This window comes from Cibotium barometz, chromosome 49 (assembly GCF_041138505.1).
Source record: "Cibotium barometz isolate CiBa-2024 chromosome 49, ASM4113850v1, whole genome shotgun sequence".
Classification (NCBI taxonomy): domain Eukaryota; kingdom Viridiplantae; phylum Streptophyta; class Polypodiopsida; order Cyatheales; family Cibotiaceae; genus Cibotium; species Cibotium barometz.
In genome coordinates this window covers 34,414,678-34,558,856 of record NC_141094.1, presented here as the reverse complement: position 1 = coordinate 34,558,856, position 144,179 = coordinate 34,414,678, and the positions used below count along the sequence as shown (strand labels likewise).

At 42.3% G+C, this 144,179-nt stretch overlaps 3 protein-coding genes and 1 long non-coding RNA gene across 6 annotated transcripts; 1 reads left to right on the top strand and 3 right to left on the bottom strand.

Moving 5' to 3' along the window:
- Window positions 1-56,664: 56,664 nt before the first annotated feature.
- LOC147610524 (uncharacterized) lies at window positions 56,665-105,241 on the top strand. Of its 2 annotated transcripts, none has more exons than XM_086785925.1 (5): window positions 56,665-56,903; window positions 58,524-59,961; window positions 75,803-76,075; window positions 76,310-76,465; window positions 104,658-105,241. In XM_086785925.1, the coding sequence occupies exons 1-5, from the start codon at window positions 56,887-56,889 to the stop codon at window positions 104,775-104,777; spliced, it is 2,004 nt and encodes a 667-aa protein (XP_086642051.1). In that variant the 5' UTR covers window positions 56,665-56,886; the 3' UTR covers window positions 104,778-105,241. The 2 variants fall into 2 exon arrangements, with proteins under 2 accessions (XP_086642051.1, XP_086642052.1); XM_086785926.1 differs by lacking the exon at window positions 56,665-56,903 and adding an exon at window positions 56,985-57,129.
- On the bottom strand, window positions 94,235-97,347 carry LOC147610525 (uncharacterized). The gene is made up of 3 exons (XM_086785924.1): window positions 95,652-97,347; window positions 95,206-95,521; window positions 94,235-95,098 (listed from the first exon to the last, which is right to left on the bottom strand). The coding sequence occupies exons 1-3, from the start codon at window positions 97,109-97,111 to the stop codon at window positions 94,640-94,642; spliced, it is 2,235 nt and encodes a 744-aa protein (XP_086642050.1). The 5' UTR covers window positions 97,112-97,347; the 3' UTR covers window positions 94,235-94,639.
- Window positions 105,242-113,320: 8,079 nt separating the features above from the next.
- On the bottom strand, window positions 113,321-116,558 carry LOC147610523 (uncharacterized). 2 transcript variants are annotated; one of them, XR_015264048.1, is made up of 3 exons: window positions 116,179-116,426; window positions 114,595-114,765; window positions 113,321-113,662 (listed from the first exon to the last, which is right to left on the bottom strand). It is a non-coding gene; the product is annotated as an uncharacterized LOC147610523 (long non-coding RNA). The 2 variants fall into 2 exon arrangements; XR_015264047.1 differs by lacking the exon at window positions 113,321-113,662 and having other exon boundaries at window positions 114,465-114,765; window positions 116,179-116,558.
- A 638-nt stretch (window positions 116,559-117,196) lies between these two features.
- Window positions 117,197-140,562, bottom strand: LOC147610522 (cactus-binding carboxy-terminal, cactin). The gene is made up of 13 exons (XM_086785901.1): window positions 140,082-140,562; window positions 138,215-138,306; window positions 123,965-124,064; window positions 122,903-122,974; window positions 122,745-122,807; window positions 120,684-120,824; window positions 119,968-120,063; window positions 119,521-119,805; window positions 119,060-119,201; window positions 118,826-118,968; window positions 118,547-118,741; window positions 117,748-118,014; window positions 117,197-117,625 (listed from the first exon to the last, which is right to left on the bottom strand). Exons 1-13 carry the CDS (start codon window positions 140,469-140,471, stop codon window positions 117,506-117,508), a joined length of 2,106 nt encoding a protein of 701 aa, XP_086642027.1. The 5' UTR covers window positions 140,472-140,562; the 3' UTR covers window positions 117,197-117,505.
- Between the last annotated feature and the right edge of the window lie 3,617 nt (window positions 140,563-144,179).

Below are 144,179 nucleotides of genomic sequence, written 5' to 3'. Positions count from 1 at the left end.
ACATGCCACTTCTGCCAATTCAAACTTTTGTGTTCTCTCTCTCTCTCTCTCTCTCTCTCTCTCTCTCTCTCTACTTTGCTTTTACAAGTTTAGATCTAGAGAGTTCGTGACACCTAGCATCCACCCAAGCTTTATTTTCTTCCAAAAAGAGCATAAAGAACTTGTTAGTTATATTGATTCAACATGATTGATGCCTTTGACTGACTGATATAATGTTTTCACTAGTGTAAATATCATCAAGTTAATAGGCATCAAGTTGATGATTAAATGGAAAAAAGTACATCTAAGAATTTGATGAGGATGACTTGTGATGCTTCATCAACATGATGACTCATCATATGTGGATGAAGCCAACATTCATTATGTATCTACTTTGCTATTGTTATTTATCATGATTTCCATCAATTTACAACAAATCAATCTAACTTTTTAAAAATAAGATTATTAATTTGGAATACTGTGGGGTGTTCTACTTGCACTTTTGGTGGGAATTGATTAAGACAAATTTATGCAACATAGTCAACTTGGCTTGGAGAAATGTGGGACACTCCAAAGATTTGACTTTTAAGACTAATCAAACACATCCCCAAGAGAGTATAACAAGATAAAGCCATGGGACTAGATGCCCGGAAACAATGCTCAACATGTACTACAAGCTTATGGACAAAGCATTAGCCATCGAGATCAATTGACTCCGTCTGTCTGCAATGTTGGTTTATTTCGAAGCTTATATGTGTGTGACCATGTGTGATTAGCCCGGTAAAAGGCCAAGTGTGTAGGTGTATGTGCTATGGGTGGGTAAGGATATGTCTAAAGGGGTCATATATGGAGTGTATCCTGGGACATGCTAGGATCCACTATTGTAGGGTTTGGATACATCTACATTCCTATTTGATGGATTTATGTACTGAGGGGAAGTGGGAGTTGATTTGAGAAATCAATTACAGGAAAGAGGAAAGAATGCACTCTAGATTGCAGATAAGGATGCATTAAATAAGGGTCAAATGGTTTGGTATGAGAAAAGCCTAGCTTGTACTCCTTTGTTCTCTCTCTTCTCTTAGTTGGTATAAGACTCTAGTCGTGCCAGCGCCTCCGCCCGTTTACGCCACCCATATTGGTGGACCTTATCATAAGGGGCTGAGCGGAGGCGGTGGCGTAGCCGGCTGGGCTGGCCGGGGCCCTGCTAAGCCGCCCACCTGGCGCCATTTTTCACCCGCCAGCATCCCCACCGTCGGCGCCTTCCACCGCGTGCTCGCAGGTCTCTCCTACCCTTCTTTGTAGCCACCGTCCCTGCCTGTGCAGCGCCACCGCCAAGACATGTGCCGCCACCTTGTCGCCCCCCCCTTGCCTCGATTGCTCAGTCACTCTCCTCCTCTTCTCTCTGCCAACCATCCATGTCTGCATTCCTTGACCTCCCTCAACAAAATCACAAACTCTAAAGTCTTTCTGAAGCTCAAATTTTATGATCTGAGAATGAATAACAATGAAGAGTTGTGAGTGAGCATTTGGCCAAGTTCAGGTCAATATCCCAACACGTTGCCAGTGGGTGCTCTCATCAAGAGCATGCTAGAAATAACAAAGTTTGAATAGACTTGGAGATTCTACATGTAGCAGCTTACAAGGTTTGAAGACCAGGTGGCCTTGCTCCTTGAAAAGGATTGAAAACGGGAAACCACGAACCTCGGAAAGCGCATGCACAGACAAATACAAAAAACAAGAGAGAGAACACCAAATTGGGTCCCAACTGCCCCCCAAGCGTGTGCCAAAAGCATCCCTACTTGAGTATTTATAGATTTTATTACTTCAAAAATAGGTTACATGGCTATTTTAGCCCAACCTTGCTCTACAAGATTTTTTTTTCAAAATTGTATAACAAAATATTTCAAAAATCTCGCTCCTGTGGCAGTCCTCCCAGTTGAGAAGACAACTGTCCTCGGTTATAACTATCAGCACACACAAGAGATTAAACACATTAATCGTTCCCACATTGGATTCACTCACAATGTCTTTACATAATTAATTGGGTTCACTCCTACATTGGATTCACTCACAATAATTAATTGGATTCACTCCTAATGTCCTCACACGTGTCGCACAAGTTGATTGGATTCACTCACAATCAAACTCACATAACCTTTACACGCATCACATGTGTCTTAGAGTTGATCGAACTCACTCACAATCAAACTCCAATAATCTTTACACGTGTCACACATGCCTTAGAGTTGATCAGATTCACTTACAATCAAACTCCCACATTGGATTCACTCACAATGTCTTCATACGCGTCGCACGTATTCACTAAGTTGATCAAACTCACATCACACTTCTCACACATAGTACAGCTATGGTTGGATTCACTCACAACCAACTAGGGTCACCCTCTAAAGAATTAGATTCACTCTCAATTCTTATACCACACGAGGTCACCCTCATTAAGAATCTATCAAAAGAGTTGATCTGATTCACTCACAATCAAACTCACACATTCCTTACATGTGTCGCACATGTCACAATTGGTTGGATTCACTCATAACCAACACTCAATTTGTGATAAATTATCCGTCATCCTCACAGATAAATATCACTAAGTATTCATCATAGACATGTAAAAGAGACATTGTATCAAGGACTTCTATGTGTAATAAGTTCTAGTGTCCTAAACTACCAGAAATTATCCCACACAAATCTAGAAATAAGTATATATCGGAATACTTCGCAACGAGATTAATCTCGTGTCCCATACCACAAGACTAATACATAGTGAAAATTTTATAAAGTATAGTTGAAGAGAGATGGAAGAGCCAGTTCCTCTAAAAAGTTTTACTTTTGATGCATAAGAACTCTCCTTGAAATTTACAAAAAGACTTAAATAAAACTTACTATAGAGATAATCAAATGAATATGTTACCCTAATCAAATGAATCTGTTACCCTAAGAGTCGGAGTAGTCGTCGTGGTAGTCTTGTTCTTCTTCATCGTCGTTGATCATATTGAGTCTAAGTTAAATAACAAATATTAAATAAAACTTGATGATGTAAAATAAAATCCAAAAATAAGAGAGTCTTACCTTGATATATTGTTGGCTACAAAATGGAAAAGTTAAGAGAAATAGAGAATTTAAAACAATTCATTAATAACTGAAAAATGTAATTATTCGGTAAAGATGAGGACTTATCGAGTGTAAGTCGAGATAATAATTATCGAAAACTCAACGTGGTTCCACGATAGAAATCATTGGAATAACCTGCAGTTCATGCTTACAAATAATCACACAACCTTAAATAATGTTAGTCTGAGTTAGGTGCATAATCTCAAAGTCTACTACAGTTCCGAATCATCCCATATCTATCGACACATCTAGAGTCATTGAGTCCAACGTTTAAACGATGAGAGTATAGCACTAATTGTTTTAATAAAAATAATTATTTCTTTCTTTCTTCCCCTTCTTCTTTCTCTTCTTCTTCTTGTTTTTCTTTTTTCTCTCTCTCTTCTTCTTCTTCTCTTTCTTCTCGCTCCTCTTCTTCTTCTCTTTCTTCTCTCTCCTCTTCTTCTTCTTCTTCTCTTCTTCTTTTTCTTCTCTCTCGAGAACCACAAGCTTCTTGTCTTTGTCTCTTAGGAGACATCGCGCCTTGGTGACTACCGGTTGTGTGCTGTCATCGTCGTTCGATGTGACCGCCATCGATACAATGTCTGTGCGCTGATGGTAGTTCTAGTCAGTTGGTCGTGGCAATATTGTTACACCGGTGACGGTGCGGTTTCGGCTGCTCTGTCGCCTGACTATTGTCGAAACGACGGCTCTGTCGCCTGACTATCGTCGAAACGACGGCTCTGCTGCCTATTCGACGACTATTGTCGCCTGACTGGTGTCTCTTGTTGGGACGTGTGCCCATGGCTCTGATGATGTGACGTTTACACAAGGTGGATCCTTGATCTTCGTGCCTGCACTGATTTGTGCACCTTCACACATAGGACCTGTTGATCTCGGGCCGTCTAAGTACCCCAAACACACACCTTTCTAATGGAGCGTACCTTGGGCTCTGATACTACTGAAATGGGGAACCGTGAACCTTAGCAAGCGCATGCACAGACAAATACAAAAAATGAGAGAGAGAATACCAGATTAGGTCCCAAAATTACCCCCCAAGCGTGTGCCAAAAGCATCCCCGCTTGAGTATTTAAAGATTTAATTACTTTAAAAATAGGTTACATGGCTATTTTAGCCCAAGCTTGCTCTACGAGCTTTCGGTTTACAAAAATTGTATACTAAAATATTTTAAAAATCTCACTTCCGTGAGGATAGGAGAAACAAAGAAGATCACCAAGATAGGAGCTATACTAATTTACGACAAAGCCTTTATGGGAGCATGAAATTGGAGGAATAACATGAGGATTCAGTGTAGATACTGCAAAAGAATGGGGCACAAGGAATTTAATTGCTTCAGGAAGTTGGAAAAAGAGTAAGAAAAGCATTATGCTAATTCCATAGCTGATGAGAGGAGGAGGAGGCACCAGTTGAAGATGAAGAAATAACTGCTTACAACAACAACCCAAGTCTCCCTTTGCTGAGGAAGATTATGGCTATGCATTCTAGCTATCTCTATGTATGTGAGAGTCAATTAAGGGTCCTTTGTCTTAGGTAGTCCATCTCAAATCTGATTATAATTATGTTTATGTGTGTGGGGGACCCCTTGAGAACTTTGCAAAAAAGAGCAAGTGGCAACACACCGTCACACCCATCCCGATGGGGATGAAACTTTACGAGTGGGGGGAGAGCATTCCCATGGACCCACTTGCAAAGTTTCAACTCTATTGAACGTCGAATGGGTGTGATGTCCTACCTAAAACCAGCTCTTTTTTGCATAGGGGACCCCTTGGGTGCACTATGCAAAAAAGAGCAGGTGGCAACACACCATCACACCCATCTAATATCCCCAATGGGGATGAAACTTTGCAAGTGCGGGGGGTGCAGCTCATAGACCCACTCACAAAATTTCATCCCTATTGGATGCCAGGGTGTGTGATGTCCTACCCAAACCTGCTCTTTTTTACATCATAGGAGACTATGCAAAAAAGAGCGGGTGGCAACACAATGTCACACTAATCCAGCACGCCCGATGGGAATAAAACTTTGTGAGTGGGGAGAGGAGCAAACCCATGGACCCACTCAAAAAATTTTAACCCCATCGAATGCCAGATAGGTGTGATTTCTTACCCATACCTGCTCTTTTTTGCATAGAGGACCTCTTGGGCACTATGCAAAAAGAGCAAGTGGAAACACACCCATCCAGTGTCCGATGGGGATGAAACTTTGCGAGTGGGGATGAATAGCCCCATGGAACTACTTGCAAATTTTTACCCCCACATTGACAGATGCACGATGGGTATAATGTCCTACCCAAACTTACTCTTTTTTGTATAGGGGACCCCTTGGGCACTATGCAAAAAAGAGTGAGTAGTAACACACCATCACACCCATCCAATGTCCGATGGAGATGAAACTTTACGAGTGGGGGGGAAAGCCCCACGGACCTACTTGTAAATTTTTACCCCCATCAACAACAGATGCAAGATGGGTGTGATGTCCTACTACCCAAACGCGCTCTTTTTTGCATAGAAGACCCCTTAGGCACTATGCAAAAAAGAGCGGGTGACAACACACCATCACACCCATCCAGCATAAGTTTCATCCAATAGAGATGAAACTTTGTAAGTGAGTCTATGGGGCTACTCCCCATCACTCCCAAATCAAACGCCGGATGTTTGTGGCAGTGTGTTGCCACCAGTTCTTTTCATCCCCATCAGATGTCGGATGTGTGTGATGGTGTGCTGCATAGTGTCCAAGGGGTCCCCAATGCAAAAAAGAGCAAGTTTGGGCACCCATCCGACATCCAATAGAGGTGAAACTTTGTAAATGTGTCCATGGGGCTGCTTGTGTCCATGGGGCTGCTTCCCTCCACTCACAAAGTTTCATCCCCAATTAAACATTGGATGTGTGTGGTGGTGTGTTGCCACCAATTCCTTTCATCCCCATCAGATGTCGGATGTGTGTGATGGTGTGTTGCATAGTGTCCAAGGGATCCCCTATGCAAAAAAGAGTAGTTTTGGGTAAGACATCACACCCATCCAGCATCCAATAGACTTTGCGAGTGCGTGCATGGGGCTTCTTCCCCCCGCTCACAAAGTTTCATCCCCATCGGACACTGGATGGGTGTGACGGTGTGTTGCCACCTGCTCTTTTTTGCATAGTGTCCAAGGGGTCCCCTATGTAAAAAAGAGAAGGTTTGGGTAGGACATCACACACATCCGACGTCCTCGAGATAAAACTTTGTGACTCGGTCCATGGGGCTACTCCCTCCCTAGTTGCAAAGTTTCATCCCTATCAAACACTGTGTGACTATGTGTTGCCACCACCTGCTCTTTTTTGCATAGTGCCCACGGAGTCTCCTATGCAAAAAAGAGTGTTTTTGGATAGGACATCACACCCATCTTGCATCCCATAAGGATGAAACTTTGCAGTGGGTCCATGGGGCTACTCTCCCCCCACTCAAAAAATTTCATCCCCATGGGACCCTAGATGGGTGTGACAATTTGTTACCACCCGCTCTTTTTTGCATAGTTCCCAATGGGTCTCCTATCCAAAAAAGAGTGGCTTTGGGTAGGACATCACACCCATCCTACATGGGTGAAATGTTATAAGTGCATCCATGTGGCTACTCCCCCCCTCACTCGTAAAGTTTCATTGTGAAGATGTGTTGCCACTCGCTCTTTTTTGCATAGTGCTCAAGGGACCCTTATGCAAAGAAGAGCGTGTTTAAAAAGAGGATTTGGGCAGGCCATCACTTGTAAAGTTTCATCCTCATCAGCCAGATCGGTGTGATGGTGTGTTGCCACCCGCTCTTTTTTGCATTGTGCCCAAGGGGCCCCTATGCAAAAAAGAGTCGATTTAAAGACCAAGACCATGGCACCTTACATGTACAAACTTTTTAAAAATACAAAATGGCAAAACGACGTAGTCCAATATATAAAACAAAATGTTCGATAATACAACTAGTCCTACCCAAACCTGCTAAGAGAAAGATACAGGATAAATTAAAAGCCAACTCATAATATATATGGGTAGAAGATACAAAATGAGAGAAAGATACAAAATGAAGGGCACTAAATACAACAAAAGAGAGGGATGAGGCTCCAATATCGATCCCAGTCTCTTTAGCTCACATGCTCGTATTGGGCCATGGTCCACTATGGGAGGCCTCCCTTCTTGGTGTTAACTCGCCAAAGTGTGAGTTTCATAGCAAGAACTAGATGAGATTATATAATTGCCTCCTTACTCCACTCCTACTGCATAAACTCGATGCCGCTCTTACACACCTGACCCTGCACATAGTAGTGACTTGCAATTATCATGCTATGGGCATCAAATGAGAATCCATAATCATTAGTCGCATCGTACTCAAAGGTACACTTGGTCCAGTGCACCACAAAATGTATTAGCCACTTCCTCCTCGTTACCCTCCTTACTCCTTACTACTGCATAAACTCGATGCCGCCCTTACACACCTGACCCTGCACATAGTAGTGACTTGCAATTATCATGCTATGGGCATCAAATGAGAATCCATAATCATCAGTCGCATTGTACTCAAAGGTACACTTGGTCTAGTGCACCACAAAATGTATTAGTCCACTTCCTCCTCATTACCCTCCTCATCAAAGGAGGCAAAATTATCACCCCTTGCTAAAATATATGTCAAAAAATCATGATTTACTCCATCAAGTAGTGTGCGAGAATCAATAGTGGGGGGTAACGCTCCTTACTCTAGCCTCAACACCTGCTCCAAGCCCACTCTTGCATCTCACATAGTGAGTAGTCGCCATTGATGCATGGCCCACAAAAGCATGAATGGCATTGTGTGAAGATGGTGAGATCATCATAGGATGTGCTGCTCATGGAGTGTAGCCTAAGTGTGCCATCCCATTGTTGCACAGTCTAGAGAAGCACCATCGCTACTATCAGCACACCAAAAGAACCTCCTGAAAATCTTGGCATCTTGCTGAGGGAAGGAAGAGGCAGCACCAGTGATGATCAAATGCACATTACACCAATCCACTACCTACCGTGCATCTTGAAAGTGCTCATTATCATGGTAGAGCTGGTGACATCTAAGGGTGCATTTAACACACACACCTGCACTATCATGCTCCCCCTTTCCATGCCCTATCTTGAAGAAGCTCCAAATCTTGAAAGTGCTCATTATCATGGTAGAGCTGGTGACATCTAAGGGTGCATTTGACACACACACCTGCACTATCATGCTCCCCCTTTCCATGCCCTATCTTGAAGAAGCTCCAAATCACTTGGTAAATTGTCATACAATGCCAAGAATATAGCCAATAAGCTGGCGCACTCTTGAATTATGCCCCTAATCCATCTGACAATATCCACTACCCTATCCATATAACCCATGCTCTCTTAAAAAGTCATTATAACAATGGAAGCAATGCTACACAAAGTGGTCACTATTGCTTGGATTGGGCTTTCATAGTTTCCCTAAGCTCCTAGTCAAGTTTCATCACATCCTCTTCTAGTTCTTCTAGTTTAGAGACATGGGTCCTTTGCTCTCTATAGCTTGGAATCCTTGGCCTTTAGTTGTGCCTATATGTCTCTCTAGATGTGTTTTTTACTCGTACCTGTATCCTTGTAAGATGGTTTCCTCCTTATGCCTCAATTGATCTTCCTAAGAGTTTTACGAAGGCTTGGACACTTCAAGGTCAATCATCTCATGTTGTTGTGTTTATATCAATGTAAAGAAGATGCATTTATGTTGCCTTTGCATTGAGAAAATGGGAGAAAGCAACTACCATCTCATCGAGTAAACTTTTTCCCTTCCTAAGTAGCATCATGTTGGGTGAAAGTAGCTACCATCTCATCAAGTAAACTTTTTCCCTTCCTAAGCCATTAAGCTTCCAATATGGTGGGCTTTGAGGACTTGGGCGCCTCTATGGGAGAAATGGGGAAAAGTAAGCTTTGAGGACTTGGGGGGTTCTATGGCCTGTGGCTACTTTATGGCTTTATCCCTTTTGTAGTTGATGAGTGATATCATCATCCCTAGTCGTAAAGCCAACACATCATCAATATTTTCTAACCTTTTAGGCCAAGGGATTATTTCACATAGAAATATTAACCTTTAAGAATCCTTTAACTTGCACCATACATGAGTTTATAGTGTGGGCTTTAGCATTTGTGGGTTCAAGTTTTGGTTTACGTAAGAGTTCCCATCTTTCAATAAAGTTGTGACTTGCTCTTATATCAATCAATATGATGTTAGAAGCTTGGTGGGGCCAAAGCTAGATATTTAAACCTTCAGCCTAGTTGGTTTGATGTCTCAGTCCTCATCTTCTAGAGTTTTTCAGCATCATTGAGTTACCTATTAAGGGAAAAACAAGTAGGGTAATCCAAATTATATTCCTCCAACTATGCCAACACACATTTAATTGTAAAATTGGAAGTATCGATGTGTACATATGAAAGATTATATCCTAATTATCTCAATTAGGTGGTCTCAAGATGGGTGTACTAGCTAGTGCATTCTTAAGTTTATCATATGAACTTAAAATCAATGTGTACATATGAAAGATCAGATCCCAATTAGGTGGTCTCAAGATCCCAATTAGTTGGTCTCAAGATAGGTGTACTAGCCATTGCATTCTTAAGTTCATCATATGCTTTATGACATTCTTATCTCCAATCAAACATTATTAATTATTGCCTTGAGATTTTGACATAGAATATAATGAACCTTTGATAATGCCTAACACAACCCATGAATCTTTGTACTCCTTTGCAATTTATCGAGGGTGGTAATTTTAAGATTAGTTTGACCTTATTATCATGGAGATGGGAATGCCTATTGTTAGCCATAGGCTAAGGGTGGGCGCAGACTAATGATCGCAGTAGTAGCCAGATAGCCACCCTGCCACAACTACAAGTCAGCACCGCCAGAGCGACAATCGGATGGTAGCTAAAAGGTCATTATTACTCAACGGCGCCTCTTGCACGCCTCACTAGCGCATCTTACCATCCAAAAGAAATCTTAATACTCGCAGATGTTACAAGCAAGTAGTATAAAAGGATGAGTCCTAGGCCTTGCAAAGGTTGGCTACCATTTTTGTATCATTGCTCTTCTTAGCATATATATATATATATATATTGGCAAGACTGTTGCCTTTTTGGGTTTTAGTTTCATTGTACATAAGTCATCTTGTTATGTTTCTAAGTCTTGATGTTTGTGTCTGGTTGTAAACTCCATTGAAATTAGCTATGTAGTATTGTATTCTTCCACTGTTAAGTGAATAGGTAGTCCAGTAATTGTTCGAGTAACCTGAAGTTGTATTTGTGCTTGATTTAATGTCGTGTTAATCTAGTGTATGTTGACGCATAACCAATGAACTTCAATAGGTTTCCGGGGAAATAAGCAGTTGATTTCCTCGCTAACACTTTGGCAACCATGATGCTTGTTGTTGCTTCCTGTTGTTGCTGTCATTTTGCCTACTCTCTTATTGTTGTTGTGTTTGAAGCTCCCCCCCCCCTTGTTTTCAAACCCATCCCCCATGTCAACACGTCAATGTGATGCTACTTGGAGCGTAACCAATCTTGGAAATACTTCTTTGCCAATCTTGATAGCCACCCCACCGAATTAGAACCAGAAGAACATGCATCCCATTTAGAAGAAGAACATGCCTCCCATTTAGAAGAAGAACCACTCACACCTCATCCCCAAGAATCTGACCGTGAACAATCCCCATCCCACTTAGAAGTAGAACCACCAACTTCCCCACCCCAACCTCAACACCAACCCCACAGCCTCGATCCTTCACTTACCAAAACACCATGCAGCGATCAATTGTCACCGCGTAAAGTATCCAAAATTCTTCGACAAGTCCTCAAATGATCTCGATGCCCACATCCTAATGTTTTGACACAGCTTGGCGTGTCAATGTTCCTGGCCCAGTGGACCACAATCTTAAGAAGGCAGCTTTTGTTCCCATACTTAAAAAAAGTGCCACTCTCTAGGTAGCTTAATATGACTATGCCACTCTCTAGGTAGCTTAAAAAAAGTGCCACTCTCTAGGTAGCTTAATATGACTATGCCCATTTCCCCACCTATGATGCCATCGGATGCATTCCTTCAATGCTTCAAAGAGAGGACAAGACATCTGTGCATGTCTTGGATAAGCTGTCCAGAATGACCCAGAAGAAAATGATAGTGGAAGATTATGCTACAAAGTTCTGCAAACTTCTCCGTAGATTAGATGCAGCTAATTAGCCTACATAAGAAATTCTAAATTCTTATTTCATGAAGGGCCTCAACAAGCAAATCAAACAATCTGTAGCTAGAGTGGACTTGTCTACCATTACCTTAGAACAGTTGGTAGACTCAGCTCTCAGAGAGCAGAGTGGGTATTAGTAGGTCCAATCAAAAGTAAGAAGAAATCTAAAAATACAAAGAAGTCCAAATAGTCCTCATTCGAATCTTCAGATGAGCAGAATGATTCCGATGATTCCACAACTGATGAATGATGAATCGGAGGAGGAGGAGAAGGAGCACAAGACCAAGTCCAAGATCAAGAAGGCAGGGAAAACAACCAAAGAATTGGCTACAGGCATGGCTCAGTTGGCACTTAAAGTACAAAGCCTACTCCTAAGGTCTGGTTAGATATCTGGTGTTCAAAGTGTCACAATTTAGGACATGGAGCCGAAGACTGTGGCTTAAATAACCTTTGGTGTGCCATATAAATAACTTCCACACATGCAACTGAAGCATGCTACTACAATGGCAGGAAAGCACCTCCACAACCAGTGATGCTACTACAATGGCAGGAGAGCACCTCCACAACCAGTGATGCAACCCCAAGTAGTAGCTACAGTCCAACCAGCCCAACCAGGGCCACACAAGACCAGTTCCGTAGACCACAGTTTTGCCAATGAGAAAATTTTTCACCCAAAGACGCGACTAGTCCCCCAAGGCCCATCTTTACATGCTTCTATTGCCGTGGCCAAGACCACCGAAAGTTAAAATGTGAACTGTGGAAAAGTATAAAGCAGAATTAGAGGAAACTCGAGCTTTCACGTCTAGTCCACCACCTGCAGTCAACACAGTGGAAATCCAAGCTCTGGATGAGCAAGCAAAAAACCATCCAACCATGCAACCAACCGAATCATCAACCATGGCAGTAACCAAAACAAGGCAGTCCAAGACTCCGAAGGTGGCACAAAAACCGACCCGAGAAAAGAAGGGAAAGCCAAAAGGAGTCACTTTGCCAGAACAACACAAAGTCCGGATGGAAGTCTCCGCTTGGATGGAGGAGCAGCAGGCCAAAGAGGCACTGCAGAGAAAATACTCGAAAAAACTCAAGCCAATCTTTCACCCCGAAATCCCAAATCAATGCTCCAGAAATAAACTTGGAAGAAGAAGGCAAAATGCCCTTGCCAATAAAGATGCATCGGCCAATGTGCCAGGTATAGAGACACCATGGTCGGAAGAAGGTGTGGAAGCACAAGAGCAAGAAAACTGCACAAGAAGGATCATAGAATCCACCAAGAAGTCGTATGATCTCTGGGAAGATCTGAAGCAACATCCAATACATATGACTGTGGAACAGTGACACACTTGTTCCAAGTTTTAGAGAGCAACTGATCAATAGCCTTAAATCTCAAAAAGAGGAGATGCCACCACAAGCTTTCAATCTGGAGCAAGCAAAAACTACATCAAAACCCATCATATATGACAAATCCATTCTAATGATTCAGGTCAAGTCGGCCGGAGTGGATATAGCATAAGTTCTACCAGATGGCAATTTCGAAGTCAATATCCTATCAGATACAACATGCCACATGCTTGTGTTGAGAAAAGGGGAACCCACACCATTTGCTATCAAAATGGCGGATCAAGCGCGCGGTGAGTGCAGCCACTCGGATTAATCCGCGAGCTCACACTAGAGGTCTCCGGATATAGTTTCCAGATAGTAGTAGTAGTGCTCCGAATGGAAGATATCAAAGGTGCCTATCCAATGTTGCTCGGTAGACCCTAGCTTCGCCAAGCATGGATTAAGCACGATTAGAACGTAGATATAATCACTATCCACTGTGGGAAGAAGAAGATCAAGATCTCTGTCCCCAATAGGCGAAAAATGGAAAAACCAACCCATCCAAAAATAGCCGAAGGAATCAACATGCTCAAAGGACTAGACTTCGATGAGGAAGAAGAATATCTCCAGCAAAATGCTAATTTAATCAGTCTGTTTGAAGTAGATGTAGTTCGGATCATGGACAGATATGGACCCAGCACTCCACATGTAAGTGAGGACTTCAAAGAAAAATCCACTCCACATGTAAGTGAGGACTTCAAAGAAAAATCCACTCAAGGATGGAAGGAGACAATTCAGAGGAACCAAAAGATTTCTATGATACCCTACCCAAGGAAGGCAATACCCCCAGTCTGCAGCAGCAGGCTGATTGCAACAAAAAAAAGCTTTTAACAAAGACCTCAAGCATTCTAAAAGAGTCAAAGAAAATGAATTGGCATAAATGAACTTGGGCACTAGTGATGACCCTAAGATGGTCAGGGTCGGACAATGAGTTCCACGAAAAAATCTGGGAGCTTCTCACTTCCTTCAAAGATGTCTTTGCATGGAGCTATACCGACATGAAAGGGATTGATCCCAGCTTCTATCAGCATCGGATCAACCTAAAAGAAGATGCCATCCCTATCTGGCACAACAAAGATACCGGATGAACCCAAACGATGCCAAGAGGGTAAAAGAAGAAATAGATAAAATCCTTCAAGTTTGGTTCATAGATTGAGCTACATGGCTATCACCGTTCGTGATCGATTGAGCCGCATGGCTATCATGATCGTGATATGTGTAGATTACTGGAAGCTAAATGCTGCTACCATTTCAGATCCTTTTCCTTTGCCATTCATAGATTCTTTGCTTAATGCAGTGGTGGCAGGCCACAAGATGTACTCATTCCTAGATGGGTTCAGTGGATACAACCAATTTCAAATGGACCCGAAAGATTGGCAAAAGATCACTTTCATCACAGAATGGGAAGCATTTACATCAAATGTTATGACCTTTATTCTGAAGAATGCTCCTGCTACATTTTCAGCACATGGTTCATGAAATCTTTGCTAATTTTCTCACCTCCTTTATGAGGATATTCATTGATGACTTTAGTGTTTTTGGCAAAATATCTCAACATCTGATGCATCTACAGCTCTGTTGTCTAGCCAAATGCAGACTTTCCAGATTAAGCTTGAATCCGGCAAAATGTGCTTTTGCTATCCAGAGTGGAATGCTATTTGGCCACATCATTTCTAAAACAGGGAATAGCAGACGACCCAGATAAGGTCAAGGTGATCTGCAAAGCCCCAACTACAACAAATGACAAAGAGTTGAAAAGGTTTCTAGGACAAGTAAGATGGTATAGCAAAGCTTTGAAGGAAACATATGAGGTCTTAGCTTAGATGTTTGATAGAATTCCATGCATCACACAAGTAATAAAGGATTAGCATGTGAAGAAGGATTGACTCACCAATACTTGTATGGATAGCTTGAAATGTCCTTATAAGGCTCCCCATAGGGGTAGTTCCTCAACCAAGTTTGATGGGAATATGTCCACAAATAAGGCATAAACATAAACACAAAAACTCATCAAATAATAAAACACAAATATGGAACACAAGTTAGCACATTAGGACAAATAGGAATCTATGGTGCTTACAATTGCAAGGGAACTTGGTTCCTCCATGTTGGGATCAAATATGGATATTGGCGAGCCGATACACATGGACAATAGCCACCAAACCTTCCTTATTTTTTCTGCTTAAACCCAAGTAACTTAATCTTTTAAACCCAAGTAACTTAATCTTTTAAACATGATTTAAAACCCCTTGTCTCGCTGACGAAGACAATGTGGACCACACGCACTTAGCTGTTGCATGAAAACCCAAGCAGCCTTACGAAATCTTATTCCTACCCATTCCCCCATTTCATCCTTAGTGTTGTGTAATAGGAACTCTTCAATCTCCGCCTTCATTCTTCTTGAAGTGCTTGATGAAGCCATAATCTAATGGATAGAGAGAGAGAGAGAGAGAGAGAGAGAGACAGAGAGACAGAGAGACAGAGAGAGAGACAGAGACAGAGACAGAGACAGAGACAGAGAAATAGAGAGAGAGCTTGGGAAGGGAGGAGATTAGGGATTATGGAAGGGGAGATTAGCAAGGGGGTAGTTTGTTATAGGATTAGGAGCTTGGAAAAGAAATTTACATGTGGGAAATAATATGTAGAGAAAGAAAGAGAAAGAGAGACCTTAGGGAGGAAGAAGATTAGTGGCTATGGAAGGGAAGATAAGTGCCCATTGAGAGGTAAAGAGAGGAAGAGCTTAGGGAGGAAGAATATTAGTGCCTATAGAAAGATAGAAAGAGGAAGAGAGTTTGGGGAGGAAGAAGATTAGTGACTATGGAGGGGAAAGAAGATTAGTGGCTATGGAGGGGAAAGAATATTAGTGGCTATGGAGAGGTAGAGAGCGGAAGAGAGCTTGGGAGGAAGAAGATTAGTGGCTATGGAGAGGTAGAGAGAGAATGAGAATGAGAGAGTGAGAGAAGGGAGAAGATTAGGGATTATGTAAGGGGGGAGATTAGCAAGAGGGTAGTTTGTTAGAGGTTTAGGAGCTTTGAAAAGAGAAATAGAGGTAACGATATTTTGGGGGGTTCGGAGGGAAATGATATACGTACGAATTACCAATAAAGAAACTGTTTCCAGATGTGGGCTATCGTGTATCATTATCGCTTGCCCAATAAAAATCATTGAACGCCTACATTTCTAAATCACCCCTTGGCATAGAATAACCTTGCAAGTATTTGAAGGTAGGGAGGGACTAGAAGTTAGTGATCCCTAAAAGTTAGGAGGAGAGACACGACTAGTAATTAGGGAGACAAGCATAGTCCCCCTACTTTTCAGGTGGATAGAATTGTTGAGAAATGTGGTGCTACTGAGCACAAGGAAGAGGTAGGGAGTGAGTTGAGTAAGCCAAAGAAGATATTGTCAACAAGAAGCCACATAAGAAAAGTTGAATTATCCCACATGAGCTAGCAAAGCCAATGTTGTACTCACCCATATAAAAGGTAGCCATTTTGAAGCAATGAACATCTCACTTGCACTTGTCTTCAGTCTCTATTTATCTTGGTGTCTAATTAGTACTTGAGTGCATCTTAATTAGTACACACTCATGATGAGTTTTATTTATTTTTGTCCACCTTAGATTAGTGTTGTCATTAGTGTAAGATTAGCTTCTAATTAAGTAGATGTCTTTTGTCTAGGAGAGCTCAATCCGTGTTCTCAACATAATATTAGAGCTTAGGTCTAGCTCTCCACATCATTCTGTTAGCTCATTTAGTTAATTTTTAACACCATTAGTCTTAAGCACATTTCATTAGCTTCTCTAATCCTACCTTATCCACTCTTCTCCTTTGTGGCCAAAATTTTCTAAGCTTCGTTCTCTCAATCCATAGCTCCATTACCCAAACTCTCTTAGCCATATCTCAAACACTTCTAGGTGTCCATCTTTCTCACACCATTTCCCCATATTCGTGTTGTATGGCCAAAAAACAACAGCGCATCTCTATACCGATTGGTTTTTGTCTCCATTCTCTTAACACACATGCAATTGTGTCAAGTTCAATTAGGTGAAGCTTCTCCATAGCCTAAGGTACCCATAAATTGAATCTTGTGCAAAATGGTCTATTGAGTGAGCTACACCCAAGCGAAAAACCAGTCACTGATTTTCTACAATTTTTTAGCATAATGTCATGTTTTAAGCTAGATCTTTAGCTCATGACACTTTGCTAATCTAGGACAAGAAGGTTATTGAAAAAGCCCTATCAAAAACACCTTTGACTTGCCTCTGAATTTTATTACCCTTGATCACATCACTAGTCATTGTCATTAGTCTATCATTAGCAAAAATTAGGCCAATGAAGCTTCAAAATTGGATAAATACAGTATTAATCTATTGTGGGAATCTCTCTCTTGCATCAAAATCCATCTCACCCGTTTGCATTGCTCAATTTGAGTACTTTTTCACCACATTTAGTATATTTTAACACATGGTTTGAATCTTAATCACTTGTATCAGTTCGAAATCAGTCATTGCATGAAAAATTAAAGCTCAATATTGTATGAACTTCCATAGAGACTTAATAAATCTCATGGTAAGACCTTCTCAAATGGAAAATAGACACATGGCATTAAGCATTGGGAAGTTCATTAGGTAAGGACATACCTCAAGCATATCAAGCACCTCACAAAGCATAGCATGATTGCATAAAACATTATTCTATACATGCTCAAAGCAAAAGTGCATGAGATGACCATAGCACATAGCATGGCATCCACACAGAATGCATCAAAGACACATAAGGAGCATCAAAAGTCCACACTAAAGGAGCTATCAAAGAGTTAAGAGTCAAGCTAAAGAGAAAAGACCAAGTATCAAGAAGCAACCAACAAGAGAAAGGGCGAGACATAATGCTAGGAGATAAAAAGCATGAAGTCAACACTAAGGAGCCTTCACCAACAAGCAAGAGCAAGAAGATCTTAAGTAAGCAGTAGCACCTGAGTAACAAAGGAGATACCAACCACTACCCTAACCTAATCAATTCATATGTTGTAAGCCACCAAATGAGTAGACAAGTCTATGTGTTTGTAAGCACACTTTACCAACTATGAGGAGCCAAAAAAATCACCTAAGGGAAGTGATGCAAATGTAAACACTCCTAAACACCTGAGAGTAGCTAGGGGAAGTGATGTAAATGTAAACACTCCTAACCACCTAGTAGCTAGGGGAAGTGATGCAAATGTAAACACTCCTAACCACCTGAGAGTATCTAGGGGAAGTGATGCAAATGTAAACACTCCTGACCACCTGCTGAGAGTAGCTAGGAAAAGTGATGCAAATATAAACACTCCCCCCTGAGAGTAGACAAGTTTATGTGTTTGTAAGCACACTTTACCACCTACTTGAGTAGCTTGAGAGCACCTAGGGTAAGTGAAAAGTAGCTAATCATCAGGGGGGGAGATGTTCTATGTCTAAGTCCAAATGTCAATCCACCTACCACCTACATTAAGGGGAGTGAAGTATCTGTAAACCTCACATCTGACCACCTTGAAATAGCCTAAAAAATATGGCACCAAGGGGGGGTGTTGAGAAATGTGGTGCCATTGAGCATAAGGAAGAGGTAGGGAGTAAGTTGAGTAAGCCAAAGAAGATGTTGTCCATTAAGAAGCCACATGAGTAATGCTGGATTATCCGACGTGAGCTAGCAAAGCCAATGTTGTACTAAACCATATAAAATGGGGCCATTTTCAAGAAATGAACATATCACTTGCATGTATCTCAAGTCTCTTTATATATCCAAGATAATTCATCTTGATGTCCAATTGTACTTGAGTTTGCAAAGAGTGTTTATAAAATGGCACTTTGAAAAGTAATTAAGCTCAAAGAATAGCTAAAGCATCTCTTGGAATAGAATTTTATCAAACCCACCATACCCCCATGGGGCATGCCAGTTCTCTTTTAAGAGGAAGAAGGATAGAACTCTAAGGCTATGTATTGGCTAAAGGGGATTAAATCAGCTTACAGTAAAGAATAAATACCTAGGATTAGTGAAATTTTAGATCAATTACATGGTTCATAAATATTCACCAAGGTTGACTTAAGATCTCGATATTACTAGATTAAGAAATTGGATAGACCAAAAATGGTATTTAATACTAGATATGGACACTATGAGTTAACGGTAATGCCAGATCCTCATCAAGGAACTAGATAGACACTGAAGACAGTATTCAATATACTAGATATGGACACTATAAGTTCACAGTAATGCCTTTTGGTCTTAAAAATGCACTTGAAACTTTGAATTGGCTTATGTAAGCAATCTTTAGAGAGTATTTAGATGATTTTGTTCTCATATTCTTTGATGATATCTTGGTTTATTTAAAAGATACTATTGATCTCATGAAAAACATGTTCACAAAGTCTTGGACATCTTAAGAAAGCATAGACTGTTTGTAAGAAGATTAAATGTACATTATTCATTGATCGTATGAATATTTGGAGTTTATTATGTCCAAGGATGGTATTTTGGGTGACCTTGCTAAGGTACAAGCTGTTATAGATTGGCTAGAACCAAAACCAATAAAAGAAGTTTAAGGTTTTCTTGGATTGACAAGATGGTATCTCATATTTATCCAAAGATATACCAAGATTACTTCACCTTTGATGGCTCTTCTAAAGCAAGATATACCCTGCCAATGTGTTAAAGTTCATGATAAATACTTATGGCTACCTTGGTGACAAATCCCATGCTAAAATTGCTAGAATTTAGCAAGCCTTTGAGGTGATCACTGATGCAAGTGTGGAGTTGGTGGAATCCTTATGAAAGATAGGAGGGCAGTAGCCTATGAGTCACAAAATCTCAGGCCTCATGAGCTAAATTATGCATTCCATGACTTGGAACTTTTAGCAGTCACTCATGCGTTGAAGGTATGGAGATGTTATTTTCTTGGATAAAGCTTTACTCTTGGATAGTAGACCACAAAAGTTTGAAGTGGAAATTTATGCAAAGTGATCTCAATATGTGTCAGAGGAGATAGATGTAAATATTGCAAGAGTTTGACTTTAAGATCAAATATAAGTCAAGAAAAGAAAATGCAATTGTAGATGCTCGAAATCAAAAAGTGTCCTTGCTTTCTATAATAGTTATATCTACACAAGAAGATTGAGATGGATGTATTCTTTGTCCCAATTATTACCTTGTTGGTGCAAGATAGTAGAGCTATTCAGGAAATAAACAAGGTACAAGGGTATAAACTTGAAGATGGATGCTTGTATTATAGCAGTCACTTATGTATCCCATACAATGGGAAATTCAAGAAGCGACTCTTAGTCAAGGCTCATGATAACCCAATTATAAGACATCCTGGTTATGTGAAGACCGTTGCAACAGTTAAGAAGATATTATTTTAGTCAAGATTGAAAAAAGATGTACTCTATTATGTTCACCAATGCCTTATTTATCAAAATATTAAAGTTAAAAATGTCAAATTTCTTGGGAAATTACATTCTTTGGATATTTTGACGATGAAATGGGAGTACATAAGTATGTATTTCATCACCCGATTACCAATAAATGTTGGATATTATTCCATATTTGTTGTAGTTGATAGACTCACAAAAGTTGTGCACCTTATCCCAGTAAACCTTCAGTGCTTTAGATATTACGAGGATATTTTTACGAGATATATTTTGTTTACATGGATTACCTCATAGAATAATAAGCGACAGAGATGCAAAATTTACTTCTCGATTTTGAACATCATTCTTTGAAGCAATTGGAACATATTTATAGCTTACCATCTAGATACAAATGGCCAAACCAAAAGGGTTAATCAAGTCATTAAGGATACTCTTAGAGATTTCTATGGACATGAGTAGAAAAGATGGTTGAATTACCATCTGGTGGAATTCACTTATAATGCTTCTTATCATTGGAGTATTGGTATTTTAAAGCTCTATATGGTCAAGATTACCTTACACCTTTGAATTGTTATAACCCTCTAATTAGAATAAAAGTTTTTGGGAAATGCTTAATGAACTAGATAACTAGGTGCAATCCATAAGGGAAGATATCAAGGCTACTTAGGATAAACAAAAACATTCTAGAGACCTGAAGAGGTTAAATCAAGAATTCTATGAAGGTGATATGATTTTTCTTCATGTACGGCCCAAGAAGAGTTCTTTGTCCTTGGAAAAGTATAGAAAGTTATTGCCAAGATACTATGGACCTTACATTGTCACAAGGAAGATTGGAGATCAGGCTTATGAATTGCTCCTTCTTTCACATCTTTGTTGCCATATATATATATAGGCAGTGATGTGTGTGAACACACTTAGGACCGCCGGGGCACTTATCCGTCTTTAGGAGGTTTTTTCTCGACTTGTATATACGCCCATCCTTCTAGGGCTAACTTATCTTTTGTACATTGACACAATCTAATACACTTTGTGTTGTGTGTATTCTTGCTTCTTCTGCTCCAAGCTTTGTGTGCTTTCCTGCAACCCTAATTCCAACAATTGGTATCAGAGCAGGCATCGGCTCCCAGGGCTACACCACCAGCACCCTCCGAGTCACATTCTCCAATTGAGGTGAGCTTTCACGAGCGCTTCCAGGTCCCTATACTCTCTAAGTCAGCCCATAGGGCTGAGCGTTCTCAGAAATCGCATCTGAGGTCGTTTCGGGCTCCGTTTTTGCATTTCAAGTTCTGCACAGGTGTTTTCGTCATTTTTTGCAGAAATTTTGACAGTGCAGTTTTCTGCAAAACAGGCATACGTACTCTATTGTGGATCGTGCTACATAGCACGAGTTGTTTTCTATTCAGTGTTTGCTTCATTACAGGTAGCTTTTGCATCAGTTTCGGTCAGTGGCCATGGCTGATAACAACAATGATGTATTTCGCATGTTATCTGCTGTGATGACAAATTGGATGGAGACAGCAACTACCCACTTTGGGCATACATGATGCAGCAGTTTCAGTCAGTGGCCATGGCTGATAACAGCAATGATGTATTTCGCATGTTATCTGCTGTGATGACAAATTGGATGGAGACAGCAACTACCCACTTTGGGCATACATGATGCAGCATGTTTTGGTTGCAAAAGGAGTGTGGAACATTGTGCAGGGTATGGATGTACATCCAGGTTCTGTGGATGTAGGATCTATTGAGGATGTTGCAGGTTCTAGCAGCTCTACTGTTGCTATTGTTTTACCCACTGCTGAACAAGCTCGTTGGGATGGTAAAAATGCGAGGCTCATGCCTTGATTGCACTTTCTGTCAAACGTAACATCACCCCACATATTCGTTCAGCTAAAACAGCAAAACAGGCTTGGGATATTCTAGCTGGTTTGTATGCAGGTCGTAACGAGGCAAAAATCGCTTACCTGCGTAAAGAGCTAGAATTGAAGATTATGCAAGAAGATGATGACATGAATGTTTTTCTTGCTGAGATTAAAGATCTCAAAGAACAGTTGATTTTTGCAAGTGAGATTATTCCTGATCATTCTCTTGTGCAGACTATTCTTGATGCTTTACCTGAGACATATCAGACTTTTGCCTCCACGTGGAGACTTCTTAATGAGGACAGACCTGATGCTGTCAAGTATGATACTTTAGTCAACAAGCTCTTGCAAGAAGCGCAGTCCAGGCAAAATAGGGCCAGGCAGCGTGATCAAGCATTTATTGCTGCCCAGCAGAGCAGAGAAGAAGTGGTAAGGCAACCCCTTCCACTGTTTCTTCTCCTATTAGTAGGTTTGCAACTTCTTCTCCTTCCACAGGTAGCAACAATAAGTCTGAGAAGGCTCTTGATAAAGGTAAGAAAAAGACCAGGTGCAACTATTGTAAGGCAAATGATCATGTCATTAAGAATTGCCCTAAGCTAAAGGCTAAAGAGGCAAAGAAGAAAGAGTCAAATGCAGCCACAATAGCGGATGCTTCTACAAATGCAGATTCTGCAAATGTTGTGCAGGATACAGAATGGGCATTTAGCGTGTATTGCCAGTATGACCCATCTGTACATGATGCATGTTTGGTAGTTTTTGTTGACTCTCATGTATGGTATTTTGACAGTGGTGCTACAAAGCACATTACCTCGCATCATGATATGTTCACTTCTCTTGAGGCTATCCCTAATGGGAATACTGTCACATGTGCCAATAATGCTTCTTACCCAGTGAAGGGCGTTGGTAAAATTATGCTTACTGCTGCAAATGGCAGCGCTTTCACACTTTCAGATGCTTTGTATGTGCCAGGGATAAAGAAGAATCTATTGTCTGTCTCTGCGCTTGCTAAACTTGGATTTGTAGTCAAATTTGTGGATGACAGATGTATTGTTCATGATTTGACTTCTGGTGATACGATTATTGTATCTAGCACCTTGTTTCATGGGCTGTATAGGCTCAATTCTTATGACAAGTGTGTGGAAGATTCAGCAAATGCAGTTTCTGATGAAAAGGCAGTTTCAGATGCAAAACTATGGCATGCTCGTTTTGGTCATCTGAACTTTGCTAGTTTGCTACGTTTGCAGAAATTTGATATGGTTGCTTCATTGCCTCCTCTTGAGGCACCATTGAAACATGTTTGTGAAGGCTGTATTTTGGGCAAAATGCAGCGTTCTGCATTTCCAAAGGATGGTTCTGTGCGGGCCACTCGCAAATTGCAACTTGTACATAGTGATGTATGTGGGCCTATGCAAACTCCGTCATTTGGTAAACACTTGTACTTCGTGACTTTCATTGATGATTACTCAAGGTATGCATGGGTATATCCACTGAAGACAAAGTCCGAAGTGTTTTTGTGCTTCAAACAGTTTTTTCTTATGGTTGAAAATGTATCCAATTATACTGTGGGCACCCTCCGTTCTGATCGAGGGGGGTACATGTCTAAAGAGTTTGATGCATTTCTGGCTAGTCGTGGAATAAAACACCAATGTACAGTGCCGTATACCCCTCAGCAAAATGGTATTGCTGAGAGGAAAAACAAGTCACTTATGGAGATGGCACGATGTATGGTCAAGAGCCAAGCTTTGCCACATGCGTTTTGGCTTGAGGCTGTCATGTGTGCTGCATATGTACTCAACAGGTGTCCCACTAAGGCCTTGCAGTCTATTACTCCATACGAAGCTTGGCATGGCAGGAAGCCTTCTATTGGTCACTTGCATGTCTTTGGTTGCTTGGCCTATGCTTTAGTGCCTGTGCAACAATGCAAAAAATTGGATGATAAGGCTGTCAAATGCATTTTTGTTGGTTACAGTGCTGAGAGCAAGGGTTACAGATTGTATCATCCACAGTCAAAGCGTATCTTGATTAGTCGAGATGTTGTTTTTGTGGAAGATGCTGTGCAACCTTTGTTATCATGTACCAAAGAGACAGGTGTGAGCTCAGGGGATGTATTTGATACGTTGTTGCCTCTCTTTACAGGTGGGAATTCAAATGTAAGTCCTAATGAGGCAAATATTCAGCTTATGCAGATTTTAAATGACATCATAGATCAGCCTATTTCTGATGCAGATTTATAGGATGTAATTCATGAGGATAGGGCTAAAAATGAGTAGGCTAGAGGTATGCCAAAATGGCTGGTGCAAACCTTGCGTGATAGTAAGATTGATGCACCTATGACTAGTCGTACTCGTTCAGGTTTTTAGCATGCCTCTTATACATCAGATTGTTATGCTTTGGCTGTGTCTAGTATGTGTGAAGAGGAAGAACCTCTTTCATTTGATGAGGCACAAAATTCAGAAAATTGGTTGGCTGCAATGCAAAGTGAATATGATGCTATAATGAAGAATGGTACATGGTCTTTGTGTGATTTGCCTATTGGTAAAAAGGCCATTGGATGTAATTGGGTTTTTAAGTTGAAACGAAAGCCAGATGGCAGTGTTGATCGCTATAAGGCTAGACTTGTTGCAAAGGGTTATGCTCAAGAAAAGGGCATTGATTTTGATGAGACCTTTGCTCCCACTTGTCGTATGACTACCATTCGTAGCATTTGTGCATTGGCAGCTTATAATGGTTGGAATGTACATCAGTTGGATATAAAGACTGCATTCTTGAATGGAGATTTGCATGAGGAGGTGTATCGCAGCCTCGTGGTTTTGTTCAAAAAGGGTAGGAAAACAAAGTGTGCAGGTTGAAAAAGGCTTTATATGGTTTAAAGCAAGCTCCACGAGCTTGGTATGAAAAGATACATGCATATTTGACTGCACATGGTTTTCAGAATAGTCCAACAGAAAGCACTTTGTATGTTAAACGTGTGGATGATGTACATCTAATCATTGCTCTCTATGTCGATGACATGCTGCTCACAGGACCAAATGAGAGTCATATTGCTGATTTTAAGGCTGACTTGAATGCCTCTTTTGAGATGTCAGATTTGGGGCATTTGCATCATTATTTGGGGATACAATTTAAGCAGTGTGATGGAGATATTGCTTTGTGTCAGACAAAGTATATTGACACATTGTTGCGGAGATTTGGCCTTGAAGACTGCAAGCCTATTGCTACTCCAATGGAGACAGGTTTGAAGTTGAGTCTTCATGATGCTGGAGATCACTTTGATGTCACACTCTATCAGACAGCTGTTGGTTGCCTCATTTATGTATGCATTACGAGGCCGGACATTCAATTTGCAGTCTCACAGGTGAGCAGGTTTATGTATAGCCCAGGGTCTGAGCATTGGAAGGCAGTTAAACGCATCTTTCGCTACTTGAGTGGCACCATACATCTTGGGTTGTTTTATCCCAAGGGGTGGTCGTTGCCGCCAGATTTACATGTTTTTTCGGACTCAGATTGGGCTGGTTGCTATGACACAAGAGTGTCCACAAGTGGTTTTTGTTTCATGCTCGGTAGCTCATGCATATCTTGGTTGAGCAAGAAGCAACCTACTGTGGCCACTTCTAGTTGTGAAGCTGAGTACAGGGCAGCTTTCACAGCTACGGTTGAGTGTGTGTGGCTCAGACGGCTTATGGCTGACTTGGGTGTTGGACAGGAGTCTGCCACCTCCATCTTCACTGACAATCAGAGCGCATTGGCAGTTGCGAGAAACCCAATTTTTCATGCTTGCACAAAGCACATTGAGGTGCATTATCACTATGTAAGGGAGAGACTCTCAGCAGGAGAGATCAGCTTGGCCTATGTGCCAACACAGGACAACCTCGCCGATCTTTTCACAAAGGCGCTTCCTCATGAGAAGTTCAAAGCTTTCCGCAAAGCTTTGGGCTTGCTCCCCTTTGTGGACTGATCTACTTCGGGCATGGCACTCCCCTATACATGAGTGCCAGCTCTCGTTCACACCATCACTCCCAGGGGGGATTTGTTGTCATATATATATAGGCAGTGATGTGTATGAACACACTTAGGACCGCCGGGGCACTTTTTCCCTCTTTAGGAGGTTTTTTTCCCCGGCTTGTATATACGCCCATCCTTCTAGGGCTAACTTATCTTTTGTACATTGACACAATCTAATACACTTTGTGTTGTGTGCATTCTTGCTTCTTGTGCTCCAAGCTTTGTGTGCTTTCCTGCAACCCTAATTCCAACAATCTTAAGGTTCATAATGTCTTCTATGTTAGTCTATTTTGAACCATGGGCATGTCTTAGAGGATGATCATATCATCATGCCAATATAAGGATAGATGGAACTAGAGCCTGAAGAAATCTGGAATGTTAGAGAAAAGCCTTTACGAAATAGAATTCTGAGAGAATACTTGGTTAAGTTAGCCAAAGACTATCCCCATTTCGGGAGATAAGGACATCTCGATGCTTAAGTGAGGGAGAACGTAAGATCCCTCCTTCCCATATAAAAAGAGATATTAAATAAAGGATATTTTACTTTTTTTTAAAGAAGAAAAATGTGTGCTTTTGAAGTGATATAAAATGTGAAATAAATTGAGTGGATATATGGGAAATTGTTTGAGTTAAGTAAAAACCTTGGAAAAATTAACATTTGCATAGAAGCATTAATTTTGATCTAAAGATCTAAGGTTCACATGCAGTGAATAAATTACAAAATAGTGATAGTAGTGCACACATGTGCACAAATGCACTATGTGTGTGTGTACACACCGCATTACCCTAAGGATGTGTAAAGATGGGTCAAATGGTTTATTAAAAGAACAATGCCAAGATAAATATAAATTTATTAGCCAGCTACACTGCTTAGAAAAATTAAATTGTGACCCACATAGGCATCTATAAGCCTATGTGCACATAAGAATATGTGAAGAAGCACCTTGTTAACGATAAAATTAAAGAAAAATAAGCTCGTATTTGAAATAAGAAGATGGGTTTTACCCTTGGGTGGACTAGTAGCATGGGCAAGAATGTTGATACTACTTGACAATAATAAAAGAAAGCTTAGAAGTATACATGGAAGCAACTAAATTTTGAGGAGAATGGTATGAGGGAAGAGCTTTAAATCCCCACTAGGAATCTAGAGAGAGATTATGTGGACCTAGAGAGAGAAATTCACGTGTTGATAATTGATGATCCCATAGAATTAATTTTAAGGAAAGTTTAAGCGTAAAAGGAAATTGTATGAATCATGATTTTTTTTAAAAGGATAGGAGTCTAACCCAATGTCCAATAAAAGGCCTAGAGAGAGAGCTTTAAAAGGCCTAGAGAAGAAGTTGTATGAATGGGACCATTTTGTAAAGGATAGGAGTGACCCAATGTCCAATAAAAGGCCTAGAGAGAGAGTTTTAAATGCTTTATAAATTTCGTATAGAAATTGAACTAAACATTGGTGCTAAGTTCATCTTGAGGTTAGATGGACTTTTCTAAGGATAAGAATAACCTTATGTAAGGGAAAGACCATTAGAAGATAGAAAAAGGACTTGAGAAGTTTGGGACTATCCTAATGTACCTCATCAACTCAAACTTTACCTAGAAAGTTAGAAGCTTTATCATCAAGAATATAATTATGACCTTGGATCAAGACCTTACAATAAGGACTAAATAGGATCTTTTAAATGAGAGGTAGGGCCTAGCTATAATCCCAAGAAATAGATCATGATAGCGACATTCATGAAGCCTTGCACAAACCTCAACCATGACCTTCCCAAAGTGAAGGAAATAATTTAACAAAAGTTATTTGTAACTCAATTGATACAATGGATGAATTTTTTATGTCATCGGTACAAATTACGAAATAAACAAAGCAAGATGGCCTTGGCACATCTCAAGATCATTGGTCTAGCTCGTTCAAGGCTGGAAGACGCATGTTAAGGCCAACCACATTAATCAAGATCAACTAAAATGGGATGATCTAAAGATGTGTTTACATCAAAGATATTGCCCCCACTAGGGTATGAAAAATATAAAATGAACAAGTTCTTGGAATTGTCTCAAGATGGTAAATCTATCAATGCATACCATCCGTCTTATGCTAATCTAATTCAGTTCACTCCATCCATGGATGATACCACATCACTCAATAGATTTATTAGAAATATTTATTCACTTATAGATAAGCTGGTTAATAAAAACTATAAGCCAAAATATATAGTTAAAGTGATGCATATGGTAGAAGACTTTGCCAAGGTTTTGCTTAGAGGAGAACCCTCAATCAAAAAGGTTTTCCCTAATTTCTCCAAAGAGATCATTAGCTCCTGCAAACCAAAATCCACTCAAGTCAAAGAAGAACAAGACTCAAAATTTGATCAAAGGTTTTCAAAATGTGGAATCAAGAAGAGAAAGTTCCCAAGTGTCTGATGAATCTATGAATCTCTGCAAGCCCAGAAGGGAACAAAAATGATACCGATGTCAACATATCTAGGGCCAATTATGAGCAAATTTCCCAATTGAAGAGATTGTGGGGGAGAGAGGGAGAGTGTGAGTTCCTTTGCAAAGCAAACGCACACAAGAGAGAGCACGAAACAAGAGAGAGATGGATGGCTGAATTTTCATCTATCTTCTTCTCTTCTCTACAACCATTAACATAAAGATATAAGAGTACATTCTATAAGGGAAAGGACTCTCCTACTATAACATAGATTAGTTGGTCCATAGTGTGAACTTGCCTATATGAGCTGATGCTATATCTATGCCATAACTCTAGTACTCCAAAGTGGTTATCACATAGCCTATCGTCATTCAACCATAATCTCACCAATCATGCCAATGGCATAAGTGCGAAAGCCTATCACCTAAGTAGATCATCAATGTTCATAGCACTAGTTAATCTCGATATCTCAACACTCCCCTTAAGCTCAAGTCCACATGTTGCACTCCAAGTAAGCTCCTAAACCTATGGAGCTTCTCTGTAAGTTAATCTCGATATCTCAACACTCTCCTCGAGCTCAAGTCCACAAGTTACACTCCAAGTAAGCTCCTAAACCTATGGAGATTCTCTGTGTGCCTAATGCCTTCATAAAGATATCAGCCACCTGATCCTCTGTGATAACATCATATATAAGATCTACATCACCCAAGTAAGCTCCTAAACCTATGGAGATTCTCTGTGTGCCTAATGCCTTCATAAAGATATCAGCCACCTGATCCTCTGTGATAACATCATATATAAGATCTACATCACCCACTAAAACCTTCTCCCTCACACAAAGTGATAATGCACCTCAATTTGTTTTGTTCTAGCATGGTATAATGAGTTACTGGCCAATTTTATGCTACTCATAATGTCACAATAAATGAAAACGGCCCTATATACTTGGTTACCAACCAACTATATACTATTAGATATATTGGATTACTCGCCAACCCAGTACTGCATGGTATACAAGATTATTGGCCAATTGTATGCTACTCATGTCATCACAATAAATGATAATGGACCTATACATGGGGTCATCCATATCACCAAGCAACCTCTAAAACCAGGCTACCTCATAAAAGAAGGTGCCTACCTAGCAGCACCTCATACTCTCCCTTGTTTCTTACTGCCTGCTGCTGCGACTCCTAGAAGCACTCCCAAAAGAAAACATAAAAACCTGGTAGATCTCTTATCTATGACACTACCAGCCTAATCAGCATTTGTGTATCCATATAATTGTATCTCTATGCCAGCCTCTTAGAAAAGTCAATAATTAACTGTGGACTTTATGTACCTGAGAATCCATCTAGCCACATCCAAGTGTGGCTTCCTAGAGGGCTGCATAAACTGACTCACAGGTCCAACAGCATCCAAGTCTAGCCTAGTAATGGTCATGTAGATCAAGCTACCCACTATCCACCTCCACATAGTGGGATCCTCTTGCACACCAATGGATGACAAGCTATGCAACAGCCCCTTTGCAATACTAGAGTTATGGCATAGTTATAGCACCAACTCATATAATCGGGTCTACACTCATATAATCGGGTCTACACTATAGACTGACCATTTGTATGTTGTTATAGGAGAGTACTTTTCCTTTTTGTATGTACTATTATCTTTTAGTTATATGGTTAGTTTCACAAGGTTCATTAAATAGCCTCTTTCCACATTACAATAATGCCAAAGATAAGATTTATAAAAAAAAACTTTATACAAGAATCAATTCCATATAAGCCAAACCGGCTCTCTTGTTCTTTTCCTTTATACTTTCGATGATCTAGAATTTGGCCTTCCAACCTCTACATGCTAGGTAAAACCCTACGGGACCATACACCTCATCGTCGGCCCGCTGACGAGGACTCAAGCCGGCCTGTCGCCCTCTCAGGCTCCATCGCTCGATCCTCCCGCCCCCCCTTAGAGGGATGTCTATGCACTAGGGTGGACTAATTCACCGCACTAGCCTAGGCCCTCAGAACTAGGCAGCATCACAATCACTCATCTCAATCGACGAACCTCATTCTCCCAATGGTATGAGGGATACCATCATGGCCGACTCCGGGCCTTACTAACGTCTCCATCATCCGATTATACAAGCACAAGAAGGGACAGCGTCAAGGCAAGGAGAGTTGTACCTGTACCTTAATTTAACCAAGATAACAATACATTTACTCAACTAAACCATAGGACTAGAATCCATGTTACCTTCTTAAGAAAACAATCCTTTTCACAAAGATTTTAGCATTTCAACTTGAGATTGTGATAAGACATTCTTTATTAAGGCATATGCTGTTGTTTAAAAGAATACAAACTTTAACTAGTAAATCAATCAAATAGATCACTATTAACAATTAATAGAGAAGCCAGGGCCATACCTCAACCCCTAAGAATGATATATAATTGAAAAACAAAATATATATACCTTATAGAAATTTATCGTTTATCGTTGTCTTTGCTCGTTAATAAGAGTTTCAGAACTTGATATATGAGAATAAAGAGTCTTCTAATACCTTCTCTTACAATTGATATCATCCGATCATCCCCAAGATTTATTTCCTCTTACTCATACTCTAACTTTTCTCTCTTTCGAAGGTCTATGGAAAAATAGCCTTCTCTTGTAGGGCTACGGCACTATTTTTTCTTAAAAAGAAAAGCTAAGGAGTTTTGGTCTCTTCCTCCGAAAGACTATAGCAATCTAACCTTCTCTTCTAAGATATTAGATAAGAATGAAGGGATATATACATCTCAAGCTCTAGGATTACCTTGAGGCTACTTGCTGTCTTCTTACAGTTTTCCCTATGTAGAGACCCTGATAGAATCAGCAAGTTGTTTCGGCCATAACTCTTAAATAAAAACTCAAAATATGGTCATATAACCAGTCAAAAGAACCGAAAGATATCTAGTCTACAAGCCATCACGGGTAGAATAGGCAAAAACATCAGTATATAGCCCCGCAAACGTGCCATCTTTAGAAACGTGTTGCTTTTCCACATTTTTAGTATGCATGGACTCTAAATACAACCTCCTATCACCTAAATTCGAATTTCTATTTTTGGCGATACTTATCTCTTAATAGAAATATTCTTGTCTTCTTATTTCTTTTAGGATTTTTGGAGCTAATATTTTTATTCTAACACTTTCCTAATGTTTCTAGCCTTATTCTCTCACTCTTCTCTAAGTGCACTCTCTTTCCTTATTGAAATCTATATTAAAAGAGACACATACATGGCTTGGGAGGGACCTTACATAGCACATGAGGTAGATCTGGTATATGTCAGCACAGAGGATTATGTGGGTAACATCTTCATGAAGCCATTGGGTACACATAAGATCCACAAGTGGAGCTTACTTGGAATGCAACGTGTGGAGTTGAGAGCTCGAGGGAGACTGTTGGGATATTGAGCTCAACTAGTGCTATGGGGCAGACATTGATGACCCACCTGGGTGATAGTTTCCACCTAGGTTATACCAATGGCATGGTTGGTGAGATTATGGTTGATATGCCACCAATGGATGACAAGCTGTGTGATAGCCACTTTAGAGTACCGGAGCTATGGCATAGTTATAGCTCCGGCTCATATAGTCGGGTTCACACCATAGACCAACCATTTGTATATTGTTTTAGGAAAGTACTTTTTCTTTATGTATGTACTCTTATCTTTTAGTTGTATGGTTATAGAGCCATCCATCTCTCTCATGTCTTGTACTCTCTTGTGTTTGTGTGTTTTCTTGTAAGTAACTCAAGCTCTCTCTCTCCCCCCCACATTCTCTTTAATGAGGTAATCTCACCACCTCTATGCCTAAGAAATACCACAGTGCACCCAAATCCTTCATCTCATACTTTTACTTCAAAAGTCTCCAGACATCATGTATATCATCATCACTATCACTAGTGATAATTAAGTCATTCACATCAATGATTAATAGCATGATCCCTCTATCCGTCTTTTTCACGTAAAGTGAGTAATTTACATTGGATATTTAAAATCTAATGGTGACAAGATACTCCTCGATCTTGTTTGACCACCATGCTCTAGTGGATGCCTTCTCTTCAAGTCATATAAGGCTTTGCATATCCTGCACAATACAAAAGCTGGGTGTGTATTACTCTCATAACCTGGTGGTTGCATCATGTATACTTCTTAAAAATCATCATACCACTAGAGTCACCATCTGAATGTAGTGACCTCTGACAGATCAAGCACAAAAGGTTGATCTACATTTTCCTTCCCTTTATGTGATACACATGTACCTATATCTATCCTCAACCTACCTCTAACCATGTACTTAACACTATATCCACTGTTAGAGGACTCTCTAGGTCCACTAAGCACCTACGATTGTTGCTCTACATGTGGCTCATCATTACTTCTTACATCTACATCTTCTTTTTCTTTCACTAGTGCATACCACAGCTACTCATCTCATCTTTGGTTGCCTTTACTCATGCATACCAACTCATCTCATCAAAGATAACATCTTTACTTACTTGCATCTCACGAGTGGTAGGGTTATAATATGTATAGTTTTTCTTCTCCAAAGCATAACCAATAAAGATGTATTTCTCTACCTTTGGATCCAACTTTTCTCTCACTTCATCAAGAACATACACATATACAATAAACCCAAACACTTTCAAGTGAGGCACATTTGGCTTTATGCCTATAAATTATGTTCAGGTCTAATACCATAAATACCTACACTAGGGGTCATGTTCATAATATACACAGAAATTATAAATGCTTTTGTCCAAAAATAATCTGGCATATTCTTTTCATATATCAATGCATGTGTCACTTCTACAATGTGACTATTTTTCTAACACCATTCTGTTGCAAAGTGTACCTACATGTAAATTGTCTCTTAATTCCTTTCTTTTCATTGAACTCATTGGAAAAATACTCTCCCCCACCATTCAATCTTAGACATTTGATATGCACATCTTTTTCCTTCTTGACCAAGGTGAGAAATCGCCTCACTTTTCTCCTTCATAAAATAAACCCACACATTTTTCGTGTGATTAACAAACTATCTAGAACTTACAGTCTTGGTCAATTCCCATACATCCAATGGCCTTGAATTGACATGCTTTTCATGTGGGAACACATTTTTCACCTGCTTAATTACCAAGTTGACATGCTTCACATATTTTATGCATACCATTAATCTTAAACTTTGGCAAACTTGTAATAATATTTTGGTTCTGCATAGACTTCAGTCAACTATATATTCACATGATCAATGCGCTTTTGTCATATATCAATATCTGCAAATAACACCCATCCCATGCATAAACATGTCTTCTTTCACCTCAGGTATATTAACATCCAAAGTAAACATCCTACCATTTATGTTACCCTTTTCAACCAAGTAGCATTGATTTTTGAAGTCTTCCATAAAATGATCTTGAGGATTTAACCTTACTTGCATACCCTACTCAACTATTTATCCAATGAAAATCAGGTTCTTTGTAATATTTGAAACATGAGGCACATCTATTAAGTACTTTAGTTTGCCATTCTACATAGACAATGGCACTTTACCAACATGCGCAATGGGATGTGCAACTATTTTTACATAACCTGGTTTTTCCATTCTGTATCTAAGTAGAAGGCCTGCTTATTTGAATTTCTAGAGGATGAACCTCCCCCAAATAGTCATCTCCTCACAAACGGTAAACCTCTCCCAAATAGTCATCTCCTCACAAATGATAAGAGCAATCAATTCATGAAAATCAAGAAAGCTCTCTCGAACTCTAATGGAGGTCTAAAATTGGCTATTTTTGCCAAGACCATTCAAGGTCACGAACACCATATCATCACTATCTACTAGTGATCCAATAGAATCAAGGACATCTGCAAGCCCTTTAACCTTCATTGAGTAATTATCTATACTCAGCTTTCCTCTAGTAACATTATGTAGCTCCTAATTTAGCTATATCTTTTGAGCTTGGGTGTTTATGTTGTACATCTTCAACAAGGTGTCCCAAGCCTCCTACACATTTAAGTGTCCTATATATGCACAATCATAAAATCTATCATGCTGATAAACAACCAATACAACACCTTTTGTCTTTTTCATGCCATGCTTTATATATCTACACTTATTAAGGGGTCGAATTTTCTTCAACAATCTTCGGCTCATTTTCACCACCTCTGATGAACTCCCAATATCCTTTTCCCATTAGGAAATTCGTTATTGTGAACTTCAATGCTTGGAAGTTGTTCTCAATAGCTTCTCGCTCACAATTTGTGTCAGACATCTTTACTTGCAGTAACTTCCAGACACTGCTCTGCAAAAAAGCTTCTACACTTACAACAAATATGTAACCTTTAATAGTAGCAATATAGTAAACATATTGGTAAGCCCTTGTGCCATGGAAAAGGCATAGGAGTCACTCTTGTTATGGGGGAGTTCACCACACTGCACTCAATAGCATACAATGCTCAAAGCAAGAACTAATATACCATAGCAGGTATACAAATGCATAGGCAAGGCATGTCACTTACCTTGTGATAGCTTGAGCTTAGGATTCTTGTAGGTAGCATCATTGAAGGAGCATGTGAGAGCTCACATCGTTGTTGCTTCTCGCACCCTCCTCATAGCTCAACCACCTCGCAGGTTGATCCCTCTCTCTCACTCACTCCCTCACACATAGATAAGCAACTAAAGAGCTCAAATCATACATCCAAGCAAGCAAGAGACAAGAGGGAGAGAGTAAAGAGCAAGAGCACACTTAGATTATGCATCAAAGAAAATAAGAGAATGAGGTGTTGGGATTTCATTTTGCCTTATCTCCTTCGTTTCTAGGGTTTCACACTCAAGGAAGGTAGAGTACACAACATACTCCTTTGGTATACCTCAAGGTCAATCTAGAAAAAGAATGAACTAGGACCATTTCCAAGGAGAGGAATTAAGCGTTAATGGTCATCCATTTGAACCAATCATATGAAACATAACCGTACATTCAATTAAACACTAAAAAGAAAATTATTTTTCTCTTAAAACCTTTTGGCTTTTCGCTTTCGTGAAACCTTTTGGTTTTCCGAATTCCAAAAAATCTTTTGACCTTTTGGATTGTAGAAACTTTTGACCTTTCACTTTTCAATTTTTTTATCTTTTCATTTTTCCTAAACTTTTAGCTTTCCATATTTCGAAAAAACCATTGGGATTTCAAAATTTTTGGAAAAATGTGGGGTTGGTGTTTGGCATGAGGTGTGTCTATTTGGGCGCTCGTGACCGTTCAAATTCCTTTAAAAATATATTTTTTGACCCAAAAATTTAGAAAATCCATTAAAATTGTAAATTTTCATTGGATTTGAGAATTGTCGAGTGGAATTGGAAATTTCGTGAACGATGTGATTCTCAGGAAAAATTAGGAATATTCTAGAAATTATTTATAGAGATCCTAAAAATTGGTATTTTTAAAATATCAATGGTATTTTGGCAAATCTAATTGTTAAAATTTTTTTGAAAAAATATAGATTGGAATGCCATAAGATAGGTTTGGTGGAATTCAAAATTAGCATATTTTGAGGCCCTATAAAATTAGGAAATATTTTAAAAAAATTCATGATAATTATTTTTCTCAAGAATTTAATATTTTCGAGGGTTATTTAATGTTGAAGTATGTTTTCTTGTTCTGACATTAGATAGATGTGGGTTATTCGCATATTATTAATATGATTATACCTCATATTAATAGTTATTTTTGTTTGGATTAATTCTAAATGAGTTTCCTCTAATAGATATGCCTCATTAGGTGTGCGGTGAAATAGTTTGAGTGCATGCTCACTATAAAATTGCATGGGTATTGCAAGCGAATGAGCTAAGTAGCTACCTCTTTCGACGCTATGAAGGAAATCACCCACTACACTCTAAAGGGATAAATGTCTGGTAACATTATTTCATAGAATGATGGTGTGAGTGCATAATATCTTTCCTTTTGCCACCCATCGTTCTACGAGTTCTTCTTAAGCAATCCTAACTAGGTAAAGCACACTTAGGTCATCATGTCATTGTGGGGTTTCTCCTACTACCAGGGAGACTAAAGGAGTCCTGTCCCATAATGTTGAAAGTAAGCTCTACAATGCTTGCATAAGTAGTATATGGTGGAGAGCATGTGACACTCATAGGCGAGACATGGTGCAATGGAGTGAAATTGTATGCAAAATAATTCAGCAAAGGTAGTTCCACAACATTACTCTCCTAATTATGCATAAAAATAACACAAGTGAGTTTGGAAAGGGGGAATACTCAACTCCCCTTGATAGTTTTTCTTTGCCTAGTTTAGTTTCAAGAGCTCTAGTTTCCTTTAATGTCTTATTTTTTGTTTCCTTGGTTTTGGTTTGTATTTCCCTATTGTGTTCAAACTTAGCTCGTATATCAAGGGAATCTGAGTCCTCATCTAGGTCTCTTCTGAAGACTAGTTCTTGTGATGCTGCAAGTTTTTCTTTTCTATTTCTCTTACTTTCCCATTCTTATCTTTCTCCTATAGCCTTTCTTATTTTTAAACCCTACTACCAAGGCAATTATCATTGTTCAAGTACATGTTGGTTCTGAGCTGTGATAGCATTTAAGGTTGTAAGATCGGGTTTTTTAAGGTTTGCCTTTGCACTTGATCACTCACTTCAATCATGTTTAGTAATGTAATAATGGGTGCCATTTGCAGATTTGTTACCCCATAGGTTTGTTGGGGTGGTATTTAATCCAATCATCTAATCCACACAACCATTACAATTAGCAGGTGGCATGCTAGAGGATGCAACCTAGTTAAGTTGAAGAAACTTTAGAGGGCACTCGATGGGGACGTTAGCAGAGGTAACACTCCATGGGAACCTTAGTAGAGGTAACACTGAAGAGGCATCCTTTTCCCTATAGTATTTATGTCATGGCCCATCCTGCACCAAGCAAGCTAGTAAATTGGCTTGACTCCTCCCCTCCCATCAACTACATAATATAGTTAGGGTGAAGATTTGTGGGGTCCTTAAAGAAGTGTGTGATGGGTTCAATGTCAACCTCGTACTCTTAATAGTCAATAGGCTCTTCAAAGCTTACTTGATTAAGTAGTATAACCCTTGATAGTGGGGGCTAAGGTCCTAAAACTAGTGGAGGTAATGGTATGGTGGACACGTTGTTCAAATACAAGTTGTTGTGTGGGTTGCTCAACAATGGCCTGATTTGTTGTAGCAAGGACTAGGCTAATGTTTGTGGTCTAGCTGTGTTAGAAATAACTTATAGATGGGTTCAAGAATCTCAAGCTTTTGACCATAGCACCCATAGAAGCCATAGATACCATTGTATCGAGCTCTTAAAATTGAACATCCGCTTATGGTATGCCCTTGTTGACGGCAGATTAAACATTCACTTATGGTATGCCCTTGACTGCAGAGTGAACACTAGTCGTCAACAACATCTAGAATGAGCTCTAAAGCCACAACCTTCCGTAGTGGATAGAGGATCTCCTTCGGGTCCTGGTTGATCAAGAAGAAGAGGCACCGTCACTTGACTATATGGTTAGACTAACTATCCAAACGATGCTAAATAGAGTATAGATAATCTTAATTCAGAATATATAGAATAACAAAGAAATTATTCCAATCATTTACATTCTATATTTCATTCTTTTAGGCAAGTTCATCCTTTAGCTCATATTATAGATATAGATTTTAGACAACCATCATATAGATCTGGATTAGGTTTTCAAAATATTCTATATATAAAAAAATTACAGAATCTAGATTTATTTTTACTTATCCTAATAATCCTAGTCATTAAGTGGGTTTGACTTTTGACTTTTTGGGGCGGGACTACCACCACCGGGTGTGCCAAGTGTTAGCTTAGGAAATATCCCACCATAATAACTTTATACCTTAGCTTAGGGGTAGCTTAGGAATAGGATTCCAATATTCACAAGTGTCGTTCTGATTCTCAAAGTCGATAATTATATACCTGTCAACAACCACTCATTGTAATCATGCTTGGATGTATGGAAAATAATTAAGAAGGAGAGATTCGAGTCTACTTTCTGTTCTTTTGCATTGTTGGTGCAATAATCTTCTTTTATTGTGTTAGCTCATCTCCCAACATAGATAAGCGGTGATCACACACGTAAAATAATACAATACAAGCACATTCCAATGAAATCCGACATATTTAGTGACTTAAGCCAAAATTGTTGAACATGGTAAGGTGGCCGACATTGATGCCGTGGATGTCTCCAGCACAGCGATTACGACCTTCCAAATCACCTGGAGACAACTATTGAGCGAGAGAATGAACTTGCTTATTGAAGTGAGCCACTACATGTTGCACAACATGCCAGTTTGTTGGTAGAGGTAATTGTCTAGATCTTAAATTTTGCACTGCATCTAATATGCAGTGGAAAGGTGGAACATTGTTCTAACTCTCGCTCCAATACTATATGAACTGTTTTTTTCAATTCTATAACCTATATCTCCAAAATCTTCTCCTTACTCTGCATGAGTTCTTCATATTCAATATGATGAGTATGGAGCCTTTAAATATCTTCTTCATATTAATCCATCTTTCTAATAGCATCTCTTAACTCTTTAGAAGAAGTAATTCTTTCTTTCAACTTTGTAATTCTTATGGAATCAAGAATTTGATGCTTAAACACTCAAAACACAAAAATAATTGCAATATAATAATGTCATAGATTATATTACAAATTACAAATTACATTGTTCATTACACCTAAATCCTAAACTACATTTTGTTGAGCTTGTTACACTAAATTGCAAGCTCATTATGAGCTATTGTTTCTTGCATAGTAGAGATAAGATGATTCTCCCTCCATTTTGTGATTTCTTTAGAAAGCTTCTCTTGGGATTTGTTGATGTCATCTTGAGTGCACCCGCCAAGCTCTTGTATGCCATGAACAAGATCTGTGACATACTGCTTTCTACAAAGAGTAGTGTTATATGCATCTTGATTGTTTTGGTACATGAGTAACAATAACATGTTATTAACTATCTTCATTAATGTTTCGGGCCTAGCCATTGAACATAAACCTATACAAATGCATTACATTGATTAACACTAGTTTGATACTAGGACAAAAAAATGTCCGTGGACATATTTATGTCCTATTTACTAACCAACTTTATGGAATTGTTTAGAACTTATGGATAGTGAAAATTAAAGGTTTCCTTTTTTCATATCATCAGGTACATAGTGAAGGAAAATCGAGATTTTTTTGGATTACATTGGCTACCTCTAAGCTTTTTTAATTTCATAAGAATTCATATGCCAAATTATAATCGTAATGTAGAGGTGTTTTGACTATATTTGGATCAAAGGCTTTAATTAGCTAATTTCTCATTGCTTTCCAAAGTGGTTCCAAATTATAGTCATAATGTAGAGGTGTTTGGACTATATTTGGATCAAAGGCTTTAATTAGTTAATTTGGACTATATTTGGATCAAAGGCTTTAATTAGTTAATTTCTCATTGCTTTCCAAAGTGTTTGGATATGTATTGCTTCCCAAAGTGTTTGGATATGTATTGCTTCCAAACATATACATGGTGTAATACAAATCATCTTATGCTAAAAAATCAATTAGAACTCTAAAATTAAGGTCTTGATGAAAATTTTAAGGTATTTAGCTATCTTTAAAAAAATAACTTTGAGGATTTTATGGCTAATCAAATAATCATAGACTAGGACCAAATCTTGCACACATGTTTTGTACAATGTTATGCTTTGCTGATGCATTTTGTGAGACCCGATCACATATACACCTAGGCACTTTGTTTTAGATAAAAGTTTATAAATTTTGAACCATATTTATTACTATAGAATAAGAGACTACTTCATGCATTTTTAAACATCTTGTAGGGTTTAAGTGGAATATCTAGTTATTTATTATAATAATAAACACTATTTTCAAAAGTTTCTCACTAGATAATCTAAATACAAGCAAGGGTTCATATATGTTATTTTGTTACCAATGCAGTCTTGAAAGTTAAGACCATCATCTTATCTTCTAACTAAATTGAAATATTTAGATATGTAATCTTGACCAAGGGTGTCAACAAAGACCAACAACTAAAACACGATTCTAAGAAGTATTAATGTAGTAAATTTTTTTGTCATGGAAAATCTATCTCTCATCTCTTAAATACTATGTAAGGTTTATGAGAAATTTATAATGAGTCGACAACATTTTTCTCTTACATGTAGGAACCTACTTTGTAAATTCATAACCTATAGTAGTAGATATACCTCTACTTATGGTGATTTATCAATCATATTTAAGGCTATTTTTATCATTTTTATAATTTTCAAAGGTTTTATACATTCATAAAGACATGCCTTAGAAGAGATGCTAAAATACCATTCCCATTCACAAGATATGAATTTTTTTGCAAACCCCTGAAAAGACATATTTATGTCTTGCTAAGCTACCAAACTAGTGTTAAGAATTAATGGATGCATAGGTTTATAAACATTATTGCATATACTTAATACATAAAGCCTTCTGCATTAAGTTAAGCTTTGTGAGATGCATATGCATAAGTGGCATAGACTAGTGCTTTCTCGCATATACTCATAAACGTTATATCTACCTGATGTATAAGCGTTTGAGTTCTCATCATTATTACTAAATGTTTTCCACTTCATTCTCCCTATCTTTATCATCCTTTTTGTTGGTGATGAGATTTTGAGAGCTTGTAACATCATGTAAAAAGCTTAATGCATTGAGTCATATGCAAAAGCACGAAGCTCTATGCATTAATCCATATGCATAAGCATAAAGCTTTAGGCAAATGCTATGTATAGTCTATGCATAATGCATAAAGAGAACATGGAGCTCTCAAATGGAGCTCTCAATGCATGCCTAAGCTTAAGCCATATACATTAAGCTTTATGCATAAGCTTCATAAAAAAGCTATATGCATTAAGCTTTAAGCATAAGCTTTATGCATATGGCTTTATTACTTATATCACTACAACACATCGAGGGTATAGTAGTGTTTATTTTGTTGGGATGTCGGAGATTCCAGTCGCTAGCTCAATAAAAAGATGGGGTTCCATATCAATATCACTATCATTATCCAATGAAGCATTATTGTGATTAATAGGTGACTCATCATCTTCTTCGGATTGATGTTCTTCATGAGCCTCTAGATCAGTCCACTTCAAAATGTTTTCTTCTTCATCGTCTTCCAAAGAGCTAATTTGAGGTGGCACTTACACCTCATCCAAAGATTCAACCTCCACATCTTGATCTTGAAATATATGTTTTGAACAAGGGAAAACTTGTATAGCATACCACCACTTTGCATTAATTCAATCAGTATGAAACACAACCTAATATCACAAAGCAAAGGGGTTACACTTTTATTATATTACATCAAGATTGGCTCTGTCAGCTTGGGCTTCTTTTGCATGTTGCTCCAGACAAGATTTATGCTATATTAATATTTTCTGACATTTAGGTTCTGCATCTGTATATTTTCTTTAAAAAGCTAAAATCTCCTCTTGTATTTGTGCTTTGACTTGATTAGCCTCGTGTATTTCATAACAAAGATTTTGTATAGTTTGTTGTAAATGCATTTGCTCAGCTTCAAAAATTTGATGTAAATGACTTCAAAAATTTACCGCTTTTGATTGACCGTAGAAAGTGTTGTTAACTTTGCTTTTGTCTTATCTAGCTCAACTTTTATAAAACTCAATTCTTTGTGCAAAGCATCCTTCTGAGCTATTAGGCTTGTAACTACCTCCCAAGTTTTCGTGGCACATTTTGTGATATACTAACATGCAACCTTTAATAAGTTTGTGTCCACCTCTTCCAGAAAGGTAATTGCTCCGGACATGCCTGCACCATCCCAACTCCCTTGGTTGTGGACTTTCTCCAAAGTGCCAGAAACCTGCTGGATTTCTTCTAGATTTCTACATTTGCACCAGTGCCAGGAGCCTCATCCAAAGTTGGTCTGTCATGAGCTTTCTTTCTTTTCTTTTCTCCATTGAGTAGCCCTAGTTCCCTTACTGGTGTCAATGCCAGGAGCCTCATCCAAAGTTGGTATGTCATGAGCTTTCTTTCTTTTCTTTTATCCATTGAGTAGCCCTAGTTCCCTTAGCATACTGGTTGGGACTCCATTTTGTAAAAACTACAAATAAAGTCCAATATTTATTTTTTATTGAGGGCCTATGCTCTTTAACTCTACCTATAAAATGGTGAAAATGAATATACACCCATGTAACAAGTTTTCTAGGTGATGTATATAAATATATTCTCATGGTTTTCTTTGACATAAATATCAATTTATGAGTAAGAATAATCATCTCTATAATAAATTTGAAATGTAGCCTATTAACGAGCATCCTTATAATTGGCCAGTTTATACTCCTTAATTGCTCCCATGGAACCAAAATAAAACTCCATATCAGCATATGATGCTATAGGAATATCAATTGTTCCCTCTAGTGGTATTTGAAAAACTTGAGCCACATACTCAAGAGTCAGCAAACTGGGTGTGTTGTGACACTGTTTTGATTACACCATTCTTTTACACCTCCTATAGCTTCTCTAGCAAATCATTGCTAAATGACTGAAGGTTCCATGGAATAGAAGCAAACTATAGCAGCCCCACCTTCTCGATCCAGACACAGTTGTGAATGACATTCACATATCGAGAATAGCAATGAGCTTCCACCATGTTTACAAAAGGAAGAAAAAGGCAACAAGATGATAGTGAGTGAAAGATAGAAAGAAAGGGTAAGATGATAGTGAACTTTGTGAATTAAAAAGTGATTGTGATGAAAAATTCAAGTTTTGATAATAGAAATGTAGGGTTCTTGCATAAAACATTCAAATGGCAGAAAATGAAACACACAATTTCATGATGGCAAAAATCATAGTGCACACAACTTGATGCGACAGGGTGGCTAAGAGAAATGAAGCAGAGGCCACACCATGATGTGATAATAATGTGATAACCCAACGTGCATGCAAATTAGCCAATGCATGATCACTACATGGACATGGACATGGACATGGACATGGACATGTGTTATGTGAGTGTGTAACAAAAATAGTGCACACTGGCAACATAGGTACTGGTTCTGATAGCCTTCCAACATAAGGCTTCAATCTGTATCCAGTATAAGCTTTGGCAATTTCACACCATAGTAAGTCAAAAGTTTTAGTGTCGAGCTTTGCGGATATACAATATGGGCCTATCTATCTTAACTTGAGTTTACTAGGATGTGGACCCATTCTAGAATCAAACAATAAAACTGGATCACCTACATCAAAAATTTTAAATTTAGCATTTCTGTCCACAAAAATCTTATGTTGTTTCTAGATGGCATCAGTATTCCAGTTGCTTTGGAGCCTTTTTTCTCCTAATGCAAGCAATTGCTCTAGCCGATGTGTGACAAATCCTTCTAGCAATAATCTATGAGTTACTGTCACCATGAAATTAGGAATTATAAATTCCATCGGTACTACTGCTTCCAAACCATAAACCAATGAGAGAAGGGAGTACTTTCACTTTATATGTTGTTCTGAATACCCGGAGTGCCGAATATAGCTTCTAGTCTCAATCTGTTCTATTCTCATTCACTGTCTTCTTCACGATTCTTTGCAATACTTGATTGGTGGATTCAACATGACCATTGGCTTGCAGGTAATAAACTGTGGACTTTTTATTGATAATTATATGATATTCAGTCAGACTCTCGATGACTTAGTTCAAGAAATGACCACCCTAATCACTAATCAATTCTATTAGGCAACCAAACCCAAGCATAATCATTTCATATAAGAATTTGGCTATAGATACAGCTATATTATCTCTAAGAGCCTTGGCTTCTACCCATTTAGTGCAATAATCAATGGTTAACTAATATATACTTGTTATCGATTCTTTGAGGAGCTGGTGGTTGGAAAGGGCCCACAAAATCCAATCCCCACTTTTGAAATGGTTCCAAAGGTAACATTGGATTATGTGGCATTCTATTTGCTGCATTTGGTTAGAAATCATAGGCTTTAGTGAATTTCCATGCATCTTTGAGCACTATCGGCCACCATAATCTAGCTTAGAACATCTTCCAACCTATTATTTCTTCAAAAAAATGCCCTTCACTAATGCCTTGATGGGATTCTTTGATCATGTAAATGTTGTGCTATGGAGTGCTAGCCTCTTTTGATGATCTCAGCTCATGCCTTCTAGAAATGATCCATTCATCAAGAATAGCAACATTTTTGCCATACCATGTATTTGATGGGAAATCCACAATGAACAATTCTATATCCAAAAATTGATGTAGAACACTATCTGCTAGCTCTCCAAATTCTATCTGAGATAGAAAATCAATCAACTAAATGCTCATTTCTAGGTCTATGCTCGATGGTGAACTCAAACTCTCGCACAACAACGTCCATCTTGCCAATTTACCTATAAGATTAGGCTTGCTCACCAAATAAATTAATGCATAGTGAGATCAACATGAAAAACAAATCGATTACCCAAAAAGATAATGCCTAAACTTGTTCACAGAATACACCATGCCCATAGCTTCTCTCTCTGTCATGGAGTAATTTCTTTCAGCTGTGCAAACAACATCATACGACTAGCATTAAATTGGAAGAAACCATCCAACCTTGGTTTGTTGCGTTAAAGCACTACCAATGGCAACATCTGATGCATCCACAAAAACATAAAACTTCCTCTCCCAAGATCTTAAGGTATTTGATCAAGTGTGTAAGGCCCTAGGAGAATGAAATGAGGTTGCCAAGACCAATGCCTTTAGTTTAACATTAGACAATAATGCTAGGGATTGGTATAGAACTCTTAGGGTTGAGGAATGATTGAACTTCACCGCTCTTAAGAGATTGTTCTTGGAGCAATATGTGCGTGAAGTAGTCTTATGGGGTATAGCTTCACAACTACCAATAAAGCAAAGAGAGACAAAGAGGAGTTGGTATGAGATTTCATTAGTCGGCTCAAGCATTTTAACTCTTGTTACCTTCTGTATGAATGCTATTTAAATAATCAACTGCGTGATAGATTCATCCATGAGCTTAAACATGAAGTGATCTATAATGACTTAGTCATTAGAGGGATCACTACATGGGATGAAGTCATAACAAATTCCTTCCAATTAGAAGACAATATAATGGTCAAGGGAGCCAAAGCATCGAATTCTAAATCTATTACTTCTAGAGTCAGTGGACATAGCGCTTATCTACTGTCAAACCCATGGCTAAAGATAACACTTTAGTGGAGATGAATTTCACAAACTTCTTGAAAGCACTCCAGGAGAGGATGAAGGCAAATAAAGCTCCTAAAAATGTACATATATACTCAAGGAGAGACAAGGGCATTTGATTAGTGAGTGTCCAGTCCTAAGGGCACGCTATAATGGGAATTTTACTTTTTATGGACATTTTAGTCATGAGGCTTCAGAGTGCCGCATGTATTTTACAAACCCTTACTAATGCCTCCAAACCTCAGTAGTTAGCTTTACTAGCTCCAAACCCTTACTAATGCCTCCAAACCTCAGTAGTTAGCTTTATCAGCTCCATCACAACCACAAGCCATAATGCCTACTGCAACACCTCAACCCAATGCTAAACAAACGACACAGTTACCTCTACTAGTTTTGGGACCAACCTCCACCTCCGAGGATTACACCATTGAATCAAATAAGTTTCGAGAAATATTTTGAGTGTCCACAATATAAGGTTGACTTAGACAATGCATCGCATGTCACTGAGGACTCCATAGAGCTTTATCCAAACTACTACAAGTGCCTCCATGACTTCATCAGATACGAGCAAATGCCAGATCCCACTGTGGTCGCCACAATCCAGTTCTTCAATCTTATCATCACTCTATTGGAGACCTTCCCTGATTGGAGCCATTACCATGAAGGAAATCAAGGCTTGGCCCAACATTGAAGCAATTTTTTGGCTACTATGAGTGCATCCAGTGTGGATGCATGCATGGTGCCTCCAAACATTCGAAGATATGATGGAGACAACCTTGTGGACCACTTATAGAGGCTTCCATTGGGCCCCCCACATCCCACCTCGCGATGCAACTTTTTCCTTTCTTTTGATCAAGAATTTGCTACCTCCCACCGTGGCAAAGGCAAATCTAGGCCTCCATTTCATGCTAACCCTAAGGGCAAAGCACCAAACCAATCAGATAACCCTAATCCCAAAGAGGAGATAACTGAGAAGAAGAAGAGATGTAATTACTATGGGAAACCTAGTCATGTTTTAGAGGACTGTTAGAAGTGGAAAGAGAGTGAGAAGAAGAGGAAGCAGTAAGGACTTGACGCCACTATAAGTGACAATGCAAAGGAAGCAAATTTTGCACATGATGGCTATGCACTGACAATAACATTCAGTGATCTACCTGCCTCTTGACTATCCTTGTTAGATGCTAACTGGTACTTTGATTTCAGTGCCACTAAGCACATTACTTCATTCACATAGCTGTTTACTACTTTGAGAGATGCTCCGTCAAGTGGAAGAGTTTTGTGTGCTAACAATGCATCCTATGCCATCAAAGGCATTGGCAATGTGGAATTGACTTCATGCTCCAAGGATCCTTATACTCTTACTGACACCTTATGTACCTGGAATCCACAAGAATCTCATTTCTATCTCAGCACTTGCCCAAAGCTTGCTTGAAGATCCAGTTTTATAATCATTATTGTTCCATTCATGAAAGAACTGATTCTTCTCTTGTCCCGTACATTGCGCAATGGCATGTACATGCTAGACATGTATGACGAGAGTATTGCTTCTCATGAAGATGACTTGATTGTTTCCACACCACAAATTCAATGTGATGCACATTGCTGAATGATAAGGTGGCTTTCTGGCTTGCTTCCTGCCACTCCATGTGTCCCTATCAGTCTCGAAATCGACACTAAGCTTTGGCATGCTCAATTTAGTCACTTGAATTTTCTATCTCTTCTGCAATTACATCATTAAGCTATGGTTTATGAGCTATCACCTATGCAGCTCTCCCACAAACATGTATGCAAGGGATGTATATTGGGAAAGATGCATCGTCAGTCCTTTCCAAAAGATGGCACTGTTCGTGCTACTCACCCATTCCAGCTAGTGCACAATGATCTTTGTGGTCCTATGTGGGCTCCCTCTTTTGATGGACATCTGTACTTCATGACTTTCATTGATGACTACACACGCTTCTGCTGGGTGTATGGTTTGGAAGTCAAGTCAGATGCCTTTTCAGCTTTTTGTTTGTCAGTTTCTTCAAATGCTTGTAATCATAAGCTATGTGTACCGACAGAGGGGGGAATATTTGTCAAAAGAGTGTACTTCTTTCATGCTGTCCCATGGCATCTCTCATCAATGTACTACTCCTTGTACACCACAGCAGAATGGTGTGGCTAAACGTTAGAATCGGACACTCTGAAAATGGCCAAATGTATGCTCAAAAGCAAGGATGTGCCTTCTAGATTTTGGCTTGAAGTGGTCATGTGTGCCAATTATGTATTGAACCATTGTCCAATTAAGGCTTTGAAATCTATGACAGCTTTATGAAGCTTGGAATGGCATAATTCCGGTCATTACTCATGTGTGTTTTGGGTGTCTGGCTTATGTGCATATACGAGCACAACACAAACATAAGCTTGAAGTAAAGGCTTTGAAATGTATCTTTGTGGGGTAGAGCAGTGAGAGCAAAGGATATCAGTTGTATGTGTTGTCCAATCAAAAGTTGATTGTATGTAAAGATGTCATCTTTGATGAATATGCATCTCAACCTATGCTCTCTTGTCCGTAGTATAGTAATCCATTGTTGACGCTCTGGATGTATTTAATACACTACTGTCTTCGTTTGTTACTCGTGCTGACTCCTCTGAGCCCTCCTTGGCTTTGACTCAGCCTCTTGCTGTGCAGCCCATCCGTAGATTCAACAGTTCGACAATATCCCTATTGCTCTAGATCAGCAGCAACCCTTTAATCTGGACACCTTGAGTGATGCATTAATTGAAGAGGATGCAACTATTCATGAATCTCAGAGGATTCCTTGCTGGATTCGGGCTACCTTGCATGACAAAAAGCTGCCTGATCCTTTGCCAAGACGGACACGAGCTACCTCTAGATATGTATCTCATTTTGTAGACACGAGCTTATCACACTGAATGAGGAACCACTTTCTCATTTTGTAGACACGAGCTTATCACACTGAATGAGGAACCACTTTCTCACTTTGATGCCTTGGAGGATGACAATTGGGTTTCAACCATGTGTTCAAAGTTGGACTCCATTGCTAGAAATGATACATGGAAGTTATGTGATCTACCTACCAACAAGCGTGCTATAGGTACCAAGTGGGTGTTTAAGCTGAAATGGAAGCCTGACGGCTTCGTTGATCGGTATAAGGGTCGATTAGTCGCTAGCTACAGCAAAAGGGAAGGCATTAACTATGATGAGACTTTTGCACCTACATCACATATGACGACCATTCGGACTCTAGTTGCATTGGCTGCACATAAAGGTTGGAACGTGCATCAATTAGATGTCAAAACTGCATTTTTGAATGATGATTTGCAGGAAGAGTCTTATGTCACACAACTTCCTGGCTTTGTTCAGCAGGGTGCATAGCATTAGGTATACAAATTGCACAAAGCACTACATGGGCTTAAACAGGCTCCTTGTGCTTGGTATCATAAGATACATGCATACCTACTCTCTTTCATGTTTTAGAATAGCCCCACTCAAAGCACTCTTTATGTCTGCAAACAAGGGGATCATCTCCTTATCCTCAACCTTTATGTGGACGATTGTTCTAACACAAGAGTGTCAACCAATGGATATTGTTTCCTTCTTGGCAGCTCATGCATCTTATGGCTTAGCAAGAAGCAGCCATCTAGCCACGTCTAGTTGTGAAGCTAAATACAAGGCAGCCTTCATAGCTACTATGAAATGTGTATGGCTCTGCCATCTTTTTAGCTGATCTTGGTATTAGATAGGATTTTTCTACCACCCTTTTACACTGACAGTCAAAGCGCATTAGCAATTGCATGGAATCTAGTTTTCCATGCGTGGATGAAGCACATTGAGGTGTATTATCACTATGTCAGGGAACGACTCCATGCTAGAGAGATAGCCTTGACCTACGTGCCCACACAAGCTAATGTGGCAGATGGATTTACCAAGCCCCTTTCTAGGGAGAATTTTGAATCTTTCCAACAAGCTTTGAACTTATTACCTCTACCAGAGGGGGTTTGTTAGTCTTCTGCCTCTCTGGGAAGTTCATGTGTGAATAGAGCTAATCATGGGTACTTTTTACCCTGTGTTAGGCATGGGTTTTTTCCCTGCGAACACACCCTTAGTGTGTTAGAGCCATGTCAGCTCTGCAACAAGGGCTACTAGTACATCCACTTGCTCACAGTCTATTGAGTACATTCTAGCTATCACTATTGTCTCTGTCGCTCTCTAAGCTTGTGTGCATGTTTTGTTTGAGCCTATGTAGAGCATCTCCTTTCACATCCAACATAACATGCATTTGATCCGCCATCCTAACTGAGAAAGGATCAGGTTCTAACTCCATGAGCCCCAACTCCTTGTGCATAGTGTCGGAGATAATATTTACTCTAGACCCTCCATCCGGTAGAACGTCGGGAATATGTCGTGACTTGACTTTAACTATTACTTCAGGAATCGCTGTTCCAATTTGGTTCAGACATTACTATGGTGGCTTTTGGTTCTAAATTCATTGTCTCTGTCTATACACTAGGTCCACCAATTAACTCAAGAGCTCCTTCTGATAATTCGGTACTAGGCTCAGCAAACAACTAGTCCAACATCATATTGATTTTCATCTATTTTAAATCTTCCACAAATCATACTATGATGTTTTACTACCCTTTATATGGCTTTGGCTATATTTTACCAGCACCACCGACTCTGCCTTCATGAAGTCCTGGTCCGATGTGCTTTGTTCCTTAGTAATTGCTAGAGTTTTTTGTACTCTCAGTGTTGCTTCCGAAATTTCCTTCACAACAATCACTATCGTCAGAGCACCACCCATATGGGGTGGGATTGGTTCCCTTTTCTGGGCCTCCCCTACCATTCGTGGCACCTACTCGTGTATATTTTTGTTACATGATCATGGTACATGGAGATTAGATTATTCCACAAATTAAATAATAAAAGAAATAAACCATAACATAAAAGCATAAATCAAGAGTATGAAAATCAAAGAACACAAGATTGGGTTCAATCTCCCCCCTTGACGTGTGTGGCTCCACTCCCACACATGGTATTTAAATCATATTCATAAATTTAGCCATTAGAGCCATAAATAGCATAAATGTGTGTGTGTGTGTGTGTGTGTGTGTGTGTGTGTGTGTGTGCGCGCACGCGTATATATAAGCTTGTATTATATCAAGCTTATTCAAAAGCTTTGTCTCGCAACCGGCCAGTATAGCGCACAACGTGAATCGGATGAAGGGAGGAGGAGTCGATGTTGCCTCGAATTGGAGAGAGAGGAGAGAAGCTGCCGTCGTCGAGAGAGGCAGATTTTTTTTAAAAAAATATGTCACCTTGCGCTACCCGATTTGTGGAGAGAAGAGTGGGGAAAATTTTTAATTGGGAAATATACATATATATATATAATTCTTGGCTCTTCAAAAAAAACTACACCACTAACTCAGTATTATTTTTGGAGAAGAGGAGAAGAAAATTTTAAGAGCCCTCCAAAATTTTAAGAGCCCTCCAAAATTTTAAGCCCTCCAAAATTGACCACAAACAAGGTTAGCAATTCTGAGATGAGACCCATAGTCTCCTCAGAGAGTTGATTTCATCAATATGATAGATTATGGAGAGGATTTAAATTGAGGAAGGTGGTTTTGGGAGAAGAAGGGTGGTTTTGGGAATCCATGGATGGTTTTCCTTAAAAGGGTGGCTTTCTTCCAAGCCCTTGATCTAAATCTTGATCTAATGGTCCACAAAATTCACATAACCATGCCTCCTTTACCATACCTTCTTTTGCCCAAAGCTCTTCCACACCTTCTCTTCTTTATCTCTTGGATTTTTGAATGAATTGTGTCCTTGTCCAAAGCCTTTCTACCCTTGCTCTAGATTCTACTCTTCCAGTGCTTTGAATTTGTTGACAAGCCTTTAAATTTGTTCCAAGCCATGGTACATGGAGATTAGATTATTCCATAAATTAAATAATAAAATAAATAAACCATAACATCAAAGCATAAATCAAGAGCATGAATATCAAAGAACACAAGATTGGGTGCAATCTCCCCCCTATGCCCACACGCGGTATTTAAATCATATTCATAAATTTAGCCCTTGGAGCCATAAATAGCATAGCTTTCCCAAAATTGGGCCTTTACAAAATTGAACCTTAGTCCAATGCTTTTAAAGCATCTCATCAAAAATAAACCTTGCCCAACATATGTACAAAATTGAACCTTAGTCCAATGCGTTTAAAGCATCTCATCAAAAATAAACCTTGCCCAACATATGTACAATGGGCCAAACCATACAAATATTTAGCACACATGTGCTTGGCTAGATAATCTCGTCCAATGTCCACCTTGGTTGTCTCAAACTTATGATCTATACTCAACATAGTCCACAATGTTAGATCACAATTACTTTGGAATCACTCAAAAAAATAATTCTAACAGATGAAAATCATTCACTACCGTGCTTCACACATGAACCATGCATCACACATAATTGGATCCACTCCCATGATAAAATATTTTGAAAAATCTCACTCCTGTGATAATTTTATTGGTCTTGCCATGCGCGTGATTTTTCTTTTGGGTGGGGAATTTCTCTAAGCTCTGTGAACCGTTGTTGCTTATGGGACCATGCCACCCGCTAAGACAGTTAAGTCTTCTTCCTTCACTGTTAAAATCCTAAGTAATGAGTACCACGTTTACCTTGCCGACGACGGATGGGTGCTATTATCTACCTTGCAAGGGGAGGAGTTTATATCTCCTATTGGTGTTTGGTCCAGATATATCATTCAATCTTGCGACGGTGGCCCTAACATCAGCAGAGTAAAAACACTGACATCCCTCTGGTGGTGGATTCCCCCTGCCTAGACCAAATGGTTGGCGAGGAGCCAAGGCTCTACTGTATCCACCATTGTCACACCGTCAGCTGAACTGGTATGTTTGGCTGAGGTATAACGGTTTGAACAAACACCACATTCTGTGGTTGATTAGTCATGTGGTTCAGAGGTTACCTTCCAAAGCGGCTATTATAATAGAATTGTTGAGTTGAATGGTTAGTCAAATTGCAAAAACGGCATAGAATGCAATCTTTCTTTAAATGTAGAGGCAGAGAACATTTTTCACACCAAACTTTAGCTAAATTTCTAGAGATCCAGATAATCCCACATTGCCCTTGGTCACTTTGGCCAAAGTTGCTATCAGCTATTCTTTAAGGGTTGTGCTACCTTTCGAGCTTCTATGTGCTTGTGCTTCTCATCTTCATCCTGAGAAATCCTCCAATTCATTGTCAAAAGTGGAATCTTCCCCCCCCATTGTCGAGACAATGTGGATTTTATCTCCTGTGCTTTCTTCTTACTTTTTTTGGTACGCAAATTTACCCCAACAACGCTTATTTAGAATGTACTATGGCCTCCACCAACTCATCAAAGCCGATATTGGCTAAATCCATTAGAGCAAGTGCTTAACCTAACTTTGGCTATAAGCTATGTACGAACCATCTGTCGCACCATTAGTAATCTCATTAGATGGGTGATTGGCTCCATCCACCTGTTCGCCCGCCGCTGGAGAGTGCGAAATTTTGTTGCATAATCGTCCAATCGGTAACCTTTTCAACCGGAGTGATCAAGGCTTATCCAACACCTCCGAAGTCGTCTTGGTGGTGTGATACCACTGAAGAAATGCGTCTCGTAATGACGCATAATTGGCAAAATGAACATCCGTGTATTACACTTTCCATCCGTCAGCTTTGGATTCCAAGGTGGATGCAAAGACATTATGCTTTAATTCATATGGTTGCTTTTAATTTACCATTGGAGTGCCATTGACTCTTGAATGTACTCCTATAAGTATCAAGATCCTCCGAATGCTTTTCTTTGAAGATCGAGTATTTCATTTTCTCATGTGGTTGCACCATTTGGAGAGGTTGGTAAACCACTGACTAACCCTGAAATGTGATTCCTCAAAGAGGGAGTCGCGGAGTTGAGGACACCGATTTACCAAATAAGTTGGCGGCAACAAAGCAAGGATCCGTAAGTGGAACTTTATTATCCGAAAGGTCATCCAAGAATTGACTTTCCTCAAGGGATTCCGCCCAACTAGGTTGCGCCCTAATTGTGCCCAAAAGATTTGCTAGAACATCGAGGAATTTAAAGAATTGATCTACCTCGTCATACTGATCAAGAATGGCACTCGCGTAACCAACACTGCTCGTTGTTGACATCCCGTGCGAGGGCACATTGGCCACGCGACGTTAGGGACATGACGTATAAACCTCAACGTGGCGGCGGTGATTGCCATTAGTTGGAAAGAAAACATTGTTTCAGCAAGAGAGCTGCATGCCATCATTTGTCCTAAGAATATATCCCAAATAACAAGGTTGCCAAAAGTGTTGGGGTCAACTAACACTTATTATTGAGTTTTGCACATGAAGAACAAATACATAACAAAATACACAAAGCAAAGCCGGGACATGATTAGAATTAACCTATATTAATATTCATCATCTATGCTACAATGAATCTATTGTATGAATCTCTGATGTATAATGAGAGCTTGGAGCTCGTATCTATAGTAATTACAAAGAGGATCTGAAGCAGTGTTTATGCCTTATTGTATCTCCACGATGAATCTACCTAAGGTAAATTATAGTATTCTACCTAAGGTATGTTAGCATTGCCAACACAACTTTGCACCAAACCAAAAATTGGGCACATAAAGTCTAAATGGACACTTCATAGAGTCCCTGCATAAAACATGTAGACCCAGAACGGGGCTCGAAATGCGCCCGAATCGCACCAAAACATGTAAAATTATAGTTAACTATGTTACCTGAACACAATATTATCTTCTTCCTCTAGATTTGAGATGACATATGTAAAGTTATTGCACATGAATGCTATATTTTTATAATAGTTATACTATAAATATTATAGCTTGGGGTATGGGCATTGTGAGTTTGGGTGATAGTTTTGTCCATGAGTGGAAAAGGTTTTACAAATTGTGTTTGATTGAACTCATCCCCTTTTTGGACTTTCTTCCCAAAGTTTTCAAGTAATGTTGTGTAGAATTCTGTGGTTGTTTCAAAGGTTAATTTCTCTTTAACCCCTCTATCATTGGTTTAAACAAGGAAGAGCTTATTTTCACAATTATCATCCATCATGTTATCATCTAAGCAACTTGATAAATTATTTGCTTCTTTGCCACACTGATCAAAAGAATCTAGATTTGAGACCATGATCGACTTGTGCAAAAGTGTTTCTCTTCAATCCCATGAGGAAACATTGTTTCATGTGTGCGTCATTGAGTTTCTCCTCCTAGTCCCCTGACATTGTGAGTTAAGGGTTTTCATATGTAAGATATAATCCCTTACAGCTCCCTTGGGTTTTTGCTCTATCATGTAGAGTTTTGCCACTGTGTACACCACCTAGGACCTTGCGTAGGGAGGCCTATCATGAAAAACTTTAGAGTGAAAACTCGTATTGGCCATATTATGCAAACTAATGGATTAGTGAAAATTAGCAAAAATCAAGAGTTTCTTATCATGTGCTTTTTTACTTAATTATTCTTTCATAATGCCTTGCTAGCCGATATATCTACTATGTTGCAAGAAACAACAACAACAATCAAACAAACAAGTAAATCTAAGCTCTAGGCTTATCATAAACATTTTCTACAAAAATGTAAAAATCTTATAGATATGCAACACATAGCTAGTCTATCTATCTACTATATTGTAAGAAAATAGTCAAACAAAAAAGTAGATCTAAGCTCTAGGCTTATCCTAAACATTTTCTACAAAAATGTAAAAATCTCCTAGATATGCAACTACTATATGTATGTAGCTAATTCCTAGCATGATCTAAGAATATAAAACAACTAATTAGACATATTCAAAATAGATCTAAGGCCCACAATGATGGAAAAAACATAAAAAGCTGTTTTCTTTTCTTTTTCTCTTCTTCTTCTTCACACATCTTTCTACTGTATGTGGGAAGTGAACACAATAATCACCACACCAAGCTTTGGAATGCACTAGAGAACAAGTTAAGAAGCATGACTATTGAAGTACAATGTGTAGTACAATGGCGCTTCCTTGGCAATGGCACTTAAAATGTTATGGCTCGTTTCGGTCTCTTCCAGAAACACATTCATGAGATCTAGAAAGAGAATGAGAGATTTAGATAGTTTGTAAGAAAAATATGTAAGCTATTATATATGTATATATGAGTTTAAGATTTGTGTGATTTGCATGTGTGAGAGAGAGAGAGAGAGAGAGAGAGAGAGAGAGAGAGAGAGAGAGAGAGAGAGAGAGAGAGAAGCGTAGGATGGAGGGGAAGCCTTCCCCAATCACCATCATGTAAAAGAGGTTTGATGGAGAGACCACTTTCTATTGCAAATTTTTAAAAATAATTATGTGACATTAATGTGTTGCATGTGAATTGCAAGGGATTTTTTTAATTCTAAAGTGGGCTGAGATGTATGCTTTCCATTACAAACAATTATTTAAATTTGTTTTGCTTTGTTGTTGGGGGTGAAGAGACACATTACTCACATCACCCCATCTTGTGGAGCGAGAGGAGGGGGAGATTTGAACTCGCACCATCCTTGGCTAGAGTATTCGCTAGTGGCCAAGATGGCCGATGCCCCAACCCCTAAACTTTGTGACTTTCTATGTGAAGATTTGAATGTGTGTGGGAGTTAAACTCCCTCTAAATGCCTGTTTGGGGGGGGGGGGGTGTTCACCTGTGGAGGTGATGGTGGAGGGTGGTATGCCTACTACTCACTTTTGCAAGAAATTTTTTCATGCATCACAGTTAGTGTAAGGGAGATGTTGCTGCTGTTAACGCTGGTCTTTTGACTGGAGCTTGTAAAGTAAAAATGTGATGTAAAATTACTTCTTTTATTTTCTCTAGAAAAAAAAAGCTTAGATCGTTGCTTTTTAAATAAGAAATTTAAGGTAAGGGTAGACGGCTTTGCTAAAAACCCTAAGGTCCAATTTATTTTATTTTTCCTCCTTTTATCATTTATTAATGAAAAAAGGAGGCTACGTGGACTAACGTGCCTTCCCAAGGTCTTCAAGGACTTCTTCTTCTGCAGAGAACTGTTTCGAAGCTTTTTTCTGCAGCGCAGTCGGATGCTGCACAGACAACGGCTCATTTCACCAGGCAAAAAAACCTCTCAAATTCTTCCGTCAGCTTGTGTTCTCTTGATCTCATGAGTATTTGTGTCAGGTAAGATCCTTCTCTCTGTTTAGGGGGTATGGGTTAGGGTTTGATTAGGGCTAATTGTTTTCTTTTGAAAAGCTAGGGTGAGTCAGAGTTTGTTTTGCCTATCATGCCATCGCGGAGACTTCCATAAGGGAGAGCATTTCGGATTTTGATTAAGGGATTCCATGTTAGAGAAATACGTCGAGCTCTAAGCCTGTTTCTTAAAATCATCATCATGCTATCTAATGCTGTAAGATGTTATTACTGTTGTTTTTATGTTTAAAAAAATGATTTAAGGTGTTAAATAATGTTATTATTATGTCACTTAATGTTATTCCCTCCTACATCAGATATCACATTGATTTATCCATTTTTTCTGTCACTCTTTTTTCTCAAGAGATGTGGGGCCTTTCAGGGGGATATTCAGAGCCGGTAGTTGCATGGAATGGGGAATGGGAGTGTAGTACGTAATGGGAATGGGATGAGGTAGGGAACCGCCGTTTCCTGTGACTACGTGTGAGGCATCCCATAGGTTTTCTTGTCCACCATCTACCGGTGTATTCTGCACTTTGCAGTTTGCTTCCTTTGTAATCTTTGGTGCACCCAAAGCCTTAGGATGTTGTCAAGGAGAAGCACGTATTTATTGAGAAGGGAAAAACTGGTGAAAATCGTTTTTTTGAATGTTATCAGGCCAAATGCCTCCTATCCTGTTTTCCCTGCCTAAAAAGAACCACAAACTTTATGGCCACACCATGAAGTAGTGACCAAGGTACCAAGAAAATGTTGTCTTGATTTCAGCCTGCTCCTCATTGTGTGCATGCTCACACACGGATGCTCACACACGGATGAATGCATTGATTGCATGTATGTGTATGGATATATGTATGTATGTGCATGTATTACCTGTGTTTGCACTCTGTGCGTGTGGGCCAAGCGGTCTGGGATGCTAAGTAGCCAACCTGTATGGGCTGTTGCCTCCTTCATTGCACTCCAGATGCTGAAGAAGCAGTTATCTAGTTTTTTCATGTAGACTTTTCTCCTACAGCTTAAGCCAAGCCATGATCAATATAATGGCACCAAAGTGCAAGGAATGGGATTTGAGACCTGAACATCCAATGCATAATATAGTATGCTTTGTCAAAATATCAAGTAAATCAAGATTAGCATAACCAAGGGGCAGCTGAACTAAATCTTAGTCACATTAAGTTTGGGAAATAATGTGAACTTTACATCAGTATATATATACATTTTTACATCTATTTATGATTAATGCAAGGTGTACATGAGTCACTAAACTTGGCTTGCCTGGGCTGCACACCTTGAATCCTGGTCTTGTAGGAGTGATCTCTACCCTATTCCACTTAGGCAGTTGGTCTCAAACAAGGGTTTTTTTCGTCTTGGATCTCCATGGTATCTTTATCCCAGTTTTTTGCATGGCATTGCATCTCACTGCTTAACACACATGCCTTCAGGGAGTCTAAAGAGTGGTCACGTCAAGTGGACCCAGGAAAGTCCATAACCATATTAGTCATTTCATTTCAAAACATGGACACATCAATTTGGAGAGTGAGATTTGACAACTTATATATTTGCCACTGTTTGGTGAACATTTAGTATTTAAAGTCTGAGCAATTTGTTTTGCAGAACTTTATTGAGCAGGGCATTCCATTCCCGTCGAGAGACTTCTTCAGATGGCTTTGTGAATAGTATCAGGGATGGACATACCACATTCACCAGCTATGGTGGAGTATCCACAGTTTTGTGCAGACAATCCAGAGGCTTGCATTCACAAGCAAGTTCTATTTGGGGTAGGTTAAAACATGCTGACACTCCAGCAAGTGCAAAAAATGGCTACCAGCCCTGGTTTACCCTAGTGACAAGGCTTGGGCAGGTTTTCATTCATGAAGCCCGACTGTCTTTGAAAGCAACCGGGCACTCGGTGTTTTCCTTCAAAGCAGATGTGACTGCCCATGGACAAAGAGCTTGGGAAAGTCTGTATGAAAGAAATGGGTTCATGTACAGGCAGAGGGCCTGGCAAAAGCTTTATATGAGAAACAGGTTTTGCAAGCCCTTGCTTCCCCCTTTTGGGTTGGTTGTTAGGGCTGTAAGCCTTGCATGTGCACGATCACATATCACTTTAGGATTGGTGGCGGTAGCTGTTGGGAGTATGAATCGACGCATAGCTGAAGCTGAACAGTCACATGGCAATGCTCCACTCTACAGTCAGTCACAGATCTCACCTTCATACTTGTCATCAGTTATATATTCTGTTTTGGAGTTTGTGGGACTTGTATCAAGGGCCCTATACCTACTGGTTCTCTTCATGCCGGCATTTCTGACTGCTCCACTCGCGGACTCATTTGGGGGTCGGTTTCGTCAGGCCTGGTTGCAGCTTGTGCATCATACTCTAGAATTTGCAGGTGCAGCATTTATCAAATGGGGGCAGTGGGCGGCTACAAGGCCTGATTTGTTCCCAAGGGATCTTTGCCTGGAGCTCTCAAAGCTGCACACAAAAGCACCAGCTCACAAATACTCACACACCCTTCATACAGTGGAGAAAGCATTTGGGCGAAAGCTGCATGATATCTTTGAAGATTTTGATGAGGAGCCAGTAGCATCAGGAAGCATTGCACAGGTCCATAAAGCAACTTTGCGCTTCAGTTATCCTGGCCAGAAGTCAAAATCCATGCTTGTGGCAGTCAAAGTAAGGCATCCTGGTGTCAGTGAAGTGATAAGGCAGGACTTTATAGTAATAAATTGGATTGCACGGCTGTCGACCCTTGTTCCAGGATTAAGGTGGCTAAGGCTGGACGAGAGTGTGCAGCAGTTTGCAGTCTTCATGCTGACACAAGTTGATCTTGCTAGGGAAGCAGCACATCTCAGCAGGTTTCTTTATAATTTTCGGCAATGGAAAGATGTGTCTTTTCCAAAACCTCTTTATCCATTGGTGCACCCTGCAGTCTTGGTAGAAACTTATGAGCAAGGGGAAAGTGTTTCACGATTTGTTGAGCTTTCAGAAAAGAGTCGTATCAATAGTGCCCTTGCACACATTGGCACACACACGCTTCTGAAAATGCTGTTGGTAAGAAGCTTCTACATCACCATATAAAAATTGGGTCCTTTTGAATCCCACAAGATTACTTTAGTAGAGTATGCTAAATTTGTGTGTACTTGAATGTAAAGGGGGGTGTGTGTGAGAGAGAGAGAGAGAGAGAGAGAGAGAGAAAGAAAGAAAGAAAGAAAGATTTTATTAACGTCTTCCAAAAGACCGAACTCGGCCTATGAGACAAATCGGAGTACCTGTATGGGGTATCCTCTGTCATCCCAACAAAATGAAAAAGTACTGAACAAAAAAAAAGCTGAATCTGGGTGTGCGGGGGATGGAGCTCTACTACTAGGAGAAAAATGCAAAGCTATATGCATGGAGTATACAATCATGATATGCAACCTAGCTAGCTCCATCCTGTACCATACTGGGAGAGAGAGAGAGAGAGAGAGAGAGAGAGAGAGAGAGAGAGAGAGAGAGAGAAATGAAATGAAATGATATATTAACGTCCTCAAAAGGCCAAAATGACCTATGAGACCAAAAAGGTTACAACAATTGGTGGATCTGATACAATGTCTGTGTAAGAAAAGCTAAAACAACTAAACAACTAACTGAAACTGAAACAACAACTATAAGGAAAAGTAAGGTACTAGGAGCTCCTAATGGATAACATCTGGGAAGGAAAACTCCAGCAACAAAGGTAAGCATCATATACATCACTATCCAAAGATGTCTCTCATCGGTCGATGGCGGATATCCTCAATGTCTTCCATGGTGAGTACTCTGACTGGACGTCTCCCATGCCGTTATTATGGTCCTAATCCTCTGTTGTAGTCTCCGTCGGTGTTGGGCCTCTCATCTTGGGGCGCCTAGACCGCCCCAGCTCTATAGCCTGATCAATCAGTGTACCTCTGGTGCGGCTATACTCTGAGGCTAGCTGCAATGCCTGCTGGCCTGACTGCTCAATCTCTGGTCGAAAGAAGTCTGTAATCTGCCTCTGTAGGTGTCTCTCCCTCTCTGATCCCCTCCCTCTCAAGAGACCCTCTCTATGTCTACGCAGCTCCAGCAAGTATAATCCAAGGCATCTCTAATCCTGGTATCTCATGACTCTAGAAAGTGGTCCGAAACCCTCTCTGAACAGGCATTGAAAACGGCCTCGTATCTCATAATATACTGGACAGTGACATATGTAATGTAACTCTGTCTCTGGCTCCATCTGGCACAGCTGACAAATCCTGGCCTCAGTTGGTACTCCTCTGAATCTGCTAGTCTCAATCTCTAGATGGTGTGAGGATGTGCGCATCTGACCAATAGCACACCGTACCCCATGAGAAAGATGAGTATCCATGTAGTTGGGTCCAATCACAAACCCATCCTCCGTGAGCTGGAGAAGATGATCTCTATAGAAAGCCATCTTCGTACCAAGCTCGTGTGTCGGCTGTATCCATGTCCTCCTAGTGTCCAGCTGAGTCAAGTCCTGCGTGATAAGTCTGGTAATCTCTGCCCGTGTGAGAGAGAGGGAGGGTGCATCCAAGGAGTACTGAAATGGAGGTAGCCTGTCCATACTAAAGCCATGCAGTTGGAACCAAGCTGTCATCTGTGCATACCAACATGATCCGTCTCCCTGTGATGCCAACTGTTGTGAAGACTCCAGGGCTAAGCAAGCATATCTGTCTCTAGGGAGAGCCCAAGTGCTATGTATAAAGGAGACTGATCGAGTGAGTGCCTCTACTACCAATGGGGGGGGCAGCCATCTCTGCACGGATAATATCATGTGGTAGGGAGGCCTTGGCCCTAATCATCCGGGAAATCATAGAAACCAAGGGCCTCTCCATACATCTCCATCCATCAGTGCTACCAGCTCGGCTGTGGTGATCCACTGAGGGTCCCCATATCTCCACTCCATACAGCATGGCTGAAGTGACCAAAGTGTCAAAGAGCCAGAGCTTTGTTCGAGGTTCCTGAAACTGAACCTGCGAACACATCCTCTCTAGTCTCCTCAATGCTGCGTAAGCTCTGGTCAATCTGGTCTCCGTTGCTCTCCTCAAGGAAAATAGCGGGCCACTAAAAACCACACCAAGGTAAGTATATGCATCTGTATACTCCACTGTCTCCTGACCATATGTAAAGGTGGGTACTGACCTCCTAACCCACTCTGCTGTGGTGTTAAACACCATCACCTTGGTTTTACCAAGGTTAACAAACAATCCATTGTCCTGTGTGCAAACGTGTGCAATGCATCCAAATGACGGTGCATCCCCTCAGGAGAATCTGAGATCAGCACAATATCATCAGCATACAATAACAACGGAATCCATGTCCCTGCTAGCTGTGCTCCTGTGTCACCCTCCCGCTCTACATAGTCTGAAACCTCATCCACATACATCCCAAATAAGGTGGGAGAAAGGGGGCAGCCCTGTTTCACCCAATAGTGGAGTGAACCACCTCAAATATACCCTGAGTAGTACGTACCTGCCCCACAACCGTCCTGTATAAAGCCATGATTCCCCAAATGAGCTCTGTGGGCACTCCCATCTCCTGTAGTCTGCGCATCAGTCTGGCTCTCGGTACTGTGTCAAAAGCTTTGGAGAAATCCACAAAGCAACAATAAATCCTCCTGCCATATAATCTGCCCTCCTCAATAATAGCTCTGAGTGTCAAGATATGGTCAAGAGTGGAGAAACCTCTCCTGAACCCTGCCTGCCCTGATGCACGTATGCCCTCTCTCTCTGCCCATCTACTCAACTCCTGCTCAAGAATAGATGCATATAATGTGTGACCAATCATGATGGTACGATAATTCCCAGGAAGCATGGGATCCCGTGACTTGAAGATAGGCACAATCGTGGACATATTCCAAGACTCAGGAAAACCCTCACACATGGCTCGGTTAAACATCATAGCAATAAGCTCTGCAAGCATATCTCTAGCATGAATAAAGTGCTCTGCTACCAAACCATCATGATCATATGCTCTCCCAGTCCTCATCTTGTCAATAGCTTTCCTTACCATCTCAGCAGGAAAGAAAGCACATGTCTCTGGGCATGGCTCCAATGGGTCTGGCAGGGGCGGCTGTCCTGGTGCTGTGTACAGGGATGCTGCATACTCACCCCAAATCTCTGTGGAGGTAATGGCTGGTGATGGTAAATGCTCATGGAATAGTCTCCATGCCTCGCCTAAGTCCTGACTCATAAATAACTGATACAAATCCCTCTCTAACTGAGCAAGATAAGCCCTCTTCTTCCGTCGCACTAGGTGCCGGAAAGTAATCTGTGACTGTCTGTGAGTGGTAACACCCATGAGCACCTCTCTCTGTAATCTGATCCTCATCTCTCTGCACTCCTCATCATACCAGATGTTCTGGGGCATGTTCCCAGATCGTCTCCGTGTAGGCTGACTATGGGGATATGCCTCTGATGCTGCAGCATGAAGCGTCTCTATCAATATCTGAGTGAGCTCATCTAATGGCCGTCTCGGCTTCTCGGCACATAAGCGTCTGTATATCTCATCCGTGTACACGGTGTCAGTCTCCCTCGTAAAGGTATAACGAGTGTGTGGAGACTTGTCCCAATGGAGCGGTGCTGAACTGAAATGTGAGAGTGAAGGACAAGATAGCATGATCCACTGCTATTCCAACCGGCCTAGTCCCTACCATAAAATCCTGAAAAGAGGGAATGAGACTGGGCTGAGCCATAACATAGTCCACTGTACTAGCACCATGCCGATGTGGAAAGCTAGTGAAACCGCCCGCTGTCGGGAATCTCTGTAGGCCATTCAGGATGGCCAATCCATGTGCAGTCCCCATGTCTATCAAATACCGCCCATACACTGTATGTTCCTCATCCTGTGAGAGTCTAGATAGGCCCACCATATCCCTAACATCAAGCTCCCTCAACATCTCCTATGAGGTATCATAAAATATTGTCTGGTTATGGGTGGTCCTGGCATTGAAGTCCCCCAGGAGAATGATGTCACCATCCTTGGAGAACTCCCAAATGTCATCATCCAAAATAGAAAAGGGAGACTGCCCGCTAGGTGATGCATACACTGATGTACTAGGAGCAAAATAGCATATAGCAATGTAGAGATATCTGCCCGTCTCTGCGCTCAGTCTAACCCACATGTACCTAGCCTGCTCATCTCTGCGGACTATATGTATCAGTGGCTATAGCTCCTCTCTAAACAATACTGCCACTCCTCCTGAGCCCCGTCCTCTATGCTCTGAACGAGTCTCGTGTCTACAAGCTGTCTCCCATCGGTATCCACTAACATGTGGCATGGACTGTCCAGGAGCCTGATGCGTCTCACAGTAGAAGATGATGTCCCTCCCAGTGAAACTATCCTCAAAAGCCCCTACATCAAGGCGTAGAGATCCATTACAATTCCAAGTAGCAACTTTGAGTAGTCCCATAGGTCTCGTGCCGTCATGAAGAGCGCCTCTCCATAATCACCACTCTACCATCTCTATAGAAGGCCACTTTCCCTTTCTCTCGGGCTGCCCTTATCTCGGGCATAACTTCTTTCATGTTGGCAAGTTGCAAGAGTGTGAGGTCATCTCCAAGAAATATTCCCATCTTCTTGAGTGTAGGATGTCTCTTCAAGAAGTCCTTCGCTTCCATGGAGGGGAAACGAATGATAAGTGCTCTCTCCTTAGAAGATTCGCCACTACCTTCTCTTCTTTCCCACTCTCCATGCCTTTGTGTGCGTGGCTTCAATGCCCATCATAGAGAAGAGCTCCTTGGTTCCCCCTTCCGCATCACACGATCTTTTAGACTGGACACTCCTACATGGAAGGCCCGGGTCTTCCTCCTTTGCTCCTCTTCAAGGGTCATGTTGATGATGGTGGGAGTGGGGATGGGTGGCGATTCTTTACCTTTCCCTTTCTTGGCGACCTCGATCCATTTCTCCGCCTCGTCCATCTTCTTTTGTGTCTGTGATCACCTCCACCCATGAAGATGTCTTCTCTTAATGTTGCTGCTGCTCCTCTCGAATGATCCTCATTTGTTCCTTGATGGTATCTTCAATAAAGGAGTGCTGAAATTTTCCATCCTCAAGCTTGCCTTTTGAAGTGGCTTCCAACTCCTTTTTGAGGGCTGAGATTTCAGCCGCTTGACTTTCAGCATGCAATTTGGCCTCAACTAGTTCCTCCTTTAAGGCTGAAATCTCAGCCTCTTGCTTGGATGTTCTCTCTTCGAGCTCTTGGATTTTGTCAAATCCCTTCTTGTGTTTGGAGAGGCGGTTTATGATTGCGGTAACGGAAGAGTCGACCATCTTCTTGTTTTCTTTGATAATTGTGCTGAGCTTGTCCTCCACCTTCACGAGCTTCTCTTTAACTCCGGTCTTGGCCATGACTTTTTGCAGAACTTCCCACAGCCAATGGACTGGAAATTAATCCATGACACCTGCGCGCAGCGCGAAACAGCAGCAGCAGGGAGGGTGGGGGGGGTTCAAGCCATGTAGGGAAAAGAGAAAGAGAGAAGAGATTCAGCAGAGAGAGTTATGTTGCTGCCTTGGGGGCCTGAGGAAGGGTGGGAAGCGTGAGGCAGAGGGACGGGCCAACCTAGGCGCAAGAGGCGGGCGAACAGCGGAGAGAGAGAGAGAGAGAGAGAGAGAGAGAGCTAGATGGGAGTACACTCCCCCACAGTGGTTCATATTGCACACATCACATCATCCACCGTGATGTAGCACTGACTGCTCACAGGCTTCACGCCTCTCACTGCACAGTTTGTATGCCCCCTCAGTAGGCCACCACTGGCACTTTGGGGATTTTTTCATACTCAGTATTATAGCTCTGTGTTTCCTCAAAAGAGAGAGAGAGAGAGAGAGAGAGAGAGAGAGAGAGAGAGAGAGAGAGAGAGAGAGGGGGGGGGGGAGGGGGGCGGCGGAAGCGAACAAAGGGAGAGAGGGGGGGCGTTGAGCAGGGGTGAACAACGAGGGGGGCAGAGTGACGGGCCAGCCCAGGCGGGGGGCGAACAACGAAGAGAGAGAGAGAGAGAGAGAGAGAGAGAGGGGGGGGGGGGGGGGAACAGTGAGGGGGACAAAGGGACGGGCCAGCGGGGGGGGGGCAAGCAGGGGCGAACATCGAGGCGGGCCAGCCCAGGTGGGGGGGGGGAGAGAGAGAGAGAGAGAGAGAGAGAGAGAGAGAGGGGGGGGGGGGCGGCGAAAGCAAAGAGAGGGAGAGAGGCGGGAGAGAGGGGGGCGGCGAGTAGGAGAGAGAGAGAGAGAGAGAGAGAGAGAGAGAGAGAGAGAGAGAGAGAGAGAGAGAGGGGGGGGGGGGGGGGGGGGGGCGGGCGGCGGAAGCGAACAGAGGGAGAGAGGGCGGTGAGCGGGGGTGAACAGCGAGGGGGGCAGAGGGATGGGCCAGCTAGAGGGGGGGCGGCGAGAGAGAGAGAGAGAGATGTTGGGTGTTGGACTCACACACTCACACACACAAACCTGCACATTAGGGTTAGGTGCAGGGTAGAGAAGCTCACACACAGAAATGAGAGAGAGAGAGAGAGAGAGAGAGCCAAAAGTGTGGTATCCACAAAATGCAAGTCAACCCTTGCATGTGTGCCACATCCATATAATATAGAAGTACAAAATATTATATGTTAGAGTGTCCTTTCACACTTGATGTCCAAGGGGAAAAACCACATGGGAAAAAGTGCCCTTGGTTAAGCCCTGTTCACACATAGCACTACCATAAGTGAGCATATGCCTACAAATCCCCCCTGTAGTGGAAGTGTGAACCTGTACAAGGAAGCAGATCACTCTTTGTATGAGAGTAAGCCCAAAGCTTTGCGGAAAGCTTCAAACTTTTCTCGAGGTAAAGCCTTTGTGAATAGATCTGCAACATTATCCTGTGTAGGGCAATAAGATAAACTGATCTCCCCTGCATGTAGCCTCTCTCTGACATAGTGATAATGAATTTCTATGTGCTTGGTACGTGCATGAAATACTGGATTTCGTGCCACGGCCATAGCACTCTGGCTATCAGTGAGAATGGTGGTGGGTGTCTGCTGACACTCACGAAGATCAGCCAATAGTCTCCTCAACCATACACAATCTACTGTAGCTGTAAAGACTGCCCTGTACTCAGCCTCACAAGTAGATGTAGCAACAGTGGGTTGCTTTTTACTCAACCAAGATATGCATGAGCTGCCAAGAAAAAAACAATTCCCACTGGTGGATTGCCTGGTATCATAATCACCAGCCCAATCTGAATCACTGTATGCATAAAGCTGCAAGCTGCCCCCCCTGGGATAGAACAAACCAAGATCCAGGGTACCCTTAAGATATCGAAAAATGCGTTTGACTGCTTGCCAATGCTTTGTGCCTGGGCTGTGCATGAATTTGCTCAACAAAGACACCCCAAAAGATATGTCTGGCCTCGTGTTACACAAGTAAATGAGGCATCCCACTGCCTGGCTATAAAGGCCGGCCTCAAAAGGCTCTCCAATATCATGCATAGTAAGCCGTACACCTGGTTCTACCGGAGTAGAAATGGGCTTACATTCATCCATGTGAAACCTTTTTAGCAAACTTTTTATGTACTTAGTTTGCTGCATAACAATGCCATCATCTGTATGCATAAACTGTATGCCGAGATAGTAGTGTAAAGGCCCCAAATCTGACATATCAAATTCAGCTTTCAAATCAGATTTGAAATCTGAAATTTGTGCTTTGCTAGTACCTGTAATGAGCATGTCATCTACATACAAGATGACTATGAGAATATCGGCATCGGTTTTCTTCACATACAATGTGCTTTCAGCTGGACTATTCTCATAACCTTGGCTGGTTAGATGAGCATGTATCTTATCATACCAAGCTCTTGGAGCTTGCTTTAACCCATACAATGCTTTGTGCAACCTGCATACTTTATGTTCCTCACCAGGAACTACAAAACCAATGGGCTGATTTACATATACTTCCTCCTGTAAATCCCCATTCAAGAATGCAGTTTTGATATCCAACTGATGCACTTTCCATCCTTTATGGGCAGCCAATGCAATCACTGATCTTATTGTGGTCATTCTCGAAGTAGGAGCAAAAGTCTCTTCATAATCTATTCCCTTTTTCTGGGAGTAGCCTTTAGCCACAAGTCTTGCTTTGTACCTGTCAATAGTACCATCAGACTTTCTTTTGACTTTGTACACCCACTTTGTGCCAATTACATGCTTGCCTTTAGGCAATTCCACAAGATCCCATGTATTATTCTTCATGATAGAAGAAATTTCAGCTTGCATAGCTTGCAACCACCAATGCTCATTCTCATGTGCTTCTTTATAAGAAGAAGGCTCTTCTGAATCAAAAAGACCACCCATTGCGAATGCAGACTCCCCACGATGTACATTCAAGGCATGGCTGGAACTAGCCCTTGTTCTACCTGTGAGTGGAGCTGCAAGTTTGCTTTCTTGCAAAGTTTTCAGCAACCATCTCGGCACTGACTTGGCTGTGTCTATGGCTGTTTGCTCTTCCCTGACAAGATCTTCCACTTCTTCCACAGAAGGGGGCTGAATGGCTGGCTGGTCCACATGTTCTACATGTGGATTTTCTTGTGTAGGGGCTGGCTGATCTGAATCCCCCCTAATTGCAATGGGTAAGTCCATCAAACATGTCCTGTATGCCTGTATCATTGGTTTTATACAAGCTGACCATGGGCTGTTCTGAATTTTCAGCAAATACCACATCTCTACTCACAAAAATCCTTCGTGTAGTTGGATTATAAAGACGGTATCCTTTGCTTTCATTGCTGTAGCCCACAAAAATGCATTTAATTGCTTTGTCATCAAGCTTTGTTCGGAGTTGTTCTGGCACATGTGCATATGCCAAACACCCAAATGTACGCATATAATCCACTGTTGGCTTTCGGCTATGCCAAGCCTCAAATGGTGTTATGGTTTTCAAAGCTTTTGTTGGACACCTGTTCAACACATGAGTTGCACACATTTATAGCTTCCATCCAGAATTTGTGAGGCAACTTTTGTGCTTTCACCATGCATCTTGCCATCTCCATGAGAGATCTATTTTCCTCTCAGCTACACCATTTTGCTGCGGTGTATAAGGCACAGTACATTGGTGTTTGATGCCCTTTTGAAGCATATAATCCTTGAATGCTATTCTCCACCTCTATCTGAGCGAAGTGTTTGGACTTTACATGCACACATATTTTCAGCCATTGCTACAAAGTGTCGAAAGCATGTAAACACATCTTCTTTCGCTTTCAAAGGGTAAGCCCAAGCAAACCTGGAGTAGTCATCAATGAATGTGACAAAGTAAAGATGCCCCCCTATGGATGGTGTCCGCATTGGACCACATACATCACTATGTATGAGCTGTAATTTATTTTCAGCCCTAACAGCTCCATCTTTGGGGAATGGTTTCCGATTCATCTTTCCCAAAATACACCCCTCACATACATGTCTTGGCAGAGACTCAAGAGGCGGCATATTATCAACCATATGATGCTTCTGCAAAAGCATCAAACTCTGAAAATTTACATGCCCAAAACGAGCATGCCATAGCTCTGCATCATGCATAGCAGGAGTGTGGGCAGCCACTGTATTTGCATCATAAGTGCAGCTTGTCATAGCTGTCCAGCTTATACAAGCCTTTGTATCGTGTTCCAGAAGTGACTATTTCATAACCCTTTGATGGGGTCTTTTACCAAACACTTCCATCTTCAAATTCAACCTTTAAACCTTGGTCGTTTATGGCTGAGACGGAGAGCAGATTTTTCTTTATCCCTGGAACATACAATACATTTTTCATACATATATTGGCACCATTGGCTGCAATAAGTATGACATTACCAATTCCTTTACTGGATATGTGGTATGATCTGCACATGATACAGTGCGGCCATTTGAAGCATAAACCAAGTGCTGAAATACATCTTTGCATGAAGTGATGTGGCTCGAAGCACCACTATCAAAATACCATGATGCATTCTGTCTGTCAGATGCAATGCAAGACATATCAGTGTCTGAAGCACCTGGTGTGTCACTAGTGCATGTGACCAAAAAAAGTGTACTCTTCCTGGATTACATTAGCTGATTGCTGTGCTTTGTCATCCGAAGAGTCTGCTTACTGCATTGCCTGCTTCTTTCTTTTTTCTCTTTTGCAATCCTTTTCCTACATTCACTGATGTAGTGTCCAGGCTTATGGCAGTAGTGACATTTGCCCTTCTTTTTGGGCTTGTTTGCATCCCCTTTGTCAGACTTTTCACCACTAGAAGAGGGCTGTCCATGACCAGCCTTGCTAGACTGTTGTCCCCCATGCTTAAAGCTCTTTGCTTTACCCTTGTCCTTGGCTGTAAATGCCTTTTCTCCACCACGGTTGCTCGATATGTTTGCTCTTGTTTGCTCTTCCTGCAAGAGTAAACCCACGAGCTTTTCAAAAGTGACGGGATCACCACCTCCTCTCATCGAGAGGTTGAGAGAGGTGTGAAAGCCAAGTAGGAAGGCGGTAAAGAATGAGGAGTGTTGGTGACCATTTGTCTGTCTGGGATAACCTCATCAATGTTGAGCAATTGTTCCTGCAAATCTTTCACTTTGGTGAGATGATCTGCCATGGGAGTCACCCTCATCCATAGAAAGAAGATCCAATTGCCTCTTCAAGTAGGCAACTCTTGCCTCGTTGCGTACTTGATACATTGCTTCCAATGTGTCCCATGCAAGCTTCGATGTCTTGCATGAACGAATGTGCGGAATAATAGTCCTTTTCACTGAAAGGGCTATCAATGACATGGCCTGTGCATCTCTGGAGTCCCATCTCTTCTGCTCTTGTGTGGGAGCAGGATCTACATCAGGAGCTCTTTGAGCACCTCCCCTTTGAGGCGTTGCTGGCTGAATGGTATGTGGGCGTGTGTCATCACCACACACGATGCCCCAAAGTCCTTTGGCTACCAGCAAATTACGGATCATAAAACTCCAGAGGGAGTAGTTAGATCCATCCAGCTTGTCCTCCTGGGGGAGCACACCAAATACATCTTTAGCATTCTGTGCCATGTCAACAAAGTATAGCTGCAAGCAAACAAGCACCAATGTGCACTGCCAGGCAACCAAATGTCCTGTGCAAATGTATGCCTGCAAACCAAAGCAAGTGTAAACCTGCACCAAATTGTCCAATTACACTCAATGTGTATACATACGCGACAAATCGCAGCTGTAATGCCCAATTATATGCTCCAATCAGAAAATCCCCAATTTTTATGCACTCCAATCGCTTCAATGTGCATCTAATTGGCCAATTTTCACAAAAACCCCAAATTTCTGCAAATGTAAGAGCTCCAATTTGCCAATTTTGACCTCAATTTTGAAAACCCCCAAATTTTTGCAAATAAGAGAGGTTCAATTTGCTGATTTTGACCTCAATTTTGAAAACCCCCAAATTTCTGCAAATAAGAGAGGTTCAATTTGCTGATTTTGACCTCAATTTTGAAAACCCCCAAATTTCATCTGCAATTTTCTTTTCAATCTGATTGCACAGTATTTATTGTCTGCAAAATCGGCATATGACCTGCCCTGCAATGGCTGCAGATTTTGTATTTGACCTAGAAATTTGTACAGAAAAATACCTCCAGGCAAGGGCAGCAGGCTTGGAGCAGACAACTTGAAAAAGAACTTGGCGATGGAGGAAGTCGTTGCAGGTGGCGAGCAGGCGGAATGTTGAGTAGTCGATTTAGGTTTGCAGGTGTTGTGCAGGTGTCGTGCGGGCAGAACGGTGGAAGCAGCACGGCGTTGATGGTGACGGGGCCCAGCCGTTAAGGCTGGTGCGAACATCGCTTAGGCGTCGGGCGATCAGCACGGCGTTGATGGTGACGGGGCCCAGCCGTTAAGGCTGGTGCGAACAGCAGAGGCGACTGGAGTCTTTACGCGCTAGGCGCTAGCGCCGGGCAGGAACAGCGACGCGAGCAGCATACGGATGCGTAGGTTTGGGGCAAGCGAAGGCGGGCGGTCAGAGCAAGGCGAGCACTGGTGCGTGGAGCGAAGAGGCGACGGTGACGGCGCCGACTAAGGCCGGACGGGACGGGACGCCGGTGCCTGAGGACGACGCTGGTCGGAACAGTGAGCGCTGACGGAAACGCCGGACGTGAGCAGACGGCGACTGGAACGGAACAGAACGGCAGGTCGCCGGCGGGTGGAGCGCTGACGGGGAGACGGAGCAGCTGTCGGACGTCGCTGTGGACAGCACAGCCGCCGGCTGGGAAGGGCAGCGCCGCCCGTGAGCTGGGCGGTGGTTGTGGGCTCCCCACTAGTGCCGCCCGTCCCGGCGGCCGGACGGTGGAGCAACTGGACGGAATCGGCGGACGGACGTCCGTCGACGGAAAAACACAGTGTCGACGGAATGTTGCAGGTTTTTTCCAGCAGATTCTGCACAGCCACCACTCCAAGGCCAGCTTTCAGCTCTGATACCAAATGTTGGGTGTTGGACTCACACCCTCACACACACAAACCTGCACATTAGGGTTAGGTGCAGGGTAGAGAAGCTCACACACAGAAATGAGAGAGAGAGAGAGAGAGAGAGAGCCAAAAGTGTGGTATCCACAAAATGCAAGTCAACCCTTGCATGTGTGCCACATCCATATAATATAGAAGTACAAAATATTATATGTTAGAGTGTCCTTTCACACTTGATGTCCAAGGGGAAAAACCACATGGGAAAAAGTGCCCTTGGTTAAGCCCTGTTCACACATAGCACTACCATAAGTGAGCATATGCCTAAAAGAGAGAGAGAGAGAGAGAGAGAGAGAGAGAGAGAGAGAGAGAGAGAGAGAGAGAGAGAGAGAGAGAGAGAGAGAGAGAGGGGGGGGGGGCGGCGGCGGAAGCGAACAGAGGGAGAGAGGGCGGTGAGCAGGGGCGAACAGCGAGGGGGGCAGAGGGATGGGCCAGCTAGAGGGGGGGCGGAGAGAGAGAGAGAGAGAGAGAGAGAGAGAGAGAGAGAGAGAGAGAGAGAGAGAGAGAGAGAGAGAGAGGGGGGGGGGGGGGGGGGGCGGCGGAAGCGAACAGAGGGAGAGAGGCGGGAGAGAGGGTGGTGAGCAGGGGCGAACATCGAGGGGGGCAGGGGGATGGGCCAGCTAGAGGGGGGGCAATGGCAGATTTATTAGAGCTGGTTGAGAAGCATGTGAAGATCCCAACACTCCCCACGTTCCCAGTGGACCGTCAGTTGGACAGGAATAATTACGGCATCGGGAAGGTTATGATGAAGTCTGTGCTGGAGTCATATGACCTTGCTGATTTGATCGTTATCAGGGTTCCACGGCCAGAAGCAGAGGAAGGGGAGTTACTGTCAACGAGGAAGGACCGCGAGGCACAGGCACAGATGTGGGATCGTGTCAACGTCAGGGTCCGTTCATTTATCTTCCTCAACTGCACACCGCAAGTAATCAATCACGTAAAGCATATGACGCTGGCCAGAGGCATATGGCAGCACTTGGCTTCTCTTTATAACAGGGTATCGCCCATGAAGAGGATTTCCTTGGAAGTACAGATGCGGGTTATGAACCTTGCAAAGTCGTCGACAATGCGGGAGCTCATTAACAAGCTGCAGGCCCTTGAGCAGGAAGTCCTCCAGGCTGGGAAGGAGATATCATCAGAAGATATGGCCATTACTTTGCTGTCCCACTTGCCTGCTCAGTATTCCTCTTTCTACTCCTCTTTGATTACCAGTGGCAGGCTCAGCACCATTACGTGGGAGGAGCTTGTGCCCATGGTCTTGGACCAGGAGGAACGATTCACGAGCCCTCCTCACAGCGGAGGTTCGGAGGCCTTAACTGGCGAATGGCCGAAAGGCCGAAATAACAACAAGGGCAAAGGGAAGGCTTCACCGGAGAAGTCTTCTGAGAAGAAGCCTGACACAGAACGAGAGAAACTGAAGGCTGAGAGGTCCTGCAATGATTGTGGCGAGAAAGGCCACTATTGGAGGAAGTGTCCTAAGCGAACTGGGAAGAGTGCTGATTCTTCAGCCTCAGCTGCAAAGACTCTTGCATTTGTGCACTTAGAGATGATGGACTCAGATGCTTCATCGTCTTTGAGCGAGGAGGCAGTTGGCTTCACCGCAAAGGATACCCGGGAATGGATTCTTGACAGTGGTGCTTCCAGGCACATGACTCCGTCCCGAGACTTCTTTTTGGATCTGAAACGGCAGTCAAGTCGCATTTTCATTGGCGACAACTCCACCATTCCAATACACAGTGAGGGCCGGATGGAGATTATTCCCAACGGCAAGGGGGCAAGGCATTCCTCCCATGTTCTTTACGTCCCTGCTCTTGGTTTTCATCTTCTGTCAGTGCATGAAGTATGCAAGACTGGCTTTCGGGTGGAATTTGAGGAGCATTCAGTTGCTCTACGGGACTGTGAGATTGGCGAGGTTGTTTGGAAGGCGGTGTGAAGAATGGTATCTATAAGCTCTCTGCACTCTCCTCATTGACAGGTTCTCAGGTCGGAGATCTGTGGCACTTTCGTTATGGCCACTTAAATGTGGATGCACTGCGGCGAGCTTTCCGGGACCAGTTGGTGGTTGGCTTGCCAAATGTTGGCAGCAGGCAAGGACGTTGCAGTTCTTGCATTTGTGGTAAGCAGCACAGGGAATCCTTTCCGAAGCAGGCTTCCAGGGAGGCTTCAAAACCATTGGAGTTGATTCACACTGACTTGTGTGGACCTCAACAGACACCATCATTGGGAGGATCTCTCTATTTCATGCTGCTTGTTGATGACTGTACCAGATTCACGTGGGTCTACTTTCTTTCACAGAAGGACCAAGCTTTTGCACGGTTCAAGGAGGATGGACCTCGAAGATCGCATAGAGTTCAAGATAAAAGTCAATCAAAGGAGCTTTTACAGGTAAACTATGCATTGATGTCTCGTATCATTCGGGACAAAGAGCCTACTTCAGTTAAGGAAACTCTTTCCCAAGAGACTTGGAGGAAAGCCATGCAAGTGGAACTTGAAGCCATATGAGAAGAATAACACTTGGGAGTTGGTTCCGAGGCCGTCAAAACCGTCAATCATTGGTGTCAAGTGGGTCTACAAGACCAAGTATACATCTGATGGGTCGGTGGACAAGCACAAGGGTAGACTTGTGGCTTAGGGCTATGCTCAGCGGCTTGGCATCAATTATGATGACACTTTTGCACTGACAGCTAGGATGACCACGATTCGGACAATTCTTGACCTTGCCTCTTCTCAGCAGTGGCCGGTGGTGGAATGGTAAAGTCAGCTATCAGCAAGGCTAGTTCCGGCGATCCCATAAGGTAATCGACTGTGCTGGAGCCCCCCCCTTGTACGGAAAACCTTACTTGCTCTCCATGCATCCATATATGGTTGCCTTCTATGGCCGTTTTCCGACATAGTATGGTGGTGTCGGCCTTGGTGGACTCTTCTTGCAGCCCGACCACATGCACATGTAATGCCTGAATCTCCCTTCTTTTATTCTCCTCAATGGTGGCATGAATAATAGTGGGGGTAAGCACACACGTGCATTTGGTTCTGTATTTGCATTGTCGAGCACTTTTTTCAATTCCCCTTGCAATCTGTCCCACTGGTGAAGACGAGTGCGCGATGAAGTAAGGGTGGGAGTGGCTTCTGGTTGATGGTCCAACCCTTAGTCCAGGGTTGCGTTGCAGATGTGTAGAGGGGCGCAGGCGAAGTGGGACGGGCGGGCAGAGGGCGGCACTGGCAGTGCGAACGAGATGCGGACACAGTATAGCGGCGGAAGTGACAGGCGGCGAACAAGATGTGGAGCAGAGGGGCACAGGGGAAGTGGGATGGGCGGGCAGAGGGGGCACTGGCACAGAGAGAGAGAGAGAGAGAGAGAGAGAGAGAGAGAGAGAGAGTCGTTTAACCTAATTTCAGCTCAGTTTGTGTCTAACCAAGTTCATGTGGTGATTCAGGTCGATAATTTCATCCACGCAGACATGCACCCTGGCAACATTTTGGTTCGTGTTGAAAGAAAAAGAAATCGCCCTGGAAAAAGACTGTTTCCTTCAAAACCGCATGTTATTTTCCTTGATGTGGGTATGACAGCGGAGCTTTCTGGTAATGATCGCACCAATCTTCTGGATTTCTTTAAGGCAGTGGCACTCAGAGATGGGCGGATAGCTGCAGAGTGTGCTCTCAAGTTTTCAAGAGACCAGTCTTGCCCGAATCCAGCAGCATTTATTGAGGTACATACCATATCTGCATGTTCATAGGGTAGCATGCACAATGTGCAGTACTCTTTCTCTCTCTCACTGTGTGATAAACCACCCCCCCCTCCCCTCCCCTCTCTTTTTTTCCCCCTCTCCCCATGCTACATTTTTAATCTTTATTTCTGTTCTATATGTGCTTTTCTTATTGAAATAGGCTCTATTCCACAAATTTGAAAGGGTTTAAGTTTTATGTGATTTCTGCCCTTGCAGGAAGTTGAGTCTTCCTTCAAGCTCTGGGGTTCTGAGGAGGGAGATGATATACATCCAGGAGATTGTATGCAGGACCTTTTGGAGCAGGTCAGAAGACACAGGGTGAATATTGATGGTGATGTTTGTACTGTAATGGTTACCACGATGGTACTAGAGGTATGCTCTTGCTATAGCTAGGGATTCAATTTGAAAGAACTGTGATCTAGACATTGTTCATGTCTATTGCTGCTCCATTAATTATCCTTGCAACCATCCATAAGAACCTTGTCTATTGGAGTGCCACTTGCCTCTCCTTGGGAGGCTGCATGGTTGATGTGCTACTTGTCCGTAAGTGAAACATCACCTCTTTCTCACAGTTAGTATTGGCAAAATTTGGAGAGTGGTTCACAACTTTCTTTGCTCAGGAAAAGGTGGCAGTAGAAATGTCAGAGCTAAAGTGGGTTGGCTATTTCCTGTCTGATACTGCTCACTTCTTGTTTTTGTGTACTTATGCACCCCTTGTCTGGGTTGCTTCTGTGGTTAGCTGCATTGTGCACAGCAGCATGATTTTCGTGGCAGTCCAGACCTAGGAAAACCTAGTGTGTAGTGGGACCATGGGGTGTGGTAGGGGAAGACCCCACGCTAGCCCCCCCTGACCACAGCCACCCTTCATTTGACCACATGGCACGGCTGCTTCACCTATGCTACTCATTCAGACAGGCACATTGGCCAGCTTAGGGTACAGTTCATCTCAGGGTCCTGGCAGCACCTTTAGAGAGAGGCAGTCTGTTTTGACTCCCCTCTATTATCCCCAACTTTACCAATTTGCTCCAATTTTCCCCAATATTGCCAGTCCCCCCTCCGCGCTCGAAAGCAAATAAATTTGAGTTTAATTATGATTATATTGTCTTAATACTATACTAGTGCTGGGGTTCGAAACCCAGACGAAGTTGCCCACATCTTTGTCCAATTTTGTCCCAAGTTTTTCCATTTGTTTATATTTTTCCCCAGCCCCGGTTTGCTGAAATTTGCCCCAATTTTGCCAATTTTCCTCAGTTTTGCCAATTTGTCCCAATTTGCTAAATTGTTCTAATTTTGCTAGTTGGCCCCAAATCTTCGTCATTACACGCTTCATTTTCGAGTGGTTTCTACAAGCTTTTAAATATTTAAAATTCATGTAAATATTAATTTTTTGAAACCTCAGGGTTCCAAGGTGCCCACATCTTTGTCCAATTTTGCCCCAAGTTTTTCCATTTGTTTATATTTTCCCCCAGCCCCGGTTTGTTGAAATTTGCCCCAATTTTGCCAATTTTCCTCAGTTTTGCCAGTTTGTCCCAATTTGCTAAATTGTTCTAATTTTGCCAGTTGGCCCCAAATTTTCGTCATTACACGCTTCATTTTCGAGTGGTTTCTACAAGCTTTTAAATATTTAAAATTCATGATAATATTAATTTTTTGAAACCTCGGGGTTCCATAGCCGAGAGGGTGAAATGTTTTGAAACCAAGCCCCAAAAACCTCGAAACGTTTCTTGCAACTATGACATTGCACCTGCATACTTAACAAGGCAAGACAAGGCTTTATTTTTTTTAAAGAGGGACAAATTACTTTTCTAATTGGGTGGTGTGCACATATCCCAATCTAATGACCCATCCAACAGCGCTTCGTATTCTCATTGAAGTCCAAGCATCTGTCCATGTGGTGCGGACTCAGTGGGTGGAGGCAACTGTCACCATTTGGCCACCCGAATGGTTTACTCTTGCTTTCACACTATGTACATATTGGATTGGTATCCATGGCTTATGGAATGTGCCTATGCATGTGATTGACACGTGTCATGGTGTATAGTTGGATATGATATTCCGTTGGAACTTGAGGTTATCATGCCTGGAATATCTGGAGGACTTGGCTTTCTGCTGGGACTTGTGCCTTTGTGTACATGCCCGGAAACGCCTGGAGGATTGGCTTTCCACTGGGTCTGGTATCGCATATACTTGCCTGGAAATGAATGGGGGAGATAATTAGGGTTAGAGATTCATGTGGGAGACATACACAGAGAGAACAAGGGAGAGAGAGAGAGAGAGTTGTGGGGATAAGTCAACTCACCAAGATGAGTGTGTGACTCCCCTATCACACATGTATATTGCACTAGTACACATAGTGCACTTAGTACATTAAAAGTACTAAGTGTACTATGTACTATAACTTATGGGCTTGTACACACTATTAAGGGTGGGCATAATGCCTTTACCCCAACAACCTCCCACTTAAAGGCAAAGTGCCCTTAAGTAAAGGAAAAGAAAAATCAGAATATACATGATAATATACAAGGCCATATCAAGGCTGAAACTGGCCTCATCCAATGCCCATCAAGTGTCTGCAATGAGCAAATCGCTCTGGAGGCAAACTCTTTGTCAACAGATCAGCCGGGTTGTCATCCGTATGAATCTTAACAAGCTGAATTTGCTTGTTCTCTATCACCTCTATGATGAAGTGATACTTCACATCCACATGCTTCGTCTTTGCATGAAAGACAGGGTTCTTTGCCAACTGGATGGCACTCTGACTGTCACAATGCAACAATGGAATATCCCCTGTATAGCCCAAATCAACCACTAACCGAGATAGCCATAATGCCTCCTTGCAAGCCTCTGTGGCTGCAATATACTCGGTCTCTGTAGTAGATAAGGCAGTGCACTTTTGCATCCTGGATATCCATGACACAGCACCTCCTGTGAATGTAAACACATAACCGGTAGTAGACTTCCTGTTATCTGGATGACCGGCATAATCCGAATCTGTGTAACCATGCACTAATGCATCCTGTTTGCCAAAAAAAATGCACATATCCTTTGTGCCCTTCAGGTATCTCATGACACCTTTCACTGCTTCCCAATGCTTCTTGCCAGGTTTGGCCATGTATCTAGAAACCACTCCCATTGCAAATGCAATGTCCGGCCTAGTAGCAACCATGGCATACATGAGACTGCCACAAGCTAAAGCATACGGAATCTTGGCCATATCAGCCCTGTCTCTATTTGACTGTGGGCTGTCCATAGCACTGAGTTTCACATATGGAGGCAAAGGAGTACTAGTCTTCTTCCCCCCGTCCATATTGAACCTCTGCAAGACTTTGCCAATGTATTCCTTCTGAGACAAATACAACACATGCTGATTTCTGTCCCGAAGTATCCGCATACCCAAAATGTGATTTGCATCACCCAAATCCTTCATATCAAAGGTTTGATGCAGCCTCTGCTTTAAGGCATCCATCTCCTTACGAGATTTCCCAGCAATCAACATATCATCAACATACAAGATGAGGATCAATAGACTGCCATCCAAAGCTTTCTTGGTGTATAAGCAGTGATCTATGTCACTTCTCCTGAATTTCTGGGATTTCATGAATGTATCAAATTTATGATACCATTCCCTTGGTGCCTGTTTGAGCCCATAAAGACTCTTTTTCAGCTTGCATACAAGCTTCTCCTTTCCACTTACTGCATAACCCTCTGGCTGTTGCATATATATCTCCTCATGGAGATCACCGTGAAGAAAAGCAGTCTTCACATCCATCTGAATCAAGTCCAGATCATCATGTGCAACCAAAGCTAACACAGCTCTAAGTGTGGTCATTTTGACCACTGGAGAGAAGATCTCATCAAAGTCCACACCATATTCCTGCTTGAAGCCCTTAGCCACTAACCTGGCTTTGTATCTTGGCTTTGCATCAGGTGCAACTTTGAGCCTGTAAACCCACTTGCATGGCAAAACCTTCTTGCCTGCAGGCAAATGCACCAACTTCCATGTTCCATTTTTGTGCAGAGAATCCATCTCTGACTTCATGGCACGCTCCCAAAGAGCCTTGTCTGTTCTCTGTAAAGCCTCCTTATAACATGAGGGCTCCCCACAGTCAGTGAGCATCAAGTAGTCAACCCCTGGAACAAACCTGTCAAGGGCTCTGGAGGGTCTAGTGGACCTCCGTACCCAATGACCATCATTTGCAGGTTGCTGTCCAGCCTGCATATCACCCATTGGTGGCTCCTGTTCCATGCCATAAGGCTGAAAAATCATGCCCGGTATCTCCTCTAACTGTGGTATATCCATAGGGATATCTTCTGCCATCTCTGGCTGTCCATTTGGACCATTTTCAGCGCCATTTAAGGGCTGGTTTTGCTGCTGTAATGGCTGATTTACAGCCCTTGGTTGTTGTCCATGATGTTCATCATCATCAAAGATGACTCTGCCAGGCTCCTGTTGCCTTGCAGGCTCCTTATACATGCATGTTTCATCAAAAATGACATCATTGCTGCGTATAATCTTTCTATTCACTGGATCCCAAAGTCTATACCACATTTCACCTTTGTCACCATATCCTAGGAATATGCATTTGTGAGACTTAGGATCAAGTTTGGTGCGCATTTCCCTGCGTATGTGCACGTACGCAACGCAACCAAACACTCTCAAGTGCTTGTATGACGGAGGCTTCCCTGTCCATACTTCCTCTGGCACTTTCCCACCAAGCCTCGTGTTAGGTGACCTGTTTATAAGATGAACGGCTGTCATAACAGCTTCAGCCCAAAAACCATGAGGTAATGCAGCATGTGACAACATAGAACGGACCTTCTCTTGAATGGTCCTGTTCATCCTCTCTGCTGTCCCGTTTTGTGGAGGATCATAAGGAGTAGAGAGCTCCCTCTTGATGCCTTTAGCATCACAAAAGTCCTGAAACTGTTTGGACATATACTCTCCCCCATTGTCGGAACGCAAAGCCTTCAGTGTTTTGCCAATTTGATTCTCAACAAGAGCAACAAACTTCTCAAACACTGAGAATGTATCACTCTTCAAACGAAGAGGATAAACCCACACCTTGCGTTTGGCATCATCTATAAAAGACACAAAATATTTTGCCCCTCCCAAAGAAAGCTGAGGCATCTCACATACATCTGTATGCACAAGCTCTAACTGAGCATCTTTCTGTCCAAGAGCTTTCTTGTGGGGGCACTGGAGTTGCCTGCCATATATACAATGCTCACAAAACTGAAAACTTGAAAACTTTAGAGAAGGCAAGTAACCCAAACGAGACAATTGCTCCATTCCTTTGACACTCATGTGTCCCAACCGGCTATGCCACATAGAAATTTCCGGCAGCTCGGTTGCATTTACATTAGCATGGTGACAAACACCTGCATGCATGAAGTAAAGAGTGTCCACCTTAGAGCCTCTGGCAACAACCAGTGAGCCCTTACTAATCTTCCACTTTCCACGACCAAATGTGGTAACATAATCAGCATCATCAAGCTGTCCAGTAGAAAGCAGATTCTTCTTGATCTCAGGCACATGCCTGACATCATGGAGCATAAGCTGTGAGCCATCTGAAAACACAAGCCTCACATCACCTCTGCCAAGAATCTTGCATGCATGGTTATCACCCAAATAAACCACTCCTTCATTGCGAGCAGTATACTTGATAAACAAGTCTCTGCAACCTGTGACATGAAAGGAGGCACCTGAATCAATGATCCATGAGTGCATACCATGACCATCTCCTGTAAGAAGTGAACGGGCATCAAGTGAAGATGTGAATAGGACCTCATCCTCACTGTCACCTGCATGTGACACATTGATTTCTTCAATCTTGACTCCACTTTTGCCCTTTGGCTTTACATCTTTGGCTTCATCTTTGTCTTTGTCTTTGCCTTTTCCCTTTTCCTTTTGATCATTTTTCCATTTGTAGCATTGCTTTTTAATGTGTCCCTTCTTGCCACAATAATGGCATTCCAAATCCTTTTTGGAGCGGGACTTGCTCCTTCCCCGTTCTTGGCTTTTACCCCTTTGCTGGGATCTCCCACGTGCATTCATTGCATTGGACTTTCCAACAGAATTGTTCTTCCTGTTCATCTCTTCTTGAAGAAGAGTACCCTCAACATCTGCATCTGACAGCATAGCATTCGAATTGCTAGTGGCTGTCCTGAATGTGTCCCAACTCTCTGGTAAAGTGCATAAGAGAAAAGTGGCTTTGAACTCATCGTCCATTGCCAACTTTTGATTTATAACTTGGCTAACAATACCATTAAACTCATTTAGATGGGCTGTCATAGACGCCCCTTCCTTCATCTGAAGACCTATGAGTTTCTTCAACCAATACACTTTGCTTGAGGCACTTTGCTGGGCATACAAGTCCTGCAATCTCTGCCACATTCCCCAAGCTATCTTCTCTTCACGAATGCTGAAAAGTAAAGAGTCTGACACAGATAACATGATAGTAGATCTTGCCAGCTCATCCATATCTTCCCACTCTTCAGCAGTAAGAGAAGCGGACATCACGCCCCTTTCTTTGATAGACTTGTGCTGCTTCTTCTGGAGCAACACATTATAGCACTGGGTTTGCCAAATATCATAATTATGTGAGCCTTCAAGCTTCTTGATGTGAAGCAATGAAGAGCTCTCACCTGTGGTTGCCATAGCAATATGCAACATGTCAATGCCTGACTCCCTGCAAGTGTGCAAACACTGCACCAAAAGCACACAAAGTGCTCACAGTTGTTCTCCCAAGCTTTATCTCCCACTGCGGAAGCACAAATGCAACTCTACTCCCACTGTATGTGATGAAATCACCAAAATCTGGTTGCTGCAGATTTAGGACAGCACCTTAAATGTGCTCTGTTGCCCTTCCAAAGTACTGTACAGCAGTACTAAGTGCTCACCAATAATGTACCAAACCTGTACCGGCAAGTACAGCAGCTGAAATTGAGCCTTTTGGTCACTCAAATCAGTGTACAGCCATGCCAAAACTTGTACAAAGCTGTACCAAATCTGTACCAACAGGTACAGTAGCAATAAATGCTCTCCTGGCTGTACAAAAGAGTGAAAATCAGACTTTTACAGTCCCGAACACTGCATACAACAGTTTCGAACAGAAATTGGGCAAAAGCCCCTTGATTGCAAGCTGATTTCTGAGGATTCAAGGCATAAATGTCTTGCCTGCTGCTTTGCCAAGCTCAACAAGCATACGATCTTGAAAAGCCCCTTGATTTAAGATCAATTGCTGATCATACATGGTACATTGACGCACATTAAGGCATCCAGAGTGTTCACAGTGCTTCCCCCTGGCCACATATACATCTAATACATGAAAGCCCCTTGATTTAAAGGCACATTGAGTGCTTGACAGGCATCAACACATTGCCCAAAGCATCAAATGCGATTGCCTGCATGCAAATCAATCCAATCGGCACAAAAGCCCCTTGATTTGCACTGCAATTTGCTGCAATTTTACCCAAATGTGCGATTTCTCACATCGTACAGCATGTATGAATGCTTAATTGCACAATTACATCAAAAGCCCCAAATTTCGACATCCAATTTCCTGCAAATTGATCCTGATTGTGACCAATGTCACCCAATTTTGCCAATTCTGATTCAAAAATTGAGCAATATGGCACCTGACCTGCTCAATTGATGATTGTACCTGCTCAATTGCAAATTGGGCATGCAAATTCCAAAAGATTGAAGCAAATACCTCAGGTAATTTTCTGATTTTTGTTGCAGGAAAGAGGAGTTGATGATGCTGCTGCTGCTGTTCTGGTGAATTCAGGCGATTTCTGATTGCAGTGGGGTCGTGATGATGCTGCTGTAGCTGCAGTTCGTGTACGGATGGCTGGCTGCGCCTGGTTGGCTGAGCAGCCCTTTGCGCTGCTCTGATACCAGTTGAATGGGGGAGATAATTAGGGTTAGAGATTCATGTGGGAGACATACACAGAGAGAACAAGGGAGAGAGAGAGAGAGAGTTGTGGGGATAAGTCAACTCACCAAGATGAGTGTGTGACTCCCCTATCACACATGTATATTGCACTAGTACACATAGTGCACTTAGTACATTAAAAGTACTAAGTGTACTATGTACTATAACTTATGGGCTTGTACACACTATAAGGGTGGGCATAATGCCTTTACCCCAACAGGAAACGCCTGGTCTTATATGGTTTCATGAATGGAAATTGCTCATGCCAATTATGCATTGCATAGCATCTTTATGTGCTTGCTTGCAATTAAAATTGCATGCTGTTTTCATGCTTGCTTGACGAATGTGTAGTTCCGGGTAAGGGGACGTCTGCCCGTGAACCGTGCGTGTGAAACTGTCTGCTGACATGGTTGTGTGGCATGTGAACAGGTGGTAAGTATTACCCAATCTAGGCTCAAATAGCCCTTAGGACTTAGCCAATATTTATAAGTGAGTGCGTTCCCACTTCATTAAAGTTTAGGTGCCCAAAAGTCACTTATAAATTATGACCGCTTCCAAGTTCACACTCACTGAAGTCCCGAGGCGGACAAGACTCAATGTCCAGGACCTGATCCTCCCTTTTTACTCATAAATGGGCATCTCCCAATGTCCCTTCACCTGATTAGACCCCAATTCACTTACTTATTAAGAGAAAATTCGTGTTTTCTCTTCATGAGGATTTTTGGAGGCTGAAAACTCTGTTTTTCCACCATTTCTCTCCATTTTCAAGCTCTCCATAGCCATACCCAACTTGCTAGGGTGTTTTCCAAGCTTCCAAGAGTGTTTCCAAGTGCTAATCACTCTCCTACTCACTCCCAATGACTGAAATTCAGCAAAACAGCTCTCATTTTTGCTGTAATTTCTGGTCTTTTTGTCGAAAACCCTAATTTCAGCCTTCGTTTCTCAAGTTGAACCATAGGGGAAGCTTTCCCAGGATTCCCTTCATCCTCTTGAAGACTTTTGTCGCGAAGGATTGCAGCAAATCAAAGATATCAACACTTCTAAAGCTTCCAACGCGAAGGCTTCCGCTTGCAACAACTTCTATGAAGACTGGTAAGCTAATTGGACAATGTGTTGTCATTACTCATTCAGTAGAAGGGCAAGACTCCTTGTTTAGCCGCCCTGTGTAGTATTTCTCTTGTCCTATGTGCTCTTGAAGATGTTGCTACCTTGCTTGGTAGAACATAGAGCCAATGGTAGAGAATATGGGCACTGAAGTCGGGCCGGGCATCAAGGCAGCTCCTTGGTGATCTACATCGACATACCATTGTTTTCTAAATGCTGAATTTCATATGCATTGGCATGGAGGATTTGGCAATGGATGCCCGTGAAGCTATGTATTGAATTTCTCCAATAGTAATACAATTTACTCAAGGGAGGGGTCGGCCGTTCGGCTCATTGTGTGTCTCTTGTCAATTCAGCAATTTACTTCTTGTATTTGAGTTCATGTATGTCAAATGCCATTGCCGGCTGAAAATGTACATGCACAACACATGCAACATAGGCTGCAATTTTTTGTTGGTGGAGGTATTCCGCGTATCTCTCATGCCACTCATGCCGTCGAGTGTGCTCGTGAGGGAGAAGTTATGGCTGAAAATGTATCAATGCATGTTGAGGGGCCAGCCATGCCTCATGCTTACAGGGCACATGTATCTATGCCTTATGCGTCATCTTTTGGTCCAAAAATGATAGCAGTCACAGGGACTGTCCCAATGGATAAACATGGGGGAAAACATGTTAAGAATTACACACATGCATCAAAGTCTCGTGACTTCAAAGCCGGAGACAAATCTGTGAAGTTTGACATATATCATGGGGAATATGATGTATCAAAGGCACTTGCTTTTATTGCCTAGTTTGATATTGCTTTCAGTGATGGGCACTGCTGCCCATTGGTGGCTCACGGAGAAACTCTCACCGAATCCTGTTAGATCATGGGAAGAGTTCAAGGAGAGGTTCTATGCTCAATTCTTGCCTCCCAATGCATTGAATGAGATAACAATGAAGTGGGATTGGGTCATAGTTACCACGGAACGGGAACGTTCCAGGAACGTCGGATGCTGGGACAAGAGCGGGAACGGGAACAGGAACGGGAACGGGAGCGGATCGGGAACGTCGCGGAACGCCACGTCATATGACATGTCAGCATATGACATAAAATGACAAAACATTTAAAATATCCAAGATTAAACTTTAAAGTCTTAAACATTAAAAATTTGAAGAGTCCAGACTCCAAATAGAAACTGAAAAGAAAGTACATCGCATGTGGATATATAGAAACTGAAAAAGAAAGTACATCGCATGACAAGTACAAAACTAGCCTCAAGGGCCAAGGTAACTGGTGAGTCAAAGACTAGTCATCAGCAAGTGGAATCTCATCCTCCTGTCCAGGCTGTCCCTCAATCTGCTCATCCTCACGCTGCTCCACATCATCCTCTCTCCTCACCATCATTGTCATCAAGATCAAGGCAAAATCCAATAAATGGCTCTGGAGTACACTCAGCCCTGAACTTGTTAAGCAAACGCAAGTTTGCATTAACAAATACAAGGTCATTTGCCTTCTGGACACCAAGCCTGTTCCTCTTCTTGCTTGCAATGTTCCCAAAACTGCTCCATAAGCGCTCACATGGCGAGGAGCTAGCATCCTGGCTAAGCACTCGAATGGCCAATCTTTGCAGCAATGGTGTATCTGTCCCATAATCCTCCCACCACCGTGTACTGGATATCTTGAACCTTTTGTCGATAGAAGGAAAGGTCTTCACGAACCCTCCTCCTATCATCTGCACAGGGTACAAGCTTCCTCAAGATATCCTCCCAACCCTGCACAACCTCTGCATCTGTCTCTTGTCCTTTGCCTTGAAATTCTGGATCCACCACAAATGCAGCAGCCTCTAATGCAGAGTGATACTCTGTCCACCTGCCTGTCGCAAGACGAGATAGCTCCTGTCTCCTACCCCCATCCAAAGTCTGTAGAGATAGGATTCTCTCAATCATCCTGTCCATCCCCTCATACACCTTGCCAATGCAAGGCTCATCTCCATCAAGAAGCCTCAACATAAGAATGATTGGCCGCACAACCTGCAACAATACCTCAACAGTGTCCCAAAAAGTGTCATCAAGAACTATGGACTTGCATCGAATACCTGCCACTGAGGTACGCTCTCGCCATGCATCCCACTCCTCACAAACTACAAGCTGCCTCAAATGATTCTTCACTTCAAAAAGACGCTTTAGCATAAGGAAATTATATGCAAAGCGTGTATCTAAATACTTTAAGAGATCCTTTGGGGATCTCTGTCGAAATACAGCCAAAATGTAGTGGTGGCGAGTGATAAATGAAACAATGTGATTGCCCATTTCAATAGAAGGCTCCACCCACTGCATCTTACCAATATCTTTGAGGAGATTGTTGAGCCCATGTGACATGCAAGGAGTGAAGCAAATATGTGGGTACCTATCCTCAATGATCCTCCCTGCTGCCCTGTTTGAGTTCTCTCCATCAGAAACAAACTGGATGACATTATTGGGACCCACGTAATCAATGGCTTCACTCCAAATATTTGCCAGTCTCTCTGCAGTTTTGCCCGCCTCTGAATTGTCAATAGCTTTAATAAAAAAGCTACATCCTCTGGAGTACGCAAGGATACCCTGAATGGAGCGGCTCCTAGTGTCACTCCAACCATCACCCATGATAGTGACGCCACATCTACGCCATACATCCTGAATGGGTCCCAAGGCATCCTCTATGGCCGTCCTCTCTGTGGCTAGAAGTGTAGTGCGCAATGCCTCGGATGAGGGTGGAGCATAGCCAAGTCCGAAAGAAGCAATCCTTTTCACCATATCTGCAAAGTATGGGTTGCGGGCCTTTACCAAAGGAACATATGCAGCATAAAAAAACCGTGCCACTGATGCATCTACTTGTGCCCTCCTCCCAGGGTGCCATGATGCCACAAGACTAGCCTGCACTGGACCTCGTGAAGCCTGCGTCTGGGAAGCATTTGTTTCATGTGCGGATGGCTGTGGAGCAGCCCCAAATAATGGGGTAGATGCACTCGCTGAAGATGCCACGCCTGCAGGTGTAGCTGATGATGATGTACCTCGAGGATCAAGAACAGAGGGCCGACTCCCTGCTGCATCAAGTCTATCTGCAAGTGCCTGCAATCGTATGATATATGCTCCTGACACTGTAGGGCAAACAGAAATGCCTTTGCCTCTAACCCCCAACAAATGGGCTCGCACACGATCCGTGCCTCCAGTCTTAATGGATCCACAAAAGTGGCACTTCCACTTGCGTGACCCTCCTCCTCTTGCACTATCATATCTGGACACAAGATCCACCTCATTCCACCAAGGGGATCTGTTTTCTGCATCTATGCCACGAGGAGGTGCCATTGAAATTGATAAATGGCTGAAAATTAAAAAAAACATGCAAAATGCCCTTGCATGAGACATAAGTAAAGTGTCCACAAAGTGGAAAAAAACGCAGCAAACTAGAATCTCCAAAATCCAATGTTCATTGCGTCAAATTTAAATCTTACCTGCTCAAGACTCGAGTGCCACCCGAGCAAAAGAAGGGGCCAACTTGCCAAGGCCCAAGAGGAGGGGCCAAGAGGAGGTAGGGAGAGTGTGCACTGTGGGGCAGCCAAGGCTCAAGGTAGGGAGAGTGTGGGGCAGCCAAGAGGAAGGGTGGGGTAGTAGGTGGAATGGAGATTGTGGGGCAGCCAAGAGGAAGGGTGGAGGTAGGGAGAGCACTCAAGCAGCAGGCTCAGCCAACAAAACAAGCGCAACAGCGAATAGAAGCCGTACGCTGGATAAAAACTGCCGCCGGCGACTTAGCGAAAATGCGCTTTTTTCGGAACGCCCGGAACGTGTGTTCCGCCCTAGCGTTCCGGCGTTCCGACAGATGTTCCGCCACGTTCCCCGGCGATTGCGCCGTTCCGGCTCCCGTTTCCGCGTTCCGGGCACGCCTTGAGCTTCGGAGCGGCGTTCCGGTGTTCCAGAAAGGCGGAACGCCGTTCCGCGGTAACTATGGATTGGGTAAAGCAAAATGAGGGGGAATCAGTAAATGCATATGTACAAAAGTTTTGGAAAGTGCTCTTGGAGGTGTCTCCATTTATGCATGTCACCGAGGCGGAAAGGAAGAGAAGGTTTCAATCGGGATTGCAACCCGTGTACAAAGCGGGATTACAAATGTATCCTGGTCATACCTTACACCAATTAATCGCAGCCGCCACCGCCACCGAGCAATTGAAACTCAAATTGAGTCGATCCAATAAGGCTAAACCCTCATTTCAAGGCAAAGAGAGGGCTGTCCAAAACCTGCAAAATGATGGAAGTCACCTAAAAGGGACCAAAACCAAGCCAAATCAGGTCCAAAAGTTGAAAATAAGTTTGCTAAAAAGCGCCCTTATAAGCCGGCAAACTTTGGTCTTAGTGCTGAGAAGAAGGAGCAATATATGCGTGAAAGCAAGTGCTTTACTTGTGGCAGCACTAAGCACATGGCAAGAGCATGCCCAAATAAGAAGAACAAAGCTGAAAATGCTAATGTACCGAAGCCTAATGTGCATATGGTTCCGGATGTGCAGGGCAACACTTCACAATGATAACAAAGATAGGGTTGTATGTAAAGCTTGGGGACAGCTCAAAGATCAGCCCGCTTTGTTTATGTTTGATGATTGTGCATCTGAAAATTTCATATCCACTCAGATGGCAGTTGCTTTGGGTATTGAAGTGGAGGACATGGGTCCTCAAATTGAAGCAGGGGGTGCCTTTGTTGGTAGAGAAGTGCAAGTCATGCCTATTTTTGGCAAGTTGCGCATACACATTCAAGGCTATGTGGATCATGAGGATTTTCTTGTGGCGCCTTTGAATGGCTGTGATGTATTGCTTGGAAAGCCTTGGCATACACGTATTGATCCGTGTAAGGCTTACAAGACTAACAGGATCACCTTCATGCATAAAGGCCGAGAACATGTAACTGATGTTGGTGAAGAGGGTGATACCATTCCCCTTGTATCTCATGTACAAATTAAGAAAGTAATGAAAAAGAGTATTTTTGCGCACTTGATTTTTGTACGAGATCCTGTTGAGGAAAATAATGTACATGTAAACACTCTTTGTAATGATAGGCTGAAATTTTTGCAAGAGCACAATGATTGTTTTGCTGATGAGTTACCAAATGAGTTACCACCTGTACGGCCGGAAGATCATCGCATTGATCTTGTGCCGGGTAGCTCACCACCTAATAGGCCAGCCTATCGTGTAAGAGCATCCCAAAAAGAGGAGATCATGAAGCAAATAAATGAGCTTCTTGAGAAGGGTTTGGTTCAGTCAAGCTCTTCTCCATATTGTTCACCCGTCCTCTTAGTTCAAAAGAAGGATGGATCCTTTCGTATGTGTATGGATTATAGAGCTTTGAATAAGCTTACCATCAAGAATCGGTTTCCGATTCCACGCATAGACGACATCCTTGACAAGTTGGATGGATCGGCATGCTTTAGCCGAATTGATCTCAAGAGTGGATATCATCAAGTGTGTGTAGTGTCTCAGGATGTACACAAAACTGCTTTCAGGACAGCATTTGGGCTTTATGAGTATCTTGTTATGCCTTTTGGTCTTACAAATGTCCCGGCTACATTCAATAGAATGATGGATCGCATATTCCGTGGGTACAGGAAATTTACAAGTGTCTTCTTTGATGACATCCTAGTCTTCTCGAAGACCGAAGAAGAGCATAAAGCTCATTTGGCTATTGTTTTTGAAGAGCTCCATAAGCATAAACTCTTCATAAATGCAAAGAAGAGTGAGTTCTTCTTGTCAGAGATACATTATCTTGGGCATATTGTGTCCAAAGATGTAGTGCGGATGGATCCTGCAAAGATTGATGCAATTCGGAATTGGCCCGAATTGAGTTCGGTGCATGAGATCCGTAGTTTTCTTGGATTATGCTCTTACTACCGCAGGTTCATTCGGCACTTTGCATGGATTGCTTCTCCTTTGTATGATTTGACAAAGAAGAAGGCCATGTTCAAATGGACTAATGTAGAGTGAGATGCATTCCTCAAATTGAAAGATGCAACTACTCATGGTCCAGTGTTGATCGTTCCGGATTTGCAGAAGCCTTTTTGTGTGGAATGTGATGCATCTGGAAATTGCATAGGGGCTGTCCTTAATCAAGAGGGACATGCCGTGGCTTATGAGAGTCGTAGATTGCATGATGCAGAGCTATCTCTTGGCATTTATGAGAAAGAGCTCTTGGCTGTAATTCATGCACTTACTATATGGAAACATTACCTTCTTGGGACTGATTTCATTGTGAAGACAGATTGTTGGGGTAAAGGCGTTATGCCCACCCTTATAGTGTGTACAAGCCCATAAGTTATAGTACATAGTACACTTAGTACTTTTAATGTACTAAGTGCACTATGTGTACTAGTGCAATATACATGTGTGATAGGGGAGTCACACACTCATATCTTCATGAGTTGACTTATCCCCACAACTCTCTCTCTCTCTCTCTCTCCCTTTGTTCTCTCTGTGTATGTCTCCCACATGAATTAACCTAACCCTAATTCCTGATTCTCCCAACAACTGGTATCAGAGCCGGTGCCCTTTGAATCTCTCTGCTGCATAGCTCTCGCTTCACACAGCCATTGTGCTGGTTGTACCCTGTGACTGCTATCAGCTGGCTGTCACCCTCATTAGTCTACAGCGCTCGTGTGTTGGGCGCAGCCTGTGTGTAAAGAGGCCAGATACAAGCAGGCTGTGTGTAAAGCGACCAGATACAAGCAGGCAGCGCAGCAGGTAGCCTACGCTGCCCAACAGGCAGCAACCAGCGCTGCCCAGCTATTCAGTGCTGCTAGGCGGAGACAGCGAAGGCAGCAGCCAGGCGTCGAGCGAGGAGGCCAGCGCTTTCAGCGCTTTCAACGCTGACACGTGGCTGTGAGTGCGTAAAGGCGTTGGTCGTCGACTAGCTTACGGCTCACAACGCGTTGGGCGGAGCCCGTCATGTAGGCTGGCGCTGGGTGTAGACTGGCGCTAGGCGAGCGAAGAAGCAGGCAGGTGAAGGCAGGAATGTTCACGACTACGCGTGCAAGACCAACTGCTAGATACTACACAAATGCGAGGAATAGGCTTGAGGGCACGTGCGTAACACACAGAGAAATCCCTACTCCGACTTTTTGACACACGGTCGCCCTGCCTGAAACGGGCCAGCAAACAAGCTGTTGATGAGGCAAGCCCCTTCGTAAACCCTAAAATAGGCACAGACTGATCTCCATAGCTACCGCCCTTTTCTGCAGCAGCAGCATCATCACCCCCTTTTCCTGCAACAACAAAATTCAGCCTGCAAATTGAAGAAAAATAAGAAATTACAAGGTATTTTCCTCAATTTTTTTTTGGGATTTGCAATTGAGCAAGTACAATCAACAATTGAGCAGGTACAGGTGCCGAATTGCTCAATTTCTGAGCAAAATTGGCAAAATTGGGTGACATTGGTCACAATCAGGATCAATTTGCAGGAAATTGGTCACAATCAGGATCAATTTGCAAGAAATTGGATGTCGAAATTTGGGGCTTTTGATGTAATTGTGCAATTAAGCACTCATACATGCTGTATGATGTGAAAAATCGCACATTTGGGCAAAATTGCAGCAAATTGCAGTGCAAATCAAGGGGCTTTTGTGTCGATTGGATTGATTTGCATGCAGGCAATCGCAGTTGATGCTTTGGGCAATGTGTTGATGCCTGACAAGCACTCAATGTGCCTGTAAATCAAGGGGCTTTCATGTATTTAATGTATATGTGGCCAGGGGGAAGCATCGTGAACACTCTGGATGCCTTCATGTGCGTCAATGTACCATGTATGATCAGAAATTGATCTTAACTCAAGGGGCTTTTCAAGTTTGTATGCTTGTTGAGCTTGGCAAAGCAGCAGGCAAGACATTTATGCCGTGAATTCTCAAAAATCAGCTTGCAGTCAAGGGGCTTTTGCCCTATTTCTGTTCGGGACTGTTGTATGCAGTGTACGGGACTGTAAAAGTCTGATTTTCACTCATTTGGACAGCCAAGAGAGCATTTATTGCTATTGTACCTGCTGGTACAGATTTGGCACAGCTTTGTGCAAGTTTTGGCATGGCTGTACACTGATTTGAGTGAGGAAAAGGTTCAATTTCAGCTGCTGTACTTGCCGGTACAGGTTTGGTACATCATTAGTGAGCAATTGGTACTGTTGTACAGTACTTTGGAAGGGCAACAGAGCACATTTAAGGTGCTGTCCAAAATCTGCAGCAACCAGATTTTGGTAATTTCATCACAAACAGTGGGAGAAAAGTTGCATTCTTGCTTCCGCAGTGGGAGATAAAGCTTGGGAGAACAACTGTGAGCACTTTGTGTGCTTTTGGTGCAGTGATTGCACATTTTGCAGGGAGTCAGGCATTGACAGGTTGCATATTGCTATGGCAACCACAGGTGAGAGCTCTTCATTGCTTCACATCAAGAAGCTTGAAGGCTCGCATAATTATGATATTTGGCAAACCCAGTGCTACAATGTGTTGCTCCAGAAAAAGCAGCACAAGCCTATCAAAGAAAGGGGTGTAATGCCCGCTTCTCTTACTGCTGAAGAGTGGGAAGATATGGATGAGCTGGCAAGATCTACTATCATGTTGTCTATGTCAGACACTTTACTTTTCAGCATTCGTGAAGAGAAGACAGCTTGGGGAATGTGGCAGAGATTGCAGGACTTGTATGCCCAGCAAAGTGCCTCAAGCAAAGTGTATTGGTTGAAGAAACTCATAGGTCTTCAGATGAAGGAAGGGGCGTCTATGACAGCCCATCTAAATGAGTTTAATGGTATTGTCAGCCAGGTCATTAATCAAAAATTGGCAATGGACAATGAGTTCAAAGCCACTTTTTTGTTATGCACTTTGCCAGAGAGTTGGGACACATTCAGGATAGCCACTAGCAATTCGCATGCTATGCTGTCATATGCAGATGTTGAGGGTGCTCTTCTTCAAGAAGAGATGAACAGGAAAAACAACTCTGTTGGAAAGTCCAATGCAATGAATGCACGTGGGAGATCCCAACAAAGGGGAAAAAGCCAAGAAAGGGGAAGGAGCAAGTCTCGCTCCAAAAAGGATTTGGAATGCCATTATTGTGGCAACATAGTTTCCACGAGTTTCGGAAACGGGGGTGCGGAGCACGGCGGGAAACGGAGTTTCGGAGTTTCGGCCTTCGGGAAGAAACGGGGAAACGGAGTTTCGGTTTTAGGGTTTAATACATACATATATAATTAATAAAAACATTACAAAAGCTTGAAAAATACATCTTTGCTTAAGTTCAATGTCAAAGACTCAAATGATAGATCAAAATTCAGAAATGACAACTGTAGGCTCAAGCCTCAAAAGAGTCAATACAAAACAAGATCCATCATCCATCATCCATCATCCATAATCCATAATCCATATGTATAGACTATAGTAAATACAAAACATGATCAAAAAATATCCATGTGGCTGGCAGGCTGGCAGCAGCTGCTGGCATGACAAAATCCTAGAGCTAAGTGCTCCAAAAATCACTCATCAAGATCATCCATGGAGGAGTCATCCTCCGACTCATGAGAGTCAGGCTCAGATGAAGAAATGGTAGGATCATGGTCCTCTGCCTCTGCTGAAGTGGAAGCGATGGATCCCCCCCTCTGCCTCTGAGAATGGGTGGTGCAGCGGGTGTTGTGGCTCGGCATTGTCAGCTCCTCATAAAGCAAGGTGTACATATCACGCTCATTCCGTGGGATCTCTGGGATGAACCTCTCCCTCATGATGTCGATCTTATCCACATTCACCTGTGAAGGCTCCGGATGTCGGGCATTCCTCTCAAGGAGCTGGAGGTTGCAATGACAAAACACCAACCGCTCTAGCTGAGCGGTACTCAGCCTATTCCTCTTCTTTGTATGGAAGAGGGCCCAAGTGCTCCAATTCCTCTCACATGGACCCGAACTGCAATCCTGTGAGAGCACTCGAATGGCGATGCGTTTCTGTTATTGAAATGCACATACAATTAGAAATTAGAACTAAGTGGAAACAAGAAAGATGCACATTGTACAGTGTACTATGTAAACTGTAGTTAAGGGTAGTGAATTACCAGCGTGGGAGCACAATTTCCATACTTCTCCCACCATGAGACAGGCTGTAGCTGAGTCTCTCGAAGCTTTGCAGTCTCTCGACCAAAGCTCCCTGTCTGGTTGCGAAAGGCCAAGAGATCATCCTCTATACATTTCAGCATGTGCACATTACCAGATGTCAAGTTCGTCATGTATGTCATGAAGCCTTCTTCTAGCTCCTCGTTCTCGTATTGCTCCTCATCTCGCCACAAAGGATGCAATACATGTGCTACTGCATGAATCGGCCTGTGAAACCAATCCCATCGCCGATTCCACACAGCCTTGATTTCATCAACCCTTTAGAGATCAAACCATAAGATAAAAAAGGACAAAAAACAAGAGTCAAGAGTCGAGACCAATGTAAAGACTCAAGAGTAAAATAAAGATAAGAAGTAAAGCAAGGGTAGCCATGACTGAGGAGACTTACTGCTCTGCTCTCAAGTAGTCTTGCTTGTTGAGAGCCTCCCCAATCTTGTCCATGTACTCGTATAAAAGGCCTAGAGTACTGCCCTCCATGTCTGTAATGCGTAACACTGTGTAGATGGGGTTGAGAGTTTTGATCAACCCCTCAACCTCTACCCACCACTCCTCTCTCATGACATCACGCACAAAAGCTCTTGCCTTGGGGCTCTCTCTCTCATCCCACTCTAGCCATTCATTTGAGTAGACAGTGCGTACCAACTCTCTGCGGACTCGCAGGAGTCTCTCAAGCACAATGAACATGTATGCAAATCTGGTGGCTGCAGGCTGCAATAGCTCAAGAGTGCTGTAGGCCCGATACATGCTCAAGACGTTTGGCCTCTTCTTCACAAACTTCACCATGCTTCGTGCGGTGCAAAAGATGGCTTCAACCCATTGTATTTGACCTATGTCCTCAATCAATAAGTCGAGGCTATGTGATGCACAAGGGGTCCACACAATGGCTGGAAATTCATCCTCTAGCATAGAGCCCATAGACTTACAATTACTTCCATTATCTGTCACCACCTGCACAACATTCTCAGGCCCAACTTGCACTATAGCCTCCCTTATATGTGTCCAAATAAATGCACCTGTAACTGTGAGACCTGGGAGGGAGGCATCAATGGCTTTCAAAAACATAGTGCCTTTGCAGCATGACACCAAAACATTGTATACATTTCTCCTGCGTACATCTGACCACCCATCACACAATATAGTGCAGCCATACTTTTTCCATGTTTCCTTCAAGGGCTCTAGCTGCACTTCTATGCATGATTTTTCCCGCTTTAGCTCTCGTGTCCGCAGAGCCTCAGATGTAGGGCCATCCCACTCGCATCCAATGCGGCTGATGGCCCTCATGGTCTTCCTCCATTGATTTGTCTTGGCCACATGAAAGGGAATGGCACACCGTATGAACATCCGGGTGAGCTCCCTAGTTGCCTCTGCAATTGCTTGCTTTTGAAATCCTGCTTGGATGCTAGCCCTTTGTACAGTATTTATTGGAGGGGTGTCTTGTGAATGTGATACATCACCTGGCAAAGGAGTCCTCCTTGCATGCACACCCGACACTGAGGTAGAGGAGAAATCTGATCCTGTGTCTCTGCCTCTGGCCCTCTTTGCTGCTGCTGCTTGACTTGAACCAGCTTCATGCTCTTGACCACCCATTGCTGTAGATACTTCCTCTTCGGGAACGGCAAAACGCTTTTGCCTCCACATTTCAAGGCTTTTCCGAACATCTAGAGGAACAGAGGGGCATGGCCCTACATCTTTGTTTGGAACATGAGCAAGATGGTCCTTCACACGGGTGACACCCCCCGTTTTGACCAACCCACAATATTTACATCTCCATTTCCTGGAGCCACCAGATCCTGCATAAGCCCCCACTTGCTCCACATGCTGCCAAAAAGGATCCGGAGTCCGAGCCATGTTACTTAACTTACTTGTGCGGTTCGAGGTCGGAAGACTCGGAGAGATTCGAGAAGTGGAGGCTGTTTTTCCAGTCCTGCAGGCTGCGAGCAAGGTGTGACTCCTTCTTGCTTGGTAGAGCTTAGATGGCAAAGGTGGAGGCCCCAAGTAGAGAGGTAGAGGGCGTGGTAGAGGGCTGATGTGGAGGTAGAGGAGTAGAGGGCAAGGTAGATGGCTAGAGCAGCTCCAAATAGGCGGCGGAAAGAAGGCGAAAAATGCCGGCGAAGAGAGCACGCGGGTTTTTGAACCCTGGAAAAAAATAAAAGCTGGAAACGCCGTTTCCGTTTCTGGAAACGTTTCCGAAACGTTTCGGCGTTTCGGTGCTCCAGAAACGCCGTTTCTGGAAACTATGTGTGGCAAGAAGGGACACATTAAAAAGCAATGCTACAAATGGAAAAATGATCAAAAGGAAAAGGGAAAAGGCAAAGACAAAGAGAAAGATGAAGCCAAAGATGTAAAGCCAAAGGGCAAAAGTGGAGTCAAGATTGAAGAAATCAATGTGTCACATGCAGGTGACAGTGAGGATGAGGTCCTATTCACATCTTCACTTGATGCCCGTTCACTTCTTACAGGAGATGGTCATGGTATGCACTCATGGATCATTGATTCAGGTGCCTCCTTTCATGTCACAGGTTGCAGAGACTTGTTTGTCAGGTATACTGCTCGCAATGAAGGAGTGGTTTATTTGGGTGATAACCATGCATGCAAGATTCTTGGCAGAGGTGATGTGAGGCTTGTGTTTTCAGATGGCTCACAGCTTATGCTCCATGATGTCAGGCATGTGCCTGAGATCAAGAAGAACCTGCTTTCTACTGGACAGCTTGATGATGCTGATTATGTTACCACATTTGGTCGTGGAAAGTGGAAAATTAGTAAGGGCTCACTGGTTGTTGCCAGAGGCTCTAAGGTGGACACTCTTTACTTCATGCATGCAGGTGTTTGTCACCATGCTAATGTAAATGCAACCGAGCTGCCGGAAATTTCTATGTGGCATAGCCGGTTGGGACACATGAGTGTCAAAGAAGATGCTCAGTTAGAGCTTGTGCATACTGATGTATGTGAGATGCCTCAGCTTTCTTTGGGAGGGGCAAAATACTTTGTGTCTTTTATTGATGATGCCACACGCAAGGTGTGGGTCTATCCTCTTCGTTTGAAGAGTGATACATTCTCAGTGTTTCAGAAGTTTGTTGCTCATGTTGAGAATCAAACAGGCAAAACACTGAAGGCTTTGCGTTCTGACAATGGTGGAGAGTATATGTCCAAACAGTTTCAGGACTTTTGTGATGCTAAAGGCATCAAGAGGGAGCTCTCTACTCCTTATGATCCTCCACAAAACGGGACAGCAGAGAGGATGAACAGGACCATTCAGGAGAAGGTCCGTTCTATGTTGTCACATGCTGCGTTACCTCATGGTTTTTGGACTGAAGCTGTTATGACAGCCGTTCACCTTATAAATAGGTCACCTAACACGAGGCTTGGTGGGAAAGTGCCAGAGGAAGTATGGACAGGGAAGCCTCCGTCATACAAGCACCTGAGAGTGTTTGGTTGCGTTGCGTACGTGCACATACGCAGGGAAATGCGCACCAAACTTGATCCTAAGTCTCACAAATGCATATTTCTAGGATATGGTGACAGAGGTGAAATGGGGTATAGACTTTGGGATCCCGTGAATAGAAAGATCATACGCAGCAATGATGTCATTTTTGATGAAACATGCATGTATAAGGAGCCTGCAAGGCAACAGGAGCCTGGTAGAGTCATCTTTGATGATGATGGACATCATGGACAACAACAAAGGGCTGTAAATCAGCCATTACAGCAGGAAAACCAGCCCTTAAATGGTGCTGAAAATGGTCCAAATGGACAGCCAGATATGGCAGAAGATATCCCTATGGATATACCACAGTTAGAGGAGATACCGGGCATGATTTTTCAGCCTTATGGCATGGAACAGGAGCCACCAATGGGTGATATGCAGGCTGGACAGCAACCTGCAAATGATGGTCATTGGGTACGGAGGTCCACAAGACCCTCCAGAGCCCTTGCAGGTTTGTTCCAGGGGTTGACTACTTGATGCTCACTGACTGTGGGGAGCCCTCATGTTACAAGGAGGCTTTACAGAGGGCAGACAAAGCTCTATGGGAGCGTGCCATGAAGTCAGAGATGGATTCTCTGCATAAAAATGGAACTTGGAAGTTGGTGCATTTGCCTGCAGGCAAGAAGGTTTTGCCATGCAAGTGGGTTTACAGGCTCAAAGTTGCACCAGATGCAAAGCCAAGATACAAAGCCAGGTTAGTGGCTAAGGGCTTCAAGCAGGAATATGGTGTGGACTTTGATGAGATCTTCTCTCCAGTGGTCAAAATGACCACACTTAGAGCTGTGTTGGCTTTGGTTGCGCATGATGATCTGGACTTGATTCAGATGGATGTGAAGACTGCTTTTCTTCACGGTGATCTCCATGAGGAGATATATATGCAACAGCCAGAGGGTTATGCAGTAAGTGGAAAGGAGAAGCTTGTATGCAAGCTAAAAAAGAGTCTTTATGGGCTCAAACAGGCACCAAGGGAATGGTATCATAAATTTGATACATTCATGAAATCCCAGAAATTCAGGAGAAGTGACATAGATCACTGCTTGTACACCAAGAAAGCTTTGGATGGCAGTCTATTGATCCTCATCTTGTATGTTGATGATATGTTGATTGCCGGGAAATCTCGTAAGGAGATGGATACCTTGAAGCAGAGGCTGCATCAAACCTTTGATATGAAGGATTTGGGTGATGCAAATCACATCTTGGGTATGCGGATACTTCGGGACAGAAATCAGCATGTGTTGTATTTGTCTCAGAAGGAATACATTGGCAAAGTCTTGCAGAGGTTCAATATGGACGGGGGGAAGAAGACTAGTACTCCTTTGCCTCCATATGTGAAACTCAGTGCTATGGACAGTCCACAGTCAGATAGAGACAGGGCTGATATGGCCAAGATTCCGTATGCTTCAGCATGTGGCAGTCTCATGTATGCCATGGTTGCTACTAGGCCGGACATTGCATTTGCAGTGGGAGTGGTTTCTAGATACATGGCCAACCCTGGCAAGAAGCATTGGGAAGCAGTGAAAGGTGTCATGAGATACCTGAAGGGCACACAGGATATGTGCATTTGCTTTGGCAAACAGGATGCATTAGTGCATGGTTACACGGATTCGGATTATGCCGGTCATCCAGATAATCGGAAGTCTACTACCGGTTATGTATTTACATTCACAGGAGGTGCTGTGTCATGGATATCCAGGATGCAGAAGTGCACAGCCTTATCTACTACAGAGGCCGAGTATATTGCAGCCACAGAGGCTTGCAAGGAGGCATTATGGCTATCTCGGTTAGTGGTTGACTTGGGCTATACAGGGGATATTCCATTGTTGCATTGTGATAGTCAGAGTGCCATCCAGTTGGCAAAGAACCCTGTCTTTCATGCAAAGACGAAGCATGTGGATGTGAAGTATCACTTCATCAGAGAGGTGATAGAGAACAAGCAAATTCAGCTTGTTAAGATTCATACGGATGACAACCCGGCTGATCTGTTGACAAAGAGTTTGCCTCTGGAGCGGTTTGCTCATTGCAGACACTTGATGGGCATTGGATGAGGCCAGTTTCAGCCTTGATATGGCCTTGTATAGTATCATGTACATGCTGATTTTTTATTTTCCTTCATTTAAGGGCACTTTGCCTTTAAGTGGGAGGTTGTTGGGGTAAAGGCGTTATGCCCACCCTTATAGTGTGTACAAGCCCATAAGTTATAGTACATAGTACACTTAGTACTTTTAATGTACTAAGTGCACTATGTGTACTAGTGCAATATACATGTGTGATAGGGGAGTCACACACTCATATCTTCATGAGTTGACTTATCCCCACAACTCCCTCTCTCTCTCTCCCTTTGTTCTCTCTGTGTATGTCTCCCACATGAATTAACCTAACCCTAATTCTTGATTCTCCCAACACAGATCACCAGAGTTTGAGGTATTTTCTTACTCAAACTAAGTTGTCAGAGAAGCATATGAGGATGCCCAATTTCCTCTCTATGTTTCATTTTCAGATCTTGCACACCCCGGGAAAGAAGAATGTAGTGCCGATGCATTGTCATGAAAGCCGTATGTAGCAGCTATCTCGGTTGCCTCTCATGGGAGCTTGTCTACCATGCGTGATTTGTATCATACGGATGTTGATTTTGTCACTATTTGGGCTGATTTGATGGCTGGTCATGCACATGCCTCATATGTGATCAAAGAGGGTTATCTCATGAAAGATAATTGCCTATGTGTGGTGTCTGACATGAGGCAGAAGGTTTTGTATGAGTGCCATGCTCCTCCATATGCTGGTCATAGAGGCATAATGCCTACTACACACATGATTGAGCGGTATTTCTTTTGGCCAGGTATGCGGAAGGACATAGAGGCACATGTACGTGCATGTATCTCCTGTCAAAAGGTCAAATTTGATAGGCAAAAGGCACCAGGTTTGCTTCAGTCATTGCCTATTCCCACGCAGCCATGGGAAAGTATTACAATGGATTTCATTATGGACTTGCCACGTACCCAACAAGGTAATGATGCAATTTGGACAATTGTGGACAGGTTTAGCAAGCAAGCTCATTTCTTGCCGGTCAAAAAGACCATCAAAGCTGAGCATATGGTTAAAATATACCTTGCACAAGTGTTCAAACATCATGGAATGCCGAAGTCCATTGTGGGGGATAGAGATCCCAGGACTACAAGTCTCTTTTGGCGAGCCTTATTTGATAATATGGGCACCAAATTGGACTTCTCATCAGCTTATCACCCTCAAACGGATGGGCAAAGTGAGGCTGCAAATTCAGTCGTGTTGGATCTCTTGAAATGTTATGTGGCGGATCAGAAGTCTTCTTGGGAGAAGTACTTATTGCTTGTCGAATTTGCATACAACAACACAGTGCATGCATCTACGGGAAAGGCCCCGTTTGAGATTGTTTATGGTAAGGTGGTTTTGCCACCCATCCTTCGCACAAAGGATGAGATATTGCAGTTGATGAGTATGTAAGAGACTTGGATATTGCTTTTGCTCAGGTGCGGACAACCATTTCAAGGTCACAAGACAAGCATAAAAAGGCTGCCGACAAGCATAGAAGGCAATTGGATGTTAAAGAGAATGATTGGGTATTGCTGAAATTTGAGAAAGCAAGACTTGCAAAGAGGCCTGGCAAAGAGGGTGCATATCCTAAGCTTGCAACCAGGTACTATGGGCCTTTTCGAGTGATCGAGAAGATCAATGAAGTGGCTTTCAGATTGGCATTACCTAGTCATTGGCACATACACAATGCTTTTCATGTGAGTCTCCTTCGCAAGTATGTAGGGCCGGAGCCCAGTGAAATGGTCATTGAGGATCCACCAGAAGTGGATGAGCTTGAGGAGATCTTGCAGCCAGAGCAGATTGTGTATCACAAGGAACGCAAGCTTGCTGCAGGCAAAGTTGTGAGGCGTTACCTTGTGAAGTTTAAGAACTATCTTCCCATTGATGCTAAATGGGTAGATGAAGAGTTCTTCAAAGATTGCCCGCATGTGCTTCAGATATATTTGGATGCATTTCAGTTGCGGACAACTGTTTAGAAGCGTGGGGGGATGTCACCATTTGGCCACTCGAATGGTTCACTCTTGCTTTCACACTATGTACATATTGGATTGGTGTCCATGGCTTATGGAATGTGTCTATGCATGTGATTGACGCCCGCCCGTGAACCATGCGTGTGAAACTGTCTGCTGACATGGTTGTGTGGCATGTGAACAGGTGGTAAGTATTACCCAATCTAGGCTCAAATAGTCCTTAGGACTTAGACAATATTTATAAGTGAGTGCGTTCCCACTTCATTAAAGTTTGGGCGCCCAAAAGTCACTTATAAATTATTCACACTCATTGAAGTCCCGAGGCGGACAAGACTCAATGTCCAGGACCTGATTCTCCCTTTTTACTCATAAATGGGCATCTCCCCATGTCCCTTCACCTGATTGGACCCCAATTCACTTACTTATTAAGAGAAAATTCGTGTTTTCTCTTCGTGAGGATTTTTGGAGGCTGAAAACTCTGTTTTTCCACCATTTCTCTCCATTTCCAAGCTCTCCATAGCCATACCCAACTTGCTAGGGTGTTTTCCAAGCTTCCAAGAGTGTTTCCAAGTGCTAATCACTCTCCTACTCACTCCCAATGACTGAAATTCAGCAAAACAGCTCTCATTTTTGTTGTAATTTTTGGTCTTTTTGCTTAAAACCCTAATTTCAGCCTTCCTTTCTCAAGTTGAACCATAGGGGAAGCTTTCCCAGGGTTCCCTTCATCCTCTTGAAGACTTTTGTCGCGAAGGATTGCGGCAAATCGAAGATACCAACACTTCTAAAGCTACCACGCGAAGGCTTCCGCTTGCAACAACTTCTATGAAGATTGGTAAGCTAATTGGACAATGTGTTGTCATTACTTATTCAGTAGAAGGGCAGGACTCCTTGTTTAGCCGCCCTGTGTAGTATTTCTCTTGTCCTATGTGCTCTTGAAGATGTTGCTACCTTGCTTGGTAGAACATAGAGCCAATGGTAGAGAATATGGGCACTGAAGTCGGGCCGGGCATCAAGGCAGCTCCTTGGTGATCTACATTGACATACCATTGTTTTCTAAATACTGAATTTCATATGCATTGGCATGGAGGATTTGGCAATGGATGCCCGTGAAGCTATGTATTGAATTTCTCCAATAGTAATACAATTTACTCAAGGGAGGGGTCGGCCGTTCCGGCTGATTGTGTGTCTCTTGTCAATTCAGCAATTTACTTCTTGTATTTGAGCAAGTGTCCTTCAAATCTTAGTGTATTTAAGTGTATTGATTAGCATTGTGTTCAACCAAGTTACAGTAACACCCCTATCGTCTCCTTGAATGGGGTCCATCCAGTAGGCTGCTTATTATGTCATGAGGGGTGGAGAACACATGGGAGTCCCATCGGGAGGCCTGCAGACGCGACACTCTGCCACCTCCTCAAAGAGGTCGAATAGAGTGTCAATAGATTATAGGACTAGTCTCTATGGCCCACTATGCCACCCCGAGTAATAAAGCTGGTTTTGGGCCATGCAATGGCATCACGGCTGCATGAGGGAAGTCTTCCCAGGTAGCCAGTCAAAAACCCACCCCAAGGGCACAGTAAACTTAAGTGGAAAATAGGCTGCAAATTGCATGCGAAATGCTGGAAAACGTGGAGGTCAAAAGGGCAAAAAAAAAGGACTTCAAAAAATTTGACCTAAACTTTGGCAAAATGCTGTTTTAGAGGTTTTGAAAATATTTTGAAGTGTTCTGGCATAGAAACATTTCACAGGTTTCGTTTAATGGTTTTTTTTTTGGTTACTGAAGCACATGCACCACTCTATTAGAAAAGTGCTTGTCCTTTCCCTTTTGTGGTTTATTGCTCTTTATGAGTGCTGACGTTCTCAATTATGTTGACAGGGTTGGCAGCGCAAGCTGGATCCAGACTACAATATTATGAATACTCTTCAAACACTACTTTTCAAGGTGGACTTGGCCAAATCTATTTCATACACCATTAATGGGATAATGGCACCTTAATTTAGTTTTCCGACTTTCAGTCCCAAAGTTTTGATTTTTTTTAGTGGAGAGTATCTTCTAGTGTTTGAGTATTCATGCTCCCTTTTTAAGCCTCAATTTTCAAGGAGTATGCTTTGCGAATGCTAATGGAAGGCTGTACACTAACGACTAGTTTGTATAGAGAGAGACCTTTCCACTCCCTTTGAGCAAGGGATTGCGCATGCTGAGCCTTATGGCAGCATGTAAGGTAATCACATGAAGGCTTTTTCTTTTGTTTTTTTTTTTGGGGGGGGGGGGGATGGGGTGCTCTTTCTGAATCTTTTAAGGTTGGCTCCTTTTTTTGTAAGGATCATAAAAATAATATCAAACATTCTAAGACCAACTTTTTAGATTGATGGAACACCGGAGCTCCATCAATCCTGCCCCATTTCATTTTGCCCATTTTGGGTATGTACATCTTGCATGCATGCAGAATGTCCTTATCATCACATCCATAAGCTTCGGCGTCATTTATTTTTGGACATGGTCTAATGTACCACTCTAAGCATCTTCCCTTGTGGCATATTTTGGGTGCAGTTGAGTGCAATTTTTCTTTTGGTAATCAAAATGCAAAATTGTGATAATGATGCATCAGATGTACATGCTCGTACAAATAGGGCAGGAAGTATTATCATGGATAGATTCAATGCCCAACATGTACTTACTACGCAGATCTATCTTAATCAGCAACTAGTAACCAGCATGACTAGGGCTAAGGTCACATACCTTTGATTATAACCCTTTGTAATATTGATGAGGAGTATGCACGATGTTAAATTATTTAGCAACAGTGTTATGTTAAAAGGTGTAAAGGAATTGCAGGTTAAGAGAGTAGCTAGAGAAGTGTTGTGGACTTATTGCAGGCTGAGAGTAGCTAGCATAAGTCCTACGTAGGTGTGGAGGTAATACTGGCCGATAGTGGTGAGTGGTAGGTCCATATATGTTGTCCAATTTACCCTGATCTAGAGACCTTCATAAAAATACTCTTCGATGCATATGACGAATGTCAGATTTTTTCTTCTCATGGTGTGATGGGAGATGCATCTTTAGTTAGACAATCGTGAGATGCAGATTTAAACAATTACCTTCAATTTGTGAAATATTCAATTAATTTTTTCTACAAGAATGTCTACTCTGAATTGTAGAAATATCTAGCAGCATGACCCTCTAAAAACATTCTTTTGGAAGGTTGACTATTGTACAAAAAGGATGACTCAAATAGTGCTAACAAGTGGTATGCATTTGCAAAGCTATAGCTTGATTATGTAAGGTTGGTTTATTCATTTCAATATGCTGAAGTAAATCAATGCACTACAAGTGTGACCATGACAAAGAGCTCTAAATGTTCAAGAGGGAGGAGGGATTGAGGAAAGGAGGAGAGGGAGGGGGAAAGGGGAGTAAGGAAATGCATAGAATCCAAATAATTGACATGTCAGAGAAGATTACCCCTTTTGAATTGCACACACAATCAAACATAAGAGGCAAGAATCAAAAAACCCTTAAGAAGTATTTCAACACTTTCCATGGATATCATCCCATGATTTGCAATGGTAATGAACTCGATGGGCTTCTCGTCAGCTATAGTTGGAGCAGAGATCACATGAACATATGAAAAAACAAAAGAAAGAAAAAAAGGCTAGAATATTAAAGGCGAAATTGTATGAAAGAATGTTGAGGCGTAGAGGCAAGCCAAGGAGTCAATGATCAGGCATAGGCTAGATAGCTAAGGTTACGTGATGATGTTGAACTTAATGTGCATGTTGACATCAATTTCTTAAGAAAAGGTGCAAGTCATCGTAATGGTAGATGCCTTTCGTTAAGGTTAGAAAGTTTATTAAAGGAGAGGACTAGTTCTCCTTCTATTGCTTGAGGCCCTTGAGTTGCTAAGTTAAAAATCTTGTTCATCTTGACACCTTTTTGACTCCCTTGCTTTAAAGTCCTACCTAGGTTGACTAGTGGTAAAAAGAGCTTTGAAGAGGGAGAGCAAGTGCTTCAAACCTTAACATGCTATCTTCTCTAGGACATGCTACATCTTCTCCAAAGAAGAGTGATGGGCTCTAGTAAATTGACCATGAGCTTGATAAAGATATGAAATAGGGGCAAGAACTATTACAAAATATCTTGGACGTCCAAGCATTGGGTCTTATATCATAGAAGCATCTTATATCAAGGGGTTGCCAATTGAGCTATTGCGAAAGACTACTAGGGTTTTTTATTACTCCCTAGCTCTATTCTCATAGTCACTTGTCACACAAAAGACACTTGAAACACTAATTAAGGAGAGACCACAATTCTAAATAATAGCATTCCTTGCTTCCATATATTATTTTAATTGCATTGCATTTGAAATATAAAGGTGTTTTGCTACCATTGTGGCTAAGTTTCTTTTTTTGCTAGCAAGTCTCATGGCAATTAATTGGTCCATGACAAAGAGTAGAAGATAGCAATTATATCTCCTTGTTACATTGTTGCCTTGGTATGAAACTCAATGAACGCAACATGCACTTTGGTCTATAAACAAGTGATTTGTTGATGATTGGGTAAACTTACATTTTGAGAGAGAAAGATCTCTCTCAAAAGTTCCGAAGATGATATATATATATATATATATATATATATATATATATATATATATATATATATATATATATATATATATATATATATATATATATATATATATATATCAATGTCTTTAGAAGTCCAAAGGGCCCAGGAGACCAAAATACTAATCCATGGTGAAAAGGAAACTAAAAAAAAAAAGCAACTACCTACACTATAAATATATGTTGATGAAAAGGTAGTATCGATAGCCATGTCAATATTACATGATGCCACCAATATGTACATTGGGGTGGATGGAAATGCAAACCTCATCTAATGATAGTACCATTGTCCTCCATTACACAACACAGAGTTATGATGATAGAATTGTGATGATAATCTCGCTCTTATGTGGTGAGATCTCTCCATAGCACTATTTGAGTCAAGCGCCTACCTTAGTCGCATGTGTCATTGGGCCTTACCTTAGAACCGCAATTGCAACTTCTCTATGTGGGTGTGCTAGCTCGTCAATCACATTCTTACTCCATTGTCACACTGGAACGCTCCTTGTTGATGGGGTGAAGGGAGAGGTCTCTTCACCTAGATGAGACAAACAAAGATGGTTATTCGCAACAATGGTTCTCTCTCACAAAAGGCATCGAAAGAAGAGAAAGCTAATACAAGCAAAAAACCTACAAACAATCCAATCTAGCAAGCATGCACGATTCAATAGAACACTAGCAAGCAAAAGTAGTGAAGAATGAGAGCTCACAAGTATTCTATTATAAGGGAATGATTGTGTATTTCTTATTGTAAAAAATGACTTACTATATTGCAAGGGAATGATTGTGTATTGCTTATTATAAAAGATGATTGACTAGTTTTTACACTAGGTTAAATTTAAAAATGGTTCGATCTCTATTACTAGTCTTAAGCAAGTATATACATGAAGTCCTTAGACTTTTCCTATTTCACATTAAGTACAAATTAAGGCCGCTTTATATATTTAAGCATTGTCTAACAAAAGATAAGTGTCCATTTAAGTGGATAAAATGGCAAACCGTCTTACGGTAGGTCAGGTAGGTGAAACCATGTTAACGTATAGAGTGGTTAATATACTTTGCTTCCTAACAAGGATGGATCCTCGCATCATACAAGTCAATGGGAAGAGTGGAAATGTGTGGATTCTCCAAGATACCATCATGAATTCGGCATGTGAGGTTAAGTGATTATGCGGAACCAACTTGCAGCCGGATATGAGCATATTGGGAAGCATCTTTGGGTAGCCCTAGTGGTAGGCAGCTTGTCGAGATGGCATAAAAAGTATATAGGTGATATAGAAGTTCTTCATGGGAGGTCTCCGTGTGTTATGAAAATGATTGGGACTCTTCAAAATTAGGGAGTTAGTAGAAGCGGTCCGCATCTAGGACCACCATGGAATGATTTGCATGGGTAGACAATGGTCCAAATCTTCTTAGTGGGACATGATATTATACCTTGATCTCATAGTGTGATACCTAGAAATTGGGCTTCTTCATTGGCCACGGTGAGGTTTTTTTGGCGTTTAATTGGAGTCAACGTAGAGGTTGCATCCATTGAAGCTCTTTGGAGGTAGCTACAAGATCGAGGGTACTCTAAGCAATAGGGTCATATCATGGGCCAGGTTTGCACCAGCCATACTCCCCCATCCAAAGATGTTCTTGGGTTAGCGTTGATGAAGTTAGTTGTAGGTGTATGTGTTTGTGTGTGCTGTGAGATGCAAGATATGAAAAATGCGATGTCTGTAGTAAAATATGCAAGTGATAAGTGTGGCCAATGGGCGGAAGGTGTGCCCTTCTGTTATACTCCAACTTAAAGATTTTTCCAACTCAATTGTTTTCTTCGACTCTCTTTGTTGCTTTCTTTGACATTTTCTCAAAATCCCTTTCCCTAGGGAGTCAAGATTATTAAATTGTTGAGGCATGGCAATAGGTTTTGTCCATAGCTGTGATGGAGCTAGGTGGTCTCTGTGGCTTGGAAGATTTGGTGTTAGCGAGTACTAGAGATAAAGGTAAAGTCAATGTGGATCAGTGGGTGGTGAGGCCGAAAAAGTGGCTACTACAGAAGGTTCCTGTTGATTTGAGAAAGGTCCAGGTGATGAGTTGTACCATGGACTGCCATGGTCTTCCCGTTTTGAAATGTACTTGGATGGCTAGGCTTAATATAGGTACTTGAGATATCAATGTTTATTGATGCGTCTGTTATATGCATAGCCCGCCTGTATATTATAGGTATTGTGCATGGACATTGAGTGAGAGGTGAGCCTATATAGAAGCTTTTTCTTGTGAAAACTGCAACGCATTGCTTTCTTACTTTCTTTGATTCTTACACATGGTTTGAGATAGGGAATTGAGTGTTGATGTATAGCGAGGCTAGCTGATAAGGCAGGTGTGAATGAGGTTGGATTGTTCATGAAAACGGAAGAATTTAGGACACCCAATATGGCATATATGTTGATGAATTGGGAGTGATATGGGTGGCTTACTGAACATGCCAAATAGATTCGAGTATTGGTTGAGACTAGATGGTGGCTACTCGGCTTGTTTGATTGAGCCTCTTTTTAAAAAATTGGTGGCTACTCGGCCTGTTTGCTTGAAGCATGGTGATGGCGGCTGTAAGAAGTGACGTGTAAGAGCTTGCATGGCTTTGAGGTAAAATTGTAGACAATGCTGACTGTGGTATGCAACTTGTGGCATCTCTACCTCACTTTATTTTAGCATGGTTGGAGGAATAGTTTGCACCTTGGAGAGAGATGTGGAGCTCGGTTGTGATTCTTGGGCTTTTAACGGCTTCGGTTGTGTTGAGACCGCTCTTCTTCTGGTTAGGTTTTCCTAAGTCTCTTCTCAGGGGAGGTTTTCATGCTCTCTCTCTCTCTCTCTCTCTCTCTCTCTCTCTCTCTCTCTCTCTCTCTCTCTCTCTCTCTCTCTCTCTCTCTCTCTCGGATCACAAGGGACTCTGTGTCGATGGAGTTCTCGAGACAGCTAGCACTTGAGAGCCACCCTAGAGTATAGTGTGCCCGAGTTTCCACTTGGTTCCTCAGAATATGGGCTCTACATGGACCGTATGGACCACCTCCTATCCCTTCAATACAATTTACTTCCCTTTTCTTTGGATCTCTCATAAGGATGTTATGGTCAGATCTTCTCAGCCTCTACATCCACTGCACATGGATCACACCTTCAAAGCTCCCACTGAAGATGTACTTCTACAAAGATCAGTTTCTCATGCTCAATGAGGATGATCTAGTATCCGGGCTACCCGAGTGGTCACATGTCCCATGCCATGCATATTGCGATTGACCAGATACATGTTTCATCCCATTGCCTTAGAGTGGAGACAGGAAGAGCTGAGTACATCTTCACAGCCAAGGAGCTCATATGGAGGCCCAAGGAGGAGAAGAGGATCTGTCGATTATGCCACACATGTTGAGACAAACGAACATTACAAATGTTGTTGCTCAGTATACTATGAAATCCGTTGGAGGTTTCACATTCTCTTCCATGAGAGATTTGGCCCACTCTCGAGGATTATTGACTTCCCGAACTAGCTTTACCTAGGGCTTTCTACAGATACAGGGACACTTTCTTGAGAGAGCTTTTGTCCGATCCACCCGTGCTCCATCACCAACTTCTTTTGGACCCAGGAGGAGGACACCCATATAATGGATCTCATGGATCCACCTTGGGTTGTTCTAGACCCACCACGCCGAGACCAAGAGTTACCTTGGGCCGGGCCTTTACATTCCAACGTGCCCAATGCCCTCGAGCTCCATGCATGTTGGTCACGATCCCCTTATCAAGTCTTGATCTATGACATACTCCATTGCCATCGAAGTACCTTTCCACGTGACGTAGCTGAGGGAGACCTCTCGACCATACTCATTAGCCCCATGCTTGATATTTTTGGAGAGTGGTATACCATCTAATGGGGGCTAATGCTTCTCATGTTTCATGTTCTTGGTATTCCTTGATGAGATTTCCATGGACAGTTTTGTATCACTCCACTAAGATAGTTTTGTTCTATTTCTATTTTATTTTCCGTTCCATGAGATGAGATATGCCATGGACATTATTGTATCATTTTAGTCTTAGAGGCCCATTAGGTCTTTAGTAGAAGTTTAATCTCTCTCTCTCTCTCTCTCTCTCTCTCTCTCTCCCCTTTGAAATAAAGTAATAAATAAGTCTTCTAGATAGAGAAAATAATAAAAGAACCATTACATTGACATAATAGAAGTAAAATCAAAAGAAATAAGATTTTCATATGAAAAAATGACGTCAAAATAGCTTTTGTATTCATAAAAATAACCCAAGGGTCCAAGCTTTGACTCTACTTATCATCCTTCTCATAAAGAAGCACAAAATTACAAGATAGCTATCAAAGGATCTACAAAGGTATAAATGGTTGAGGCACATCAGAAAAATGACCTGACAACAGTCCAAGTTTTGACTCTACTTATCATCCTTGTGATAAAGAAGCATAGAGTGTACTCACAAGATAGCTATCCCTACAAAGGTATAAATTGGTGCGGCACATCAACAAATGCACTACGCTTTAAGTGACAAAGGTAGGGTAGGAGCAACAAACTCCACATAAGAAAGACAAGTGGCTCTAGCCATGGTTGGTAGGAGCCACAAAACTCAAGAGAAAAAGAATTAGAGGTATGAAATAAGATAACCTTATAGATTCACCATAAGGAGAGAGAAAAATTACTTAGATTTAAAAAAAATGTTTTAAAGTCACCTAGAAGTTCAATGATAAAAAATGTATACAAAAGTAATTGAAACCACCATGAAATGGTGACTGAACCTCAGGGAGGAAAGGGAGAGTTAAGGAAAAATAGCCAAACAAAGGAGTTGAGTGTGTTGTGTGTTTCGCGTGTGCGTGTGTGTAACATTAATTATAGAATAAATATAGAGATTGTGAAATTACAAATACATGACTCAATGACAAAAAATGATGTGAATAATAAACTTAATGGAAATGAATATATATGCAAATGAGAGTTATTTTTATTAAGAGTGGACTCTACTCAGCTTTCAATGCACCATATTTATTGAAGAGGGGGAATTGTCAGCTACCGCCATCCAAAGAAAAACCTTGAGTGCTATTTAGGAAATCATTTAGGAAGATGTGTCATTACCCACCCTCTCATGTCATAATGACACAATAAACTTAGTTTTCAAAGAACAACATTTTCAATAATAAATTTAGAATAATGGGACAACTTTTGAAATGATGCATGTGGTAAAAACACTTAGGAAAAAAACAAAAAAATATGCCTAAACTTATTTAAACAAGAAAAGCTATCTTCCACTCCTAGAGGGGGTTTGAAATTCTAGAAAGATGATTGGCATGTACATGCACTGATCCTTTTCACACAGTGATAGTAAATTCAAATTCCAATAGAATGAGCAACCATTTGGTGGTGCACCTTGTGGTGCAAGACTTATTCACCAAATACAACAATGCTTTATGGTTAAATTCCGTCCAACTCAAGCAAGCAAGTAAGAAGTTATATGCATTACCATAAAAAAGTCCAATAGTTGAGTTGAAATCAAGAAGTTTAGTGAATTGAATCAAAGTGAAGTACTCTTGCAAACAACAAGAGGATTATATTAATTGTTAAAGCTTCTTAACCACAAAGAATTGCTTTAGGTGGAAACCTTCTGTAACAAAAGGCATAACTCTAGCATAGGTTTGAAATACCTTGATGAAATAGGACAAGGTTAACAATTCATGAAGCAATTTACTATAAGGAGAATCAACGTTTTGAAAAATGAAGAGGAGATTAGGTAGGCATGAGGATGGTGATGCATGGTTGTAGCCACTTGGGGGCTTTCTTTAGAGAGACTAAACTTTACACTCCCATATGGTTGTTTGACTATTAAATGGTTCTCTTATGGTGTAAGAGTACTTTGACTTACACACAATTTGGGACCTTGGAAAGTGATCCCTAATGAGGTTTAGTCATGGGTCAAATGGTAAAATTATATGTAGAAGGAAAGCCATTCAAGCCAATAAAAGTTCAACCTTAGTGGAAAACCAAAAAACAAGGTGAGTAAAAAGAATATGTACAATAACCAATTTAATATGCAATGGTGTCAATTACTGAAAAAGGTTTGGGCTAAACAATAGAGAAAACAGTCTAAAAGGAGTGTGTGTGTGCGCGCGCGCGCGCGCACTTTTCTTTGACCGTTTCTGAGGAACTCTAGTATGGGTCCTTTCGGGACTCGCCGTCGTACAATGCATATTTCTTCGTGGGCTTCGTGGGTTTCCACCTCGCACTGAGGTTTCACATTAGTAACATATCATGACATAAAAAAAAGTGTGTTGCTAAAACAAGCTTTAATATAAAGCATCAAACAAAATTAATTAAACCAAAGTCAAGATTACTGACAAGGCCTCAAACCAAGTTAGTAATACAAAGGTAATACCACAATTAATTATTCAAACTATGATTATCACCTTTGTAAACCTGATGAAAAACCATGGCTGTACAATTACGCAGGCCATGACATGCATGTGCTAATGAAACCCATGTCATAGGATTAGCCACCAGCGCTAATGATTAGCAAACTGTTAAAAATCTGGTTATAATATTCAAGAAGTGCCATTCCTATGGATTTTGAACATGCCCACAAGATAAGGGAGGGTCATACTTCGAGGTTCCAAAAGAATGTGAAGAAGGGAGAGGATATGATTTATAAGCTCTGCTTTGGATTTTGACACATCCATAAATTCTGCAGAATTCATCCTTAGCAGGGCAGCTTGCCTGATGAGGCTTTTGCATATAAGGGTGGGGGTTTGGGCAGATTTATCTAAGCCACAAATAAACAGATGAGATGAAACCCATTGAATTTCATCTAAGATTACTGGATCTTAGTACCATGGTTTGCTCTTGTAGACAAAGAAGGAAAATTTGTTACCAAATTTCCTCACAAATAGGGCTCCTTATGCTCTATTTTCAGCCATTCTTCCCATAGTTCCTTTCTAGCCAAATGAGGGAGAGGTAAATTTGGGATATGTTGAGTCCTTTTCCCATTTCTTTAACTAGAAAGGGATGATGAAAGATAATTGTATCCGTAGTAAGTAAAAGATGTCTTTGAGACTAATAAAATCAATTACTTTGCTAACAAAAGTCAACTGAACAAATGTTCCTTTGCAAGGAAGACATTTAAATATTTCAATCCATTTGATCCTGCAAGAGAGCACATACCATCATTCAATATGCCAAATCACACACTCCAATCAATCTTCTTGATCAATCCTGAAGTATATTAGCCACATCAGTGATTTTCCTGCCTCTCCATTGTCATTTGTTACTTGGAGTGGCAGAAGCAGGTGAAGCTCTTTTAAAATAACCTTTCATCTTCTTAGAGAGACCCACCTGAGTAACAAAAGGAGCAAGCACAAAAAAATTACTGATTAGGGTACCAGCAGGAGAAAGGGGACATTGGAGCAAACAGGGTCAACAAGAGCTTTGGCTCCATCCATAAGAAACACATGAAAGAAGTAGAAAGTAATTAAAGAAGTACTGACTTCAACTGGGATAGGTTTAACAGAAGCAAGGAAAGCACATAATCTGGCTGGACCAGAAGGGATAACCAAGAACTCTTCAAGGTTATTTGAAATATACAAAAACAGATGCTCCACCCAAGGAAAAGTAGCAACACAGGAAGAATTTTGTGTAGAATTTTGCACCTGATATAAGGGCAAAAAATGTTCCAACAATTCCTATGTTAATTGGGATCCCTGGAAGTCTCAACAATAGGGGCTTTAGTTCAAAAAATAAATTTGGAGTTGAGCACATTAGGTGATCAACATCATTAAGGGAGAAAAATTTGAGCTCAAAGTTGCAATTAGAACTGAGAAAATGAGAAGCTTACAGGGCATAAGCTTCACATTGGGATAAAATAGCTTCAGAAAAGCCACAAATTAACCCAAGGGCAGCAGTGGAAAAAGGAGCTGGATAACTCATGAATAGTTTCCGGGTACCAAAGTTAATGTCCTAGTCTTTGGGCATCAAGCTCTAGTTGCCGTGGAGGTAAAAGCATAATAAAAGCATCAAAATCCTTAAGGAAATTAGAATTATCAGTATGAGAGACTTGAAAGGAGGCTATGATATGAGCTTCAGGGAACAGGCCACCCAAATCAATAGAAAAATTAGGAACAGCCTTACGATGGTCCAAGGGAGCAGGCAGAGTGGCTAAGAGCAACAAGCTGATTAACAATAATAGGAGGGGTGGCTTATATTTCTCCAAGGTTCCTGACAAGGTCTCAAACCAAATTAGTAATATAAAGGTAATATCCAATTAACCATGTAAACTATGATTATTACCTTTACCTGATCAAAACCCATGGTTATACAATCATGCAGGCCATGGCATGCATGCAGAATGTGCTAATGAAACCCACATCAAGCCTACACAACTAGCCAACGCTTGATGAAATAGATAAGGAGAAGATTTCATCTTTAAATAACTTGGGGAAACAAAAGAGAGATTTGCCTGAATCATTTTTAGTAGCCCATCAAGAAGACTACTTAAAGAGGCCGAAACATATTATTTTCAGGGCAACATATATTTAGCCAGTGCTAATAATTAGTCATGCATGTTACAAGCATTTAAAATCTGTTATAATATTCAAGAAGTGCAGAATCATTCAACGTAGTAAGCATCCGGGATAGATTTTACAGGCATAGCAGAGGAAAACACACAATTGCTAATAAAGCAGAGAGTTTCAAGTGGATTAAGCAAATAATTACAAAACCAAAATTAAATAAAGAATACATAGTTCCAACCTGATCCATGACCGCGATTCTCATCTGGGCTCAGATTTTGAATGGCTTGAAGGTGCTTCTTGCATCAAATTGATAACAGGTTCATGGCCTAAACCTGGCATCAATCGAGGGCGGCCAGCACAGGTCTCATAACTCCACAAATCATGTAGATCAAACAATTTACTAAGTGATGAGGCAAACTTCATACGGAACAGCAGACGCTTCTCATAGAGAGACGAGTGGGGTAATTAGCAAAGTTCTACAAGGGTGAAGGGTAATTAGCAATTGCCTGCGGTGTAAAAGAAAGGGGAAACATAGAGCCATAGAGGGTTGAAAACCAACATTTGAAGGAGGTAAATGAGAAAGTCCACATGTGTGAACCATCAAACTCTGGGTACATGGTAGTTATTAGAAACGGGTGAATTAGGAGATACTTTTACAAGGTGTGTATGTGTGTGTGTTGTGTGTGTGCGCGCACGCATGTGTTTTGTGTGTGTGTGTGTGTGAGAGAGAGAGAGAGAGAGAGAGAGAGAAGAGAGAGAGAACCCTACTGAGTTTCTATCACTTCTCTGAGAGTAAAGGGCAGACTTAGCCATGATGAAGGCTAGCACTAGAGAAAGAGTGACACACACACACACACACACACACATATCCATGCCTAGGAAAGAAGTGATTGTGTGACATTTACTATTAAAAAGCAATGTTTCAGAATGATACAAGTCTCCTACTTGTGTGGTGTGTACTTCAAATATGAGTTAGATTTTTCCCAGCAACTAGTGCTCCACTCATCTGAGGAAATTTGATCCACCTTCTCAGGCATGGAAACAAGTGGACGTGAAGGAAATATGAGTTAGATTTTTCCCAGCAACTAGTGCTCAACTCATCTGAGGAAATATGAGTTAGATTTTTCCCAGCAACTAGTGCTCCACTCATCTGAGGAAATTTGATCCACCTTCTCAGGCATGGAAACAAGTGGACGTGAAGGTTAGACTCAGCCTTCAAAGAGAAAACGTGCATGCATCCACCAAACACACACTACCTGTGTTAAAAAACAATTATATGAAATTCACTATCAAAAAACATTGTTTCATAGTGATACATAGTCTTGAACTGGTGTGGCACATATTTTGATGTTATATTGCATTTACATTCTTCAAGCAGCTAGTGCTCCTCTTTCTCATATGAGTCACCTAACTCTCGGCCATAGAAACACGATCTCTCCTTAGAATGTTGACTCCGGTAATTCAAACCATGAACACCCCTGCTTAGGATTTGAAAAAGTACAGGTCCATCATATCATACAAGCAACTCTGATCTTGCTCGAAGCCCTCTCATTGAATGATTTGATTTACCGACGGTATCGATACCGCTTGAAATTGAAGTACACATGTAAGATACCCCTTTCAAATGTGCACTTGAATCCTTTCTTGTGAGAGTATTCCCATTCCTTATTGACAATGCGAAAAGCCTACAAAAAATAGGTAGGGCATTAGTATCCCCAATCCATTGCAGAATTCTGTAGCAAATAATTTCACGATAAAACATGCATGCATGCATATATACATATATCCTAATGGTTAAAAAACATACTATGTCTTCATATGGCGGCCCCGCATGAAAGCGAATCAAGCAAGTCTCTCCATTGCTTCCATCTTTCTCAATGTAATAGATCGGAGCTTTCGTTTTATCGACAAGGTCGGGATAGAATATGTTGAACTTATATCCCTGTACAATTTTTGGTGGAGGATTATCATGATCATAGTGTGTTTGGTTATACTTGTTCCACTCGTAACCTGTGTGCACACGGTTGAAGTACTTGGGTTTCCTTGGTCGATATTTGTCGTGCCACCAATAAACCTGTACGATCAGCATTGGATGAATATGTGTTTTTCAAATATGAGAGCATTCAGGTCTTTCAACATAAATTTAAAAATAAAGAAGCCTATATGTATGTATATGTGCATGTATTGGTGTAAGTATAGGCATGCATGCATAGATGGGTGCAGCATGCATTCATGTATGTATGCATGCATGCATGTACATACGTACGTACGTATGTACATTTGTATTTATGTATGTATGCAAGCACATATGTATTGATACATATATACTTACATATCTGTAGGTGTGTTGTGTGCATGGATGTATGTATAATGTAAGTACGTACAAAGTGCATATGTAATACACACACATACATTTATGATACATATATAAATAGATGTATGTGTGTTGTATTCATGCATGCATGTCCATCCCTATACATCCATGTATGCACGTGTGCACGTGTGCACGTGTGTGTGTGTGTGTGTAGGGGGGAGAGAGAGAGAGAGAGAGAGAGAGAGAGTGAAAACAAATCAGGACCAAAAAAGACATGACAGCAAGCACTCACCTGCGATTCAAGGTTGACCTCTGCACCAGAACCTAAAATAGCATCACCTTCATCCATACCACCCATAGCTTTCATTGCAAGATCCCTCTCTTGCATTGTCAATTCCATGTTGTCATCGTCTCCTGCACCTGACCCTGCAGCAGCCTCTTGCAGCCTGCGATGTTGCTCTTCCAATACCTCCGCCCTCTTACGGTCCTGTTTCACGAAATATTAGTGAACAAACGTTCCTTTTAAATCAGAACTTCTAATCATTCTCAATTCTTGCCCTCTAAAACTCACCAAATCTGCTTTATCAGCCTCGGGATCTACAATTTCATCTCCTTCATATGTGCGAACCAACTCTGGTGAGAAGGAGCCTGGTTCCTCTTCCCCATCATGACCCTCTTCCACTGAAACAGCCTCTGGCGAGTGTGGTGGCATTTCTAAAATTACAAAAGCAATAAAAGCAATTTGAGTCTAAAGAGCAATACAAAACAATGATAGCAAGCTAGCACAAGCGCACAAAGCACACACCTTCCAACCCTTCGGGGCTCTGATCAACCTGGCCAGCAAGCTCTTCATTGTAATGCAATGAGTGCTGCTCTTCTTCTTCCATCTCTTGAAACCTGTTCAAGTGCTTCCGCAACAAATCTGCATGAATCTCTTTTAGACGAGCCTGCAAAGTAGCACACAATACTCAATACACATAATATCTGGTACTAGCAGGGGCTGTTCTTGTTATGTGCCTGGGCATAACTACGCTGGTTTTATCTATGAGATTAGGCCTACAACATTTGGCCTAAGTGTAAAGTGACTGAAGACTGCTTTAACTAGCTGTTGAGCCTATATAATTGAGTGACCTGCTCATGATTGGGGACTGCGCAGAGAGCTTTCCAGAAATCTCTTTAATTGGTCATGTTTGTGCAAGATAGCGTTTGATGGGCTTTCTATGGACTCAGCCCTATGGGTGTAGGTGTCTCAGTCTTAAACCATACCTTTGCTTTGAAGATATGCAGTCTCTTCAAAACGGCCTCCCAATATTCCACCACCTTAGCTGTCCCCGAACGCATTTCTGACTCAATTTGCGTCTGCAATGACTCAAGCTGATGAAAGGACTTTCCCTGCAGCAGGTTCTTTACCTCTGATTCAACGCTTTCATGCAGCCCCATTTCTTCTGCTACTAACTCTGGAGGAGGCTCCTCACCTCGAACCCGAGCACGGTCAAGAGCATCCCTTTTACGGGCTTGTGCGATTTCCCAATCACAAACCACCATCATGGCCTGGACAAAGAAAACAAAACTCTAAGAAAAACAACTTCAAATCATAAACAAGTGTGAAAGGTGATCTATGATCACTGGAAACCTTGCTTCATAAAAACCAATGAATGCCTCTCAAGGCTTAATAACGAGTATAATTAACCAGGTAAGCTTCTTTGGGCCAACCTCCCAGAATTCAATGTGGGTTGGTGTTGCCCGATCGAGCTCCAAGTGCATCTTGATGTCTTGCCTCAGCTCCTCCATTTCCTTCACTGTCAAACCCTACGGAGCCCATTGTTCCAAGTAAATAATCCTCTTACATAGCTCAACAGAAAAGGACACAAAAACTATCTTAATTTAGAAGAAGCTACAGCATAATGGAGTGAAGGACATAGACCTATGGCTATGATGCTGTGTGATTTCGGGTTTTATGGGCCAACCTCTTTGTGCAAGTGTGCGTGTGTATGTATCTATGAATATAAGTATTATGTATGTACATGTGATATACACGTGGGAGTCTCTGTGTGCATGTGCCCATGTGACATTTGGTAGGGAAAGAAGGAATTCACGTTATAGGAAGGACCTATGAGAAACATTTTACTACAAAGCTCATCAAAAAACTCCACTAGGAAGAGAAGCTGGCTTTTAGTTACACTCAAGGTTTAGCTGTAAGAGACACCAATAGAGGAACAAGTGGAGATGTTCAATCTCTACTACAATAGGATCGACTCTGAACGGCTATGAAAAAGCAAACTGCCACAAAAGGACACCCACACACACTATTAGATCTCACAATAGATCTGATGGTCCATATCCCATATATAATAGATAAGTTCTAGTAACGGAAGGCCTTCGTAAACCAAAATTCCACATATGCACTATCACAAAATAAAAATGCAAACCTTATATATCTTGTAAGGCTCGTTGATCTCCACATCAAAGTCATCTGAGAGATTGAGATTCTTCGACAAGATATCGATGGGCTTTGCCCTACCATCTTTTAGCCGTATCTCAGATCGCACTTTGCTTTGTTGGAAATGAAACTGCACATGCATAAATCAGATCTTAGCCTATATAATGAGGTTTTTGACAGATCAAAAGCAATAACGACAATATCTTGCAAATACTGCCTGCCTCTCTCTCTCTCTCTCTCTCTCTCTCTCTCTCTCTCCCATCCCATCATTTATTGTACCCCATACCCGGCATAGTAGGGTCTATATTTTTCATCTTGTATAGTCTCAGAGTCCTAGATCTTAGCTTTCAGTTTTCAGTTTTAGTTTACTGTTGCTTTTTTTAATTTCATCCATGACATGATTTCATGTACACATCATTTTGGTCTCATAGACCCTTTTGGTCTTTTGAAGACATTAATATAACTCTCTCTCTCTCTCTCTCTCTCTCTCTCTCTCTCTCTCTCTCTCTCTGTGTGTGTGTGTGTGTGTGTGTGTGTGTGGACTCCCTCGACTTGCAAAGGGTGAGCGAGATGGATCCACTTCGACTCCCACAACTTGCACTACAATATTCACAGCAGAGAGCAGCCAGAGGAGAGCATTCATCCTGGTATGGCATAGTACTCACTTGGTTTCAGGCACATGGACCGGCTCCCTCCATTTCAATATGATCGCGCTTCCCCATACATTAGGCTTACACATGAGGACAAGAACCGGGTGATCCGATACAATCTCTTGGGGCTATACACACGTAACACATGGATCACACCGGTAGGCCCATTGCCTCCCAAGATGCAATACTATAGAGATCATTTCCTGAGATTCACAGTAGATGATTTCATACAGAGACCAGGTTATCTTGATGTCTTCATGTCCCATGCTATGAGGATAGCCATTGGCCAGCTTAGGGTATCATCCGATAGACTAATGATAGAGACTGGCAGAGCTGAGTGGATAGGACATGTTGACTCTATCAGACGGGGGTTGAGTCGGAGGAGCACTATGCTTGCCAGTGCCCAGTCTATTATGAGATTAGAGAGAGATCTCACTGTCTATTCAGAGAGGGCTTTGGACCCTTATCCCAGATCATGGAGTACCAAGACCACAGGTGCCTTGGACTCTTCCTAATAGCCGACACAGAGAATCACTACTCAGAAATCCTTGCCCCCAACACTCCCCCTCTCAACTTACCAACACCAGTTTTTTCCAGTATAGAGGGGTGGATAGGGAGGCACCAGAGTCCACCACAGTGGATACGGGAGCCTATACCATAGTGTCCCCTCACAGCGGACCCATGGGAGTCACATCAGATCGAGCACGCACACTCCAAAGAGCTAGACACCCTTGTCCCATTTGATCCCAGTACCCCCCCCCCCCCCCCCCCCCCCCCCCCAAGATTCATGAGATCCTAGCCCGCCATCGAGCAGCCTCATCCTCACTACAGACTATCGATATCTCTAGCCTTCTTGTATCACCCATGATGGGCATCTTGGATGGGCCCTTGCCCGGCACACAGGGTTGACTGACTGTTTTTATTCAGCTCTCCCTTGCATGTACCCTATAGGCAACGGCACACAGGGTTGACTGACTATTTTTATTCAGCTCTCCCTTGTTTGTACCCTATAGGCAACGGCACATAGGGTTGATTGACTGTTTTTATTCAGCTCTCCCTTGATTGTACCCTACACCTGGCATGGTAGGATCTAGATTTTTCATCTTGTATGATCTCAGAGTTTGAGATCTTAGCTTTCAGTTTTGAGTTTTAGTTTACTGTTGCTGGACACTATGTATACATCATTTTGTTCTCATAGACCCTTTGGGTCTTTTGAAGACATTAATATACCTCTCTCTCTCTCTCACACACGTGCGCGCGCGTGTATGTACACGGGTACATACATACATAGGTGTATGTATGCATGTACGTGCGTACATATGTACGTTTGTGTCATGTCATAATCAGTAGAGTATGCAAGCATCCACAAACAAGACCTGCAATTAATGATAAAAACTTACTTCTTCCTCCTTTTTCTCCCAGTCTTGAAATTCAGCTCTTGCTCGCTCCCTTGCAAGCATTGCCTAAAAAGCATACAAAAGTGATAGACAGTTTGAAAAATGCAACACACTGCCACCATTTTCTAAATAGCAGCAGCAATTCAAGCAGTATTGCTCACCATCTCCTCCTCGTGTTGTGCCTTCTCAATTGCTCTTTCTTCTCTTCTTTTCTTGACTTTTTCAATTTCTGCCTGCAAAGAAATTCACAAGGTAATAATCAAACTTACAAAGATAAAAAACAAAACACTGCAGTCAAGGTGGAATGAGTGCATTAAGGCAACAGTGGAGGCCTTCATGACTCTACAGGTCATCTCCTCGGTCTTCAAAAATACTCAAATATGTGTAAGAATCTTCAATCCATGCTAAAAAGGAGCGAAGACCAGATTTCAGCTCCTTGTACACAACCCGTTTCAAGCCCGTTTGCAGTCTATGAGACCCAACATAGCTCATGTCCTCTCACCTCCCTTATTTATCATTTCCCATGTTCCACTTCTCCTCCTTTTGTTGTCAATAAATAAAGTACATCTTGCTTGTTGACATCTCGGAAATATTCTGCCATTGTTGAGGTGGTTGAGCATCCTTTGCCTTCTAACTCCTCTCTTCTTCTTCTTCTTCTTCTTTTTCTCCCTTTTCCCTTTCTTATTTCTTCAATTTACTCTAAATTTCAACAAATTTTCCCATCTCCCATTTCTCTAAATTTCCCATCTCCCAATTCTCCAAATTTTTTTCATCACTCCCTAATTTTGTAGATTTCTCATGGTGCCTCCCCAGAACCTAAGTGATTTTATACCTGCATCTTAGAGTCGAGAATTCTATGCTTTGAAGTTTCTATGTTTCAAGCTTTCAACTTCCAACTTCAAAGTTCGATGTCTTTTAATGTGTTTTTTGGTCATCCATACCTGTATAATGGTTTCTAAAAGCTTAATATATTTATAATTTTGATTTTTCAAAGTTCATCGGCTTTTTTCATTGCTGAGGAACGAACCATTTCTACACAAAATCTTAAAAATTTGAAATGAAACACCACACACACACACAAAAAAAAAAACCCTCAATACATTTCTTGTGACTATAGATGAAGCTTTATGAAAAAATAACATATGAAAAGTTATGTAGGAGAAGTATGGAAGAATTATCATACACAAGGATTGAAAAGAGAAGAAACAACACAAGAGATGTACCAAACGCTCTTTTTGGCGTTTCTTCTCAGCTTTCAAGGACACCTCAGTTGGTACCACATTCTGAGTAAGGTCACGCTCTATCTTTTTCCTCCAAATGAATCTGAACAAACAATAAAACCACTCTTGTTAGGAATGCCTTGGATATAAGAATAATTATAAAAAAAGTTCTTATCTAAACATACAATAATGTCAATGAGTGAGAGAGAATGCGAGGAGAGAGTGCATGTGCATGCATGCGTGCGTGTGTGCGAGAGAGAGAGAGAGAGAGAGAGATTTTTGCATCTACAAAACACCCAAAGGTTCTATGTGACCAAAAGTAATACATGTGAATTGTGGATAATAGTATGCCAACAAAACATGAAAGGAAAAAAAATATAGCTACCCAAAGAACAAGACCCATCTATTCCAGGTAATAACCTGTAATCTAAATCTGAAGATAGCGGTTCTCATGTGCATTTTCACATGGAGCACAATCAGTAACCTTTTTATGAAACTCGCGGCGGGTGCCCAGGGGACTAGGGCCTTTGACACACTTGTTGATACCATCAATGCATGTTAAAACACTTACACATGGCCACAGCCTTAACACATATCCATCATCACTTTGCATAAAACATAAAAGCTGGACAAAACATCCACAAATGCTGAAAATGGAGCTTGCACGTGTGACACCGCATAGAGGCCGGAATGGGCTGACCCCCCCCTAGGAGTATTTTATTACCCAAGGGGAATAATATCATGTACACGCTTTGAGGGCCTTACTCTCCCCACGGGAGATGCCGGATTATCCCTATACAAATGCCATAACACAGCCCAACACAAGGCTACCAAGCCGGAACATAGGCTGTAGAAATGCCGGGCCAACAATATAATCCATATACCTCTGTGTGGGTACTGATTCTTCCCCAAAAAACCACGGGTCTTCATGCAATAGAGCTGGTATAGCAAGTACAACTCTCCATTCAGCCGGTACAGCAAGTACAATGGCTGGTACAACAAGTACAATGGCTAGTACAACAAGTACAATGGTTGGTACAGTAGGTACAATGGCTGGTACAGTCGATATGATGGCTAATACAGTAGGTACAACAAGTACAAATGCTGGTACAACAAGTACAATGACTAGTACAGCAAGTACAATGGCTGGTACAGCTGGTACGGTGGTTGGTACAGCCGGTATAGTGGCTGGTACAGCATGTACAGCAAGTACAAATGCTGGTGCAACAAGTACAATGGCTAGAAATCATAATAAATGATTAAATACCCTTGCCTTCAGTATTTCTTCGCAATGGAAGCCTCCAAAACAGTCCCCAACAGCCGGTATTCTTCATGGGCAGCCTTCAAGAGAGAGAGAAAGAGAGTAGCCATCATTAGGGCAGCCTTCAACGGTGGTAGAGGCTAGTGTGCAGCAAGAAAGCCTCCCTTAATGAAGAGAGAGGGCTCCAATTTATAGATTTGGGCCTCCCATGAGCTAAAATGGCAAGAGAAGGCTACAATGACAAGTGGAGAGCCACACAATAGCTGAAGTGACAAGTGTGAGGCCACTTGTCTCACTTTGATCCACTTTCTAACAAGTGTCAGGCCACTTGTCTCACTTTGGTCCACTTTCTTGCCACATGTCCCAATCTAAGAGATGGGTCCTTCCATAAACTTTATCTCTAAAAATATCCCAACTGGTAGACATTCTGTCATAGGCACTTTGCCAACTCTTGGTATCTCCTCAATTCCAGATGTAATGACGCGAACAGAATTTCCATCGGAGTCAGGCCAAAAATAGCAACTCTCCTAAATTTTAGGAGTGTGGTCCTTTGTATTCTAGGATAATCCCCCATTCCCAAAGCTTGTACTTTCAAAATATTTAAACATCCTGGAGTCCACCAGACCCCTTTCAGACTGGGAAATGTCCAGGCTGGTGACATCCTCCCCAGCTTCTTAAAAGTTGTCCGCAACTTTAAGCTTCAAGCCATATATTCAAGATATAATCATGTCCCATCGATTGGGCGAGACGAGACAGTCTCAAAAATCCAATATAACTGAAGAATCCATGTCCCAAAGAAATGGGCGAGACTAAATAAGTCTCATAAGTCCAGATATCATAATCCACGTTCCAAGTAAATGGGCGAGACAAAAACAGTCCCATAAGTCTAGATATCATAATCCATGTCCCAAGTAAATGGGCAAGACAAACAGTCCCATAAGTCCATATATCATAATCCATGTCCCAAGTAAGTGGGCAAGACAAAACAGTCCCATAAGTCCAGATATCATAATCCATGTCCCAAGTAAATGGGCGAGACAAAATAAGTCTCCTGCCAACAAGACATCGGTCCACATGACCCTTGGCATAGACATAAGTCCCGTCATGTCCACTTTACCACTTGCACTCCGTGTTGGTACTCTGACCACACACCTTGGATGAGAGATGGGTGCAAGTAACAAGATAAAACAATCACTCGTCGCTCGCAGGCATAGATAACCTGGTGTTCCATAAGCATTTCTGCTACATATAGTTTATAGGCATTTTGGCCACCAATAGTTTGTAGGCATTTCGGCCACCAACTCACACTACCCTCTCAAGTGCCCATGTTCCCTTCCATCTGCTCTCTATTGTTCCACCCACACATGGTAGAAACAATCTTCAAGAGAGCACGTAGGACAAGAGAACACTACACAGGGTATGTTGTGCTTGTCACTACCCTTTGAAGTGCCCATGTTCCCTTCCATCTGCTCTCTATTGTTCCACCTTCACATGGTAGAAACAATCTTCAAGAGAGCACGTAGGACAAGAGAACACTACACAGGGTATGTTGTGCTTGTCACTACCCTTTGAAGTGCCCATGTTCCCTTCCATCTGCTCTCTATTGTTCCACCCTCACATGGTAGAAACAATCTTCAAGAGAGCACGTAGGACAAGAGAACACTACACAGGGTATGTGAATCATGAGTTTCATAAGTCCAATGCATCCCAAATAAAGAGAGCCAAAAGGAATAATCCATCCTAGTAAAAGGGAGTCATAAACATAATCCATAAACCTGAGGATGGATCCAAATCCCTAGAAAAGAAGTCCAGGAATCCACAGACCTGTATACCATAACTCTTACCACATACTCCGTGCTAACCACACACCTTGGAGTAGAGGTGGACTTTATCCATAAAAGCATCATATCCATGAGATATCCAAAGATTTCTTCTCTATAAACTCGAACAGATTCGTCCATAGAAATTGCTTGTGAAGCCCAATATCTATATAAATCTCGTCCAAGAAAGAAATCTCCATAGATATAATCCATCCCAATAAAGGGAGCCATGAAAAGAATTCATCCCATTAAAGGAAGCCATAAACAATGTTTCCCTGAAACCATCTCAAGGCAAACAAAAACACCTTTCTCCTTGCATAGCTATACAAGGGTTAGTGAACATCAAAAACACTTCATAGCAAAAGCACTAACTTTGCAAACTCAAAGTATACTTAGCTTTTCTTTGCCAGGTTGGTCATGAAGCCAGAAGAAATATCTCGTCACCATATCCTTAAGATATCCTAAGATATATCTCCATATAGCTTGCCTGTAAGCTTGATAATATAATCCACAATATCCATATGGAAAGAGTGCTAAACGTGTGCACATAAAGCCAACTCCATACTTCCAAGATAAATTTTGTGAATTCATAAATCCTTAGCTCAACAAGCTGTCTACTGCTCATGCTCTTGCTTCATAAGCTATGAAGCGGGCTGGCCATGCTTAACAGCAATGATGGTAAGTGTGGTCCCCACTTGAGATCTTTTCTCTTCCTTATTGATAGAAGGAAGCCTTCGCTTCCAAGAAAGCCTATGCTCTGATACCAATGAAACTCGCGGCGGGTGCCCAGGAGACTAGGGCCTTTGACACACTTGTTGATACCATCAATGCATGTTAAAACACATACACATGGCCACAGCCTTAACACATATCCATCATCACTTTGCATAAAACATAAAAGCTGGACAAAACATCCACAAATGCTGAAAATGGAGCTTGCACGTGTGACACCGCATAGAGGCCGGAATGGGCCGACCCCCCCCCTTGGAGTATTTTATTACCCAAGGAGAATAATATCATGTACAAGCTTTGAGGGCCTTACTCTCCCCACGGGAGATGCCGGATTATCCCTATACAAATGCCATAACACAGCCCAACACAAGGCTACCAAGCAGGAACATAGGCTGTAGAAATGCCGGGCCAACAATATAATCCATATACCTCCGTGTGGGTACTGATTCTTCCCCAAAAAACCACGGGTCTTCATGCAATAGGGCTGGTACAGCAAGTACAACTCTCCATTCAGCCGATACAGTAGGTACAATGGCTGGTACAACAAGTACAGTGGTAGGTACAATCGATACGATGGTTGATACAACAGGTACAGCGAGTACAAATGCTGGTACAAGTACAATGACTAGTACAGCAAGTACAGTGGCTGGTACAGCCGGTACAGTGGCTGGTACAGCAGGTACAGTGGCTGGTACGGCAGATACAGCAAGTACAAATGCTGGTGCAACAAGTACAATGGCTAAAAATCATAATAAATGATTAAATACCCTTGCCTTTAGTATTTCTTCGCAATGGAAGCCTCCAAAACAGTCCCCAACAGCCGGTATTCTTCATGGGCAGCCTTCAAGAGAGAGAGAAAGAGAGTAGCCATCATTAGGGCAGCCTTCAACGGTGGTAGAGGCTAGTGTGCAGCAAGAAAGCCTCCCTTAATGAAGAGAGAGGGCTCCAATTTATAGATTTGGGCCTCCCATGAGCTAAAATGGCAAGAGAAGGCTACAATGACAAGTGGAGAGCCACACAATAGCTGAAGTGACAAGTGTGAGGCCACTTGTCTCACTTTGATCCACTTTCTAACAAGTGTCAGGCCACTTGTCTCACTTTGGTCCACTTTCTTGCCACATGTCCCAATCTAAGAGATGGGTCCTTTCATAAACTTTATCTCTAAAAATATCCCAACTGGTAGACATTCTGTCATAGGCACTTTGCCAACTCTTGGTATCTCCTCAATTCCAGATGTAATGACGCGAACAGAATTTCCATCGAAGTCGGGCCAAAAATAGCAACTCTCCTAAATTTTAGGAGTGTGGTCCTTTGTATTCCCTAATCCCCCATTCCCAAAGCTTGTACTTTCCAAATATTTAAACATCCTGGAGTCCACCAGACCCCTTTCAGACTGGGAAATGTCCAGGCTGGTGACATTTTTCATATGCATCAATAGTCATGCACATTACCTTGGGATCGCAGCTTGACCTTGTGACATGTACAATAAAGAAGCCGGCTCATTAACTTTGAAAGAATCAGGAGATAACAAGAATCAATGCGTTAACCTTGCAAGAATCAGAAGATAACAAAGAAGAAGAGAGAGGTAGAATATTGCACAGTACACCCAAAGGGGTCCCGATTACCTAAGGATCCCCTCTCCAAAGAGAGTTTGTTTTAATTGCTGTAATAATTGAATGAGTACAATACCTACCTGAATCTTCCCAAAGATAGGGCTGAATCTAATAGGAACTCACCTTGATTTGTGTTTTCCTTGGGCTAGGACATGCTGGCGAACACTTTTTTTTTTTCATGAGGTCTTATTCCATTCCTAGTTGCACACGGGAATTTCACCCGGCTACACACACCATACTAACCACACACCCCCCCGAGTACCACAAGGGGGTACCACCCTTTCCAAATATTGGCAACTTTATAGGCAATGGATAAGCCGCGGGACAAACCCAAAAGTTAGTCACTCAACCGATTAGAGTGAACACCCTGCACAGCTTTGGTAGAACTGGACGTCGTAAGTTGAGTCACGATCTTTGATGTCCATGGCAACCATCATCCCTGATCCAGAGCGAACACTTTGAGTGGATGCATCCGACAAAAAGGAAGGCGAACACTTTGTTGATTCAACCTAGGAGTATTGGGAGAACCGAAGAGCCGAGTATGTGTGTCATGTGCACCCATGCATTGTGGTACATGGTGACACACTGGCTCGTCAACAATGCAAGAAACATGTATAGAAGTAGTACCTTGATGGGAGATTTTGTCATATGCTGTGACCCCATTGTGAGACCCAGTCCGGGACATGTTAGGCACAAGCTAAGTAGGTTAGTCTTCCAACCATAGAGGTCTGTCAGGTCAGTCCTCTTGACCCACTTTGGAGAATTCAGCAAGTAGTCCTCATGTAGGTACATGTAGATGCCAGACTTAGGTGTAGAATGCATTAGAAACATATTAGTTGCATCCATATAGTAGGGGCCAGCCCCAAGGCCAACCCATGAAGGGTAAGCCTTGCTATGGATGAAAATTACCATCAGCCAGCTTTAAGACCCAATCATCAGCCTTTACATGGGGCCTGGGCAGCTGTCAGCAGTCATATGTGAGTTGGCCTATCACCATTTGGTCCCTCACCCATCTCGACCAGTGTTTTATACAATAGGCGAAACCAAGGTGTAAACGAGGATTTTTCCACAGAAGAAAGCGGGAACATTAACCAGCAAGGTTTTGACGTGAAAGATGGCATCTGGACAAAAGTGGCATGGGATTTTCATCATTAAAGTGATGAGTTAGTGTTTTCAAACACTATTAACAAAGGGGTGGACATATTATTATTTGGGCATGGCCCAAAAAGTCAATAAAAGCCAAGCGCCCACCTTATATGAGATATTTTTATAGTCGGGACACTAAAGATGGTAAGTTTGGTCATTTATAGAATTTTTGGCTCAAAAAAAAAACACAAAAGTTGCTATTATGGGCAAAGTCCAGCTATTTTAGTCAAAAGGGGAAAAGCACTACAAATTTGGAGAGTCAAATTAAAAGGGGAGCTGGTTCTCTCTTGGGGCATGCACTCACATCTTTAGTAAGCGACCAACTCATCCTCTCTCTCATGCGCTGAAGCTGTCCGTACAGCAGTGCCATACAGCCGCCACCAGAAGAAGCAGCAGCTGCACCAGTCGACTAGCTTGTTCTCTCTCCCCCTCTTCGCTGGCTGTGTGCTGCAGGTAGTGGCTGTTGGATCTGTTTTCTCTGGTCGTACAGCCTGGGCAGCATCTGGTTTTCCCTTGTTCTCTCTCCACTACAGCCATACCGAAAGCTTCCTCTTTGCTCAGACCGAACAGAAGGGGCTGCAAGTGGCACAGCATACTCTCTCCTCTGCCTCTACACTGGTCGTACAGAGATTCAGCCACCGACAGGGCCTGTCCGTACAGTCGTACAGGGACACTACAGCCCACACGTGTGAAGCTTAACCAGCCAGCCTTGAGGGCAGATTTGGGCCAGATTTTGAGGACAGTTTTGAGGGCTGTTTTTGAACTATCTTTGGATAGCTCTTGGGAGATCTTTGAGGATCGTGGACTTGCCGAAGTACTGTGGCAAGCCGTACAGTGGTACAGTGGTCAGGCAGGTTATTCTCTCCCTTTTTGCTCGAGTTGTACAGTGGTGCAGCTGGGCCATTTCTTCTCTCTTCACCACTCAGGGATTGTGTTTGGAGGAATTAGGGAGGGCTGTTTTGGCACAGAGGTCAACGTTGGGTTTGACACTATACCAAGCTGTTGATTCGTATTGGTTCTTGGAGCGGTTTGTGCTTTGATTCATGTGCAAGTGTTTGCTAAGGAAGCTTTGTGGAAAATTCGGTGGAGTATTGCACCCACACCTTGGTTTGATTGTAACCCGTTTATTGGAATAAAGCAGTTCCTACAGGGACCGACCGTTCCGGCTCAGTGTTGAGCACTCGTTCCATATGGACTATTCTGGACTTTAAATCAAATTTTGTTCAAGCGAGGTATATGGAGATATTTCTCAAAGTATCTGGCAAAGAAAAGCTAAGTATGCTGAGGAGATATTTATTTTGGCTTCACGAAGAACCTGGCAAAGAAAAGCTAAGTATACTTTGAGTTTTACCAAGTTGATGCTTTTTGCCAATATTTAGAATTTTGTACATGTTGAACTCCCTTGCTGACGCAAGTGGAGAATGTTTCTTATGTCTATCTTGAGATGTGTTTCAAGAAAGTTATTTTTTCTGAAAGGCATTGGAAAACATTTCTGATTCTGGAAAAGGCTTTTCTATAATTTTAATAAATAGTTTATGGTTTTGGTCTACATGTATGGTTTCTGAGGCTTGACATGGCAGAACATGTGTGCCTTCTGAGGCTTGATATGGTAGCATGTATGGCTTGTGAGGCCTGACGTGACAGAACATGTGTGCCTTTTGAGGCTTGGCATGGTAACATGTATGGCTTGTGAGGCTTGACATGACAGAACATGTGTGGCTTCTGAGGCTCGGCATGGTAACAAGTATGGCTTGTGAGGCTTGACATGACAATACATGTATGGCTTCTGAGGCTCGACATGGTAACACGTATGGCTTGTGAGGCTTGACATGACAGAACATGTATGGCTTCTGAGGCTTGACATGACACAACATGTGTGGCTTGTGAGGCTTGACATGAGAGGACATGTGTGGCTTCTTAGCTTTGACATGACAGGACATGTGTGGCTTGTGAAGCTTGACATGATAGGACATGTGTGACTTCTGAGGCTTGACATGACGAAAACATGTATGGCTTATAAAGCCTGACATGACAGAACATGTGTGGCTTATGGAGCCTGACATGACAGTACATTATGGCAGATACAGCCTAACATGATGTGCTCTTCTTACAATACATGACTAGCAACCCTAGTGCTCACTTCATACTTATGTTTTGGGAAGGATTCAGCATCCGTGAGCATTCATAAAAGCGGCTGATGGATTATGGATATTTCGGACATAGTTGGCCCTTGTGCATGTGTCTGGTTATTATCAGAGTTATTGACTCAAGATATGGATACAGTTTCTTGATACGGTTGGCTCTTGTACTTGTATTTGACTTCGGATCGTGGATATGGACTTATGGCTTTAATGTTGGGGACGTATATAATACTACTGATGGGCAGCGGATCTCCTATTCTTGAAGGATATCTCAGTGGTATCAGATTTATACAGCTGCGGACAACTGCTTTATAAGACGGAGGGAATGTCACCATTTGGTCCCTCACCCGTCTCAACCATTGTTTTATACACTAGGCGGAACCAAGGTGTGAATGAGAATTTTTCCACATAAGAAAGCAGGAACAGTAACTGGCAAGGTTTTGGCCTGAAAGATGGCATCTGGACAAAAGTGGCATGGGATTTTCATCATGAAAGTGATGAGTTAGTGTTTTCACACACTATTAACAAAGGGGTGGACATATTATTATTTGGGCATGGCCCAAAAAGTCGATAAAAGCCAAGAGCCCACCTTTTATGAGATATTTTTATAGTCGGGACACTAAAGATGACAAGTTTGGTCATTTATAGAATTTCTGGCTCAAAAAAAAACACAAAAGTTGCTATTATGGGCAAAGTCTAGCTATTTTAGTCGAAGGGGAAAAGCACTGCAAATTTGGAGAGTCAAATTAAAAGGGGAGCTGGTTCTCTCTTGGGGCATGCGCTCACATCTTCAGTAAGCGACCAACTCATCCTCTCTCTGATGCGCTGAAGCTGTCCGTACAGCAATGCCATACAGCCGCCGCCAAAAGAAGCAGCAGCCGCACCAATCAACTAGCTTGTTCTCTCCCCCCCTCTTCGCTGGCCGTGTGCTGCAGGTAGTGGCTGTTGGATCTGTTTTCTCTGGTCGTACAGCCTGGGCAGCATCTGGTTTTCCCTTGTTCTCTCTCCACTACAGCCATACCAAAAGCTTCCTCGTTGCTTAGACCGAACAGAAGGGGCTGCAAGTGGCACAGCATACTTTCTCCTCTCCCTCCACACTGGTCATATAGAGATTCAACCACCGACGGGGCCGGTCCGTACAATCGTACAGGGACACTACAGCCCACACGTGTGAAGCTTAACCAGCCAACCTTGAGGGCAGATTTGGGCCAGATTTTGAGGATAGTTTTGAGGGCTGTTTTTGAACTATCTTTGCACAGCTCTTGGGAGATCTTTGAGGATTGTGGACTTGCTTAAGTACTATGGCAGGCCGTACAGTGGTACAACAGCTGGGCCATTTCTTCTTCTCCATTGGTGCAGGCGATTCTCAATGACACTCATCAAGTGTTGGCAAAACTCCTTATGAGGTAGCCTTTGGTCGAAGATTTTCATCCCTTCACTCGGATGATCTCTCCTTCTTTGGAAGCCAACAAGACATCAGAAACATTTTCAGCCATCATTCAGTCAATCAAAGAGCACCTTACCAAAGCTCATGAGGCTTACATCAGATAGGCAAATAAGTCAGGGAGAGATGTCAAATTCAAGGAGGGACATTGGGTATACTCAAGGATGACTTCTATGATATTGTGTACTAGTCACATGAGATGGTACAGTTGGGTATGGTTCACAGTCGGCCGCCCCTTGGACTATAACTACAACTATGGATAACTCTATGGAGGGGATAAGTCTTGCGAGCAGTCCTAGAGTGGGTTTGGTTCATATATGGATTGAACTCTATTTGTGCATGTATGCATACACTTTTTGTGGTATTATTGTATTCTGGTGCCATTGGATCCTGGTACCATTGAGAATACATTGGGTAATACTCTGGGTTGTGTCGTGTGTTGCATGTATATTGGTATGATACATCAAGTGCTTTATTATGTTCATGGATGCACCATTGGGTGTGACTCTTGCGGGATGACCATGAGACATATGTGGAAAGTACTTAGTGGATGTAGTGTTTGGATGCATTGAATGCTTTCATATGCTCATGTTGTACCATCAGTCGTGGGTCCTGCGGGATGCCCTAGGCGTAAGGCTTGCGAGCAGCCCTTAGACTGTTACTTTAGAGTAGGTAGAGCATCTTGAGGAGCATATCGTTTGCGAATGCATATATGTGTCATGCATATGTGTGTCATATGTAGAATGATGCATGGCTTTGTTTTTCGCTAACACAGTTAACGTGTTTCCACTCTTGGTTTTAGACTTTTGCTGTAGGTTCTGAAGGAACAAGCAAGAGTTGTTTGTCACTTTGACGTGACAGTGTGGCCATATTGTGCAGGATGATTGTTTCATCACCCAGATGCACTTGAGGGCCATTGCTTTTGTCATATGGGGAGTCTTTGCTCATAAGATGCCTTACTGTGCCATTGAGTGCAATCGAGGACGCTTGCTATTTTTCAAGAGGGGGGTATGTCATGACCCTGTGTTTTTCTCTGGACAGTGTGAATGGCATCAGATTGGAGTCAAAAAGTAAACCCATGTGTGGACAACCCCAAGTGTGAAGGGGGCCAAGTGATTAAAGTCTTTTCTCATAACCCATGGAGACAAAGGGGTTTGGAGGGGACAAAGGTTTAAAAACTATAAAAATAAAAGAACCCCTTTTTGGGGAGAATCGTGGACCTTTGGGGGAAGTCATGCTATTATTGGAGGGAGGCTTTTCGTATGAGAAGGCAGTCGGGCAGGGGCTGAACAACACGTGGGGATTTTTCTCTTGTGAGGGTCGGCTGCAGCTACACGCAGAGGAGCTTTCACCCATGAGAAGGCTGGTGGGCAGGGGCTGAACAGTGCGTGAGGGTCTCTCCCTTTCTCTGTTGAAAAGCTGCGCAGGTCTGCAGGAGGACAGGAGGCGGGCTGGATTGGCAACAACACGTGCTCTCTATGTCTGGCCACTGTTGGGCTGCAGGACAGGAGGTGGGCTGGACGGCACGAGGACTGGACTGTTTCTCTGTCTTTTGGCAGACTGCACGCAGTGCAGCCGAACAGGTTCTCTCTCTCTCTCTCTATCTCTGCTGAAAAGCGGACAGGTCTGCAGGAAGGGCTGGTCGGGCAGATGCAGCAAAGATACATGCTTTACTGGCTTGGAAAAGAGGCTGGTGGGCTGGCTACAGGAAGCACCCAGCCAACAGATTATCACGCCCTCTCTCTCTTGAAAGGAGGCCGGCTCTAGGAAGTGCAAGACTGTTCTATCCCTCTCTCTCCCATGGAAGGCGGCGCAGGACTGCTGGCCATTGCAGGAGGGGAAGCGCAAGGCTGAACGGGTCTTTCTCTCTCTCTTGGAAGGAGCGGGCTGAAAGAGGCGCACAGCCAAGACTGTTTTGAGATTGTTTATGGGTTGTTTTGCTTGGCTGCAAGTACACTGTGTACATGGATTATTGGCTGCAAGTACAAGGTCACCTAGTAGTGTTTCTTGGCATGGGAGTGATGCAAGCTCGCATGGCTACGTGCTCATGGAGCAGATTGTTTTCTTCCTGCTAGAAAGGAACAGAGGGACCTACAGTTATGGGCATCTCTATGTTTCCAGATGTTTCATGAGGGAACAGGTAACTAGATGTATACCGTTGTTGGCACTGTTGTTGAATGGTGCCATGAATGGTTCTGTATGGAAACAGGATAGAAGTTTCAAAGGGAAACAGGCCTAAGGGTTTCATGTGGAAACAGGTCGTAGGTTTCTCGACGAGGAAACATGTTTTTGGGTTTCTCCAGGAGATAGGTCACATGCAGGCAGAAGGTACAGGAATGGACACATGTTTGGTACAGCCTTGCTACTGATTGGGCAGGGGACAGGGAATCCATGACAGAGATGGATAGCACCCTTGGAAGGTAGACAGGGTTGGTACAGGTGTGTCGACTGTATGGTATGCTGTGCTGTGATACGAGTTCTCTTTTGAGAGACAGTTTGGGAGTCTGTGTTGTGAAGCAGAAGCACTGGATGTCAGAGTGTGATACTGTTCATAGTGTGAGAGGCTATGGATGGTTGTGGCAGTCCTGATCATGGGAGAAGACTTCTGTATGCAGGACTCAATGTGTGAGAGTCTTTTGAGGTGAACAATGGCTGGACTTGTTTGTGGATGCCGAGTGGAAATGAAGCCATGATGCAGGGTATTTGCAGGCTTCAAGAGTTCTACTATGACGGCTGAGTTCCCAGCCTTATTGTAATCAAAGCTCTTATAATCAATTAAAGAAATACCGCAAGGGACGCCACTGCGTTTTGGGGCCAATCGGTGTCCATGTACTGTTTGCAGGAGCACTCTAGCTCCCCCTGTTTGTTTTCCTTTTCTAGGTCCTCAATGGCGTTGAAGTGTTTTATGTGCGAGTGTTTGTTTCACCGCCCGTCAGAATTCTGAAGGCCGGTTTCACAAGGCATCCCATCACTGCAGACACCTGATTGGTTTTCAACACCCACTCAAGGGGCCCCCAGTGTATTTGCTTCAATATGAAGTTGAGAAATCCTTAGGACATCCCTTCCTTGCTTAGATAAACTCTCTCCTTGTTATTCAGCCTGAACAATAGCCAGCTTTGCTGCTCTGAACGGTTCCTCGCCAAAAACCTGCCTACTAATCAACTCAAGAATACCCCATTTTGCAATTGTTGTAACAATACGCTTGCCTTTGCTCCTCTGCTGAAAAGGAGTGTTGATGTCTTGAACTTGATGACATCTTGGATGCTCCTGTGATGCGCTGCTTACCTGTCCATGAACTGGGAAGGAGATGAGGAATGAGGGAAGAAAAAGTGCCCATTTATAGGGCTAATTCCGCCCCTTTCTGACGGTTGGCCTGCTCCACCATCCCACGACCTGCCACCCAACTTTCATACTGCTGCCCAACCTGCCCAGTCACCTGTAGATGGATCCTCCACTGTCTTGGCCTGCTGCCCTGCTCCTTGACTTGGGTATCCTGCCTCCTAAGTGATCTATGCTGATGTTTGGTTCCTCACATTGGCCTTATAAGCCACCAGAGCATCTAGACAACATCAAGGTTACAAAAATTGTGAAGTTCGTGCATGCACAACTGCCTGGACTTACCCAAGCATACCCTAATGGCCATTGGCTGACATCTCCCTAGACTAGGGATCACAACAGTGCGCATTGCACATCACTAACCTAAAACATGCACTTTCCTGTACTGTCATGTTACCATGCCAATGCATGTGACAAGGCCTTGCAATGAGGGTGGTGCCATGTGGTTACAAATGCTCTAGCTGTGCTTTAGTCAAGCAACTACAGTACATCCTCAAATCAATGTGCTAAAGCCTTTTTTTCCAAGATGAGCCAAAAAAGATACTTGTGTTTCAAATTATGTTTCTCCCTGACTTTTTATTTTTCTTTTAACTAGAAAATACTTAAACAGAAAGACAAGCTGCTTTAATTTTTATTTTTTATTTTTTATTTTTTATTTTAACACAAAGAACTTTGAGAACTAAAGCTACGACATAAACTGTTCGTCCCATTGCAAGCAAAAAAAAAACAGTCTCGCGAGTGGAAGGATTATGCAGCGTACTTCTCAGTCAGATTGGAATCCCCAAAAGGATTGCTGTCATTAGAGTATCCACCAGGTGCTTGGGCCTTCAGTTTTCTTGCGACTTTTAGTGCCTGCACCATTTGTTTCAAAATATTAGCAACAAAGCTGAGCGTTTAAACTCATACAAATGCACGGCAGGAGATTTTGTGTAAACTGCAAAACCTTTTTGTACCCAAAGGCTAATTAGGGCTAGCTGGCTGGCTTGCTTTATTTTTCATTGAGACATTTTTGGATGTGTCAACCCGACGGGCTAGAGCCCGGCCCTTTCAGTCACAAGCATAAGGCATTTAAAGGGACAACAAGAAGGAAAGAGATTGCCAACCATATGGATTGGCACTCCATTTGTCTACCGGCAGAGGCAAAGCCTCCAAGCACTATAGTCTCAGTAGAAGGATGGTCAGCGATCGGCCAGCCAGTGACAAAGCTACCCCATACCTCAGCCCCCCCTTAGAAGTAGGCCCCAACTATACCACAAAAACAATTATGATTCTTTCGGCACATGCATCATCTCCAGCATGGATGCATGAGTGATTAGGCAAGTGTTGGCCATTTATGAGCCCCAATTGATAAAAGGGAGAGAGGCAGGAGTGACTATGAGGTTTGGGGATGCACACAGGTACTCTTGAAGCATGCTGCAAGATGGGAATTTCCAATGCCCGAAAGCACTGGCCTATAACAATGACAAGTGGAGCACAGTTCAGACAGTTAGGTGCAGGTTTGGGCCTAATTCCAACCAACAAGCAGCCCTAGACTACCAGCAGGTGCATAGAGCCCAGACTGACAAGTGGACCAATGGTGGGACACATGCTGAGGAGGAAGAGGGGGATTCTTTTGATGGTGACTCCAGCCTCAGCCCCTTTAAGCAACAAAATTCAGCAGCAAACCCTAGCACAAGTCCAGCCAGGGTATAAAGATCTTTAGGTGCCTTCATCTTAGCCACCCTGCTCTGTTCCCGACCTAGTGTTTCACAGAGAGCACAATGAGCCATTCTCATGTTTGTGAAGTAAACACTGGACAAGGGGAAGCAATCCTGGAAATTGGGACTCAGTTATGTGTGCATGAATCTCTTTAAGTGCATGATTGATGTCGTTGTGCCAATCCTCCTCCTGGTTTGCAGGTAGTCCTTCTCGAGCTTGGGCACAACACCTAATATTGTGTGCTAGGCGACTCGGCACCACATGGGCATGCTCTCTTACATCTGTTGGGGAGCATGGAACCGGTCCTCCATGGTCTTATGGGTCTTGGTTTTTCTTCTAAAATTTCCCTTCTCATCATAAAACGGATTTGACCTCTTTCTTTTATTTCCAAAGCTTTCTTCATTCTTTCCCATATGAGACCCTCCACCAATACAGCCCTCATCCAAACACTCTGTGTTCAGTGTTCCGGGCCAATTCTAGTTGGCAAGAATGGTCCACAGTTCTGCTTCTTCTACCCTCAATGATGTGTTTTTTTCTTCTAAAAAAACAAATAATTGAGGGCAGCTTACTTGCAGGTCTGGAAACCAAGGCCTTTCTTGCCCAATGGAATCACACACCACGAGTGTGGCCATTTCCCAGGCCACACCCGCATATGTATCCTGCCTCTCAGAATGGCGAGCCATGGATTAAGTTCCCAACCCCCTTTCCACCTTTTCACATATCTATTATTTCAAGTGTATCTTCTTTGCTACTAAATGAAGGATCTCCTTCTTGGAAGAAAGGCTTTCTTTTAGATTTTGTACAAGGCTTTCTTTTGGATTTTGTACAATCAGCATCAGTATAGCCATGCAAATCTCTATATCGGAACATGGAAAACTCTGCAGTTCACTAAAAATTTGCAGACAAAAACAGCGCAAAGAGGGGCATACCTTCTTGTGAGCCTTTTTGGCGAGATACTCCATGATTTCATGGTCATCTGGGGCATTACGGTGAGGGCGGCCATGGTCGGATTCTTCTTCACTGTCTGTCTGACTACCTGAGGCATCATCATCATGGTCATCTGAAGACCTAGGGTCATGGCGGCTTCTGCTTCTCTTTCTGCCATGGCGATTACTTTTGTGTGAAGAGCTCTTCGTTTTCTTCTGTTTGCTGCTTGAATGAGAGTGTCTGTGCCTGCGCCCCTTGTCTTTCTCTTGATCTCCTTCTTCATCATCGTCTTCTTCTTCGTCTGAGCTATGGTGATTCCTCCTCCTTCTGCGCCTCTCACTGTCTGAGTCTGTGTCGTCTCGCTTACTGCGCTTGCTGTGCTCGCTCGCCATGTTCTGGGCAAAAACAAAACTGGAAATTTAAAGCAGTCATCTCATTAACGTTTGCTCTAAGTACTTTTCCCTTTCAACTGGGCGTGTTTTTTTTAACAAATCATAAATTTGCAATAAGTACTTTTCCCTTTCAACTGGGCGTCTTTTTTTTAACAAATCATAAATTTGCAAATTTTGAGAATCGTTTCACACCCACCCGGCCTTGCTTAAGGATATGCCAGTATGAAATCAACAATGTACATTGTATAGAATGCTTTGGGATGGGGTGGTGTGGGCTTGTGAAAAGGTTGATTAACTATACTAGATGATTGCTCACATTTGAACATGGGATTGTTAGGCTAATAATAGCCACTCAAGCGCATGAAAATTGTTACGCTTTTTTTAAAGACTCTCTGCTTTTTTTTGTTTCTTGTCTTTTCTTTACTTTTATTTTCTTTTGTGCCTCGTTGTTTTTGTTTTCCTTTTGCAATTTCTTAAGGCACATGAGTAGCATAGATTTTGATTTTTGGAGCAATCCACTCCAAGTAGTACAAAAAGGATAGTAAGCGATGTTAGTAGAGGCATTAAACTTGACAAAGTAAAGTAAGTGGCGAGGGGTTTTCTAAGGAACAAAGAGGTGACCATTAGAACAACGTGTGGGCACCCTTTTGTAGTATGTATGAGTCGTGGACTTGTGTATGGGCAACCTCCAGGTGGTTGACTCTCCCCCCCTGACATGTCGCAATACGTGTATTGCATGGCCCACCTTAGTGTTATGTGATTAAACATTAAAAGAGTCCCCCATTAATCATCTTCTCCACCTCAAACATTAGTGTGATGTGATTAAACATTAAAAGAGGCCCCCATTAATCATGTTCTCCACCTTCTAATATTTTCTTTCACCATGCACATCTCCGTATTGGTTGGTCATACATGTTTCTTGTTGCTCTATTCGTATAGTCATGAACTGGTCCTAATGTTACAACTCACATCTTTGATGTTGTATGTTGTACGTACCGTGCCAGGTACACCTTCTTGAGCAATTATTGGATGGTATTATTACTGTTGAGGTCACACTTCCACGTGTTGTTGCTGCTGCTACACTATTACAAGCGGGTTGATTTTCGACGTTTTTTCCAACGATTTTGAGCGTATACAAAATCCCCAAAAGAATCGATATGCGCATCGAAAAAAGCGTCAATATAAATCCGTCATTATAAACGTCGAAATGTTCATCGATGTAAATGTCGAAATAACCGTTTTGAAAGTAAACATATTTTTTGACCAGTATTTCGACGCTTGTTTAGATGTCGGTTTCAACGTTGACAACGACCAATATCGCGACACGTATTTCGACGTTGACAATGTCACTTTGCGACCAATATTTCGATGATTATATCGATGGATGCAGGTTTATTTATTTTTTTATATAATGGTACACCTAGGTGCAGTCCTACAGAGCTAGGTGTACCTGTATACCACTGTTACAAATTACATCCATATTCTTTACTAAAAAGGCATGAAATGGCAATTTCTATTAAGCAATAAAAGTTACATAGCTCATAATGGAGCTGACAAAAAGTACACAAAAAAAGGCATAGAGTCGACAAAAGGAAGTACACCACTGAGGCCCGACTCCTGTACATATCCTAATCATCATCGTTATCCTCGGGGTTTGGCACTGGTCCTTGTTGCAAAAGAGTATTCAAGGAGCAAAAACTTAGAAATGACAAGTGAGGAAAAAACTAATTTGATGGGTGAAAAATGTAAAGGTTTACCATATTCACCACATCCGTATTCACGTTCTAGCCCTCTCGCTCAAGTTGCTCGAGGAGAGCATATGTCACGTGCAATAGGGCGTATAGGTCTTTCCTTCGCATCACTTGTCGCAGCACAACCGACCACTCGCAGTTGGAAGCATGAAGCATGAGTACTTATTTAAAAAAATGAAATGCCCATTATGCTAAAAAAGTGAGTGATATGTGTATTAACACTTATAAAGTAGGTGTGCAAAGGGCTAATGCATAAGGGCTTATCCATAAGCCTATGCATAAGCCTAAACCCTAAGCTTATTGCATAAACCCTAAACCATAAGGGCTTATGCATAAAGGCTTATCCATAAGCCTATGCATAAGCCGAATCCATAAGGGCTTATGCATAAGCCTAAACCCTAAGCCTATTGCATAAATCCTAAACCATAAGGGCTTATCCACAAGCCTATGCATAAGCCTAAACCCTAAGCCTATTGCATAAACCCTAAACCATAGGCTTATCCACAAGCCTATGTATATAAAGGCTATGCATAAAGGCTTATGTATAAACCTATTGCATAAGCCTAAACCCTAAGTCTATTGCAGAAACACTAAACTATAAGGGTTAATGCATAAGGGCTTATCCACATAAGCCTATGAATAAGGCTTATGCATAAGCCTATTGCATAAGGGCTTATGCATAAGCCTACATACATAAGGGCTTATCCATAAGCCTATACATAAGGCTTATGCATGTTGCCATATATATATAGGCAGTGATGTGTGTGAACACACTTAGGACCGTCGGGACACTTTTCTCTCTTTAGGAGGTTTTTTCCCCCAGCTTGTATATACGCCCATCCTTCTAGGGCTAACTTATCTTTTGTACATTGACACAATCTAATACACTTTGTGTTGTGTGCATTCTTGCTTCTTCTTCTCCAAGCTTTGTGTGCTTTCCTGTAACCCTAATTCCAACAATTGGTATCAGAGCAGGCATCGGCTCCCAGGGCTACGCCGCCAGCACCCTCCGACTCACGTTCTCCGATTGAGGTGAGCTTTCATGAGCGCTTGCAGGTCCTTATACTCTGCAGTCGTTTCGGGCTCCGTTTTTGCATTTCAAGTTCTGCACAGGTGTTTTCGTCATTTTCTGCAGAAACTTCGACAGTGCAGTTTTCTGCAAAACAGGCATACGTACTCTATTGTGGACCGTGCTACATAGCACGAGTTGTTTTCTGTTCAGTCTTTGTTTCATTACAGGTAGCTTTTGCATCAGTTTCAGTCAGTGGCCACGGCTGATAACAGCAATGATGTATTTCGCATGTTATCTGCTGATGACAAATTTTATGGAGACAGCAACTACCCACTTTGGGCATACATGATGCAGCATGTTTTGGTTGCAAAAGGAGTGTGGAACATTGTGCAGGGTATGGATGTACGTCCAGGTTCTGTGGATGTAGGATCTGTTGAGGATGTTGTAGGTTCTAGCAGCTCTACTGTTGCTGTTGTTTTACCCACTGCCGAACAAGCTCGTTGAGATGGTAAAGATGCGCAGGCTCATGCCTTGATTGCACTTTCTGTCAAACGTAACATCACCCCACATATTCGTTCAGCTAAAACAACAAAACAGGTTTGGGATATTCTAGCTGGTTTGTATGCAGGTCGTAAAAACGAGGCAAAAATCGCTTACCTGCGTAAAGAGCTAGAATTGAAGATTATGTAGGAAGATGATGACATGAATGTTTTGCTGAGATTAAAGATCTCAAAGAACATTTGATTTCTGCAGGTGAGATTATTCCTGATCATTCTCTTGTGTAGACTGTTCTTGATGCTTTACCTGAGACATATCAGACTTTTGCTTCCACGTGGAGACTTCTTAATGAGGACAGACCTGATGTTGTCAAGTATGATACTTTAGTCAACAAGCTCTTGCAAGAAGCGCAGTCCAGGCAAAACATGGCCAGGCAGCGTGCAGTTG

What these genes read in the sequence shown, in the direction of transcription:
- LOC147610524 (XM_086785925.1), top strand. An exon ending in ATCCAGCAGCATTTATTGAG is followed by an intron (nt 76,076 to 76,309) that starts GTACATACCATA and finishes CTGCCCTTGCAG; the next exon opens with GAAGTTGAGTCTTCCTTCAA. An exon ending in TTACCACGATGGTACTAGAG is followed by an intron (nt 76,466 to 104,657) that starts GTATGCTCTTGC and finishes TTATGTTGACAG; the next exon opens with GGTTGGCAGCGCAAGCTGGA.
- LOC147610525 (XM_086785924.1), bottom strand. Translation starts at nt 97,111, where the DNA reads ATGGCTCGGACTCCGGATCCTTTTTGGCAGCATGTGGAGCAAGTGGGG. An exon ending in GACTACTTGAGAGCAGAGCA is followed by an intron (nt 95,522 to 95,651) that starts GTAAGTCTCCTC and finishes TGATCTCTAAAG; the next exon opens with GGTTGATGAAATCAAGGCTG. An exon ending in GAAATTGTGCTCCCACGCTG is followed by an intron (nt 95,099 to 95,205) that starts GTAATTCACTAC and finishes TTTCAATAACAG; the next exon opens with AAACGCATCGCCATTCGAGT.
- LOC147610522 (XM_086785901.1), bottom strand. Translation starts at nt 140,471, where the DNA reads ATGGCGAGCGAGCACAGCAAGCGCAGTAAGCGAGACGACACAGACTCA. An exon ending in GATTCCAATCTGACTGAGAA is followed by an intron (nt 124,065 to 138,214) that starts GTACGCTGCATA and finishes TTGTTTGTTCAG; the next exon opens with ATTCATTTGGAGGAAAAAGA. An exon ending in AGGTCAACCTTGAATCGCAG is followed by an intron (nt 118,015 to 118,546) that starts GTGAGTGCTTGC and finishes CTGATCGTACAG; the next exon opens with GTTTATTGGTGGCACGACAA.